The sequence below is a fragment of the Mobula hypostoma genome, chromosome 4 (genome assembly GCF_963921235.1).
Source record: "Mobula hypostoma chromosome 4, sMobHyp1.1, whole genome shotgun sequence".
NCBI lineage: Eukaryota > Metazoa > Chordata > Chondrichthyes > Myliobatiformes > Myliobatidae > Mobula > Mobula hypostoma.
Genome location: NC_086100.1, coordinates 9,355,036 through 9,476,931, shown reverse-complemented (window position 1 = coordinate 9,476,931; position 121,896 = coordinate 9,355,036). Strand labels below are relative to the sequence as shown.

Sequence of the window (121,896 nt, the reverse complement as noted above, 5' to 3'; positions counted from 1 at the left end):
CAGGACTGGAAAGGAAGGGAGAAGATGCCAGAATAAAAAGCTGCAGGGAAAGGGAAGGACAAGTCAGGTGAGTGGGGATGAAGGGATGAAGTAAGAAGCTGGGAGGTGACGTGGAAAAGGCAAAGGGCTGGAGAAGAATAAACCTGATAGAGGTGGAGAGTGGACCATGGGAAAAAGGGAAGGAGGGAAGGAGGGGGAGATGATAGGTAGGTGAGAAGAGGTCAGAGTGGGGAATAGAAACAGAGGGAAGGAGTGGAAACAAAAGATTACCAGAAGTTGGAGAAAACGATGTTCATGCCATCAGGTTGGAGATTACCTAGACAGTATATGAGGTGTTGCTCCCCCAACCTGAGAGTGCCCTCATCATGGCAGAAGAGGCCAGGGACTGACATGTCGGAATGGGAATGAGGACAGGAACTGAAGTGGTTACCCACAGAGAAATTCTGCTTCTTGAGGACAAATCTGATCTGCTTAAAGGCTACATCAGAATGGCAAGTGCTTCAGGATCTGGTTGACACACACATCAATCCCACCACAGCCATTGACCAACACTCCCACCACCTCATGAATGTGTGTTAAAAAAATTGTTTTCTCTGGTTTAACTCTGCGAGCCAATAAAACATGGCTGCCAAAAAAAAGTCAAAATAAATAACTGAGCCAAGTCCAAACGGTCTTCAAGTTCCTTAAATAACATTTATTTTGAGCAGGCTTCGGAACAGGCTGCTAACTTCTGCAGATTGGAGGATCCTTGGAGAGTTCCACACTCACAGACGGGTACAGAAACAGAGGATTTAAGTGCATTGTAATCCAGCGCATCTCAGCCACAAACAAAGTGACCAGCTCCAGCCCTCTGGGTCTTGGTGCCGCCTTCAGTCGATCACTGACCACAAGACCACCCCTCTGGAGCTGACACAGCAACAAATCACCGACCACGTGGATCATTTAAACTTCAAGGTGCAGCAGTCAAGTGGGATTGAACTTCATTTAACTCAGCAAACAGCTGATTCAACAGGACTTCTCAAACCTGTGGCCTCTACACAGTTGTGGGTCAAGGGAGTGACCCTTCATCAACATCGTTTTCCACTATCTCAGTAGATGGGAGGTGCAATTATTTACCTCTTGTAGTTATTAGTGATTCCTTTCCCTCTGTATACACGGAAGATTCACAAGTATGTTGAAGGCTTCAATTATATGGCGAGACTGGGGGTTTTATCCCTGAAGTGAAGGAAGCTGAGGGGTGACCTTACATTTTTACTTTTTATTTATTTTAGCGATACAGCGCAGAGCAGGCTCTTTCAGCCCTTTACGCCAGCCCATTCCAGCAACCCTGATTAACCCTAACCTAATCACAGGACAATTACAATGACCAGTTAACCTACCCAGTACATCTTTGGACTGTGGGAGGAAACTGGAGCACCCAGGGGAAAAGCCAGGCAGTCCATGGGGAGGACGTACTGAGACCCAGCGCCAGAATTGAACTCTGAACTCTGGAACGGCCCGAGCTGTACTAACATCACGCTCGTGCTACGCTACCATGGTCAGGGATTATAAAATCTTGAGGGGCATAGATGAGGCAAATGATCACAGCCTCCCCCCCCCCCCCCACAACAACAAGCATAGTGCATAGTGGGCATAGATTTAAGGTGAGAGAGGAAAGGTTTCAGGGAAACCCAACAGGCAAGCTTTTTCATACAGAGGGTGGTGGGTATATGCACATGTAGAAGTGGGCATAATTATAGGAAAGATTAAGCAGGGGTTTCCACCCTGGGGTCCACGGACTCTTCGATTAATATTATTGGTCCATGGCATAAAAAGGTTGAGAATCCCTGGTGTAAAGGGATGTGGACCAAATGCAGGCAAATGGGACTAGCTCAAGTAGACAACTTGGTTGGCATGGATGGGTTGGGCTGAAAGGTCTGCTTCTCTGTTATATTCCTCCGTTACTGATGGGCCATTACAGTAAAGAAAAGGGCCACTTTCAATGCAACCCCACCCAGAATCACACAGAATCACCACACAATTTATTTCTGAACTACCGAGAGGGGTGTCAGTACAAGAAATGAAGGCTTTCATGGGAACCAGTCGCAAGGTCTCTGGGGTTTGACATAATGTAGTCAAGACACACTCATAGTACAGAACAACACAGTACGGTAGTCCCTTCGGCCCAACTAGCCCATGCTAACCATGGCACCTACCCAGCTACTCACAATTTCCTGCTTTCACTCATATCCCCTAAGCCCCCCACCCTCCACGTACCTGTCCTCGTGCTTCTTAAAGGACACTACGGCACCTGACTCAACCACTTCCTCTGGCAGCTCATTCCATATAATGACAAAACTCTGGGTGAAAACTTTGCCCCGCCCTTCTCACCCTAAACTTATGCCCCTAGTTTTGGAGACTAGGAGACATTATCTATGCCTCTCATAATTTTAAAAATTTCTATAAGGATGCCCTTTGTTCTCCTAAATTTCCAAGTAATAGGGACCTAAACTGGCCAACCTTTCCCTATAATTCAGGCCCTCTAGTCCTGGCAACATCCTCGTGAATCTTCTGTGTAATCTTTCCAGTTCAACCACATCTTTCTTATAACAGGGTGACCAAAACTCCAAGTGTGGTCTCACCAATGACTTATACAATTCCAACAGAACATCGCAACGCAGTGCCCTGACTGAAGGCTAGCATGTTAAATGCCTTTTTTTTAAACCACTCCAGCACCTACCCTGGAGATTCTCTATTCAGGTATAAGATACAAAGGCCTGATAACATCTCTCACCTCAAGGACAGTTTCTATTCCACACTTATGAGACTATCAAATGTTCCCGAGAATGATGAGAGCGACTCTGGATCTTATAATCTACTCTTTGTGACCATGAACCTTGTTGTCTACCTGCACTACACTTGCTCTGTACTGTAACACTTCATCCTGCATTCTTTTTCCCCACTTTGTACTACTCAATGCACTGTTGTAATGAATTGACCTGTACGGACTGTACGCAAGACAAGTTCTTCCACTATACCTCAGAACATGAGGTAGTAGTAAACTAATTTTATTATTTCAATGATCTATGCACTTGTAACCCTAAGTTCCATTGCCCCGCTGCACTCCCTGGTGCCCTACCATACTCAATACATGTTCGATGGAGTTTGACTTTCACACTATCTGTACAGGTTCCTGTTCTCTCATTATGTTGCTACCAACGCAGATACAGCAAAGCTCCACAAACGCTGTCGAAAACACTTCATAAGAGGGACAAGTTGAGTCAAGGTTCAAAGGAAGACCTCATTCTGTCCAGACACATTTCCACCCCTCCATCAGTCGTTCCGTGATTCCTCTCGGCAAGCTGCAACTTGGCACTGACTGAGAATTAGCAATGTACTCTCTGCTCATGCCTAGTAGGTGCTGAACTGAGACAATCCCCATATAGAAGGCATACGGAATTCACAGCTCAAGGGCCTACAGAGAGTGGATGTGGAGAGAATGTTTCCTGTAGTGGGGGAGTCTAGATCCAGGGGGCACACCTTCAGAAGGATGTCCATTTAGAAGAGAGTTGAAGAAGAATTCTTTAGTCACAGTGTGGTGAGTCTGTGGAATTCACTGCTACATAAGGCTGTGGATACCAAGTCACTGGGTATATTTAAAGTGTTGGTTGATAGGTTATTGATTAGTAAGGGCACCAGAGGTTACAGGGAGACAGCAGGAGAAAGGGGTTGTGAGGGCTAAGAAAAATGACGAACGAATAGCCTAATTCTGCTTCTGTGTGTTATGGCCTAACCCTTGGGAGATATTGGCCCCTTGAGCCCAAGGTGCAATTTAAGCAGAATTCCTGTACGTGAAAGGAGGGCGTCAGGTTTTGAAGGTCGTTCATAGCTCAGAAACTGAAAGGAGCCACGAAAGGCAAGAGACCATTCTCATCCATTAAAGCTTTCAATCTGATAAATTCTTTTACTCCTTCCATTTAAAATTATATAACAGACTAAATGAGATTCAGGTCAGCCAACAGTTCAACAGCGGTGCTGCATGTGATCTAGTGGTCAGTCCTCTCCCCCAGACGATTCTTCCTCTGCCTCCTTTAGCCATTTGATGAACCTCTGGACCTGAGCAACAAAGGAGACAATATGAAATGCGATGATGCAAATCTCACAGTGCGTCAATTCCCAGCCATTTACAGGATGTTTGCTGTACACAGTTGTCAGCCTTCCCGGTTCCAGAGTGATTAAGTCAATATACACGGTCACAGAATAAACATCAACCTTGCATACTGTCAGCCAGGCATTATTGTTTGAGATCACACTGGCTATTATCTGTCTGAGGCCAGAAAATGGGTGGAACTAATAGCTAAAGCACAAGAGATTCTGCAGCTGCTGGAAATCCAGAGCAACACACACAAACTGCTGGAGGAGCTGAGCAGGTCAGGCAGGGCCTATGGAGAGGGAAAAAGGATCAACATTTTGGGCCAAGACTCTTCATCATGACAGAAAGGAAGGGGGAAGAAGCCAGAATAAGAAGATGTGGGGAGGGTAAGGAGTACAGGCTGGAATATGATAGGTGAAGCCAGATGGGTTTGAAGTGACTTGCCAGTGAAGTGTTGTCTCACCTGGAAGGACTGTCTGGGGACTAATAGTTATTCTGACAGCTGTATCTAAACTTAGCCCCAAGATCAATTTTATTTCATGGCTGACACGAGGAAATCTGCAGATGCTGGAAACTCAAGCAACACAACACAAAAAATGCTGGTGAATGCAGCAGGCCAGATAGCATCTATAGGAAGAGGTACAGTTGACATTTTGGGCCAGGACCCTTCGTTAGTCCTGACGAAGTGTCCCGGCCCGAAACGTCAACTGTACCTCTTCCTATAGATGCTCCCTGGCCTGCTGCGTTCACCAGCATTTTTGTGTGTGTTGCTTGTCTTACATACTGTCTATACAGATCAGAACATTACAGTGTATTGAGGTAGAACAAGGCAAAACATAACAATGCAGAATAAGGTGAAAAAGATGCGGATGGAGAAGGTGCATGACGAAAACGAGGTAGATTGTGAAGGCTAGAGTCCATCTATAGGGGAACATTCAATAGGGTAGAAGCTGGCCTTGAGCCTGACGATATGTACTTTCAGACTTTTATGTCTTCTGCCCGATGGGAAGAAGGGAGAAGAGAGATTGAGTGAATGGGGTCTTATTCCACCTTACATGATGGTCACATGCAGGGATGTGACTGCATGGGAGAGGGTGCAGAGAAGATTCACCAGGATGCTGCTTAGAGTTCAGTGTTTAAGACAAACTGGATAGATTTTCCTCTGCATGCTGTTTGCTGAGGTGGATTCTGACAGGGTTTGAGCATCTCAGAAACAGAAATTTTCATGCATAATATTCTCTGCAGTTTACAGAGAATGGTGGATAAAACAAAAAAAAAGATCCCTGTGAGGGGCAGTGGCAGTTCTGTAGGTGAAAACATCTTGTTAATGATAGAGGTCAGAGAAAAATGGCCAGATCAAGCTGACAGGAAGGCAACAGTAACTCAGATAACCACAAATTAAAACAGTGACGTGCAGAAGAGTATCTCTGAACGCACAGCACGTCAAGCCTTGATATGGAAGTGGAAGGGACTACTGCAGCAGAAGACCATGAACAAACACTCAAAGCCCATGGTACAGGAAGTACCGAATAAAGTAGCCACTGAGAGTATACAGGAAGTTATGAGTGGCATAGATCGAAGAAACTTCCTAAAAATTATTTAAAATGAGACAGTATATGTTAGGGGTAACATATTAGCAGAACCTTATTCCACCGAGAGAGAGTTTGGCATCTGGAACATACTGCCTGAGTGGGTGGTGGAGAATGAAAGTCAGATTTTATATCACTGGCATATGTTGTGTATCATTTGTTGTTTAGTGGCAGCAGTACATTGCAATACATAATAAAAATTATAAATGACAATACACATCGATAAGAAATGAAAATTAAATAAGTAGTGCAAAAAATGAGGGAAAATATTGAGGTAATGTATATGGGTTCATTGTCCATTCAGAAATCAGATGGCAATGTTCCTGAAACATTGAGTGTGTGTCTCCAGGCTCCTCTACCTCCTCCCTGATGGTAGCAATGAGAACAGGGCACGTCTTCAGTGAAGGGGGTTCTTAATGCTGGATGCTGCCTTTTTGAGGCATTGCCTTTTGAAGGAGTCCAGGATGCTGGGGTGGCTAGGGAGTTTATAACTTTTTGCAGCCCTTTCTGATCCTGTGTGGTGGCCCCTCCGTACCAGACGGTGATGCAACCAGTTAGATTGCCCCCCGGAGTACATCTGAAGGAGGTAAGAGTCTCTCATAATGGGCAAGTTCCCTGGTGAGCAATGGAATCAGAAGCGATGGAGCAAGTGCTGGTACCTTGATGGACGGCACAGACAGACCACTACGTTATATGACTCTAAGGGTGAAGGTCATCAAGTAAAGAATGCCCGATGATCAGTTTCTCTCCCATGTCTTATTGTCAGGAACCATGAGATCATAGAAATTTACTAACTTGATTTGAGTTTTTGTTAATGAGGTGACGAGGGTGATTTGTGAAAGTAGAGCCGTAAATGTTGTGTAAATGGAATTCATGGTGATTTAGCTATTTGGATTGAGAACTGGCTTGTCCATATTAGACAGAGGGTAGTGTCTGTCTTCAAACTAGAGGTCTACCTTACTAAAATTCACACAGAGATCTGTACTGGGACCTCTACTCTTTGGGATGTATAGAAATGACCTGGATGAAAATGTCGGTGGGTGGGTTAGTAAGTTTGCAGATGATACAAAGATTGGTGGTGCTGTGGATATTGTAAAAGACTGGCAAAAAATACCTCAGGATGTAGATCAGTTGTAGATATGGACGAGAAATGGCAGGTGGAGTTTAACCCGGCCAAATGTGAAGTGTTGCACCTTGGTAGGTCAAATGTAAAGAGACAGTACACTGCTTAGAACAAGATCCTTAACAGTGCTGATGAGCAGAGGGACCTTAGGATCTGGGCTCATAGCTCCCCAAAAGTGGCTGCACAGGTTGATAGGGTGGTTGAAAAGCCATATGGTATGCTTGCCTTTGTTGGTCAAACACATACAAAGACATACCATTCTATGTTCTATCGGAGCAGGATTCGGTCTATCAAGTCTGCTCTGCCATTTAGGTGTGGTCAATCCAACTATGATTAGCAGATTGAGCTGGTGTGTGTGTAACAGGAGCACCACCAAGTCATTTGGCAACCCCTGAGTCTGAAAGCACTCTTTTATCTTGTGTGGAAAACCCCGGCTTTTGTTTCCACACACCGCACTTTCTCTGTGACTGCAACACTATGTTCTGCATTCTGATTTCCTTTTACAGCTTCCATGTAATTATGCAGGTGTGATGCATCTGGATGGCATGCAAAACAAAACCTTTTCACTATATTTCAGTAAATAAGATGTAAAACCTGGACAGTATTTAAATACCCAGGTAGGCTCTGGGCCAATTGCTGGAAGTTGGGATTAACGTGGGTGGGTACCCATTAGACTGTGGACCGAATGGCTTGGCGCCACTGTAGCGTAGTGATTAGTGCAATACTATTACAGGTCGGTCGTTCCAGAGTTCCGATTTCAGTTCTGATAAATCTGAGTTAAGAAGGTTAATTGGTCATTGAAACTGTCCTGTGAATAGGCCAGGGTGAAATAGATGGACTGCTGGGACAGAAGGCCCGTGCCACACTGTATCTCTAAATAAATACAGTACTGAGCAAGAGTCTTAGACTCATACTTGCAGCTCGGGAGCCGAAGAATTTAGCACAGTACTCTATTTGTCAACAAGCAACTGAGAGCGAGTTTGTACAGCTGGCGGGAGGAAAGAATGTTGGGGATGGTGAGGGTGGAGCATCACGGGAGGTTTGGGGCAGGTGACAGAGAAGGTGTGCTGGGGGGATGGGGTGGGGTGGGTGCAGACACACCCAGCCCTGAGACACCAGGCAAGATCATTTGATTGCGAACAGTTGGTTTAATGATCATTACAGAATGTCTCTTAGGTGCCTCCTGATCCCTTCCCCTTCTCCCTCTCCTTGCCCCTTTCCCATTTTCAGTTCACAAAAAAAAAGATAAATCAGGTTTATCATCACTCATGTGTCATGAAATTTGGTGTTTTTTGCGGCAGAAGTACAGTGTAATATATAAAATATCTACAATACTGTGCAAAAGTCTTAGGCACCCTAGCTATATATATGTGTGTCTAAGTATTGTACACAAGAACTAAAGAACAAACAATAAACAAATGCACTGTTCATCAAGCAGAAGTAAAGTGTCACAGTGCGCACTCACCCCCTGATGCTTTCGAAGCCGTTTTGCTTTCTCTGTTGGTGCTGTCTGAGAGAACCAATGCAGAACAGCCTCTTCTGCCAACACTTCCAGCTGGTACAGGGTCATCAGCACCTGAGTCACAAACAGAACAACTTTAGAATACCTCTTCCTGCTCTGAATTTTGCTGTTCCTATAGTTTAAAAAAATAAATTGAGGTTCTTTTGCTTACTGCTTAACTGCTCCCATCATTCACTGCCCAGGTAACCCTGGTTACACCTTATCCCCATGGTCATCCCAGCCACACCAACGTCCCTGTAGTTTAACAAGCAGGGCAGCACAATAGCATAACGCTGTTACAGGGCCAGCTGTAAGATCAGAGCTCGAGACCCTCCACTGTCTGTAAGGAGTTTGTACATTCTCCCCATGACTGCATGGGTTTCCTCCCACATTCCAAAAACATATGGATTAGGGTCAATCAGTTGTGGGCATGCTACGTTGGCACTGGAAGCATGGCAACACTTGCAGGCTGCCCAGCACAATCCTCACTGATTTGATTTGATGCATCTCACTGAATGTTTGGTGTACATGTGACAAATAAAGCTAATCAAAACTGTTTAAGAATACACTTTGTTGCCCCAGTTCTGACAAACAATCTTCAACCTGAATGGTTCGCTACATGTGCTGCCTGACCTACTGAGTATTTCCAGCATTTTCAGTTCTTAAAAAATTATTTCCAGCATCTGCAGTTTTTCTTTTAAAGATTTTAACTGAATCAAAACAATCTGCAAAATATTTTACTTCCCCAGAGCTCTGTTGTCCATACCTTACCTCACGGTTCGTAGATCAACAGTGCTGCCAATTTAAATTGGAACATCAGCTCAATTATAAAATTTTAAAATACAAGAAACATTCAACACAGAAACAGGTGTTTTAACATCAGTACGCTTATGAATTGTCTTGGGATCCTTCTTTAACCCACTTGACATTTGAAATTCTTTAAGATCTTCCTAATTCTTTCTTAAGACAAAAGGCAGGATGTCGGGGCTGGAGGCGAAAGTCAGGCTGATTCTGATTGCTCTTCCATGACGTTTACTCCCCTCTCCATGGCGATAAGGCTGCGAGACTGCTGTGTGATGAACCAAGACTGAGGCTATGGACCTGCTCCAGGTCAATGGACTCAATTTGGTTTGGAATGCTGTTGCTTGCTTTTACTGATTACATGATTTGTGTTTTTTTTCCTCCCTCTCTTTCTCTGCACATTGGGTGTTAGCCTTTTTTAAATTGGGTTCTTTCAAGGTTTCTTGCTTTGTGGCTGCCTGTAAGCAGATGAATCTCAGGGTTGTATAATTTATACATTCTTTGATAATAAAGGTACTTTGATTCTTTGAATCCTACATACTCTATATCGCTCAAGACTCCTTATTTCCAGTTGTCTGTACCTGACTTTTTTTCACTCCTTAAGTAAATCTTTAATATCCAAGGTGCCCTAATCTTGTCATCTTTGCCTTTCATCTTTACTGGAACAGGCTGGCTTCTGAAGCCTTACCAACTTTCTTCCAAAAGACTCCTACATATCAGCTGTTGTTTTACCTGCAAGCATCTGCTCCCAATCTAATTTCGTCAGCTTGTCTCTTACTATTGAGATTGGTCCTCCTTCATTTCAAGACCTGCAGAAAGCTGAAAACTCAGCTGGTACCTCCATTGTGGGCACCAGCCTTTCTGCCATGAAGGGCAGCTTCAAAAGGCGATGTCTCAAGGTGGTATCCATCATTAAGGACCCCTATTACCCAGGCCAAGCCCTCTCTCATTGTTACTATCAAGTAGGAGATGCACACACTCAACGTTTAGGAACAGTTTCTTCCCCCTCTGCCATCAGATTTCTGAATGGACAATGAACCCATGTACACTACCTCAGTATCTTTTCTTCATTTTGCACTACATATTTAATTAATTTAAAAAAAGTATTTCTTATCACAATTTATATTTTTATGTATTGCAATGTACTGCTGCCACAAAACAAATGTCACAATACATGTCAGTGATATTAAACCTGATTCTGAACTTGCTACATGTAATTGCTGAATTACATGTCTTGATGTGAGATCTTTTGAGGTCTTCCAACCCTTGGTTCAGATTTTGCCTTTCTTTTTATCTTTACATAAGCTCCTGATAGAACGTTCCTGGAGGAATTCATGACCTAATACAATTATTTTAGCCTTGAGGTCATACAACACAAACTGACCCTTATCCCCATGGACCGACCTCATCACTTTTCATAACTCGCACAATTATGGTCACTGCAGCCAAAATGCAACCCATTAACACCTTGACATCTACCCCCCAGTTTCAGTTCCATAAGATATAGGAAAATTCGGCCCTTCAGCCCATCGAGTTTATTCTGCCATTCAATCATGACCAATTTTATCTCAAGATCAATCAAGAACGTATCAATCTCTGCCTTAAAGGCACCCAATGATATAGCCGCCACCCCCCTCTGTGGCAATGAATTTCAAAGATTCATTACCCTCTGCTGAAAAAATTCCACCTCATTTCTATTCTAAAGCCCCCCCCCCCCCCCACTTTGTTGAGGCTGTGGCCTCAGATCGTAGACTTTCCTATTAATGGAAGCAACTTCTCCACATCTACTCTATCCGGGCCTTTCAGTATCTGGTAGGTCACCTAACAAATTCTGCCCCTTGCATTGTCAATATCATACTGACTTATTGGGAGACCCATAGTATATCCCCAGAGGAGTGATTGCTCCTCTCTTATACATAATTTCTAAACATATGCCTTGTTCATCAGTTGCTTAAATGCTGCTGTTTGGTTCTCCCTAATCTCTCTCCTCTTTTGCCTTTTCATCAGGTTTGAACTTTTTGTGTTTTGGAGTATTAAATTGCTAGTCTCTCCTGTGCCTCTGTGAATGGAATATTGGAATGAGAATGAGGTGTATTATCAATGGCTTTTCATGATGTGAAATGTGTTGCTTTGCAGCAGCAGAACAGCACAAGGACAAAGTTGCTATGAAATTACAGAAATAAACATAGTGTAGAAAAAGGAATAACAAGGCAGTGCTTCTGGACCATTCAGAAATCAGATGGCAGAGAGAAAGGATGACTTTTCTGAATCATTGAGTGGGAGTCTTCAGGTTCATGTAGCTCTGCCCTGATGCAACGAGATGATGGCATGTTTTAAATGGTGAGAGTCCTTAGTGATGGATGCTGCTTTCATGAGGCACTGCTTCTTGAAGATGTCCTCAGTGGTGAGAGAGTTGTGACCACTGCCTGAGTCTACAACCCTCTGCAGCCTCTTGTGATCCTGTGCATTGCAGTCCACACACCGGACTGTGATGCACTGTACATCTAAAGAAATATCTAAGTTTTTGGTGATAGGAAACCTTCTCAAATTCCTTATGAAGGAGAGCGGTTGGCATGCCTTCTTCCTAATTGTCTCACTGTTGGGCCAGGATAATCCTTCAAGATGCTGATGGCTAAGAACTTGAAACTGCTCACCGTTTCTACCACCTAACCCTCGATGAGGTCTGGTGTGTTTTCTCCTGACTTCCTCTTCATGGTCCACAATTCCTTGGTTTAGCTGACACTGTGTGTGAGGTTGTTTTTGCAACAACCGTCAACCATAATTACTAGTGCCAATCCATGTTCTAAGCTTATAAGACTTACCTGTGAGGCTCCTTACATAAAGACCATAAGACACAGGAACAGAATTAGGCCATTTGGCCAATCAAATTCGCTCTGCCATTCTATCATGACTGACTTATTATCCTCCTCCTCCCATAAAATAAGCCTCACAGCCTTCCAGAGCTCCCTAACCTGCCCAGCCCACTGTTCTTGCTTAGTGTATCCTCTATATTTCCCTCCCCACTTGCTGCACTGCTATTAAGCTTCTCGCCTTCACTGCCAAGTGAATTTAAACATTCTAGGTATCAATTCCAGGCACCTTGGAGATATCCCACAAGCACTAATGTGAAAATCACCATAAGTTGTTGATGAAGCTGCAGTTGGGGTACTGTGTAGAGTTTTGGTTTTAGGAAAGACATGGTTAAAGTGGAAAGAGTGCAGAGAAGATTTGCGATGATGTTGCTGGGCTGGAGGACCGGAGTTATAGGGAGAGGTTGGCCAGGCAAGGTCTTGGAATGTAGGAGAATGAGGGGCAACCTTATTGAAGTGTTTAATAGGTAACGACCACAGTCTATTCTTCAGTGAAGGCAAGTCTAAAACTAAAAGGCAAAGGTTTAGGCTAAGAAGGGAATAATTTAAAAACAACCCTGGGGGACAACTTTTTACACACAAGAGATGGTGAATATATGGAATGAGCTGCCAGTGGAAGTGGTTGAAGCAGGTGCAATAGTATCACAGAAGTATGCAAAGTTTTGGCATGACATCTAAAACTTTGACAAACTTCTATAGGTACGTGGTGGAGAGTATACTGACTGCTTGCACCATAGCCTGGTATGGAAACACCAATACGCTTGAACGGAAAAGCATACAAAACGTAGTGCATACTGCCCGGCCCATCACGAACAAAATCCTCTTCCACCACTGAGCACATCTACGTGGAGAGCTGTTGCAGGAAAGCAGCAACAATTATCAAGGACCTTCACCACCCAGGCCATGCTCTCTTCTCTCTGCTGCCATCAGACAGGAAGCACAGGAGCCTCAGATCCAACACCACCAGGTTCAGGAACAGTTATTACCCATCAACCAGCAGGCTTTTGAACCAGAGGGGATAACTTCATTCAACTTCACTCACCCCAACACTGAACTGATTCCATAACCTTTGGGCTCACTTTCAAGGACTCTACAACTCACTCTTGATCCCTGTCTGCACCCCTCATAATTTTGTATATCTCTACCAAATTCTCCTCTTAACCTTCTATGTTCTATGGAATAAAGTTCTCAACAGGCACAGGCTAGGTTTTTTAAAACAGCACAGTTGAGACTTTTCACACGCTCAAAGTTAGTTTGTTTTCATGTTTATTTTTCCTCTTTTAACAACTTCCTCTCCTCATCCCCACCCCCGCCCCAGAGGATGCACCGCCGGCTTTACCAAGCGCTGTTCAGGAGACTGCTTCACCTCCTTAAGATGCTCCACCCAAACTCAAACGATGCGAAGCAGCAGGGAGAGACCAGGAAATTCCAAACACAAGATGCTGGAAATCCACAGCCACACACATCAAATGCTGGAGGAAGACAGCAGGTCATGCAGCATCTATGTAAATGAATAAACAGTCAACATTTCGGGCCGAGGTCCTTCAACAGGACTGGAAAGGAAGAGCAAAAAGCCAGAATAAGCTGGGGGGCAGGAGAAGGAGTACAAACTGGCGGGTGGTAGGAAAAGCCATGTGGATAGGGGAGGGTGGGTTAAGGTATGAAGCTGGGAGGTGATAGGTGGAAAAGGCAAAGGTCTGGAGAAGAAGGAATCTGATAGGAGAGGAGAGTGGACATGGGAGAAAGGCAAGGGGAGAACGGGCACCAGGGGAGGTGGCAGGCAAGTGAGCAAAAGGTGTCGGGGCAGAGTGGGGAATTGAAGAGGGGGGGGGGGGAAGTTGCCTGGAGCTGAATAAATCAATCTTCAGGCCATCAGGTTAGAGGCTATCGAGATGGAATATGCAGTGTTGTCCTCCAACCTGAGTGTGGTCTCATCGTGGCGGTATAGGAGGCCTGGACCAACGTGTTGGAATGGGAATGGGTATAGGAATTAAAATGGTTGGCCACCAGGAAATGCTGCTCTTGGTGGATGGAGTGGTGGTGATCAAAGTGATCCCCCAACTTATGTTGGGTGTCACCAATGAAGAGCAGGCCACATCAGGAGCACCAGATACAATAAACCACCACAACAGATTTGCAGGTGAAATATTGCCTCACCCGGAAGGACTGTTTGCAGCCCTGAATGGAGGTGAGGGAGATGGTGAATAGGCAAGTGTAGAATTTCTGTCACTTGCAGAGATATGTGCCAGGAAGTTGATTAGTGGGGAGGGCTGAATGGGTAAGAAAATTACAGAGTGCAGAAAGTAGAGGGTGGGGGGGGGGTGAGATAAGGGTGTGTTTGGTGGTAGGATCCTATTGAAGAAGGCGAAAGTTGTGGAGAATGATGTGTTGGATGCAGAGGCTCATGGGGTGGTAGCTGAGGACAAGAGGAACTCTATCCCTGTAAAGGCGGCAGGAAAATAGAGAGTGCAGATATCTTGGGAATGGAGTAGATGTGGGCGAGGGCAGGATCACTGGTGGAGGAAGGGAAACACCATTCTGTGAAGGAGGACATTTCTCGATATCCTGGAAGGGAAACTCCATGCATTTTCTCCAGGCAGGCCACAAGAAATGGCTGGGTTCCTCGGAATCACATTGCAAGTCTGAATGGTTCAGGCTGCTAACATGAAACATTAACCGTTTCTCCTTCCAAAGATGTTGCTTGGCCTGCTGAGTAATTCTCAAAAGTTTTAATAGGCTGACAGTAGAATTTGATAGCTCAAGGCATGTTTTCAACAGTAAAGCTCTGTAATTTTTTTTAAGATGAATTAGTACATTGTGAGGCAGGTCACAAGCTGTTAACAACACTCCCAAGGGGCAACAATGAGAAGTGCCAAAGCAAAGAACAAACTGGCTTGCAAGTCTTCGTAATAAAGAACAGAATAAAGACAAAAAGTTCAGAAAGGGATAAGAACTTAACTTAAGGCAACATGGAAACAAAATTGAAAAGTGTGACGAGTACAGGACTGCAGGTGTTATATTTGAATGCATGCAGTATAAGGAAGAAGGTAGATGATCTTGCAGTGCCATTAGAAATTGGCAGGTATGATGTAGGCATCACAGTGTTGTGGCTGAAAGATCACAGGCGGGAGCTTAACATCTAAAGATACAAATGGGGGCTGGCAGAGAGGTTGGGGTGGCTCTGTTGGTTAAAAAAAAATGGTATATCAAATCCTTAGCAACGTACAAAATGCTGGAGGAACTCAGCAAGTCAGGAATCATCTGTGAAAATGAACAGACTGTGGACATTTTGGGCCAAGACCCCGCTTCATGACTAAGGAAGGGGGAAGATGCCAGAATAGAAAGGTGGGGGGAGGGGAAGGAGGACTAGCTGGAAGGTGATAGGTCAAGGGATGGAGAAGAAGGAGTCTGATAGGAGAAGAGAGTGGACTACGGGTGAAAGGGAAGGAGGGGACCCAGGAGGAAGTAATAGGCAAGTCAGAAGAGGTATAAAAGGTCAGAGTGGGTAGTAATAGTAGTTTGGGGGGGGGTGGAATTTGTTTACTGGAAGGGGAAATTCATGCCATCAGGTTGGAGGCAACCCAGATGGAACATAAGATATGCTCCTCCACCCTGAGGGTGGTCTCATCTTGGCACGGGGGGGGGGGGGGGTGCCAAGGACGATCAAGTCAGAATGGGAATGGGAATGGGAATTGAAATGTTTAATCAAATCCTTGTACAGAAGTGCTATAGAATCAGAAGATGTAGAACCTTTATGGATAGAGTTACAAAACTGCAAAGGTAGAAAGACCCCGATGGGAGTTACATACAGGCCTCTGAACAGTAGCCAGGATGTGCGGTACAAATTACAAGAGACAGAAAAGGCATGTAAAAAGGACAATGTCGTGGGGGAGTCCTGATATGTAGACAAATTGGAAAAATCAGGTTGGTGCTGAATCCCAAGAGAAGGAATTTGTAGAACACCTTTCAGATGGCTTTTTAGGGCAGTTTGTGGTCAAGCCCACTGAGGAAAAGTCAGTTCTGTTGTATAATGCACCTGATTTATGGTAAAGGGAGTCTTTCGAGGCAATGATTATAATATCATAGAATTCCCCAGCAACAAATATTGGATGTATCGATATTACAGAGACGTGAGAGCGGAGCTGGGTAAAGTTGATTGGAAAGGGACGTTAGCAGGGATGACACCAGAACAACAGTGGCTGGAGTTCCTGGGAGTAATTTGGAAGACGCAGGATTAGTTCATCCCAAACAGGTAGCAGTATTCTAAAGGGACAGTGAGGCAAATGTGGCTGACAAGGGAAGTGAAAGATGGAATAAAAGCAAATGAGAGGGCATATAATATAGCAAAAATAAGTGAGAAGTTAGAGGATTGGGAAGGTTTTAAAACCAACAGCGATAAGGAGCGAAAAGATAAAATATGAAGGCAAGCCAGTAATATAGGATACCAAAAATGTTCTCAGATATATAAAGTAAAAGAGGCAAGGGTGGATATCGAACCACTGGAAAATTTTGTTAGGGAGGTAGTAATGGAAGAGAAAGAAATAGTGGGCAAACTTAGTAGTATTTTGCATCAGTCTTCACTGTGGAAGACATTGTTAACATACCAGAAATTTGAGTGTGTCAGGGGTTAGAAGTGAGTGCAATCGCTATTGCTAAGGAAATGGTGCTTGGGAAGCTGAAAGTCTTAAGATATGTAGTTAAGTCACCTAGATCAGATGGACTACACCCCAAGGTTCTGAAGGAGGTAGCTGAAGAGACTGTCGAGGCATTAGTAATGATTTTTCAAGAACTGGCTAAATCTGAATCAGATGGTAAGCATTCCCAAGTCCAGCTTCCTCACTCGTGTTCCCATCACCTTCATCTCTAGTCCCTCATAGTCCTATCCATCTCTTCCTGCTGTTTCTAGTTTCTCTCTGCCCTCTCCAGCAGTGCACGCGGAGAGGCACCTTGCAGATTGCTCAACCAGCCTACAGAACATTGGATCAGTTAGCAAATAAACAACAAATTTGAAGTAGACCATACCTTGACGATAACAGACCACAGTGCCTCGTGTTCGATAAAAAACTCCTCGATAGCAGCCAAGCAATTCTGATGATCAATGGCCCGCTTGATGTAGTTCTTAAACACCTGGGACCACTTCTTCAAAAGCTGAAATGAGAGAAATGAATCAAAACGTCATCTGTCCTGCTTGCACTGTGCATGCAGTTGGTAGCTTGAATTTTAGCTGTTATCACCAAAGGAACCAGTGGTACCCAGTAAACCAAGCAACATACAAAAAATACTGGAGAAATTCAGGTCAAGCAGCATCTGTGGAGGGGTACAAAGAACTAGTGTTTCGAGCTGAAACCCTTCACCGGTACAGATGAAGGGTCTTGGCCCGAAATGTTAACTGTTTATTTCCTTCTGTGAATGCTGTCTGACCTGCTGAGTTCCTCCATTTTTTGTAGGTTTTGTTCATCTGCAGAATCCCTTGTGTTTGGACAACATTGGCTTATTTTAGACCATAATACAGAGAAACAGAATTAGGCCATTCAGCCCATCAAGTTTGCTCTGCCATTCCATCATGGCTGATCCCTGATCCCACTCAACCCCATACATCTGCTGTCTCGCCATGTCCTTTGGTGCCCTGACTGACCAGGAAACTACTTTACTTTATTGTCGCCAAACAAGTGATACTAGAGCATACAATCATCACAGCGATATTTGACTCTACGCTTTGCACTCCCTGGATTACAAATTGATAGTAAATATTAAAAATTTTAAATTATAAATCATAAATAGAAAATATAAAAATGTAAAGTAAGGTAGTGCAAAAAAACTGAGATGCAGGTCCGGATATCTGGAGGGTACGGCCCAGATCCGGGTCAGGATCCGTTCAGCAGTCTTAGCACAGTTGGAAAGAAGCTGTTCCCAAATCTGGTCGTACGAATCTTAAAGCTCCTGAGCCTTCTCCCGGAGGGAAGAGGGACGAAAAGTGTGTTGGCTGGGCAGGTCGTGTCCTTGATTATCCTGGCAGCACTGCTCTGACAGCGTGCGGTGTAAAGTGAGTCCAAGGACGGAAGATTGGTTTGTGTGATGTGCTGCGCTGTGTTCACGATCTTCTGCAGCTTCTTCCGGTCTTGGACAGGACAACTTCCATACCAGGTTGTGAAGCACCCTAGAAGAATGTTTTCTACGGTGCATTGTGATATTGACCCCAAGGAACCAAATTCCACCTTAAATATACTTACTTTTACCATATACTTTATTGTTGCCAAACAATTGATACTAGAACGTACAATCATCATAGCGATATTTGATTCTGCGCTTCCCGCTTCCTGGATTACAAATCGATAGTAAATATTAAAAACTTAAATTATAAATCATAAATAGAAAATATAAAAATGTAAAGTAAGGTAGTGCAAAAAAACTGAGATGCAGATCCGGATATTTGGAGAGTACGGCCCAGATCCGGGTCAGGATCCGTTCAGCAATCTTATCACAGTTGGAAAGAAGCTGTTCCCAAATCTGGCCGTACGAGTCTTCAAGTTCCTGAGCCTTCTCCTGGAGGGAAGAGGGACGTAAAGTGTGTTGGCTGGGTGGGTTGTGTCCTTGATTATCCTGGCAGCACTGCTCCGACAGCGTACGGTGTAAAGTGAGTCCAAGGACATTAGATTGGTTTGTGTGATGTGCTGCACGTGTTCACGATCTTCTGCAGCTTCTTCCGGTCTTGGACAGGACAACTTCCATACCAGGTTGTGATGTACCCTAGAAGAATGCTTTCTACGGTGCATCTATAAACATTAGTGAGGGTTTCAGGGGACAGGCCAAATTTCTTTAGTTTTCTCAGGAAGTAAAGGCGCTGGTGGGCCTTCTTGGCAGTGGACTCTGCTTGGTTGGACCAAGTCAGGTCATTTGTGATATTGACCCTGAGGAACTTAAAGCTTTTGACCTGTTCCACTTGCGCACCACCAATGTAAATTGGGTCCAGCGGTCCGCTACTCCTTCTGAAGTCAACAACCAATTCCTTCGTCTTGCTGACGTTGAGGGATAGGTTATTGTCTTCACACCATGCCACCAAGTTCTTAATTTCCTCTCTGTACTCAAACTCATCATTACCCGAGATACGGCCTACAATTGTTGTGTCATCAGCAAACTTATATACCGAGTTCGATGGAAACTTGGCTACACAATCATGGATGTACAGTGAGTACAGCTGGGGTCTGAGTACAGAGCCTTGTGGGGCACCGGTGCTCAGAGTGATTGTAGAGGAGAGCTTGTCCCCTATTTTTACAGCCTGGGTCCTGTCTGTGAGGAAGTTGAAGATCCAGCTGCAGATCTGAGTGCTAAGGCCCAGGTTCCAGAGCTTAGGAATCAGTTTATTTGGAATGATGGTATTAAAGGCAGAGCTGTAGTCAATGAAAAGGAGCCTTACGTATGCGTCTTTATTCTCCAGGTGTTCTGAGGAATGTAGGGCCAGAGAGATGGCATCTGCCGTTGACCTGTTGCTCCGGAAGGCGAATTGCGAAGTGTTGAGGTTGACCGGTAGGCTGTGGTTGATGTGTGAAATAACCAATCACTCGAAGCACTTCATAGCAATTGATGTCAGAGCCACAGGTCGATAGTCATTCAGGCATGCCACCTTGCTCTTCTTCGGCACTGGGATTATCGTTGCCTTCTTAAAACACAAGGGGATCTTAGACTGAAGCAAGGAGCAGCTGAGGATGTCAGCAAACACTCCAGCTAGCTCGCTTGCACAGGCCCAGAGAACCTGCCCCGGGACGCCGTCTGGGCCCGTCGCCTTCCTCGGATTTATCTTCAGGAAGGCCCTTCTAACGTCCTCCTCGGTGACGATGAATCTCGATGCCACCAGGTCTGGTTCATCCGGAGGGTGTGGGACGCTCCTCTTCTGTTCGAATCTTGCGTAGAATACGTTAAGTTCATCAGGAAGAGAAGTGCCACAGTTATTGATATTCCCAGCCTTTACTTTGCGCCCAGTGACCTCATTTAGACCCTGCCATAGTCTACTGGCATCCCTCTGGTTAGCCTGGGCTTCGGACTTGGCTTGATATTGCCTCTTGGCACCCTTAATGGCTTTCCGGAGTTCATGCCTGGATTCCGTGTAGCAACTGGTATCCCCAGACCTAAAAGTCGCAGCTCTAGCTTTCAAAAGGGACTTGACTTCATAATTCATCCAAGGTTTCTGCTCGGGGAATACCCTGATCGTCTTGCGAGACACACAGTCCTCCGTGCATTTCCAAATAAAGTCTGTGACAGCTGAGGCATGCCCATCGAGGTTAGCTGCCGAGTCCTTGAATACTAACCAGTCCACCGATTCAAAGCAGTCACGGAGGATCTCATCCGTCTCCTCCGTCCAACGCGACACTACTTTTGACACTGTGACCTCCCGCTTCAGTTTCTGTTTGTAAGCCGGGAGGAGGAGTACGGCCTGATGGTCCGATTTTCCGAAATGAGGTCGTGGGACGGAACGGTAGGCATCCTTGACTGCTGTGTAGCAGTGGTCAAGTATATTCGGGCCTCTAGTGGGGCAGGAGACATGTTGGTATAACTTTGGCAGCACCTTTCTGAGGTTGGCCTGGTTAAAGTCCCCAGCTGTAATGAGCAAAGCCTCCGGATACCTGGTCTCAAGTTCACTGATGTTGGCATACAGTATGTTCAAAGCACACTCTATGTCCGCCTTGGGGGTGAAATGTAGACCGCCGTCAGTACGACCGAGGTGAATTCCTGTGGCAGATATTAGGGACAACACTTCACTGACAGGGTGTTCCAGGTCCAGGCTGAAGGAGCTTGTCAGTGCCACTGTGTCTGAGCACCATGCAGTGTTGATCAGTAGGTAGATACCATCTCCCCTCGTCTTGTCTGAAGACGCCTTGCGGTCCATCCGATGGATTGAAAATCCCTCTGGTCGGATGGCACAGTCAGGGGTGGCAGGGGAGAGCCAGGTCTCGGTGAAACAGAATACACAGCAGTTCTGCATCTCCCTGCAGTAGGTGAGTCTCCCTTTAAGATCATCCACCTTGTTCTCTATGGCTTGCACATTAGCTGGTAGGATGGTGGGCACAGGGACCCTGAAGCCCCTCAGCTTCAATCTGACCAGCAGCCCAGCCCTTTTCCCACACTTCCTCAGTAAGTAGTGCATCTTTCCAGGTTTCCATCGATGCAGTGTGCTGTTGTCAGCTCTTTGAGGTTGGTGGACGCGTCCTGCGGAGATCAATTGGTGGGTCGTGTCGTCAGGCGCTCCGGGTTGGGCCGAGTGACGAGGGAGGTTCTGCTACCATTTCCAGCTGCCGGGGGGGCCCGGGCTGTTGATTGGGTCAGGCCCTGAAGCCGACACTTAATCCTGGAGGGCCGGGCTCCTGGCTGAAACAAGTCTGTAAACTGAGTCATGGCTGCAGAGGCCTCCACTCCAACCGAGCCCTCAACTTCCGAGGTCGGTGGTGGGGGCCTCACTTCCGGCAGCTGTGGATATCCACCAACAGGGCTTTACGTTGGTCGCTCCGGGGAAACATCTGGGGCACCTTGAGGTCTCCGCCGTCACTTCTGTGTGGTCGTCTGCTCTGGAGATGCTCTCGGAATGGGCTGTGTCTCCAAGCGCTCTGGCACGGTAGCAGACCGCAGGTCTCCGGGAACGTGGGGGGCCTCGGACCAGGCCTCACTGGTGGGGTCCAGGTGTGGTCCGGAGTTTAAGCAGTTCTGGCGCGGTGGTCTCCAGCTGGGTCAGTAGCTTCGCCAGGGTGTTGTTGATCTTGCTAGATGTAGCAGATTGGAGGTTTAGAAGGGTTTCTCTGGTATAGGATAGTGTACAGGGCAGTTTGCTCGTGAGAGCACACGCAGAGTCGACAGTTACCGGTGCCATCTTATTTTCCTCATATACCCAAAGACTTGGCCTCCACCGCGGTATGTGGCCGGGCATTCCAATGATTCAATACTGTGTGGTAAAAAAAAAATTCCTCCTTACATCTGTTTCAAAAAGTAGCCCCTCAAACTTCTGGATACCCCCACCACAGGAAACATCCTCTCCACATCCCCCCAATCTAGTCCTTTCAACATTCGGTATGTTTCAATCAGATCCACCCAATCCCCTGCATTCTTCTAAATTCCAGTGAGTATAGGCCCAAAACTGCCAAATAAACCTCATATGTTAACCCCTTCATTCCCAGAAAATGCATGGTCATGCACTTTGGGAGTGGAAATAAATATTTTCTAAATGGGAAGAAAATCCAAAAATCAGAGGTGCAATGGGACTTGGGAATTCTTGTGCAGAACACCCTAAAGGTTAACTTGCAATTAGAGTCTGTGGTGAAGGCGGCAAATGCAATGTTAGCATTCATTTCAAGAGGTATAGAATACAAGAGCATTGATGTGATTGCTGAGGCTTTATAAGGCAGTGGTGAGGCCTCACCTTGAGAACTGAACAGTTTTAGGCTTCTCAACTAAGAAGAGATATGCTGGCATCAAAGAGGGTCCAGGAGGTTCACAAGGATGATTCTGGGAATGAAAGGGTTATCATGCAAGGAACGTTTGCTCGCTCTGGGTCAGTACTTGCTGCACTTTGGAAGAATGAAGGGGCATCTCATTGAAACCTTTCAAATGTTGAAAGGCCTGGACAGAGTAAATGTGGAAAGGATGTTTCCCTTGGTGGGGGAGTCTAGGACAAGAGGACACAGCCTCAGGACAGAGGGGTGTGCATTTAAAACAGAGAAACAGAGAAATTTATTTAGCCAGAGGGTGGTGAATTTGTGGAATTTGCTACCTCAGGCAGCTGTGGAGGACAAGTCATTGGGTTTTTGGCAGAGCTTGATTGGACATGGCATCAAAGGTTACAGGGAGAAGGCTGGGGAGTGGGGCTAAGGAGAGGAAAAGAGATTCAGACATGATTGAATGGTGGAGCAAACTCAATGAGCCAAATGGACCAATTCTTCTCCTATGTATACTGTTTTATGGAATCATCCTTGTGAACCTCCTCTGGACTCTCTCCAATGACAACACATCCATTCTGAGATATGGAGTCCAAAACCATAGACAATACTCCACGTGCAGCTTGACTAGTGTCTTATAAAGCATCAGCATTATTTCCCTGCTTTTATATTCTATTCCCCTTGAAATAAATGCCAACATTGCATTTGCCTCTTTACCACAGGCTTAACCTGTAAATTAACCTTGTGGGAGTCTTGCATGAGGACTCCTAAGTCCCTCTGCACCTCTGATGTTTAAACCTCCTAATTTAAACAATAGTCCATACTATTATTCCTTTTACCAAAATGCATATTCATATATTTCCCAACACTGTATACCATCTGCCATTTTTTTTGCTCATTCTTCCCATCTAAGACATGCTGTAATGGCGTTGCTTCCTCTGCACTTCCTACCCCTCCACCTATCTTTGTACCAGCCGCACGCTTTGCCACAAAGCCATCAATTCCATTATCCAAATCAGTGGCAGACTATGTGAGAAGTAGAGGTCCCAATACTGACTGCTGAAGATCTATGGTACAGTACAGTTCAATGGGACTAGGCAGAATAATGATTCAGATTAGATGGGCTGAATGGCCCTCTTTTCTGCTTTAGTATTCTATGATTTATCACTAGATGGTTGCTGAAACTCCTTCATAAGACCTGCTGTAATGGCGTTGCTTCCTCAGCACTTCCTAACCCTCCATCTACCTTAGGTGCAGCATAGGTTCACAAAGTTAATTCCTGGGATGGCGGGACTGTCATATGTCGAAAGATTGGAGCGACTGGGCTTGTATACTCTGCAACTTAGAAGGCTGAGATGGGATCTTATTGAAGCATATAAGATTATTAAGGGATTGGACACGCTGCAGGCAGGAAGCATGTTCCCGCTGATGGGTGAGCCACAGTTTAAGAATTAGGGGTAGGCCATTTAGAACAGAGTTGAGGAAAAACTTTTTCACCCAGAGAGTGGTGGATATATGGAATGCTCTGCCCCAGAAGGCTGTGGAGGCCAAGTCTCTGGATGCTTTCAAAAAAGAGATGGATAGAGCTCTTAAAGATAGTGGAATCAAAGGTTATGGGGATAAGGCAGGAGCTGGATACTGATTGTGGATGATCAGCCATGATCACAGTGAATGGCGGTGCTGGCTCAAAGGGCCAAATGGCCTACTCCTGCACCTATTGTCTATAATCTGCCTTCAGCCTTTAGGACTAATAGTGCGAAACCTTGTTATGGAGCAGAAAGACTCCTGAGGAAACAAATAATATCAGTTAGCAATCGTTAACACCTCAGCAACAACGTTGGAAGGACATCACCACCTACTCTACAGATAAAAAAAATTAAACCTTCCTCATAGTAAGTCCTAATCAGATCATTAAGTCCTCATCTCCAGAAAGACTACAAATTATTCACAATGCTACAATGGCAGAGCGAACCTGGACAACTGATTTAAATTGGCATTCAATTAGTTTCACTAATGTCCAACAACAGTATTTTTTTTTCACTTTTTATTTTATTGAGATACATTGTGGAAAAGGCCCTTCCGACGCTTCAAGCAACGTCTCCCTGCAACCCCTGATTTAAGACTAACCTAATCACGGGACAATTCACAATGACCTGCTGCAATAACCTACCAACTGGTACATCTTTAGGTTGTGGATGGAAACCCACATGGTCATGCGGAGAACGTACAAATATACAAAACAGGCGGCAGCTGGAATAGTAGATGATTTTTTTCCCCCGCAGCTAGTATTAGCGCTCTCGCCCTCAATAAAACTGTGTACAATGAGAATACCTAAGCATTAGGTATGCTCACAGACACAAACTGCTGGAGGAACTCAGCAGGTCAGGCAGCATCAGTTTATTTATTTAGAGATACAGAGTGGAGTAGGCCCTTCAAGCCCTGCCACCCAGCAACCAGAGAATCCTGCTTTAACTCTAACCTAATCGTGGGACAATTTACCCATCTCTGGGATGAGAAAGAAAACTGCAGCACCCAGAGAAAACCTACACATTCCATGGGGAGGACATAGACACTCCTTCCGGAGGACTCCAGAATTGAACTCCGAATTGTAATAGTGTCACGCTAACCGCTACGCAACTGTGAAAATGGCATCTGTTCATTTGTTTATTCCTCTCCATAGATGCTTCCTGACTTGCTGAGTTCCTCCAGGTCTGAGAGACAGGGAGGGGGAGGGGGTCGAGCGGGGGGGGGGGCGGGCGAGAGAGAGAGATGGATGAATCTCAAGCCCACGCTAATGTACTCATTAGTTACAACTATGTGTAAAATTTTTGTCAGTGAAGAGCTTTTCAAACATTCAAGAGGAATGGCCACGGGCAAGGCTGGTAGTTTACTGTTTTAACAAGCCTTCTTAAAGCATTGTTGTACACGGTTTGTACACGTGAGGTTCAGAATCAGAATCAGGCTTAGTATCACTGGCATACGTCATGAAATTTGTTATCATGCAGCAGCAGTACAGGGCAATACTTCATAATAAAAGCTATAAATTACAATCAGTGTATCCATTTATCTCTCCATACATATAATTAAATTAAATAAAGTAGTGCAAAGAGGAAAAAAAATCCTGTTAAAATCCTGGTTATTCACAAGATCATTCATTCATTATGTGCGATGCTGTATGATGTAGATCATAGAACATAGAAACCTACAGCACATTACAGGCCCTTTGGCCCACAATGGTGTGCTAGCCATGTAACCTACTCTAGAAACTGTCTCGAATTTCAGGTGATTGACTGTTCTTGGCAAATTTTCTACAGAACGGTTTGCCATTGCCTTCTGGGCAGTGTCTCTACAGGACGGGTGACCCCAGCTATTATCCTGATACTATCTTCACAGATTGTCTGCCTGGTGTCAGTGGTCGCAGAACCAAGACTTGTCATATGCACCAGCTGCTCATACAACCATCCACCACCTGGTCCCATGGCTTCACGTGACCCTGATCAGCCCTGGGGGGGGGCGGGTTAAGCAGGCGCTACACCTTGCCCAAGTGTGACCTGCGGCGTAAAGGAGGGAAGGAGCACCTTATACCTCCTTTGGAGACATTCTGTATATATAAATTAAATAAGTAGTTTGAAGGGAAAAAAAATCCTGGTTATTCCCAGTGCTTTAACAGCATCCAAGGGAGAATAAAAAAGGCAAAAACTGTGTTCAGGTCAGGATGGCATCTGATTAGCCGGGATCGCAGGAGTGATGATATTCCTATACACCGCCACTCTTGCTCCTCTGGCTGGTAGTGCTGGGCTGAGGTGGAGCTGTGACATTTTGGCAAATTGCTACAGTACAATGCATCCTGTAGATAACGAGCAGGCAGGAAGTACCGGAGGTGAAAGGAGAACACTATCGGTTGGAAAATTTGCCAGCACTGTACTGATTCTTTTTAACAAAATAAACCTCCATTATAAAAAGTTATTTACAGGAATAAACCATTCAATGGCTTTTCATTGATAGCCTGTATTGTTCCAGTGCATTCATACACATCAATAGCACTGCTGCCACTCTGGGGTGGTATACTACTACAATAATTGAGGGGTTTCCTCCCCCAACCTGGCCCCTCACTCTCTTACAGAAGAACCCTCAGTTTCCCCACCGAGCCTTTGCAGTGGCTGTACCGAGCCTCAGTGCGTTCCTGCAGTCTGGAATGTGCCAGTTGGCAGCATTTTTCCACAGACATCTCGATGTGCTGGCAGAGCTCTGTACCGATGTAGAGAGCTCAGACATGCTGTATGAACTCATTCCATTTCCATTCAATGACATATAACCCCCTTTCCGGCTTTGACAAGCCTAAAATGGAGTAAACAGGAGGTGCACACTTAGTGCACCATTATCAACTCATTTATCACTTCATGTATGTCTTTTTTTTTTGCAAAATAGAGGTTCTTTGTTCAAATATTGCTCCTTTGGAATAATTATGCCAAGAATGCTCAAATCGTTTCTTCCAACTTCTATTTCACAATCACAGCCCAATAAAAACAATTCAATGGGCTGCAAAACTGCAGAGGAATCTCTAGCAGGTTAAAGTTCATTAGAAGCTCCACACCCAGGTTCCCTCTTCTGATAGTTTTGCTGAATTTGTGTTTTAAGATTATAAGGTCAGAATTTTCTGCAAAAAAAAAGTGCTGCAAGCCTCTCCAAGTCTTTGTGTCTCTGCCAATAACCACCTTGTGTGAAAAACCTACAATACTACCTGGGAAGGTCACGGAGGGCAGATTCCTGGGAATGCCACTCTTATAGATTTCCCTTGCAGACTGATCATCCCTGTGCAGAAGTGTATGCTGAGGCATATAAGGCGTTGGTCAAACCACATCTGGAGTATCGCTCAGATTTCCAGCATCTGTGGGTTTTATCTTGTTTGGAGTATTGTGAACAGTTTTGGGCCCCATGGGGTTTCTTATGAGAATGATCCCAGGAATGAAAGAGTTAATATGAGGAGTGTTTGATGGCTTTGAGCCTGTATTCGCAAGAGTTTAGAAGAATGGGGGGTGAAGGGGAATTTAATTGAAACCTACCAAATACTGAAAGGCCTGCAAACAGATGTAGATAGAGTGGATGTGGAGATGGCATTTCCAATAGTTGGAGAGTCAAACAGACTCAGAATAGAGGAACATCTCCTTGGAACGAAGATAAGGAGGAATTTCTTCAGCCAAAGGGCAATGAAATGTGGAATTCATTGCCATAGATGGCTAGGTACAGTCAATGAGTACATTTAACGTGGAAGTTGAAAGGTTCTCGATTTAAGTTGAAAGGGAGAAGGCAGGAGAATGGGACTGAGAGGGAAAATATATCAGTCATGATTAAATCGCTGAACAGACTTGGTGGGCCGAATGGTATAGTTCTGCTTTTATGTCTTATGGCCTTATATTGCTCTCTCTTCACAAAAGCTGGGGATAATTCCTGTAACTCCCCAACACCATTCCAGTTATAAAAGCAGGCCCATCTAGTCTATGGTGAACCATTCACCTGCCTAGTCCCATCAACCTGCATCCAGACCATGGTTCCATACTCCTCCCATCCACGTACCCATTCAAATTTCTCTTAAATGTTAAAAGCGATCCTGCACCCTCCACTTGATGTGGGGTCAATTGGGGGAAATGATTATTATACAACCTACACATCAGCAAGACAGTGAACGCTCTATCATCTTCAAGAGCAATTGCAGACTGGTAATAAACGAGTCCTGAGGAAGCATTTCACCCTAGCAATATTTGAAAAGACTTTTCCTCCTGCAGATGCTGCTCAGCCAACTGAGTTCCTCCAGCAGACTGATTGATGCTCCAGATTCCAGTGCCAGCGGTCTCTTCCGTCTCCAAAAGTGAAAACTGCTTTGACAGTTGCTACTCAACGGGCCGAATGGCCTACGTGGTAGAAAACACCATACAGGAGTGAGACAGTCAGCTTGTTGAGTGATGTCAAAGCCGCACACTCAATGCTTGAGGAACAGCTTCTCCTGCTCTGCCATCGGAGTTCTGAATGAATGATGAACCTCACCTTTTGCACTACTTATTTAATGGCATCTTTTTATATATAGTTCTTATCCTAATTTAGTTTTTTTAATGTACTGCAACGTACTACTAGCGCAAAACAACAAATCACATGATACATGCCAGTGATATTAAACCTGATTCTGATAAAAAGTACAATACGAGAAAATCTGCAGATGCAGAAAATCCAAGCGACACACACAAAATGCTGGAGAAAATCAGCAGGCCAGGCAGCATTTATGGAAAAGAGCAAAAGGGGAACTATTTGCTTGAGTGGGCCTGGTTTGCCATTACAGCTAATCTTTTACCTGAATACTAACCCAATATCCCTAAATTCCCATAATATCTATGTAAAAACTATTGAATGGGCTCTTATATATGTTAAAGACAAACTCTTGCCTTCACAATATACCTCGCCATGGCCTTTGTACCTTACTGTCAGCCGGTTCTGCGCTTTCCTATGTAACTATATTCTGCACTCTGTTATTGTTCAGTTATAAAGGCGGCAAAGACAGTGGCTATACTTCATTAGAAGTTTGAAGTAATTTGGTATGTCAACAAATACACTCAAAAACTTCTATAGATGTACCATGGAGAGCATTCTGACAGGCTTCATCACTGTCTGGTATGGAGGGGCTACTGCACAGGACCGAAAGAAGCTGCACAGGATTTTAAGTTTAGTTGACTCCATCTTGGATACTAGCCTACAAAGTACCCAGGACATCTTCAGGGAGCGGTGACTCAGAAAGGCATCATCCATTATTAAAGACCTCCAGCGTGCTGTTGCCATCAGGTAGGAGGTACAGAAGCCTGAAGGCACACACTCAGAGATTCAGGAACAGCTACTTCCCCTCTGCCATCTGATTGCTAAATGGACATTGAACCCTTGGACACTACCTCACTTCTTTAATATATAGTGTTTCTGTTTTTTGCACAATTTTTAATCTATTCAATATACATATACTGTAACTGACTTATTATTATTATTTTATTTTGTTTTTTTCTTCTGTATTATGTATGGCATTGTACTGCTGCTGCTAAGTTAACGAATTTCACATCACATGCCGGTGATAATAAACCTGATTCTGATTCAATGCACTGTTGTGATTAAACTATTTGTATGAATGGCTTGTAAAACAAAGTTTTCATTGTTCCTGGTATGTCCAATAATAAATCAATTTACAATTGCCATCCACCAACACAAGCCACTTTGCAGCAGGCCTCCAGAAGAATTGCCAGAACACCAGCTCAGAAACCCTCAACCATCGGCTCTTGAACCAGAAGAGATAACTTCACATTCCATCACTAAAATGTTCCAAAAACCTCTGGACCTTTCACCTTATGTTCTCAATATTTATTATTTTTTTTCTTTTATATTTGGACAGTTCGTTGTCTTTGGTTGTTTGTCCATCCTGTTGGATACAGTCTTTAAATGATTCTGTTGTGTTTCTTGGATTTACTGAGTATGCCCACAAGAAACAAACCTCAGAGTTGTATATGGTGACATATACTTTGATAATAACTTTACTTTGAACTTTGATACAGGACCTGAATTAGGCTGTTTGGCCTATTAAGCCTCTCTGCCACTCATTTGGGTCTATATCAGTATCAGTACACACAATGTGCTGGAGGAACTCAGCAGGTCAGGCAGATGGAAATAAACAGCTGATGTTTTGGGTGGAGACGCTTCATCAGGGTCTGTATTTTTTCCAACCCCATTCTCCTGCCTTCATCCCATAACTTTCAAACCCCTGACCAACCATGATTTCTCCACCTTCTTGTTCTGGCTGCTTCTCCTGTCCTTTCCAGTCCTGATGAAGTGTCCCAGCTCAAAACGTCGACCCTTTTCCTCTCCTGACCTGCCGAGTTGCTCCAGCATTTTGTGTGTGTTCAAAAAGATTTGACAATTCTCCACCTTAAATATACTGAGATTTTGTTTCTTTCACTTTATCTTGGTACACGAGAACAATAAACCAATACCAACACTCCATCGATATAAACCTCTACCTCAATAGATGTACAGAACAGGTTCAAAACCAGACCGAGTACAAATACAGAATGGTATTTCCTGGTGGTCACATCCCATCACCCAACAAAAATATCGTATTAGCTGAAGGCTGCCCTCATTGTGCCATTTTTCCATGTTAAACTTCTAAACCCTTCATCAGAACTGGAAGGGAAGAGGGCAGAATGGTCTCGGCCCAAAACATTGACTGTTCATTCTGCTCCATAGATGTCGCCTCACTTGTTGAGTTCCTCCAGCACTTTGAGTGTGATGCTCAAGATTTCCAGCATCTGCAGAATCTTGTGTTTATCTTTTCATCTGCCGTTCCTCTACTTAAGGGACAGCATGACAACTTTGCACATGTATTTAATGTATTAGCAGCTTATTCCGGCTGTTTCGGGTCAGGGGCTGATACACTATGGATATTTCAGAAACTCTTAGATAGGTACATGGATAACAGGAAAATGGAGGGCTATGCAGGTGGGAAGGGTTAGATTGATCTTGGAGTAGTTCAAGTTTTGTTATCATTCAACCACACATGAATACAGCTGAACCAAACAGTGTTCCTGTGTGGCCAAGGTGCAAAACATACTCAGCACAAGGCACACATAGCGCATTCAAGATTGCAAGCAAACATACAGTCCCGCAAAAAAAAATACACACACACATACATATAGCCCATGTCCCACATTCCAAGTGCGTATATCTTTCTGTACATACTATTAATATAAATTACTATAAATTGCATATTCAGACAGAGACATAACAAAGATTTTTACTCATGTATGTGAAGGACAAATAAAATAAAGTCTACTCAATTCAATGAACATACACATGCAATCTAGCTTGTCATTCCAATGACGGAACATTGGAGGCCAGCACTGACAGGAGGGGACAGCCCTCCAGCTGAGTATGGACACCACACTACACCACCTGCAGTGGGTTAAAAGGTTGACACACTATTGTGGGCCGAAGGGCCGAAGGGCCAGTACTGTGCTGGACTGGTCTATGTTCCAAGTCAAATGCCTACACCTGGTGCGATCACTGAAAATCTCACTTTGAATACCCAGCCCGATACTTGTGTTTTTCACAAGATGTTCTATTTATTTCAGATTCTCAGCATCTAAAAGGCCATGCAGATGGGAGAAGTCACAGTATGAGATAATTGCTTAAGGGCTTGAGAAAGGCAATTTGGAACACTGCCTTCACTAAGTGCTTTTTAACTAAACAGCTGCTTAGATGCCCATGAAAGAAACAGTGGATGCATTTAAAAAATAAGAATTACCAATGCAGATAGGGGCTGAAATATCTTGATAGAATAATTTCTTCCTCAGGTCAGACCACACGTCAAGTCTGTACTGTTACCGTTCTGCCTCAACGCACTGTGTAATGATCAGATCTGTGTGAACAGCTTTTCACTGTGTCTCATTCATAATAAACCAACTCCAAGTCCAGCAATGGAGTACAGCACTTCAGCAATCCTTGCAATGCACATAGTGTAGTTTTACCTTGACCAATATTACACAAGGTTTACGTTACAAGGATATAACCTTCGCTTTTATTTCTCTAGAGCTTACAGGTACAAAGGATTAATATCAATTTATTTAACCTAGTAATTCCACTCCCTTTTTTGCGTTTAAATTCCACTCCCTTGCCCTTTTTCCATTCTTCTCTATTCCAATTCCTCTCTCACTCCTCATTAAGTTCCTTGGGGTCAACATCACAAATGAACTGACTTGGCCCAACCAAGCAGAGTTCACTGCAAAGAGGGCCCATCAGTGCCTTTACTTCCTGAGAAAACTAAAGAAATCTGGCCTGTCCCCTAAAACCCTCACTAATTTTTATACAGGCACCGTAGAAAGCATTCTTCTTAGGGAGCATCACAACCTGGTATGGAAGTTGTCCTGTCCAAGACCGAAAGAAGCTGCAGAAGATCGTGAACACGGCGCAGCACATAACACAAACCAATCTTCCGTCTGTGGACTCACTTTACACTGCACGCTGTCGGAGCAGTGCTGCCAGGATAATCAAGGACACAACCCACCCAGCCAATAGACTTTTCGTCCCTCTTCTCTCCGGGAGAAGGTTCAGGAGCTTGAAGACTCGTAAGGCCAGATTTGGGAACAGTTTCTTTCCAACTGTGATAAGACTGCTGAACGGAACCTGACCCGGATCTGGGCCGTACCTCCAAATATCCGGACCTGCCTCTCAGTTTTTTTGTACTACCTTACTCCCCATTTTTCTATTTATGATTTATAATTTAAATGTTTAATATTTACTAATTTTTAACTATTTTTAATATTTATAATATTTAATATTTGTAATCCAGGGAGTGTGAAGCACAGAATCAAATATCACTGTGATGATTGTACGTTCTAGTACCAATTGTTTGGTGACAATAAAGTATAAAGTATATGCCCATCACCTCCCTCAGGTGCCCTTCGTCCTACTTTTCTCTAATTGTCCACTGTGCCCTCCTCAGTCCTCAATCAAATACCTTCTTTTTCGGAACTTTAACTAAACTGATCTATATACACTCAACTGTCTGTATACAATTAATGACAGTTTATTTAACAACACTGATAAACAGATGGATCTGGGGATTCAAGTACATATCTCTCTGAAAGTGGCAAAGCAAGTAGGTGAACACAAGAGCTTCAATGCTGAAAATATTGAGCAACACACACAAACTATGGTTCCCTTCTTCCATGATCCACCATCCTCTCCTATCAGATTCCTCTGTCTTCAATCTGTTATCACTTCCACCTATACTTCCCAGCTTCTTCACCCACCCACGGACCTTCCTCTTCAGCTGGTCTCACCCATCACCTGCCAGCTTGAACTCCTTCACTCCCCCTCCTCCCCACTTTACTATCCTGGCTTCTGTCTCCGCCCTTTCTGGTCTTGATGAAGGGTCTCAAGCTGGGAAGTGATTGGTGGAAGAGGTGAAGGACTAAGAACGAAAGTGATAGGATAGAAAGGGAGAGCGCAGAACCAGAAACGGAGAAAGAGAAAAAGTGGGGGGAAGAAATCACTGCAAGTTAGAGAAAACTTTGTTCATGCCATCAGGTTGAAGAATACCCCAAAAGAATGAGGGTGATACTCCTCCATCCTGAACGTGGCTTCATTGTGGCAGATGAGGTGGCCATGGATCAAGCACCATATGTATGCAGTCAAGATTTTGAGTATCTGCAGAATCTTTTTATTAATAAGTAATAGCATACGTTTCATCCTTGCTCACTTCTGCATACACTCAGCGGCCATTTTATTTGGTATACCTGCTCATTATTGCAAATATCAAATCAGCCAATCATGTGGAAGCAACTTAAAACATACAGACATGGTCAAGTGGTCCAGTTGTTGTACAGACCAATCATCAGAATTGGCAAGAAATATGATCTAAGTGACTTCGACCATGGAATGATTGTTGGTGCCAGTCAGTGTGTTTTGAGTATCTCACAAACTGATCTCCTGGATTTTCACACACAACAGTCTCTGGAGTTTACAGAGAATGGTAGGGAAAAACAAAAAGAAAACATCCAGTGAGTGCAGTTCTGTGGATGAAAATGCCTTGTTAATGAAAGAGGGCAGAGGAGAATGGCCAGACTAGTTCAAGCGACAGTAACTCAAATAATCACCCGTTACAACAGTGGTGTGCAGAAGAGCACGTCTAAATGTATGACACATTGAACCTTTAACTGGATGGGCTACAGCAGCAGAAGACCACAAACACACGGCTCAGTGGTCACTTTATTAGGCACCTAATCAGATAGTGTACATCTGCTTTAACGTTACTGGAATGTTCTCTCCATCCCGCACACAAGGTGAAAAAATGCTGACCATCCCCACTACAGGGTAGTGTTTGATGAGAGGCAGCACCTTGTTCAAGGTAAACTTATTATCAAAGTACCTTTTCTATCTGTCACCATATACAACCCTGAGTTTCACTTTCTTGATGGCATTCACAGTAAATACAAATAAATAATACAGAATTAGTGAAAAACCACGCACAAGGACAAACAACCAATGTGCAAAAGACAACTCTGTATAAATACGGTACAAAAACACAAAATAATAATGAATAATGAATAAACATAGAGAACATAAAGAAATACACAAGAACACAAGAAATACAAGAGGTAGAAGAGGAGAAGAGGTTAACTAAAACAGCTGGCCTGGCCAAACAAGGGGCTTGGACCCGGTGGGAAAGTGTTGAACAACGACATCTATCTTGAAATGTTCTGTGGCAGATGGAACCGCTCCGCATTTCTTTTCTATGCAGAGCAGCGTACCATCTGCTCCCAACACATGCCAACCTCAGCACCTGGTATGAAGATAAGACGGACAGCTGTGCTGCTTATGGCGAGAAGGGAAAACTTCAACATATCTTGAGTGCATGCAGAGTCAATCTTTCCAGCGGCATGTACACTTGGAGACATGACATAACGTTCTCAAAGTTGTAACAGAAGCGGTTGAGCAGAGAGTACTGCAGCACAACTTATCTCATGCCCCATGCTGCAGAGAACATCACATATCATTTGTGAAAGGCGGCTCCAAGTCAAGGGTGTAAAGCACAGGCTCACAATCAAGCATACTTTCTTCAGCCAGTGATTGGTGTGTCAAGGCTGATCTGGACGGGAAAGGCGGTTTCCCGGAGCAAATAGCTTTCACAACATTGCGTCCAGATATAATCGTATGGTCTGACACCGGTAGAGAAGTGGTTATTGGTGAACTCACAGTCCCCTGGGAAGACAACATTGATGAAGCCCATGAGCACAAGTTAACCAAGTATGCAGAGTTAAGATCAGAGTGCAGAGACAGAGGGTGGAAGGTCTCATGCTATCCATTCGAAGTAGGCTGCTGTGGGTTTATTGCGTTCACTCTCCAGAAGTGGCTGCGTGACCTTGGCTTCACTAGAAGAGAGATCAAGTCAACCAGCAGGGCTGTAGCTGAGGCAGCAGAGAAAGGATCAGCATGGGTGTGGACCAAGTATGTCCAGAGGGGCAGATAGTTGGACAGTGTATACATCTTTTGCAAACCCTCCAGTAGTTGCACAGACACCTGAAGAGCAGACTATCTGTTGGATGGAAATGACTGATAGAGGCAGATGCCAAGTTTTTAAGCTCACCAGTGGGGGGTGGTGCTTTAGCACTGCTGGCCCACCACCTCGAGGGAGTCTTGATCATAAGCGAACCGAAACTCCTGAAGACAGGTGGCAGATCAACTGATGATCCCACTGGTGATAGCACAGGACAGTTAACATCTTAGTCCATGTGTATTTTGTAACTCTAAGGAATAAACATAGAGAACATGAGATGAAGAGTCCTTGAAAGCGAGTCCACAGACTGTGGGAATAGTTCAGTGTTGGGATGAGTGAAGTTATCCCTTCTGGTTCAGGAGCCTGATGGATGAGGGGTAATAATTGTTCCTGAACCTGGAGGTGTGGTTGAACCTGAAGCTCCTGTAACTCCTTCCTGATGGCAGCAGTGAATGTGGCCTGTATGATAGGGGTCCTTGATGATGGATGCTGCTTTCCTACGACACTGTTTCTTGTAGATGTACGCAATGGTGGGAGGGCTTTACTTGTGGGTACACATAAATGCTCCAGTTAACAAAACATTGAACTATTTACCAAATCCCATCCAACAATACCAGCCCTCCACCAACTACCAAGCACTGTGTACTCATTGTTCTGAAGCCATCAGTCTCCTCTCATCACCAGACCTCAGTCATTACAAACACAAGGTGTTCTGCAGACCTAGTAGTACTTAGTTTCACCAGCTGGTGGGCCATCTACTTGGCCTGAATACTCACAGAGATGAGGGCATTGGCGTACTGTGTGGCAGAGAGTTCAGATCTGTGCTGTTGGAGCGGCATTTCCAGGACCACCTTCGTAGTGAGCTGCGTCACATCCTTCATGCTGATGTTGTAGGCATACCTGGGGAGGGAAACTTACATTTATACAGAGAAAAGAAAATAACATACAGGATGAATCTTTTAAATATGTTGGAAACAGGCATTTTCTTTGGAGATAAAATGGTTAACTTCTCAAGTCACCAATATTTCATTAGTTTGTACACAGGATGTAGATATCTCTGGTAAGACCTTTATGTACATAAAGTTAATCTAGGTATGTAAGCTAACTTATGTATTTATATTTATTGTGTTTTATTATTATTGTGTTCTTTATCTTAGTGTTTTTTGTGCTGCATAAGATTCAGAGTAACAATTATTTTGTTTTTCTTTACACTTGTGTACTAAAAATGATGTTAAACAATCTTATACACTACCTCACTACTTTTTCTTCTAATTTGCTCTCATTTTGCACTACTTAATTTACTATAAATATAAATTTTATCATATATATATATATATATACACTACATCTATACAGACTCATTCCACTGAGATGCAACACAGGGCGTCATAGGAAGTCATTCCTGCCTGTGGCCATCAAACTTTACAACTCCTCCCTTGGAGGGTCAGACACCCTGAGCCAATAGGCTGGTCCTGGACTTATTTCCTGGCATAATTTACATATTACTATTTAATTATTTATGGTGCAACTGTAACGAAAACCAATTTCCCCCCGGGATCAATAAAGTATGACTACTACTACTACTACTACTACAACAACATCATACACACACAGTTCCTATTAATTATCAATGGAAGAATTCATCATTGCCACGTTCTTTTGATTGACTGCAAATGAACAAAATCAGCGCAGACACCTCGTGCAGATAATGGACTGTTTCACTGCATTCATGCATAAAGTAAATAAAAACAAAATTACCTAAAATCATAGCACTGACTTTTTGCTTTACAGAATTTTGAATTGGCATCCATCAGACCAAATGGATAACGTAACACAAGCACACACAACTGACATTATATAAAACTGTTCACTCCATCACGACTAATGGCTGTTTCTGGCATCTCCAAGTCTGAATTCTTAAAAATAAAGTGAAAGCAGTTCAGAATTTTCTTGCTGTTTACTTCTTGCTATCAGTGACAAAGATAATCACTTTTTCAACACAAATTTACAGCTTTCTCCGATCCTGTGCAGTGGCCCCTCCATATGAGGCAGTGATGCAACCAGTTAGAATGCTCTCCACAGTCCATCTGTAGAAGCTTGCTAGAGTCTTTGGTGACATACTAAATCTCCTCAAGCCCCTAATGAAGTACAGCAGCCAGGCTATATAAATAAGCTACAGCTCTATTTGTAAGAGCCATTTCATCAAAAGAATATTAAAGACACCACTGTACTAATCACAAAGTGAGATTCACAATGAACTTGGCAGCAAGATTCTGTCACTCAATACTACAAGAATCTCCTAACCACCATCCACTTCAGTGAGAGGCAGCTGGCTGCATACCAAATGCCTTCTCAGTTCACTTATCTACTTACACTGCACAGCAGTTAATGTGATGAGAGACGTTCTGGGATGCCATCAGGCAAAAACTCACTCACTAAACACACAGGAGTTGAATATTGATTGACAGTTACTCACTTGAGAGAATTAATCTCCAACACAAGGTGATCACAGGAAATATTTTCCTCCAGCCCTCGCTGCAAGGTGCCAAGAACTTCATTCTGAAATACTGTGGGAAGACAAAAATATAGAAGATGTCACATGTGAAAGGCAGCATAAAAGGAGAACTTGATTGCTGTACTGCCCTGTTGCTAATATGGGGCAGCACAGTATTGTAGGGGCCAGCATAACCCTTCCCAGCGATAGCAATCGGGGTTCGAATGCTGTGCTGCCTGTAAGGAGTATGTACGTTTTCCCTTGTGGCTGCACGAGTTTCCTTTGGGTTCCTCCTACATTCCAAACACATATAGGTTAGTTGTGGGCTGTTCCTAGCACATCCTCGGACTGTACTGGTCACTGAAGCAAATGACACATTTCACTGTATGTTTCAAGATTCAAGATAGTTTCATGTCATTGCCTATACACAAATGCAAGGTGAACAAAATAATATTTATTCAGGGTCCTATGCAGCACAAAAAGAACAAAAGATAAAGAACACAATAATAATTAAAAAACATAAATATAAATACATAAGATAGCTTATATAGATAGATCGATTGTACGTCCATAAAGTAACGCTAGGCAGTACGTACGGTGACTGATGGGAAATAATAAAGTAGTGGTGGAGTTAGTGGGTGGAGGTGTTGATCAGCCTTACTACTTGGGGAAAGTAGTGCTTTTGACTCCTGGTGTGGATGCTACTTAGCCTCCTCCCTAATGGGAATGGGAGGAACAGTTCTTTAGTAGTGTGGATGGGATTCTTCATGATGTTACCAGCCCATTTCCAGCACCCTTTCTGTAAATATGTCCTTGATACAGATAGACAGACATACTTTATTGATCTGGAGGGAAATTGAATTTTGTTACAGTTGCACCAACCAAGAATAGAGTATAAATATAGCAATGTAAAACCATAAATAATTAAATAATATGTAAATTATGCCAGATGGAAATAAGTCCAGGACCAGCCTATTGGCTCAGGGTGTCTGACCCTCCAAGGGAGGAGTTGTAAAGTTTGATAGCCACAGGCAGGAATGACTTCCTATGACGCTCAGTGTTGCATCTCAGTGGAATGAGTCTCTGGCTGAATGTACTCCTGTGCCCAACCAGTACATTATGTAGTGGATGGGAGACATTGTCCAAGATGGCATGCAACTTGGACAGCATCCTCTTTTCAGACACCACCATCAGAGAGTCCAGTTCCATCCCCACAACATCACTGGTTTTACGAATGAGATTGTTGATTCTGTTGGTGTCTGCTACCCTCAGCCTGCTGCCCCAGCACACAACAGCAAACATGATCGCACTGGCCACCACAGACTCGTAGAAAATCCTCAGCATTGTCCGACAGATGTTAAAGGACCTCAGTCTCCTCAGGAAATAGAGACGGCTCTGGCCCTTCTTGTAGACAGCCTCAGTGTTCTTAGACCAGTCCAGTTTATTGTCAATTCGTATCCCCAGGTATTTGTAATCCTCCACCATGTCCACACTGACCCCCTGGATGGAAACAGGGGTCACCAGTGCCTTAGCCCTCCTCAGGTTCACCACCAGCTCCTCAGTCTTTTTCATATTAAGCTGCAGATAATTCTGCTCACACCATGTGACAAAGTTTCCCACCGTAGCCCTGTACTCAGCCTCATCTCTCTTGCTGATGCATCCAACTATGGCAGAGTCATCAGAAAACTTCTGAAGATGACAAGACTCTGTGCAGTAGTTGAAGTCCGAGGTGTAGATGGTGAAGAGAAAGGGAGACAAGACAGTCCCCTGTGGAGCCCCAGTGCTGCTGTTCACTCTGTCGTACACACAGTGTTGCAAGCACATGTACTGTGGTCTGCCAGTCAGGTAATCAAGAATCCATGATACCAGGAAAGCATCCACCTGCATCGCTGTCAGCTTCTCCCCCAGCAGAGCAGGGCGGATGGTGTTGAATGCACTGGAGAAATCAAAAAACATGACCCTCACAGTGCTCGTTGGCTTGTCCAGGTGGTCCTAGACACGATTCAGCAGGTAGACGATGGCATCCTCAACTCCTAGTCGGGGCTGGTAGGCGAACTGGAGGGGATCTAAGTGTGGCCTGACCATAGGCCGGAGCAGCTCCAGAACAAGTCTCTCCAGGGTCTTCATGATGTGGGAGGTCAATGCCACCGGTCTGTAGTCATTGAAGCCACTAGGGTGTGGCGTCTTCTTGAAGAAGAATAGGCTGGTGCCGGTGATGCGCTGAGCAGTTTTAATTACACATTATAGAGCCTTCCTGATAGAGCTTTTGATGTGCACGTGACAAATAAATCTAATCTTTTGATAACTAAAGCCAAATCCAGTACTGGCACCATTCTAGGGTTAGCTGTGACACCTCACCTTTCACATCGTCCAGCTGGGGTGAAATACTTCTGTCCTCTTCCTCTTGTGAGCAGAGACTCATTTCACTCTCACTCTCACTCACTGACTGAGGTTTCAGATTCAGACCTGCAAGAGATGTTGAAAAGATGCAGTGAGAAGGCAGTAAACCGGGGAGCAAAACTCAGATGAGAGGAGCGGGTCACACAGCAAGCTACTTGAAACAAAGAGGTGTCAGACAGTTACAAGTACAATTACTCCCCCAGTAGGACTTGAGAGAGTTTGAAGTCAATAACACGAACACAAAGGAGGAGAGATTTACCAGGATATTACCTTGACTACACAGCATGACTTATGAAGACAGGTTGAGTGAACTGGGGCTTTTCTCCTTGCGGCGAAGAAGAATGAGAGGTGACTGCTAGAGGTATTCAAGATGACAAGTGGCATAGATTGAGTGGAGATTCAGAGATTTTTTTCCAAGGGTGGAAATGGCTAACACGAGGGGAGCATGATTCTATTTTATTTATTTAATTTTGTGATACAACATGGAGTAGGGCTTTCTGGCTCTTCAAGCCACACTGCCCCAACAACCCCTGAGAAACCCGATTAACCCTAACCAAATCATGGGGATAATTTACAAAGACTATCTGGTATGCCTTTGGACTTCTGGAGGAAACTGGAAACCCATGGATTCCACAAGGAGAGTGTACAGAAGCTCCAAACAGAACGGCGCTGGAACTGGACTCTGAACTCCAGAATGCCTTGAGCTGCAACAGAGTCGTGCTAATGGCTACACTACTGTGGCACCTTTAAGGTGACCAGGAGGAAACGAGGAATGTTAGACACAAGTTCTTTATGCAGAGTGCATGAAATGCCCTGCAAGGAGTGATGGTAGAAGCAGATACATTAGGGGCATTTAAGCAACTCCTAGATTGGCACATGTTTGAAAAGAAAATGGTGGACTACGTGGAAGGGAAAGGTTATATTGATCTTAAAGTAGATTAAAAGGTCAGCCCAACATCATGGGCTGCAGAGCCGGTACTGTGCTGCACTATCCTGTATTAGGATATTGTCGATTTTGGACATTTAGAAATAACAGGTTAGTGACCACTCTGCTAAACGGTTACTGAACCAAACATTAACCTTCTCATTTCCTCCTGGCCCCTTGAATATTTCCACCCACTTTTATTTCAGAAGCTTGTGCCCAGGGTAACACACCTTGGAGAACCTCTCCATGGCCCAGCACATAGATGTAATCATAATTATTCTAGCATCTATACTTTTTTCAGTTAAGGAGGCTCAACCCGTCACTGAACACTAACAAACTGTAAGATGTACTGGTGAAATTATCCTGGTCTGGTACTGCAACTTGAATGCACAGGAATCAAAAGAGCTGCACAGAGTAGTGGACTCTGCCCAACACATCACGGGAACATCCCTCCCCACCATCAGCGCCTCGAAGTGGCAACACCGATCATCAAAGATCCCCACCATCTGGGCCATGCCATCTTTTCACAGCTACCATCAGGCAGGAGGTATAGAAGCCACCAAGTCCCACACCACATTTAGGGGCTACTTCCCTTCAACCATTCAGTTCTTGAACTAAACAGTAAAACCTTAATTACTACCTCAATATAGCAACATGATAATCACTTTGCACAAAAATGGAATGTTTTTTCTAATTATACTTTCTTCAAAAAATTGCTTTTAATTTAGAAACACAAGAGATTCTCCAGATGCTGGAAATCCAGAGTAACACATACAAAATGCTGGAGGAATTCAGCAGGTCAGGCAGCATCTATGGAAAGCAATCGAGTTGATGTTTCGGGCTGCGATCCTTTATCAGGACTGGTCACCTGATGAAGAGTCTCAGCCCAAAACATCAACTCTTGTTCCTTTTCATAAATGCCGCCCGACCTGCTGTGTTCCTCCAGCATTTTATCTGTACTGGGAACAAACTGCCGCTGTAAGAATAGATGGAGAAGTGAGTCAGTTTACAAAAATCAAGAGAGGCGGTAGAGAGGGGTGTGTTTTCTCCCCTGATTTATTTAATGTGTACAGTGAAACAGTATTACAAAAAATAAGAGACATCCTGGGAATCAGAGTTGGCGGTGAAGACATCAATAATTTCAGAAATGCAGATGATACTGTTAATTGCTAGTACGGAGGAAGAACTACAAAACTTAATTGATATAATTGTTGAAGGAAGTGTAAAAATGGGTCTATCTATCAATTGCAAAAAGACAGAATGTATGGTGATATCCAAAAAGGAGCAGAATCAGGTCATTTCTTCGGCAGTTTGAATGGGGCACGACCGCGCAAGCGCGTGAAGGTCGGCCTGTTAGAACAGCGGGAGAGTTTTAAAAAGTGAGCAGATTGAGAAGGGGAAGGTCATTTCTTTGGCAGTTTGAACGGGGTACAACTGCGCAAGCATGTGAAGGTCGGCCTGTGAGAACAGCGGAAGAGTTTAAAAAAGCAAGCAGATTAATGGAGAGGGCGACGGAGTAGTGGGAGACAAAGTAGGAAGGCTTTGGCTCGAGAGGCTTCGGATGAGCTTGCTCCCAGTGAGGCAAGGCCGGGTATGTTCCTTTAATTAATCTAATTAACTTAGAAGTAAGTAATGGAGGCAGCAGTTAGGGCAGTTGAGTGCTCCGATTGCAGGATGTGGGAAGTCAGGGCGAGCACAATTGCCCTTGATGACTACACCTGTAAAAGGTGCATCCAGCTGCAGCTCCTGACAAACCAAGTTAGGGAACTGCAGCTGGAGCTGGATGAACTTCGGATCATTCATGAGGGTGAGGCAGAAATAGACAGGAGTTTCAGGGAGATAGTTACCCCTAAAAGTCAGGAGACAGGTTGCTGGGTGACTGTCAGGAGAGGGAAGGGGAATAGACAGAATGAGCAGAGCACCCCTGTGGCCATTCCCATCAACAATAAGTACACCGTTTTGGATACTGTTGGTGGGGACGACCTACCAGGGACAAGTTGTAGTGGTCACATCTCTGGTACCGACACTGGACCCTCAGCTCAGAAGGAAAGGGGGGAAAGAGGAGAGCAGTAGTGATAGGGGATTCGGTAGTTAGGGGGATAGATAGGAGGTTCTGTGGGAGAGATCGAGAATCCCAGATGGTCCGTTGCCTCCCCGGTGGCAGGGTCTGCGATATCTCGATATCAGGATCGAGTTCTCAGTATTTTCAAAGAGGGAGGGTGAGCAGCCAGATGTCGTGGTCCATGTAGGGACCAATGATGTGGATAGGAAGAAGGAGGAGGTCCTGCAAAGACAGTTTAGGGAGTTAGGTGCAAAGTTGAAGGACAGCACCTCCAGGGTTGCATTCTGAGGATTGCTACCCGTGTCACGTGCTAGTGAGGCTAGAAATAGGAAGATAATGCAGCTAAATACATGGCTAAAGAGTTGGTGCAGGAGGGAGGGCTTCATGTTTCTGAACAATTGGGCCTTGTTCCAGGGAAGGTGGGACCTGTTCCGATGGGAGGGTTGCAGCTGAACTGCAGGGGGCCTAACATCCTGTGGGAAGGTTAGCTAGTGCTACTCCGGGGGGTTTAAACTACATTTGAGGGGGGAGGGGGGGAACCAGAGTGTTAGAGCAGATAATGAGGTAGAGAAGGATAAAGGTCATGAGGGAACTGCAAGTATAGTGCATGGAGTAAAGCCAGATCTAACATATAAAGAGGCTCTAAGGAAAGAGAAGCAGAATAAAGGGTGTAAATGGAGTAAGGTAGAAGGACTGAAATGTGTGTACCTCAATGCAAGAAGCATCGGGAACAAAGGTGATGAACTGAGAGCTTGGATACATACATGGAATTATGATGTAGTGGCCATTACAGAGACTTGGCTGGCACCAGGGCAGGAATGGATTCTCAATATTCCTGGATTTCAGTGCTTTAAAAGGGATAGAGAAGGAGGAAAAGGGGAGGAGGGGTGGCATTACTGGTCAGGGATACTATTACAGCTACAGAAAGGCTGGGTAATGTAGCAGGATCCTCTTTTGAGTCAGTATGGGTGGAAGTCAGGAACAGGAAGGGAGCAGTTACTCTATTGGGAGTATTCTTTTGGCCCCCTGGTAGCAGCAGAGATACCAAGGAGCAGATTGGGAGGCAGATTTTGGAAAGGTGCAAAAATAACAGGGTTGTTATCATGGGTAACTTTAACTTCCCTAATATTGATTGGCACCTGATTAGTTCCAATGGTTTAGACGGGGCAGAGTTTGTTAAGTGTGTCCAGGACGGATTCCTGTCACAGTATGTTGACAGGCTGACTAGGGGGAATGCCATACCAGATCTAGTATTAGGTAACAAACTGGGTCAGGTCACAGATCTCTCAGTGGGTGAGCATCTGGGGGACAGTGACCATCACTCCCTGGCCTTTAGCATTATCATGGAAAAGGATAGAATCAGAGCGGACAAGAAAATTTTTAATTGGGGAAGGGCAAATTATGAGTCTATAAGGCTAGAACTTGCGAGTGTGAATTGGGATGATGCTTTTGCAGGGAAATGTACTATGGACATGTGGTCGATGTTTAGAGATCTCTTGCAGGATGTTCGGGATAAATTTGTCCCGGTGAGGAAGATAAAGAATGGTAGGGTGAAGGAACCATGGGTGACAAGTGAGGTGGAAAATCTAGTCAGGTGGAAGAAGGCAGCATACATGAGGTTTAGGAAGCAAGGATCAGATGGGTATATTGAGGAATATAGGGAAGCAAGAAAGGAGCTTAAGAAGGGGCTGAGAAGAGCAAGTAGAGGGCATGAGAAGGCCTTGGCGAGTAGGGTAAAGGATAACCCCAAGGCATTCTACAATTATGTGAAGAACAAAAGGATGACAGGAGCAAAGGTAGGACCGATTAGAGATAAAGGTGGGAAAATGTGTCTGGAGACTGTGGAAATGAGCGACGTCCTCAATGAATACTTCTCTTCGGTATTCACCAATGAGAGGGAACTTGATGACGGTGAGGATAATATGAGTGAGGCTGATGTTCTGGAGCATGTTGATATTAAGGGAGGGGAGGTTTTGGAGTTGTTAAAATACATTAGGACCGGACAAGCCCCCGGGGCCTGACAGAATATTCTCCAGGCTGCTCCACCAGGCGAGGGAAGAGATTGCTGAGCCTCTGGCTAGGATCTTTATGTCCTCATTGTCCACGGGAATGGTAGCGGAGGATTGGAGGGAGGCGAATGTTGTCCCCTTGTTCAAAAAAGGTAGTAGGGATAGTCCGGGTAATTATAGACCAGTGAGCATTACATCTGTGGTGGGAAAGCTGTTGGAAAAAATTTTTAGAGATTGGATCTATCGGCATTTAGAGAATCATGGTCTGATCAGGGACAGTCAGCATGGCTTTGTGAAGGCAGATCATGTCTAACAAGCCTAATAAGAGTTCTTTGAGGAGGTGACCAGGCATATAGATGAGGGTAGTGCAGTGGATGTAATCTGCATGGATTTTAGTACTTATTCAGAAAGTCAGAAGGCATGGGATCCAGGGAAGTTTGGCCAGGTGGATTCAGAATTGGCTTGCCTGCAGAAGGCAGAGAGTGGTGGTGGAGGGAGTACATTCAGATTGGAGGATTGTGACTAGTGGTGTCCCACAAGGATCTGTTCTGGGACCTCTACTTTTTGTGATTTTTATTAACGACCTGGATGTGGGGGTAGAAGGTGTGGGTTGGCAAGTTTGCAGACAACACAAAGGTTGGTGGTGTTGTGGATACTGTAGAGGATTGTCGAAGATTGTAGAGAGACATTGATAGGATGCAGAAGTGGGCTGAGAAGTGGCAGATGGAGTTCAACCAGGAGAAGTGTGAGGTAATACACTTTGGAAGGACAAACTCCAAGGCAGAGTACAAAGTAAATGGCAGGATACTTGGTGGTGTGGAGGAGCAGAGGGATCTGGGGGTACATGTCCACAGATCCCTAAAAGTTGCCTCACAGGTAGATATGGTAGTTAAGAAAGCTTGCAAGTGTTAGCTTTCATAAGTCGAGGGATAGATTTTAAGAGTCGCGAGGTAATGATGCAGCTCTATAAAACTCTGGTTAGGCCACACTTGGAGTACTGTGTCCAGTTCTGGTCGCCTCACTATAGGAAGGATGTGGAAACACTGAAAAGGGTACAAAGGAGATTTACCAGAATGCTGCCTGGTTTATAGAGTATGCATTATGATCAGAGATTAAGGGAGCTAGGGTTTTACTCTTTGGAGAGAAGGAGGATGAGAGGAGACATAATAGAGGTATAGAAGTTATTAAGAGGAATAGATAGTGTGGACAGCCAGCACCTCTTCCCCAGGGCACCACTGCTCAATACAAGAGGACATGGCTTTAAGGTAAGGGGTGGGAAGTTCAGGGGGGATATTACAGGAAGGCTTTTTACTCAGAGAGTGGTTGGTGCGTGGAGTGCACTGCCTGAGTCAGTGGCGGAGGCAAATACACTGGTGAAATTTAAGAGACTACTAGACAGGTATATGGAGGAATTTAAGGTGGGGGGGGTTATATGGGAGCATGTTTTAAGGGTTAGCACAACATTGTGGGCCAAAGGGCCTGTACTGTGCTGTACTATCCTGTGTTCTATATCTGTAGGCTGAGAATAAACAGGGAAGACATAAAACAAGTACAGAATTTTTGCTACTTAGGAAGCTGGGTGGCATCTGATGGCAGGTGCGACATGGACATGAAAAGAAGAATAGGGATGGCAAAAGACAGCTGTATGAGAATGAAGAGTATACTGACCAATACTAAATTAGGCATGACAACCTGCCTCAGAGTACTGAAATGTTATATTTATCCAATTATGTTGTACGGCTCAGAATGTTGGACAACATCTAGTAACATGAGGAATCGAATTGAAGCAGCAGAGATGTGGCTTTTTGAGGAGGTTGCAAAGAATATCATGGATGAAACGAATATCTAACGAGGATGTCATGAACAGAGCAAACACAAAAAGAGAAATAATGTATGAGATCACGAAAGGGCAACGTAACTTCATTGGACATGTGATTAGGAAAGAGTTAGAATGCACAGTAATTATGGGAAAAATTGAAGGGAAGAAAGAGGAAAACAAAGACAAATGATGATGGAGACAGCAGCCAGAGAACTGGAAATGAATACCAATGAATTGATCCACTTGACCCGAAACAGGAGTGTGGGGGCCATGGCAGTCAAAGCTCAAACTGGGCACGGCACCTGATGAAGATGATGATGATGATAATCTGTTGGTTTTTCTTCTGAATGATACTTACCTGATGCTATGTGCACAAGAAGCTGCTATAAGTTAACTTCTTCATTGCACCTATGCATTGATGTTCTTGTGCATTTGACAATAAACTCAAGTAGCAGATCATTAAAACCCCCACTACTGCTGGGAGAAATGGTGCATAAACCAGGTAAGCTTACACAATGCTGAGGCCCCCTAAGAGCTGTGGACAATGGGCTGCTTGCTATAGAAAGTTGTGGGGGAAAAGTCCTCAGCTTGTCCTGAATTTGGTCTGTTTCCTCTGCTCCTATATTGGGATACTTGGGCAAAATGACCTTCTGTAATCTTGCATCAGTCTCTGAACCAGTTACACTCCTTAGACCATCAGCCAACTTAATTGAAGGACTTGAAGGCTGCCTAATGAATTTAACAAGGGCAGGACAAAATTATCAACCATTTCATTATAGTTACTCAAATATAAATTTCAGGTCATCAAACTAGCCCCATGGCAAAGCTATCTGTTTCAATCTGTCTCTTGTCCTTTAAAACCATTTTTCTACCGTTTAAATGCTGCCAATGCCTCATCTTCATTCAGTTTTGCAGTTTGGAACTCTACGATGGATGGTCGCAAGCATGGTGCAAAAACAGAAGCATTGGAATCACAACTTGTAAGAACACAGAGCTACAAAAACACCAGAAGCTCCAAAGACCTCATCCCCGGGAGAGAAAGGATCTTCAAAGATGGGCTACACCTGGGGGCAACTTAAAAGACTGGCCCAGGACAGAGGACTCTAACCAGGTTGGAGTTTTGGAGTACTTGCAGTCTTGGGCCCCTAAAAAAAAGATGCATTGGTGTTGGAGAGGGTCCAGAGGAGATTCTGGGACCGAAAAGGTAAACACAGAAGGAGTGTTTGACGGCTCTGGACTTGTACTCGCTAGAGTTTAGAAGAATGATCTCACTGAAACATATCGAACACTGAAAGGCCAAGATCAGGGGTGGCCAACCTTTTACATTCCATGCGCCAATTTTTTCATTCACGAGTTCAGATGCGCCATACAACTCTTGTACCCCCATTCAATTCTTGTAAAATATGTTAATATAGAACTCGTGCGTGGTAAAAAAAATCACATCTAAACTTGTGCGTGAAAAAAATTGACGCAGGGAATGTAAAATGTTGGCCACCCCTGACCTAGATAGAGGGATGTGTCAAAATGGTTGTTGTGATGCATCTTGTGTGGTAGTGTAGTGGGCAATGCTTGTTGCTCTCGCTTTCAGCTTTCACCGCTGGTTAGCAGTCTCGGGAAAGGAGAGCTGAATGTGTAAGTCTCTCCCTACCAGTACAGAGTCTCTCCAACAGCAAGCCTCATGTAGTGCCTCCTTGCTGGCGACACACCGAAACTGAACATCTTTTGGACTCAGGCTGAACTACAGACGGGGAGAAGGTCTGGGCCCTGCACATGCAGCATGCAGTCCCACTGGTGTGTGGACATGCCCTGGTGCTCATGAACCAGATCTCCAGCTATGGGTAAATAGCTCCACTGCCTTGTGGGTAGTCTCGGGAGAGATGAAAGCTATGGGAGTAAACGCAGACAGCAAATCCGGACAGGAGCCCCTAAGGCGGCCGGACATCATTGAACATCCTTCTGGCAGCTCCTGCAATGTATTGCTTCGTGAGCTTTCCTTTAGATTACAATGGTGAGGCCGAGAATGGGATCTTGATGACTGGGCATCTCAGGATTTCCATACCTTCTGCTCAGGCTTGTGATGATGATCATAATCACCCGTAGTCCTTCAAGACAGATGGATGCCAACCACCAGATAGTGGATACTTCTTATAGTGAGGGAGTCTAGGACCAGAGGGCACAGCCTCAGAATTGAGGGTTGTCCATTTAGAACAGAGATGACGAGGAATTTCTTTCGCCAGAAGGTAGGAATTTATTGCCACGGATGGCTGTGGAGGCCAGGTCATTGGGTACATTTAAAGCGGAGCTTGACAGGTTCTTGGATAGTCAGGGTGTCAAAAGTTTATGGGGAGGTGGCAGAAGAACAGAGCTGAGATGGATATTAAATCAGCAATAATAGATTGACGGAGTAGATTTGATGGGCCCAATGGTCTCATTCTGCCCCTATGCCTTAGTCTTATGGAGTTGCTGATGTAGGGGTGATGGGCTTAAGTAAGATGTGATACAGTTTGGAAGCAACGCTAAGTCAGTTCTAACCATTTACACTAATCCTCAACAAGTTCCACTGCTTTATTCTTCCTCTATTCCCAGCTCCCTCTGCACATTCACAAATTTTATACCGTATTAACTTCTTGAAATAAAATCCTTAAGCCTCCATTCTAATCGTAATTTCATATCTTCTCTTGCTACTGATATCTACCTGCTAGTGAAAATAATCTTTCATTATTTACTTTCACAAATCCTTAAATAATTTTAAATAGTTTAATTGTCTTTGCTTCAGTGAATATGGGACAAGCTTTACAAGCCTCTCATAATTCTATAATCCTCTTAATGCCAGTCATCACAATGAACTGACAGCATTAGACAGAGCTTTATTGCTCCTGTGGATTGAGGTTCCAAGGCACAGGTTTGCAAGAGGCTGTAAAGGATCTTAAGGTTGTTATAGGCAGGGGTGGTAATGGGGACAAGCTCCCACTACCTACTAAGTGCTCCTAATGGCATGCGCCTCAAATAGCCTCTAACAACCAAGTCCAGCTCCTGGCCTTCACATGTGGCTTACTACTATGCCTGGTGGAACCATTTCTACTGAAATCCGAAGGGGCAAAGGCAGATTACTGCCATCTTAAAACCAGTTGCTTTGGGCAGATGGGGATCGTCAGCTGTTAATGCAGCTAATCTAAGAGAAGGAAAACTCTGATCTCAAACTTCTGCTGCCATGTGGCTTTACCCAAAGGTTTTGGGAATAAATCCTGAGGAAAAATCCAGAGCTGGAGTCCCTAATGCAGTCTTTATGTTAATTTCAATGCTGATTGGCAACTCTTGCGATGCTGGTAGTGCCAAACTGGTCTTTGCCATTCCTTTGGATTCATCAGCTGTATGGAGAAGGGGAGCATGCTACACAGCCAACAGCCCTGGCTTGTGTATTGAATATAGACAGCTAAGATACAACATCCATGATCAACCTTGACTCAGCTAGCTCCATCAAGGGTATCATCCTACACACCGAGGACATGAGACATAGAAACATAGAAAATAGATGCAGGAGTAGGCCATTCAGCCCTTCGAGCCTGCACCGCCATTCAATATAATCATGGCTGATCATCCAACTCAGAACCCTGTACCAGCCTTCCCTCCATACCCCCGATCCCTTTAGCCACAAGGGCCATATCTAACTCCCTCTTAAATATAGCCAATGAACTGGCCTCAACTGTTTCCTGAGGCAGAGAATTCCACAGATTCACCACTCTCTGTGTGAAGAAGTTTTTCCTAATCTCGGTCCTAAAAGGCTTCCCCTTTATCCTCAAACTGTGACCCCTCGTTCTGAACTTCCCCAACATCGGGAACAATCTTCCTGCATCTAGCCTGTCCGATCCCTTTAGGATCTTATACGTTTCAATAAGATCCCCCCTCAATCTTCTAAATTCCAATGAGTATAAGCCTAGTCGATCCAGTCTTTCATCATATGAAAGTCCTGCCATCCCAGAAATCAATCTAGTGAACCTTCTTCGTACCCCCTCTACGGCAAGAATGTCTTTCCTCAGATTAGGGGACAGTATAGATCATAGCACAGTATACATAGGTCTTTCAGCCTATGATGTTAGCATTAAACGCAGGAGCACAATTAGGCCAGTCGGCCCATCAAAACTGTTCTGCCATTCCATTACGGCGGACTTAATTTCTCTTTCAACCCCATTTTCCTGCCTTCTCCCCAAAATCTTTGACACCCTGACTAAGCAAGAACTTATCATCCTCTGCTTTAAGTACACCCAATGACTTGGCCTCCACAGCCATCTGTGGCAATGAATTCACAGAATCACCACTCTCTGGCTAAAGAAATCCCTCTACATCTCTGTTCCAAAAGACTGTCCCTCTATTTTGAGGCTGTGTCCTCTGGTTTTAGATTCCCCAACCATAGGACATGTCACCTCCACATCCAATCCACTCTATCAAGGCCTTCCAACATTCAATAGGTTTCAATGAGGTTACTTTTCATTCTTCTGTATTCCAGTGAGTACAAACCTATAGCCATGAAATGCTGCTCGTATGACAAGGCTTTCAATCCTGTAATCATTTTCGTGAATCTCCTTTAAACCCTCTCCAATGTCAGCTCATCCTTTCATAGATAACGGGCCCAAAACTGCTCACAATACTCAAATGATGCGCCAGTGCTTTATAAAGCCGCAACATTATATCCTTGCTTTTATATTCTGGTCCTTTTGAAGTAAATGTTGTACTCCAAAGGCACTGGAACCAAATTTTAGAAGTTTAGGATTTTAAATACAATCATTCCTCAGTACCTTTTCAGTTTGGACTTTGCAAGTGAAATGGCCTCCTATGTTATAATCTTTCTGTAGTTTAATGAAAACATGGCACTGATTTTTGATTTATCTTCATTTAATATGAGCAAATTCCTCGGTCTTCCTTGTGATTCCTTACTCTAGTCTTGGTCTGGGTCATCTTCATTCTTTCTCAGCCTCTGGGTGTGGCAGACGAGTTTTAATCCAACAAAGACATTTAGCAATGTAATAATGGTTATGTGGCAGCAAAATGGTGCACAGGGAGTTTCAAAGAACATACAGTGCGTATAGACTCTTCGGCATACGATGTTAAGCCAAATTTTTAACCTCTCTAAGATCAATCTAACGCTTCTCTCCTACAGTGTCTTCCGTTTTTCTTCGTACATGTTATTTGTCACCTGTATCAATGATCTGGATGACAATATGGTTAACTGGATCATCAAATTTACAGATGACACCAAGACTGGGGGCATAGAAGACAGTGAGGAAGGCTATCATGGCTTGCAGAGGGATCTGCATCAGCTGGGAAAATGGGCTGAAAAAATGGCGGATGGAATTTAATGCAAACAAATGTGAGATGTTGCACATCAGTAGGACCAACCAGGGTAGGTCTTACACAGTGAACTGTAGGGCACTGAGGAGTGTGCTAGAACAACGGGGTCTGGGAATACAGGTCCATAATTTGTTGAAAGTGGCATCACAGGTAGACAGGATTGTAAAGAAGGCTTTTGGCACAATGGCCACATAAATCAAAATACTGAGTACAGGAGAAGGGATGTTATGTTGAAGTTGTATAACATGTTGATGAGGCCTAATTTGGAGTATTGTGCGCAGTTTTGCTCACCTACCTACAGCAGAGATACCAATAAGATTGAAAGAGAACATTGAAAATTTATAAGGCTGTTGCCAGGTCTGGAAAGATTGAACAGCTTAGGACTTTACTCCTTAGAATGTAGAAGATTGAGAGGAGACTTATTCAAAATTCTGAGAAGTTTACTGCAGGTAGAGTAAATGTAAGCAGGCTTTTTCCACTGAGTTTGGGCGTGACTGCAACCAGAGGTCATGGGTTAAGGGTGAAAGGTGAGGTTTAAGGGGAACATGAGGGGAAACTTCTTCACTGAGAGGGTCATAGAACATAGAAAACCTACAGCACAATACAGACCCTTCAGCCCACAATGCTGTGCCAAACACGTCCTTACCTTAGAAATTACCTAGGGTTACCCACAGCCCTCTATTTTTCTGCACCCCATGCACCTGTCCAGGAGTCTCTTAAAAGACCTTATCGTATCTGCCTCCACCACCGTCGCCGGCAGCCCATTCCACGCACTCACCACTCTCTGCGTTAAAAAAACTTACCCATCATGAGTGTGTGGAATGAGCTGCGAGCTCAAACGGTGCCAGCAAGCTCAATTTAAATGTTTAAGCAAAGGTAGATGGGTTGCAGGGGAGTGGAGGGCTATGCTCCCAGTGCAGGTCGATGTGAGTTGGCAGTTTAAAAGGTTTCGGCATGAACTAGATGGGCCAAAGGGCCTGCTTCTGTACTGTACTCTTCTGTGACTATGTGCTTACCCAGAGCCTGAACTCTAGTCAACCTATCAGTGCTGACTAAGGAGTATAGCAGCACCCATATACTGTACTGCAAGAGCATTGGAACCAAATGTTTGAAGTGGCCACAGCACAGTACAGGCCATGTAGCCCACGATGCTGTGCCGACATTTTAACCTACTCCAAAAATCCATCTAACACTTCCCTCCTACATAGTCCTCCATTTGCTTCTTTATTCATATCTCTAGCTTCTTAAATGACCTTAACTTATCTGCATCTACCACCACTCTATAAAAAAAAACAACTACCTCTGACATCGCCCCTATACTTATCTCCAAACACCTTCAAATTATGCCCCCTTTATTAACCATTCAGCCTTAGGAAAAACTCTCTGGCTGTCCACTCGATCTATGCCTTTTACCCTTAGAATGCAGTAACATTAAGCCGGATCATCCTGGATTCTTTTAAAGCAATGGAGGTTGTGGGGTTCTGTGAGAATTTACATTTAAAGATTAAAAGACACCATAAATTCCAAAGGTTATTGAATTTGCCTTTTCTTTTTCAGCAGAGTTGCACCAGATCTTTTTTTTTTCTGACAGCACAGATTGCCTCTTTTTTTAAAAAAAAGATCTCATCCAAAAATAGTTTTTAAAAAAAGGCTACATAAGATCATAGAACCATAGAAACAGGCCTTTTGGCCCTTCTTGGCTGTGCCAAACCATTTTCTGCCTAGTCCCACTGACCTGCACACGGACCATATCCCTCCATACACCTCCCATCCATGTATCTGTCCAATTTATTCTTAAATGTTAAAAAAGATCCCGCATTTACCACCTCATCTGGCAGCTCATTCCATACTCCCACCACTCTTTGTGTGAGGAAGCCCCCCCTAATGTTTCCTTTAAACTTTTCCCCCTTCACCCTTAACCCATGTCCTCTGGTTTTTTTCTCCCCTTGCCTCAGTGGAAAAAGCCTGCTTGCATTCACTCTATCTATACCCATCATAATTTTATATACCTCTATCAAATCTCCCCTCATTCTTCTACGCTCCAGGAAAGAAAGTCCTAACCTATTCAACCTTTCTCTGTAACTGAGTTTCTCAAGTCCCGGCAACATCCTTGTAAACCTTCTCTGCACGCTCTCAACCTTATTTATATCCTTCCTGTAATTTGGTGACCAAAACTGAACACAATACTCCAGATTCGACCTCACCAATGCCTTATACAACCTCATCATAACATTCCAGCTCTTATACTCAATACTTTGATTAATAAAGGCCAATGTACCAAAAGCTCTCTTTACGACCCTATCTACCTGTGATGCCACTTTTAGGGAATTTTGTATCTGTATTCCCAGATCCCTCTGTTCCACTGCACTCCTCAGTGTCTTATCATTAACCCTGTATGTTCTACCTTGGTTTGTCCTTCCAACATGCAATACCTCACAATTAAACTCCATCTGCCATTTTACAGCCCATTTTTCCAGCTGGTCCAAGTCCCTCTGCAGGCTCTGAAAACCTTCCTCACTGTCTACTACACCTCCAATCTTTGTGTCATCAGCAAATTTGCTGATCCAGTTTACCACATTATCATCCAGATCATTGATATAGATGACAAATAACAATGGACCCAGCACTGATCCCTGTGGCACACCACTAGTCACAGGCCTCCACTCGGAGAAGCAATTCTCTACTACCACTCTTTGGCTTCTTACATTGAGCCAACGTCTAATCCAATTTACCACCTCTCCATGTATACCTAGCGACCGAATTTTCCTAACTAACCTCCCATGCGGGAACTTGTCAAAGGCCTTACTGAAGTCCGTGTAGACAATATCCACTACCCTCCCTTCATCCACTTTCCTGGTAACCTCCTCGAAAAACTCCAATAGATTGGTCAAACATGACCTACCACGCACAAAGCCATGTTGACTCTCCCTAATAAGTCCCTGTCTATCCAAATGCTTGTAGATTCTGTCTCTTAGTACTCCCTCCAATAACTTACCCACTACCGACGTTAAATTTACTGGCCTATAATTTCCCGGATTACTTTTCGATCCTTTTTTAAACAACGGAACAACATGAGCCACTCTCCAATCCTCCAGCACCTCACCTATAGACAGCGACATTTTAAATATTTCTGCCAGGGCCCCTGCAATTTCAACACTAGTCTCCTTCAAGGTCCAAGGGAACACCCTGTCAGGTCCCGGGGATTTATCCACTTTAATTTTCCTCAAGACAGCAAGGACCTCCTCCTTTTCGATCTGTACAGTTTCCATGATCTCACTACTTGTTTCCCTTAATTCCATTGACTTCATGCCAGTTTCCTTAGTAAATACAGACGCAAAAATCCTATTTAAGATCTCCCCCATTTCCTTTGGTTCCGCACATAGCCAACCACTCTGATCTTCAAGAGGACCAATTTTATCCCTTACAATCCTTTTGGTCTTAATATACCTGTAAAAGTTCTTTGGATTATCCTTCACTTTGACTGCCAAGGTAACCTCATGTCTTCTTTTAGCCCTCCTGATTTCTTTCTTAAGTATTTTCTTGCACTTCTTATACTCCTCAAGCACCTTATTTACTCCCTGCTTCCTATACATGTCATACAACTCCCTCTTCTTCCTTATCAGAGTTGCAATATCCCTTGAGAACCAAGGTTCCTTATTCCTATACACTTTGCCTTTAATCCTGACATGTTTCATGTTTCAGATAGAATCATCCATGTTTCTGGAAAGACGAACTTCAATTAAATTAATCTGATTAAAGGATTCAAAACCACAACCACTTACACTGAGACGATAAAATGTAGATGAGAATATCGCTATGTGCAAAATAATTGTGTTGATGAAAGCAGGCAGAAGATGAACATAATTGGCAAAAGAACAAGGGAAGGTCACACAAAAAAAAAACTGTTTAGACAGTGAGTGTTTAGCCTCTAAATATACTGTCTGGAATGATTCAAAAAGGGGGCCTGGAAAAGTACTCAAAACAGAAGAAAACTGAGACGCACAGGGATTGACAGGAAACCCAAGATGAGACATAATAGCAGAATTAGACCATTCAGCCCATTGACTGTTTCATCATTCCATAATGGCTGAATTATTATCCCTCTCAACCTCACTATCCCATCTTCTTCCCTTAAGCAACACACACAAAATACTGGTGGAACCCTCGCCTCGGCCCGAAACGTCGACTGTGCTTCTTCCTATGGATGCTGTCCGGCCTGCTGCATTCCACCATTTTGTGTGTGTTGCTTGAATTTCCAGCATCTGCAGATTTCCTCGTGTTTGCGTTCGTCCCTTAACCTTTGACACCCTGATTATTGAAGAAAGTGTCAACCTCTGCTTTAAATATACCCAAAGACTTGGCATCCACAGCCGTCAGTGGCAATGAATTCCACAGATTCATCCCCCTCTAGCTAAGGAAATTCCTCTTTATGTCTGTTCTAAATGGACAGAGGCAATATGCTGAGATTGTTTCCTCTGGTCCGAGAGGGAGAACTTCTTCACTGAGAGGGTGCTGTGAGTGGAACAAGCTGCCAGTGGAAGTGGTTGATGCGGGTTCAATAGCAACAATAAGAAATTTGGATAGGTACAGGGATGGGAGGAGTATGGAGGGCTATGGTCCAGGTGGAGGTTCAAATTTCAAAGTAAACTTATTATTAAAGTACATACATGTCATTATATGCTACCCTGAGATTGATTTTCCTGTGGATATCCATAGGAAAATCAAAGAAATCAACCTCCATACACAACAAAAATGGACAAACAACCAATGTGCAAAGGACAACAAACTGCAAATATAAAAAGAGAATATAAATAGACAAATAAGCAATAAATATTGAGAACACGAACTGTACAGTCATGGTTAATGGGACAAGGTATATTAATAGTTCAGTATAGACTAGATTGGCCAAAGAGCCCATTTCGGTGCTGTAATGTTATGACAATGACAAGGAGTGGGCAGGAAGCAGGTTTAGCCTGTCCATGCTGTGAGCATCGAAATGGAGTTGATTCTGGGATTTTTAAAAATCTTGTTCATTTGCGAACTCTTACGTGGAGTGGAAGATTCCTTACCCCACATGTCATGCACCAGCTCTTCCTCTTCATCCTCTTGCTCTGTGGAGACCCTCCATATGTATCCCACACCCTCCGATCCTACTTCAGCTGGGTTGTACCCTGGGTGACAAAAGACAGAGTGAGATGTAATGACGACATTTTTCTCCAATATACAGGGTCTCACAAAGCTGTGGACTCAGCCAGCTCCATTACGGGCACAACCCTCTCCACCATTGTGGGCGTCTGCAAGTGGTGGTGTCAAGAAGACTACATCCATCACTGAGGATGCTCAGTATCCAGAGCTGTCCTCATTCCATTACTACTATCAGGGAAGGGGTACAGGAGTGTGAAGACCCACCCTCAAAGATCTAAGAGCAGCTTCTTCTGCTCCCCCCCAACCACCATCAGAACAGTCGAGAACACTGCCTCATTATTCTTTCTTTTTTGTACTAATTACTTATTTTGTAATTTGTAGTAATTTTATGTCTTTACACTTTACTGCTACTGCAAAACAATAAATTTCATGTCAGCCATGTCAGGAATAATAACTCTGATTCTGACCCTTATAACAAGCTTTTAAAGCCACAGATCAAACATGAGAGCTGGAATTTGGAAGAAGGTGCAGGTATTTGGGACGTTAGCTGACAAAAAAACCAGCAGTTAGACTTAATAACTGCTGCATGCAGAAGCTTCAAACGATCAGAGGATGTATTAGACTTATAACTGGAGAATTAGAGGGCCAAAGAGATTAAGAATAAGGCTGAGCATGTGAAACACAAGAAATTCTGCAAATGCTGGAAATCTTGAGCAACACACACTCATGCACATACAATGCTGGAGGAACTCAGCAGGTCAGGAAGCATCTATGAAAATGAATGAACTGCAGATGTTTCTGGCCAAGGCCTTGCTCAGGACTGGAAGGGTGAATAAAAATGAAATAGGTGAAGCCAGGCAGGTGGGAAAGGTAAATTGCTGGAGAGGAAGGAATCTTTGAATCTGATAGGAGAGGAGTGTGGACCATAGGCAAAAGGAAAGGGGCATCAGGGGATGATGATAGGTAGGCGAGAAGAGGCAAGAGGCCAGAATGGGGATAGAAAAGGGGAGGGGAGGAATTTTTTTTTAAAAGATCAGAAGGAGAATTGATATTCATGCCACCAGACTGAAAGGTATTCAGTACTAGAAATTCTCACCTCTTCTCAGATATTCACCAAGCCTCTGGCAAGTCATTAGCACTTCTGTACTCGATAATGGCACACTCTTATGTTGCATCCTCTCTTTTGATTATTATTTTTCACCTTGGTTTGGGAGCCTTTAAGGTTATACGTCACCAAAGAGATTACAAGTGATTTCTCAGCAATTGGATTGACCACCTTTACACTTTCCATCCCCATCTTGCTCCATTTTGTCTCCCCATCCCATCTGCCTCCAGCTATAATCTGTCAACCACAGTCTTACAAACTCCACCCCTGCTCACTTCCCCTACCTGACATTACTTGCATGTCATTTTACACCCTCCTCAATCCACCTGCCACCTTGGAATCCCACAAGATTAGGCAGATGCTGGAAATTTTGAGCAAGACTCACAAAATGCTGGAGGATCTCAGAGGCTGATGACGGATCTCAGCTCAAAATGATGACTGTTTTTTTCCAGAATCAGAATCAATGTAATATCACCGGCGTGTGTCGTGAAATTTGTTAACTTAGCGGCAGCAGTACAATGCAATACATGATGTAGAAAAAGTAAGTTAACCAATTATAGTAAGTATATTAAATAGTTAAATTAAAAAGTGCAAAAACAGAAATAATAAAAAAGTGAGGTAATGTTCATGGGTTCAATGTTCATTTAGGAATTGGATGGCAGAGGGGAAGAAGACATTCCTGAATCACTGAGTGTGTGCTTTCAGGCTTCTATACTTCCTTCCTGATGGTAACAGTGAGAAAAGGGCATGTTCTGGATGACGGGGGTCCTTAATAACGGGACGTCATCTTTTTGAGGCACTGCTCCTCAAAGTAGTCTTGGATACTATGGAGACTAGTACCCAAAATGGAGCTGATGGATTTTTACAACTTTTTGTAGCTTTTTTCGACCCTGTACAATAACCCCACCCTCCCTAACTCCCCATATCAGATAGAAATGCAGCCTGTCAGAATAATCTCCATGGTTTTCTGAGTGTTTTAGGTGACAAACCAAATCTCCTCAAACTCTTAATGAAATATAGCCGCTGCTTTGCCTTCTTTATAGCTGCATCAATATGTTGGGACCAGGTTAGATCCTCAGAGGTCTCGACACCCAGGAACTTGGAAAATCCTTTCCATAAATGCCTCCTCACCTGCTGAGTTTCGAGGATTTTGTATGTGTTGCTTTGAATTTCCAACATCTGCAAAATCTCCTGTTTATAAACTTTGAGGCTTTGTTTATTCTAATTAGAATCTGAGAACAGTACAGCAAAGGTACAGGCCCTTCAACGCACATTGTTGTGCCAAACCAAATAAATTAGTAATCAAATGGCAAACTAAATTAATCTCCTCAGTCTACACACTATGTCCATATTCCTCCATTTTCCTCACATTCATATACCTATCTAAACGTCTCTTAGAAGCCCCTAATCTTTTTGCCTCTACCACCACTTCAGGCAGCACATTCCAGGCAACCACCACCTGCTGCGTAAAAAAGATTGCCTCTTACATTTCCTTTGAAATTATGCACCCCCCCCCCACCCCACCTTCAATGCCCTGGGAAATTAGATATTTCAACCCTGGGAAAAAGATACCGTCTGTCTACTTTATTCCTCTCACAATCTTATAAACCTCTATCAGATCTCCCCTCAGCCTCCGCTGCTACAGAGATAACAACCCCTCGTTATAGCACGATCTCTAATCGAAGCAGCACCCTGGTAAACCTTTAACTGCCTTCTTCTCTTGTAGGAATTGTATATAATTTATGTTGAATTTGTCTACTCAGTGAGTGCTGATTATCTGACGCTACGTGCCTGTGACGCTGCTCCAAGTTTTCCCACTGTGCCTGTGCATAGCTGCACTTGTGAATTTGACAATTTACTTGATTTCTTGAATTCTTGATTACCTGACTGGCAGACCACAGTACGTGTGCTTGCAACACTGTGTCTGACAGAGTGATCAGCAGCACTGGGACTCCACAGGGGACTGTCTTGTCTCCCTTTCTCTTCACCATTTACACCTCGGACTTCAACTACTACACAGAGTCTTGTCATCTTCAGAAGTTTTCTGATGACTGCCATAGTTGGATGCATCAGCAAGGGAGATGAGGCTGAGTACAGGGCTACGGTAGGGAACTTTGTCACATGGTGTGAGCAGAATTATCTGCAGCTTAATGTGAAAAAGACTAAGGAGCTGGTGGTAGACCTGAGGAGAGCTAAGGTACTGGTGACCCCTGTTTCCATTCAGGGGATCAGTGTGGACCTGGTGGAGGATTACAAATACCTGGGGATACGAATTGACAATAAACTGGACTGGTCTAAGAACACTGAGGCTGTCTACAAGAAGGGTCAGAGCCGTCTCTATTTCCTGAGGAGACTGAGGTCCTTTAACATCTGCCAGACGATGCTGAGGATGTTCTATGAGTCTGTGGTGGCCAGTGCTATCGTGTTTGCTGTTGTGTGCTGGGGCAGCAGGCTGAGGGTAGCAGACACCAGCAGAATCAACAAGCTCATTCGTAAGGCCAATGATGTTGTGGGGATGGAACTGGACTCTCTGACGGTGGTGTCTGAAAAGAGGATGCTGTCTAAGTTGCATGCCATCTTGGTCAATGTCTCCCATCCACTACATAATGTACTGGTTGGGCACAGGAGTACATTCAGCCAGAGACTCATTCCACCAAGATGCAACACAGAGCGTCATAGGAAGTCATTCCTGCCTGTGGCCATCAAACTTTACAACTCCTCCCTTGGAGGGTCAGACACCCTGAGCCGATAGGCTGGTCCTGGATTTATTTCATAATTTACTGGCATAATTTACATATTACTATTTTCTATTACTATTCTATTACTATTTATTATTTTCATGACTATTACTATTTACTAATAGTAGTATTACTATTACTATTTATTATTTGTGGTGCAACTGTAACGAAAACCAATTTCCCCCCGGATTAATAAAATATGACTATGACTGAATATTGTGACTGTCGTTAAATGCTCTGCCAGTACTTCTTGACCCCATTCATTCACCCCAAGTTTACTACACTGGCTCTCACTCCAACAATACATCAACTCTAAAACTCTCACCTTAACTTCCAAATCCCCAACCTCCCTTCTCCCCAATTCCAGAACCTTCCAAATTCTCTGTACTCCTGCTCATTCTGGAACTTGGTCACGTCCTAGGCGGCGTTGACCCAGTTTCCAAGGTGCTAGGCTCTGGAATTTCCTCCCTAAGCGTTTCCATCATTTTACCTTGTCTCCTCCATTCAGGGTGTTCCACAAAGCTCTACCGTTTTGATTAGCATTTTGAAGATCTGCCCTAACTGACTCAAAAATAGTTACCTTCCCCAAGCAGAAAGGCTGATCCATACCCCCACTCACTAACCCTCCTCTCCACACACCCAAACACCACTACTACATCATCACTTCCTGTCACTCTATACAGTCACTATGCTGAGGTCACTGTCTGGACATACAATCAATGTATACAAGTTATCTTATATAATTATATTTATGGTTTTTTTATTCTTATGTTCTTTATCTTTGTTTTTTTTTTAATGCTGCAGTGTATCCAGAGTTACAATTATTTTGTTCTCCTTTACATGTGTACTGGAAATTGCATCAAACAATCCTGAATCTTACCAACCTCTAGCAGTTTGCCATCGAATTTTGTTTAAAAACCAAACTATAAGGCACATCAGGCCATTTTGCTCCATTTCCTAAGGTATGCTTTATATCCTCTGGAAGACATTGTCAAGCTGGAGAGGGTGCAGAAGAGATTTCCGAAGATGCTGTCTGGACTAGTGGGCCTGAGTCACAGGGAGAGGTTGGCCACACGGGTTCGTTACTTTCTGGGGTGCAGGAGAATGAGAGGTGACCTCATAGATGTTTAAAAAAATCATGAGGAGTATGGATAAGGTGGATGGTCATAGTCTTTTCCCTGGGTTTGTGGGAGTCCGAAACTAGAGGGCACAGATACAAGATACGAGGGGAGAAATTTAAAAGAAGGTTGTGAGTACTTGGAATGAGCTATCAGAGACAGACATTTGGAGAGATGCATGGGGGGGGGGTGGGCGGGGAGGGTTATGGGCCAAACACGGGCAACTGGGACTGCTGTGATTGGTATGGATTAACTGGGCTGAAATGCCTGTTTCAATGTTGCATTACTTTATGATTCTATAAAATTATTCTCTGAGGGTCTGGCTGCCTTTCTGACCGCTGAAAACAAGTGAAACTGGTAGAAGCTTATGTGAAACCATGAACTCTCACCTTTCACCTTTGCTTTCAATGGCACATCGTCCACTCCTGCATCATCGCCAAACTCATCCTCATCATCCTCTTCATCTGGCAGATGCATCGAGACAACAGTTCCCTCAGGAAAGGATATATTTGGCCCCACAACCACCTTAGGAAGAGATTACATGGGTTATTGACAGTGGAGCTCATCTGTGAAATGGGAAGACACAAGGTGCAGCATCATCCTCCCATCAGGGAGAAGGTACATACTGCAGTGCTCGAGCACAGCTTCTACTCTGCTGAAGATGGAGGGCGTGCTATGTTTGTTTCAGAATGTGTGGCGAAACTTGTGGGCCTCCCCAGCACATCCTTGCACTCTGTTGGTTGTTAATGTGAATGACACATTTTCACTGTACGTTTCAATGAATGTGACAGACAAATGACAATTGAATGGTTCTCTACAATAAGATGGACTCTTGGCCGCACAAATTGCTCGTATTGTCTGCCTACACTGCACTTTGTCTGTAACCGTAACACTTCATTCTGTACAAAAAGGGTTCCGACGAAGGGTCTCGGCCTGAAATGTCGACTGTACCTCTTCCTATAGATCAGTGGTCCCCAACCTTCAGGCCGCAGACTGATACCTTGCCGCGAAGAATGCAGGGGTGCAGCGGTAGTTAGAACGCACCCAGCGCATCTTTAAGAAAAAAGCCGAAATAAACAAGCTAATTAATTACGCTGGGTGCGTTCCGACTACCGCTGCGCCACTGCATTCTTCACGGGAATGTATTGGTCCGCGGCCCGGAGGTTGAGGACCAATGCTATAGATGCTGCCTGGCCTGCTGCGTTCACCAGCATTTTTGTGTGTGTTGCTTGAGTTTCCAGCATCTGCAGATTTCCTCATGTTTACACTTCATTCTGTTATTGTTTTACCTTGTACTACCACAATGAACTGTGTAATGAACCACCAGTACTTTATCATTTCCTGTCAGTCACTTCATGTACAGACACTCCTGTGCTTAGAGTCACTTAATGAACATACGATCATTGTACAAGTTATTTTATGTATTATCTTATTTTGCTTTTTTTTGTGCTGCATTGGATCTGGATTAACAATTATTTTGTTCTCTTTTATATTTGTGCACTAGAAATGATACCTTGAACCTTGAATACACTAGGCAAGTTTCTCCCTCGCAGAAGGTAGTGATATATGGAATGAGTTACCAGAGGGAGCAGTAGAGGCGGGTAGAATTCCCACATTTTAAATATGTTTGTACAGGTACATGGTTAGGTAAGGTTTAGGGGAATATAGCCAAATGGAACTTGGTCACGTAGGTACCAAGTCTGGCGTGGATGGGTTGGGTTTAACAACACGTTTCCATGTTGTATAACTCTATATGAAACTCTCTTCAATAGTCGATTGTACTTACATTAAATGCTAAAACACAGTGCGTGTTGAGTTTGACTCCAGGCTTAACTTCCACCTGGCTACACACAACTGATCTGCAGATTTCCACTCCATTTCCGATGGAGACATTATTCCAGATATATGCTTGGTCAAGTTTCACGTTGTCTCCTAGGGAGAGAAGTGAACAAACAAACATCATTTCCACTCCAGTGATGCTTTCACACATATCTCCCCACGCCAATCTCTCAAACTGTCCAATAACGATTTAGACATTAGCTTTATTTGTCATATGTACATTTAAACAGAGTGCAATGTGTTATTTGCGTCAACAACCAGCACAGTTCAAGGATATGACGGGACAGCTGTAAGTGTCGGCATACTTCCCATACTGCTAATACAACATGTCCACAAGACCATACAACATAGGAGCAAAATTAGTCATTCAGTCTATTGAGTCTGCTACACTAGTACATAATGGCTGATCCATTTCCTTCTCAACCCCATTCTCCTGCCTTCTCCTCATAACCTTTCATGTTCTTACTAATCAACAACCTACCAGGGTCACAACTTACTAACTCTAACAGCCTTGTAATGTGGGAGCAAACCAGAGCACCCGGATGAAACCCACGCAGTCACAGGGGAAGTGAACAAACCCCATACATACAGCAGTGGGATATAAACAACACTTCTGGAATATAGGAGGAAACCGGAGCAAATAAGATGGAACCCACATGGTCACAGGGAGAACGGACAAACTTCTTACAGACAGCAGTGGGACTGAACTCCAATCTTACAGTGGCATTGTAAAGTGTTAACCTAACTGCCCAAACTGTCAGGTTCTACTGAAAAGTCACAGACCTGAAAAGTTAATTGCTTGTTTCAACGCATGCTGCTGGACAGGGTGTTCCCAGCCTTGTCCTACTTTTATTCCTGATTGTACAATGCTTGTTTCCCAGCCAATAGTCTGGCCAAGATGCTGCTAGTGAGAGTCCAGAAAGCAGGACCAGGTGCACGGAGGGAAAATGATCTTGCCCTTGACTGATCCAAAGCTGCAACCTGTCACTGCGCAGATGTGACTGGACACGAAGAGAGACAGACAGCAGATGCTCCGCTCTTTAGCCAGTTCTGCAAAGCATTTCACAGTCAATTGGGTTCTCTTCAAGTGTAATCACCATTGGCATTCAAGGCAATACTATTCCAAGTATGCATACAAGTTCCCACATACTGTGACATGATCCCCTGATTTTACTGAAAATTCAAGCATTTAGTTTAGGAATAACCGCTGGCCAGAACTGCTGCGGGAGGCACGGTAGGGTAGCAGTTAGCGTGATGCTATCACAGCACCAGCAGCTCGGGTTCCATTCCCGCCACCATCTGTATAAAGTTTGTATGTTCTCTGTGACCAAGCATGGGTTAGTATGTTAACTGGTCACATGGGTGGCACAGGCACACTGGGCCGGAAGGGCCAGATATTGTGCTGCAACTCTAAATGAAATAAAATAAAAACATCTAGAATCTTTTGCTCTGTGGAATATTTTATGTCCACCTAAGGAAGCTGGTCTCTTAAGCATCTCCCTTGAAAGATGCAATTTGCTGAGCGTGCTGTGTTAACACCCTACTGCTCAAGTCTTTTGCTTTGTAATTTACAATAATTTTATGTCTTCGCTTGGTGTATGGGGTGTCTTGGAAGCAGTAGCACCTCTGGTGAAGGGACTGTCGTGCCCATTCCAGGGCAACTCTCTCAGTTTGGGCCCCACCAGTCACTCAGCTCTCATCTGTAGCTGTTTGCACACAACAGCGGCCACACCCTGATAAGCACTCCGACAGGCGGGCTAAACCACGTGGGGGTAGTCAGCAGCCTCATACCCTGGCAAGATAGGGACGTGCCTGTCCTACCATGTGAAGTCAGCTCCAGCAGATGAGATTTATAGTGAGATCCAACAGCCAGAAAGGTGGTAGGAGAATGAAGGGCAACTGCTACGTTGGCATTCATTTCAAGATGTAATGTTGAGAATTTATAAAGCACTGGTGAGGCCTCACTTGTGGAGTACTGTGAGCAGCTTTAGGCCCCTCATCGTAGAAAGGACGTGCTGAAACTGGAGAGGATTCAAAGGAGGTTCACAAAAATGATTCCAGGATTGAATGGCTTGTCATATGAAGAGCGTTTGATGGCTCTGGGCCTGAATTCACTGGAATTTAGAAGAATGAGGGGTGACCTCATTGAAACCTATCGAATGGTGAAAGGCCTTGACAGAGTGGATATGGAGAGGATGTTTCCCATGGTGGGAGAGTCTAAGACTAGAGGACACAGCCTCAGAATAGAGGCAACACACATCAAAGTTGCTGGTGAACGCAGCAGGCCAGGCAGCATCTCTAGGAAGAGATACAGTCGACGTTTCAGGCCGAGACCCATGCTGCCTGGCCTGCTGCGTTCACCAGCAACTTTGATGTGTGTTGCTTGAATTTCCAGCATCTGCAGAATTCCTGTTGTTTGCATTCTCAGAATAGAGGGAGCCCTTTTAAAATGGAGATGAGGAGGAACTTCTTTAGCCAGAGAGTGGTGAATCTGTGAAATTCATTGCCACAGCAATCTGTGGAGGCCAAGTGTTATGCAAACTCACTTTTGTGAACTTCAGTTCTGAATGCTATTTGCTTACTTTTATTGTTTGCACCTTTTCTCCCCTTTTATTTCTTTGCATGTTGGGTGTTTGACGGTCTTCTTTTGTTTTAATGGGTTCTACTGGGTTTCTTTGTTTTGTAGCTGTCTGTAAGATGACGAGTCTCAAGGTTGCTTATGGTATACATACTTTGATAATAAATGTATTTTGACATGACTTATGTGTATTTAAGACAGAGGTTGATAGGTTCTTGCTTCAGGGCATGAAGAGATACGGAGAGAAGCAAGAGACTGGGGCTGAGAGGAAAACTGGATCAGCCATGATGAAATGCACTCGATGGGCCAAATGGCCGAATCCTGCTCCTATATGCTATGGTGCTATGAAAAGAGGAGTCAGGTAGACAGAGCGGAGAAGGCAGCCTTTACCACACTGGCCTTCACCCAGCCAGGGCACTGAGTACAGAAGTTGCAGTGTTACATAGCTGTCATACAGGATGGTTGCATTTGGAATATTGTGCTCAGTTTTGTCCACCTTGCCACAGGAAATAGTGTAGAAAAGATTTGTGAGGCTGTTTCCACGGCCTGAGGCATGGAACTTTAAAAAAGTGTTGAGCAGGCTTAGACTTCATTGATTGGAGTGTAGGAGAATGAGGGGTGATCTTATAGAGGTGTACAAACTCATCAACAGACAGGATAAATGCAGACATCTTTGTCCAAGGGCTGGGGAATCAAGAACAAAGGCTTTGGTTCAAGGTGAGAGTGGAGAGCTTTTCCTCCCAGTTGGTGGTTAGTAAACAGGAACAGTCTAAGAAACTGACTGAGACAGGTACAGTATTGTGCAAAAGCCTTTGGCAGCCACCTATACTGTATATTTGTGCCTATGCCCAGGTCTGCACAATACTGAACATCAACATTTAAAAGTTAGATACAAGAGACTGCATATGTTAAACACATAAAATGTGTTCAGATGCTGGAAATACAGCGTAACAAGCCCAAAATGCTAGAGGAACTCAGTAGGTCAGACAGCAAGGAACAAGGAGTCGATGTTTCGAACTGAGGCCCTTTATCGGGACTGGATGCTGGAACTTGGAGCAATGAACAATCTGCTGGAAGAACTCAGTGGGGTCGTGGGGGAGTCCCAGAGAGAGAGGGCAGGCCTCTAGGTCTGAATGCAGGGATTCAAGCTGAAAGGCTGATCATTCCTTCCCTCCCACAGATGCTGCTTGAGCTGCTGAGTTCCTACAGCAGATTGTCATTCAAAGGGTACTTGGACAAGGACATGGATAGGAAAGCTTTAGAGCAAGAGTTCCAAATCTTTTTTATGCCATGGACCAATACCATTAAGCAAGGGGTCCATGGACCCCAGATTGGGAACTAGCATATAGGAGCATCTTAGTCGCATTGGTCAAGAGGCCTGCATCTGTGCTATACGAGTCTATTAGAACAACAAGTAGGGTTCTCAACCCTTTTCATGGCATGGACCCTTACCATTAACGAAGAGGTCTTTGGATCCCAGATTGGGAACTCCTGAAATAGACAAACCAATAACTAACCCCACTTCGAAGTTAGCCAAGCCATCAAGGGGCCAGTAGTGAAAAGGGTGAGCAGTTTCAAGTTCCTGGGTGTCAGCATCTCTGAAAATCGATCCTGGGCCCAACATATTGATGTTATTATTAAGAAGGCATGACAGTGGTTATATTTTATTGGGAGTTTGATGAAATTTGGCATGTCACCAAAGGCTCCAGTAAATTTCTACAAATATACTGTGGAGAGCATTGTAACCGGTTACATCACTATCCGGTACGGAGGTGCCACTGCACAGGACTGGAAAAAGCTGTACAGGATTGTACACTCAGCCAGCGCCACCATGGGCACCAGCTTCCCCACCATCGAGGACATCTTCCTCACTATTCTGCTCCCTTTATCATATTACTCATATTTTTTTCATGTTTCTTATTGCAACTTTATGTATTGCACCGCACTGCTGAACTCTGCTGTGGACGGTTGCAAGCTGCAAAAAAAGTGAGGCTTGGGCATGGGGCTAGCAAACCCATCCTGTAAAAGCCCAGAGCTACAGAAACACAGAAAGTAGTTCCCAAGACCTCATCCTTGGGAGAGGAAGGATTCTCGCCTAGAACAGCGGTCCCCAACCACCGGGCCGCAAGGAAACGATATGAGTCAGCTGCACCTTTCCCCATTCCCTGTCACGCACTGTTGAACATGAACATAGGGTTGCCAACAGTCCCGTATTTGCTGGGACATCCCGTATATTGGGTTAAATTGGTTTGTCCCATACGGGACCACCCTTGTCCTGTATTTCCCCCACTAAGGTAGAGCGTTCCTATGAAACCGTTCGTGCCGAAATGGCATAAAGAAGCAATCACCATTAATTTATATGGGAAAAATTTTTGAGTGTTCCCTGACCCAAAAAAAAACCTAATAAATCATACCAAATAACACATAAAACCTAAAATAACACTAACATATAGTAAAAGCAGGGATGATATGATAAATACACAGCCTATATAAAGTAGTCGGGAAGATTAAGGCAAAACCAATTTGTGGGGGGAGAAATTCAGCACGTACACACATGCGTACGTCACGCACGCACACACAGGTGCCTGCGCAAGGCTTCATGATCATTGTAGTCTTTCCTGGGGTAAACACAAGTGTCCCGGGATTTGACTGCTACTTTTGTCCCTTATTTGGGAGTGAGAAAGTTGGCAACCCTAACTGTAAAAGACGTGTTGAGGTGAGTTTAACCCACTTGAACACGGGGGGGGGGGGGGGTCAGCCGGTCCGCAAGAATATTGTCAATATTAAACCGGTTCGCGGTGCAAAAAAGGTTGGGGACCCCTGGCCTAGAAGATGTATGAAGATGTGCGGTGACAGGACTCTGGCCAGCTGTTGTAGTAGGGATGATGGGCTTAAGAAGAAAAAGATGATCATTATCATTGATAATGCAAGATGCCGCAGACTGGCTGCGCTTGTTTGTTAGTGCGTCAAACGGAGGGGTAGCTAAACCCAGCCTCCGTTGTAGTGAGGAGTAGGCCTCAAGTCATGGGTTTGCCTCCTGTTGCAGCCCGAGGAGGCGCCAGAGACGGTGTGGCGCGGCATCCATGCTCGGTAGGGGGCTGGTGCTGCCCTCTAGTGACCAATCAGTGGAAATGACAAGCCGGATTGTTGCGTTTGTCTACGGACTGCCAGGAAGTGCACCATCATTTACAGGACATGTCGCACAGGAACTTGACTCTATACTATTTTTTGTGACTGTATATACTTGCTATCTTGAATGTACTGTGTGCGCTTCGTGCTCTACTGTGCATGTTTCGCACCTTGGCCCTGGAGGAACACTGCTTTGTTTGGCTGCACTCACAATGAAAAGTGAACTTGAATAAGACCATACTGCAGCTGCAAAACAACAAAGTTCATGGCATATGTCAGTGATAATACATCCGATTGTGACTGCTCCGAATATGAACAAGAAATCATATACCATGTGGTGCACAGCTGACTGAAATCAGACTGCAGAATGACCTACCTATAAAACAATTGTGACCAATGGTGGTGTTTGTTATAAAACAGTTCCTTCCTATGACAGTGCCTTTACCAATGACAACGTTCTCTTCCAACACGCTGCCCTGACCCAGGCTGACTTCCGAGCCTCGGTAGACGTTGTGCCGCAGGTGAACGCTGAAACCTCTCTCATCGTCTGAAAAGTTCATCTCCGGTGTCAACGGGTACGTCCAGCGGCGGATGACATCGGAACACACGGCTTCGTACGTGAGTAGGTTGGACACTCTCACCCCATATTCATCTGCTGTCACGTGCATATGAATTTGATTGCCCAATATCTAAAATACAGTGCATGTTAACATCTCAGCACACAAGTCAGGTCAAATTTAAGGCAACAGTGATATATCAGAGCGTATTTTTATCTAAATGCTTGACAGTGGGAGAAGGCTTCCCATAATGGTAAATGAGGGAAGGAGTGTCAAATGTTGTAAGACAGAGGAGCAGGATTAGGCAATTTGGTCCAGAGTCTCCAGCTCATTCCACGCTTACTCCACCCTCCGAGTGAAGTTGTTCCCCTTAAATATTTCACCTTCACCCTTAACCCATAATCTCTAGTTCTCATCCCACCCAGCTTGAGGGGATAAAGCCTGCTCGCATCTACAACCCACATCATTTTGTACACCCTCATCAAATCTCCCCTTATTCTCCTACACTCCAGGGAATAAAGCCCTAACCATCCCTATAACTCAGGTCCTCAAGTGCCAACAACATCCTTATAAAGTTTCTTTGTACTCTTTCAATCTTACTGGTATCGTTGCTGTAGGTAGGTGAGCAGAACTGCACAATATACTCCAAATTTAGCCTGCTGTACTTAAGGGTAAATATTTTCAGGGGTGGTGAGGGAATAGAGGACAGGACAACACACACAAAATGCTGGAGGAGCTCAGCAGGCCACGCAGCATCTATGAAAAAAAAGTACAGTCCACGTCAAAACTCCAGCTGTACTTTCTAAGTGGTGTCTTGCCTACTTTTGACACAATATTAACGCAAACCAGACATGCCAATAAATCATTTGCCAACATTACCCTTGCCACTCACAGAATGACAACTGTGCTAACAAAAAGCACTCCCACAGTAAAACTGCTGCACTGCATGAGAAAAAGGGCAAAGGAATGGGAGAAGTACAATTCAGATTTAACTCTATCAGGTGAAAGAATGTGGCAAGTAGGTATGCAATATTAGCATTCATTTCAAAAGGAGTAGAATATAAAAGCAAGGACATAATACAGAAGCTACTGGGCACTGATGAGGCCTCACTTGGAGTACTGTTAGCAGCTTTGGGCCCCTTATTTAGGAAAGGATGTGGTGACATTGGAGAGGATTCAAAGGAGATTCATGGAAATGTTTCCAGTAATTGATCGCTCATTGAATCGATTGGACCCAATTGATAGAGGTGCACAAGGTTATGAGGGTTATAGATAGGGTAAATATTAGCAGGCTTTTTCCACCGAGGTTGGGTGAGACCAGAATTAGAGGTCATCGGTTAAGGCTGAAGGAGAAACGTTTAAGGGGAAACTCCTTCACTCAGAGGGTGGAGACAGTGTGGAATGAGCTACCAGTGGAAGACCATAAGACATAGGAGCAGATTAGGCCATTCGGTCCATTGGGTATGCCCCGCCATTTGATTATGGCTGATCGATTGCCCTCTCAACCTTATTCTCCTACCTCCTCCCCGTAAACTTCCATGCCCTGACTTATCAAGAATCTGTCAATCTCCACCTTAAATACACCCAATGATCTGGCCTTCAAAGTCACACGTGGCAACGAATTCCATAGATGCATCACCCTCTGGCTAAAGGAATTTATCCACATCTCTGTTCTAAATGGACGTCCCTCTATTTTGAGGCTATGGCCTCCGGTTCTAGACTCCCCCACTATCGGAAACATCCACTCCACATTCACTCTATCCAGGTCTTTCAACATTCCACAGGTTTTAATGAGATCCTCCTCTAAACTCCAATGAGTCCAGGCCCAGAGATATCCGATGTTCCTCATACGATAAGCCTTTCATTCCCGGAATCATTTCAGTGAATCTCCTTTGAATCCTCTCCAATGTCACCACATCCTTTCGTAAATTAGGGGCCCAAAGCTGCTAACATTAAGTGAGGCCTCATCAGTACCCAGTAGCTTCTGCATTACGTCCTTGCTTTTATATTCTAGTCCTTTCGAAATAAATGCTAATACTGCATTTGCCTTCCTCATCACTGACTCAACTTGCAAGTAAACCTACAGGGAATCCTCCTAGGTCTCTTTGCATCTCAGATTTTTGAACGTTCTTCCCACTTAGAAAATAGTCCACGCTTTTATTCCTTCTACCAAAATGTATGACCATTTACTTCCGGACATTGTATTCCATCTACCCACTCTCCTACCTGTCCAAGTCCTACTGCAGCCTCCCTGCTTCCTCAACACTACCTGCCCCTCCACCTATATTCGTATTGTCCGTACACCTGGTCATAAAGCCATCAATAAATCATTGACATACAACATAAAAAAAGCAGTCCCAACACCAACCCCTATGGAACACCACTAATCACTGGCAGCAAATCAGAGACGTCTCCCTTCATTCCCACCCTTCGTCTCCTGCCAATCAGTCAATGCTCTATCCATGTTAGTATCTTTCCTGTAATACCATGGGCTCTTAATCAGCCTCACCTTGTCAAAGGCCTTCTGAAGATCCAGGTACACAATACCCACCAGTTCTCCTTTCTTTATCCAGCTTATTTCCGCAAAGAATTCCAACAGATTTGTCAGACAAGATTCTCCCATGTTGACTTCGATCCGTTTTATCATGTACCTCTAAATATCCATAACCTCATTCTTAGCAACCGACGCCAACATCTTCCCAACCATTAATTTCCTTTCTTCCGCCTTCCACACTTCTTGAAGAGTGGAGTGACATTTGCAATGTTCTAATCCTCTGGAACTATGCCAGAATCTAGTGATTCTTGAAAGTTCTTTACTAATGCCGCTATAATCTCTTCAGAACCCTCGGGTGCAGTCCATCTGGTCCAGGTGAATTATCTACTCTCAGACCTTTCAGCTTCCCAAGCACCTTCTCCCTAATAATAATTACAGATGCACTCATTTCTGACACCTGACACTCTGGAACTCCCCCCATACTGCTCCTGTCTTCCCTAATGAATACTGATGCAAAATACTTATTCAGCTTGTCCACCATTTCCTTGTCCCACATTACTACCTCTCCAGTGGGTCAATATCTATTCTCATCTATTTTACTCTTTATATCATCTGTGAAGCTATATACAGTGGAAGTGGTGGATTTGGGTTTGATTGCAACATTTAAGAGAAATTTGGAAAGGTACATGCATGGGAGGAAGGGTTATGGAGGGCTATTTTCTGGGTGCAGGTCGATGGGACTGAGCAGATTAATAGTTTGGCATAGACTAGATGGGCCTGTTTCTGCGCTGTAGTGTTCTATGACTATGACCTCCTGCACGTAAATGCCTCTCTCATTTCGCACTGGCTTCAAGTTTGCATGCTTTTTGTTTCAGTGGGCCTGGCCTGTCGCTCCTGCACTCTAAGTTGCCCCGTGTGTACTGTGGTCTTTCAAACATTTAATCATGCTACTTGTTGTCAGATGTCTGAAACTATCACTGCAGGAGGGGTTGTTCTGAATACAAGCTTTGAAGAAACGAGACTAAACAAAATGGAAAACGTACCTCTTCATTTACAAGAATCCCCCTCACGAAATCATCCCTGGTTTGATAATCGAAGTTATCTGTGAACAGTTCTGCCACCTGGAAAGTAGACAAAATTAATTGTGAATAGCTCTGCAATTTGGAAATTCATGTGAGAGGCAGAAATCTGGTCAGGTTAACTATCCAAACGTAGTCTTGTTCAGAGAACAGAACTCAAGTTGAAACACAAAGTTCAAGTTCAAGCTTATTGTCATTTGACTATACATTTATACAACCAAACGAAACAATGTTCCTCCGGACCACAGTGCATCCACAACAAACATATAGCACACACATAAACCAAAATATTACCGCAAGTTAATAAAATATAATTCAAAATGCATGTAATGAGAAACACAGGTAAGTAGTAAACAGGTCGCTGTTCTAGTGACGAAGAAGCCTCTGTGGTGGCAGGGTATTCATTAGACTCACAGCCCGAGGGAAGATGATGTTACTGAGTCTGGCAGTCCTAGTCCTGATGCTCCTGAATCTCCTTCCTGACGGTAGTGGGTCAAAGACATTGTGGATGGGTGGTAGGGATCCTCAATAATGCTCCTGATAAATGGGGCAAGGGAGATCCCAGTGATCATCTTGGCGGTTTTAACTACCCTCTGTAGGGTCTTGTGGTCTGATGCCCTGCAGCTTCCGTACTACACGATGATTTAGCCAGACAGGTCACTCTCGATGGTGCTCTTGTAGAAAGTTGGTGGAATTGGGGCTGGGAGCCTTGTGTACCTCAGTTTCCTCAAAGTGTGGATGCTGATTTTCAGACAATGACGAATCTGCTATGCCATTCCAATCATCACCACTTAAATTGCCTGTATTTTCTTATCCAGGTTCCTATCCAAATTACTCACCAGTACATGAAGGAAAAACAGCACAAATGCTGAAATTAAAAACAGTAGCTGCCGGAAAGATTCAGCAGGATAGGAAACATCTATGGAACGATCTGGACTTCCTTTGAGTCAATGATCAACTCCCTGTTGATGTAGAACTTGAGGTCATTATTATTGCACCACTCAACTAGATCTTCCATCTCACTCCTGGACACAGACTCCTCACCTCCCTTGATCCTACCAACGACAGTAATGTCTTCTGAACTTGCAGACGACATTTGAGCTGTACCTAGCCCCACTGTCGTGGGTGTAAAAGAGTAAATATTGAGCAAAACATACAAAATGCTGGAAGAACTCAGCAAGTCACCTCTCCCATCAATTTTGCTCTTCTTCAGCCCTTTATCTCTTCCAACTAACATCTCCCAGCTTCTTATTTCATCCTCGTCTACCCACCCACCATCTGCCTTATCTTCTCTCACTTACCACATGCCAGATTGTACTCCACCTCCTGCCCTCTCCTTATTCTGGCTTCTTCAGCCTCCCTTTAATTCCTGATGAAGGGTCCCAGCTGGAAACACCAACTGTTTATTGATGAGTTCCCCCAGCGCTGCATCTGTGGGTGTGCGTCTCCAGCAAACTTGTACAGGTGAACTGTTGGGAGTATCCTGACTGGTTGCATCATGGCCTGATATGGCAGTTCCAATGCACAGAAGTACAAGATGCTGCAGACGGTAGTGGACACGGTGTGAAATGGGTTCTGCTGGAGGGTTCAGGCCCAAAATGTCAACTGTACTTTTTTTTCCATTGATGCTGCCTGGCCTGCTGAGTTCCTCCAGCACTTCGTGGGGGTGTTGCTCGCACTTCCAGCATCTACAGATTTTCTCTTGTTTGTGACAGCCCAGTCCATCATGGGCACAGCCTTCCCCACCACTGACAGCATCTACAGAAGGTGCTGCCTCAGAAGAGTATACCTATCAAGGATCCCCACAGTCTGGACCATGCCCAATTCCCAGAGATACCATCAGGCAGGAAGTACAGAAATCTGAGGTCCAACACAACCAGGTTCAAGAACAACTATTTTCCTGCAAACATTAGGTACTAAAACCAATCCACACAACCATAACCCTACTTCAGCAAAGAAAAACTATAAGCCACCTCTGGCACCACAATGGCCTTACATAGAACACAGAACAGTACAGCACAGGAACAGGCCCTTCACCTCACAATGTTGTGCTGGACCAATTAAATTACTAAGTGACTAAACCCCTCTGCTTACACAATGTCCATATTCCTCCATTTTCTTCACATTCATGTGCCTATCTAAACACCTCTTGAAAATCCCCAATGTTTCTGCCCCTACCACCACCCCAGGCAGCGCATTCCAGGCACCCACCACTAGTTCAAATCTCCTTTGAACTTACCCCTTCTCACCTTAATTGCATGCCCTCTGGTAATAGACGTTACAAGCCTGGGAAAAAGATACTGTCTGTCTCTCTCGTAATCTTATAAACCTCTATTAGATCTCCACTCAGCGAATGCCACTCAAGAAAACAACCAAGTTTGTCCAACCTCTCAGTAAAGCACATGTTCTCTTAATCCAGGCAATATGCTGGTAAACCTCTTCTGTACCTTGATTGTCTCTGATTTTTTTTATTGGCACTGTTTGCAACATTTATTTTCACACTATCAATATCTTGTATAACTTGTGCACAATTTATATTCTATGTGCTCTCTGTATCTATGTGCCTGTGATGCCGTTGGAAGGTTTTCACTGTATCTGACCCACACCATATTTATACACACGACTATAAACACTTGACTGCAGTTGTTTAAAATGGCGGCTCACTCGCAAAGTTTGAAAAGGTTGCAGTGGAGAAGGTGTTGTAACCATCACACCAGGGCTAGCAAGGGATGGAGAGAATCTGAGAGCGAACTTGGGTGCAGTGGGGACTCCGGAATCCATGCTGGGCTGGGGGCTGGCTCTCCTGTTAGTGCTGTTCTCCAGTGTTCGCCCCCGGAAGACAAGCTGATTTGCCTTTGATTGTGGCCCAGCACAAGACGAGGAACTGCTGTGTGCTTGTTCTTGCAGAAATGTGGGTCTAGGACAACAATCTTCAGGCTATGCCACTTAGAGACTTGTGCTAATACAGGTTTCCCCTGCCATCTGAAGATAGAGCGTTCCTATGAAACTGCTCGTAAGCCAGAATGTCATAAAGCGAAGAAGCAATTACCATTCATTTATATGGGAAAAATTTGTGAGCGTTTGCAGACCCAAAAATAACCTACCAAATCATGCCAAATAACACATAAAACCTAAAATAACAGTAACATATAGTAAAAGCAGGAATGATATGATGAATACACAGCCTACATAAAGTAGAAATACTTTTCCACAATCATTGCCGCACTGCTCTCCGTAGCGAAAATCTCACGCAAGCGCTCTCGGCAGGAACACAGCGCAAGCGCTCTCTAGTAACCTTTAAGCTATGAAGCTGCCAAATCATACCAAATAACACGTAAAAATACACAGCCGATATGAAGTAGAAACAATGGATGTACAGTGTGGTATCACAGGAATCGGGAAGACATCGAGCACACTGATGATGGTGTGTTAGGCTAAGTCATTGGAGGTTGGGGTGGTGCAGTGGCCCCCACCCTCGAGGCCGCCGACCGATACCGATCCACGAAGCATGCAGGGGTACAGCGGTAGCCGGGACGCACTCAGCACATCTTTAAGAAAAAAGCCGAAACAAACATGCTAATTAATTAGGTGCCGCCTGGCACGTAAATGTCGGGCGGCAACTAATTAATTAGCTTGTTTATTTCGGCTTTTTTCTTAAAGATGTGCTGGGTACGTTCCGGCCACCACTGCATTCTTTGCGGATCGGTATCTGTCCGCGGCCCGGGGGTTGGGGTGGTGGGACACTGGGGTGTCATCTCATCGTCTGTTTCCTTCAGGGCAGGCAGGTCATCTTCTTCTATGACTGCCCGCCTCGATGTCGAAGGTTGAGGTTCGTCGTCTGCTGTGGAAGGCTTGCTTGACTGCTTAGCCTCACGCATTTTTAAATCATACAGTTCTTTGTAAGGACTCAAATCATCATGCAAATATGCCCTAAACCGATGTACCCTTTCAAAATTAAAGTCATACTTTATCATTGCAGAGAAAATCTCATGTAGTTGCTTCACGTTCAGTTCCTGGACGACTTCACTTTCAGTCTGTTCGCTACTGCATTCGGTTTCAATTGCTATCCTTTCCTCTTCCAATTGCATCAGCTCTTCATCTATCAGTTCTTGGTAATGGGATGCCAAAACCTCTTCAACATCATCTTCGTCAACTTCCACAAGCCAAACTCACTTTGTCCTTACTTCGTTCACCACGATCGAAACGCTTAATTATGTCCAGTTTTACACTAAGTGTAACACCCTTACGAGCTCTTTCAGGCTTTTCCGATACCTTAGAACTCACCTTGCTAACGGGTGCTCACAGGCACGTGTTTAAGCAATGCCGGCGAGAATGCCGTTCCGAATTCGGGGAAGAACGGCTGCTCGGGGCGCGTGCTGCTTTTTTTCGCGCGCTGCCTTTTTCGTAACAATGAAAACACCGTCTGTTAGCGAAAACAGGTAACTAATGTAGGTCTTTCCTAACAGTGAGGTTTCGTAAACCGAACGTTTGAAAAGCGGGGGACACCTGTATTATTTTGTGCCTATCTGTGCTATTGTAACAATGTGCTGTGTGTAACCACATGTACTGTGTCATCTACCTTGGCCCCAGGGGAATGATGTTTCATTTAACCATTTTAATGTGCATGGTTGAATGACAATAAACTTGGTCAGTCCAAAATGAAGAAATATTATTGTTACATTCACTAGAGAAAGCAGGAAGATCCCCTTTCCTATGGGGGTGAAGAAATTTAAGACTCACTTCCACAGTGCATCGATAGACTGTGTTATAAATATAAATGAATTTAAGTACAAGTTTTTCTGTACCAATAAACTAACAATGCAAACTATGAGTTTTATAGGAACCACAGTGGAGATTTCCATACTGACCTGTGGGGAACAGATGCTAATGTGACAGTCCAGTAGATCATGCCGGATTTCAATCTCATCATTGTTAGCATGAAACATGTGCTGGGGAAATCAAGAGAAACGTTTGTTAGGTTAACAGGCATGGATAGTTTGTGTCCCTGCTGCCTCATTAGTGGCAAAGTTGACTACCAAGAGTATCAGCAACCAAAAATGAAAAGAAATTACTCTAATAATTGCAAGAGAGACACTCATCAAATACCATACACACATTGATTCTGTACAGTCACAAGAGGTGCTGCAGATACTGGAAATCTACAGCAATACACACAACGTGCTGGAAGAGCTCAGCATGTCAGGCAGCATCTGTGGAAGGGAATAAACACATAACATCTGAGGTTGAGACCCTAATCAATCCTGATGAAGGGTCTCACCCCAAAACGTTGACTGTTTATTCCCATCCAGGGATTCTGCAGATGCTGGAAATCCAGAGCAGCACACTCAGAATGCTGGAGGAACTCAGCAGGTCAGGCAGCGTCTATGGCAAAGAATAAACAGTTGACGTTTCCGGCTGAGACTCTTCATCAGACTGGAAAGGAAGGGGAAGAAGTTGGAATCGTAAGCTCAGGAATAACACACACACACACAAAATGCTCTAGTCAGCAGGTCAGGCCGCATCTATAGAGCGGCAAGGAACTCCAGGGTTCTTTTCCATAGATGCTGCCTGATCTGCTGAGTTTGTGCATTTCCAGCACATTTTGTGCATTTTACTTATTCAATAACACAAGGATTCAGTTAAGAAAACACATCATAATAAGAAGAATCTCAACGACTATTTATGTAGCAGCTTATTTCACACTGAAACTTTGTGTCAAAAGAAGTGGCCCCTAAAATTGCTGAGGCTACAGACATCGTCTGCAGGGTGGGAACAGGATGCATTCCAAACCCACTCCTCTGCTGAGCCACGACAAACGATCCCATCAGAGTGGGGAGCGCTGGGCAGACTCACTCACTGGGTCAGTCAGGTCGGCTGGCGGCCACCGTTTCCACAGCTGCTCACTCTTCTGTCACAGCTCTTTCCATTCTTCCCCGAGTTTGGGCCACAAAGTGCACAGGAACAGAATGACATCATAACCCGAGGACTTCCCGCATTATACATTTGTGTTCTCTAGTGTATTAATGAATAGTTTAAAAGCTCACAATATCCACCCCCAATTCCCCTGGAGAAAGTGGTGGAAAACTTCCCCTTTGAACTGCAGCAGTCCTAGAGATGGGAGTAGATCCACAATGCCCTTGGAGAGAGAGTACCAGGATTTTAACCCAGACGGCCAAGGAACAAAGTCAAAGTTCAAAGTGTACGTGTATGTGACCATATAAAACCCCGAGAATCATTTTCCTGCAGGTATTTACAGGAAAATGAATAAATAGGATAGAATTTAAGAAAACTTCACATAAACAAAGATTGAGAAAGACTGACAACCAATGCGCAATAGATAACAACTTCACTCAGAAGATAGTGAGTGTGGAACAAGCTGCCAGCGCAAGTGGTGGATGTGGATTCAATCAGAGAAATCTGAATAGGTACCTGGATGAGAGGGGTAGGGAGGGCTGTGGTCCAGATGGGGATTGCTGGGACTAGGCAGATTAATAATTTAAGACTGACTAAATGGGCTGAAAGGCTTGTTTCAGTGCTGCAGTCATTCAGGACTATAAACAGATGAACAATGCTGAGAACATGACTTGTATAGTCCTCGAAAGTGAGCCTATGGGTTTGGGGTCACACCAGTTCAGGAGCCTGACGGTTGTAACTATTCCGGGACTCAAGGTTCCCACACCACCAGCATGGTTTCACGTCAGGACAGTGCTTGTCTTGCAGGGCAGTTTCCTGCTAGTGGTGCTGTTCTCAGTGCTTATACCGGCCTTGTTCTGGCTGCTGCTGGTGTGGGTGTTGGAAGGAGTGCGAGGGAACTGCTAAGCGCATCGTGGAGATCATACAATCCGCTGCTGCTTGGTATCAGAGCGTCAACGAATTGCTCAGATTGTCATGTAGCACCATACAGGACATCGCCTCTCAAGTGACGTCCTGTGAGACCATAGGACCATAAGATATAGGAGTAGAATTAGGCCATTTGGCCCATCAAGCCATTTCATCATGGCTGATCCATTTCCCTCTCAACCCTAATCTCCTGCCTTCTCCCTGTATCCCCTCATGCTCTGACTAATCAATAATCAACCTCTGACTTAATTATACCTAATGACATGGTCACCACTGCTGTCTGTGGCAACAAATTCTACAAATTCACCACTCTCTGGCTAAAGAAATTCCTCACCTCCATTCTAAATAGATGCCTCCCTATTCTGAGGCTGTGTCCTCTGGTCTTAGTCTGTCCCACCATAAGGAATATTCTCTCCACATCTATGGAGGCCTTTCAACATTCGACAGGTTTCAACGAGATTCACCCTCGTTCTCCAGTGAGTACAGGTCCAGAGCCATCAAACACTACTCAAACACATAACCATTTTCATGAATCTCCTTTGAACCCTCTCCAAAATCCTTAGACAAGGGGCCCCAAACTACTCACAGTACTCCAAGTAAGGCCTCACCAGTGTTTTATTAAGCCACAACATTACATTCTTACTTTTATAATCTAGTAGTCCTCTCCAAATGAATGCCAACATTGCATTTGCCTTTCGCACCACCAACTCAAATGCAAATTAACCTTTTGGAAATCCTGCATGAGGACTTCCAAGTCCCTTTGCACCTCAGGTTTTTAAATTTTCTCTCCACTTAGAGTTCCTCCAGTGCTGCCCAAGCTGCAATTGGAGAGTATTCCCTCACACTTCTAACCTGAACCTTGCAGATGATGGACAGGCTTTGGAAGTTGGGAAAGCGAGGAGGCAAGATACTCACTCCAGGGTTCCTAATCTCTGACCTGCTCCTGTGGCCATATTTGTGTTTTTTATTGCTACTCCAGTTCCATTTCTGGTCAATGATAACTCCCAGGGTATTGATAGTTGAAATTTGTACAATCCGACTACCTGCTGTAGTTATTGAGTAAATCGCCATCAGCTGCTCACAAGAACTTAGAGAAATTTTAGTCAGGGATATAGCACAGTAACAGGCCATTCCAGCCCAATGAGCCCACGCTGCCCATTTCTACCCATGTGACCAATTATCCTACTAACCCGTACGTCTTTGGAATGTGGGAGTAAACCAGAGCACGCGAAGAAAATACAAGTGGTCGCAGGGAGAATGTACAAGTTCCTTACATAGTGAAAAAAATGAACCATAAAACTGTATGATATAGGAGCAGAAAAAGCCATTTGACCTACTGAGTCAACACCACCACCCCATCACAGCTGATTTATTTTTCCTTTCCTTTTCAACCCCATTCACCTATCTTCTCCCCATAACCTCTGACGCATTTGCCAGTCAAGACCCTATCAAACTCTGCTTTAAATATACCCAATGACTTGACTTCTACAGCAATCTGTGGCAATGAAATCCAGATTCATCACCCTCTGGCTAAAGAAATTCCTCCTCATTTATGTTCCAAAGGGAGACCTTGTATTCTGAGACTGTGTCCTTTGGTCTGAGACTTTCCCTACTATAGACATATCCCCTGGTCTTGATAGGATGCATCCCAGGGTTACTGAAAATAATAGCAGAAGTTATAGTAGAGGCTTTGGTGATAATTTACTAGAATTCTCTGGACTCTGGGTAGGTCCCGACAGATTGGAAGACACCAAATGTGTCTTGAAGACACTCTTCAAAAAAGGATGTAGGCAAAAGGCTGGTAACTAACATTCAGTTAGTTTAACATTTGTAGTTGGGAAAATGCTTGAAGCTATCATTAAAGAAGAAATAGTGAGGCATTTGAAAATGGATCCATCAGGCAGACACAGCATGGATTCAGCAAATGCGGATCCTGTTTGACAAACTTACTGGAGTTCTTTGAGGATATAATGAGTGCAGTGGACAGAGGGAAACAGATAAGACGCTACTTACTTCGATTTCCAGAAGGCGTTCAATAAGGTGCTGCATAAAAGACTTATCCAGAAAATAAGGATGCATAGAGTTGGGGTGAAGTATTAGCATGGATAGAGGATTGGTTAACTAGTAGAAAGAAAAAAGTTGGGATACATGGGTGTTATTCTGGTTGGCAATCAGTGGTGAGTGATGTGGCGCAGGGGTCGGTGCTGCGATCTGGAAGAAGGGACCGAGTGTAGTGTATCTAAGTTTGCTGATGATACTAAGTTGAGTGGAAATGCAAATTGTGCAGAAGATACGGAGAGTCTGCAGAGAGATATAGATAGGTTAAGTGAGTGGGCAAGGGTCTGGCAGATAGAGTACAATGTTGGTAAATGCAAGGTCATCCACTTTGCAGATGCAGCAGGCTATCGAGAAGGCAAATGGGATGTTGGCCTTCATTACTACAGGGATTGAATTTAAGAGCAGGGAAGTTATGCTGCAACTGTACAGGTTACTGGTGAGACAACACCTGGAGTACTGCATGCAGTTCTGGTTTCCTTACTTGAAGAAGGATGTACTGGCTATGAAGGCAGTGCAGAGGAGGTTCACCAGGTTGATTCCAGAGATGAAGGGGTTAGACTATGAGGAGAGATTGAGTCGCTTGGGACTGTACTCACTGGAATTCAGAAGAATGAGAGGAGATCTTACAGAAATGTATAAAATTATGAAAGGGATTAGTTAAGATAGAGACAGGAAAGTTGTTTCCACTGGTAGGTGAAACTAGAACTAAGGGACATAGCCTGAAGATTTGGGGGAGTAGATTAAGGATAGAGATGAGGAGAAACTGCTTTTCTCAGCAAGTGATTAATCTGTGGAATTCTCTGCCCAATGACGCAGTGGAGGCTACCTCAGTAAATATGTTTAAGACAAGGTTGGATAGATTTTTGCATAGCAGCAGAATTAAGGGTCACGGGGAAAAGGCAGGGAGGTGGAGATGAGCCCATAAAGGAATCAGCATGATGTTATGGGATGGTGCAGCAGGCTAGATGGGCCAGATGGCCTACTCCTGCTCCTATTTCTTATGTTCTTTTATAGGAAACGTCCTCTTCACATTCTCTCTATTGACACTTATCACTATTCGATACATTTCAATGGGATTCCCATCATTCTTCTAGACTCCAGTGAATACAAGGCCAAAGCCATCAAATGCTTCTTATATTTTTACCCTTTCATTCCAGGATCATTCTCATGAACCTCCTCTGGACCCCCTCCAGCACATCCTTTCATAGATAAGGGGCCCAAAATTGCTCACAAGACTCCAAGTGCAGTCTGACCAATGCCTCATGAAGCCTCAGCATTACACCCTTGCTTACAATACACACAGATTGCTGGCTCTGTAAAAGCGTTACGCTAACCATGACCCCCTCCATCTCCAAATTAAAAATAAACTTCCACAGCATCAGGCATTTCTGGGAATTACTTCACATCTCTGGCTTGACTGCCCATAATGTAGTGAGGAGTTGTACCTATGATAGTTAACAGGCCACAAGGTTCAGGGGAAACATTTCTGTGAGATGGGATTATGTAAAACATTATTAAAATATAAGGGATCCTACCATGGGAAATTGGAATTTCTTAAGCTTGTGGGCTTTCTGATAGTGTAGCACACGGCTGGTCTTGCTGTTCACGGCTGCAATGATATCCTCCTCCTGACTCCTTGTCCTGTGACCTGGTGATGACTGTTTAAAAATCATTGTCATGACAGACACGTTCTTCTCCAACTTCCGTCGAGCCCTATGATACACAATGACAGAGGGTCACAAAATGAGCAATAGCGGGTGAAGAGACTGACTGTCCAGTGGATTCTATACCTGAGGTTACAAAAGAACATAGAACATCACAGCACAGGATATTTGGCACACATTGTTGTGCCGACTCCAAGATCAATCTAAACTTTCCCTCACACATTGCCCTCCATTTTCCATCATCCATGTGTCCATCTACAAGTCTCTTAAATGCCCTAATTTATTTGCCTCTACCACCACCCCTGGCAGCGCATCCACAAACCCACTACTCTATGTAAAAAAAAACCTCTGACATTCCCTCTATACTTTCCTCCAATTACCTTAAAATTATGACCCCTTGCATTAGCCATTTCCACCTTGGGAAAATGTCTCCGGCTGTCCGCTATGCTCTATGTTATTTTATACACTTATCAAGTCACCTCTCATCCTCCTTTGCTCCAAAGAGCAAAACCCTGGCTTGGTCACGCATATGAAATGCTCTCTAATCCAGGCAGCACCCTGGTCCATCTCTTCTGCACCCTCTCTAAAGCTTCCACATCCTTTCAATAATGAGATGACCAGAACTAACACGATACTCCGAGCATAAACAAGAAAAAAATCTGCAGATACTGGAAATCAAAGAAACACACACAAAATGCTGGGGGAACTCAGCAGGTCAGGAGAAGAAAAAAGCCGAGGAGTAGATTTAAAAGTTGGGGGAGGGAGAGAGAAACACAAGGTGATACGTGAAAACTGAAGGGAGAAGGATGAAGTAAAGAGCTTGGAAGTTGATTGGTGAAAGAGACAGAAGGTGATAGAAGAAAGAAAAAGGAAGGGGAGAAGCACCAGGGGGAGGTGATGAGCAGGCAAGGAGATAAGGTGAAAGAGGGAAAACTGTCTGGGGAATGGTGTGGGGGGGGACATTACCAGAAGTTCGAGAAATCAATAATCATGCCATCAGGTTGGATGCTACTCAGACGGAATACAAAGTGTTGTTCCTCCAACCTGAGTGCGGCCTCCTTGTGACAGTAGAGGAGGCCATAGATTGAAATATCGGAATGGGAACAGGAGGTGGGACTGAAATAGGTGGCACTGGTAGATCCCACTTCTTCTGGTGGAAGGAGTGTAGTCGCTCGGCAAAGCAGTCTCCCAATCTACGTCGGGTCTCACTGATATACAGGAGGCCACACCAGGAGCACCGGACACAGTATATGACCCCAACAGACTCACAGATGATGAGTCACCTCACCTGAAAGGACTGTTTGGGACCTTGAATATTAGTAAGGGAGGAGGTATAGAGACAGGTGTAGCACTTGCTCCTCTTGCAAGAATAAGTGCCAGGAGGGAGAACAGTGGGAGGGACAACTGGACAAGGGAGTAGCGTAGGGAGTGATCCCTGCGGAAAGCAGAAAGTGGTGGGGAAGGGAAAGATGTGCTTGGTGGTGGGACTCTATTGGAGATGGCAGAAGTTCCGGAGAATTATGTGTTGGACGTGGAGGCTGGTGGTGTGGTAGGTGAGGACACAATGAACCCCATTTCTGGTAGGGTGGCGGGAGGATGGGGTGAAAGCAGACGTGCGTGAAATGGAAAAGATGCAGTTGAGGGCAGTGTTGATGGTGTAGGAAAGGAAGCCATTTTTTTTGAAAAAGGAGGACATCTCCTTCGTTCTGGAATGAAAAGTCACATCCTGAGAGCAGATACGACGGAGATGAAGGAATTGAGAGAAGGCAATAGCATTTTTATAAGCAAGAAAGTGGGAAGAGGTACAGTCCAGGTAGCTGTGAGTCTGTGTTTAGAATAGACATCGGTAGAGATAGAGATAGTGAGAAGGAGAAAGGGGAGGGAGGTGTCAGAAATGAATCCGGTAAATTTGAGGGCAGGGTGGAAGTTGGAGGCAAAGTTGATGAAGTCAATGAACTCTGCATGGGTGCACAAAGCAGCACCAATGCAATTGTCAATGTAGCATAGAAAAAGTGGGTGACGGCCACAAGTGCAGGCTTGGAACATAGACTACATCCACATAGCCAACAAAAAGGCAGGTATAGCTGGGACCCATGAGAGTGCCTATGGCTACACCTTTTGTTTGAAGTAAGTGGGAGTAGCCAAAAGAGAAATTATTAAGAGTGAGGATAAGTTCCGCTCGACGGAGGAGAGTGGTGGTGTCCAAAAAAGAAATGGACAGCTTTGAGGCCTTCTGGTGGGGGATGGTGGTATATAGGAACTGGACATCCATAGTGAAAATAAGATGATGGGGGCAAGGGAACTTGAAATCATTGAAAAGATCCAGAGTGAGTGAAGTGACACAGATGTGGGTAAGAAGGAACTGAACTGGGGGGATAAAACAGAATTGAGATATGCAGATACAAGTTCAGTGGGCCAGGAACAAGCTGAAACAATAGGTCTAACAGGACAAACAAGAGAAAATCTGCAGATGTTGGAAATCTGAGCAACACACACAAAACGCTGGAGGAACTCAGCAGGCCAGGTAGCCTCTATGGAAAAAAGTAGTCAACGTTTCAGACCAAGACCCTTTGGCAGGACCCAATACCATCCTGCTGAAGGGTCTCGGCCCAAAATGTCAACTGTATTTTTTTTCTATAGAGGCTACCTGACCTACTGAGTTCCGCGAAAATTTTGCTTTGGGTCTACCTGGCCAAGCGAGTTTGTAGATCTTAGGTAGGAAGTAGAAACGGGAGGTGCGGGGTGCGGGAACTATGAGGTTGGTGGTAGTGGATGGGAGATCTTCAGAGCTAATAGGGTCAGTGATGGTGTGGGAGAGATGGCCTGGTGCTCCTTAGTGAGATCATGTTCTTGAGGTAAGTAAGAGGAGGTGTGTGAGAGTTGTCACTGGGCCTCGGCAAGGTAGAGGCAACTCTGCCAAACTACTAAAGCACCCGCTTAGCTGCAGGTTTGATGGTGAGATTAGGATTAGCGTGGAGAGAATGGAGAGCAGAGCATTTGGAAGGGATGAGGTTGGAATTAGAGAGAGGAGTGTTGCAGTGGAGACAGTTGATGTCCCATCGGCAGTTGGCATTGAGAAGGTCCAGAGCAGGCAGAAGACTAGGGCAGAGCGTCCAGAAAGAGGAGGAGGGTTGAAGATGGGAGAAGGGGTCATTGGTGTGGGGTGGAGAGTCCTTGCCAATGAAGTAGGCTCAAAGATGGAGGTGGCAAAAGAAAAGCTCAGCGTCATGGTGGACTCCTAGGGTAGCCTAACCAAAGAGAGCTGCAGTTACCTCATGGCTCTTCAACTCGACGATCCTCCCACCCCCACTGACTAATAAAGGCCAACACATTATACACCTTCTCAACCATACTATCATAATGGATAAGGTAATACAATTTAGGCACTGCAAAAATACTTTTATAAAATACAACTAAGGCATCTAGAGATGGGCATTAACAAATTGTTACTCTATCCCAGCTAAACCACTAGCACCAAGGCTGAATCAATTAATATTGGGAAAGTTAAAATCTCCCATTACTATAACTTTATTGCCCTGTTCCTTTTCTGTGATTTGCTTAGCTATCCAATCCTCTAACCCTCGTGACTACTGGGAGGCTTAGCGTAACCTCAGCAAAATGAATGCCATTCTCCTAATTTCTTCGACTATGGCTTAATTGGACAATCGTTCCAATAGAGCCTCTTCAAGTACCTGATTTATATTGCCCCTAATCAATAGTGTTAGCAGTGTTACCCTAGAATATTTAACTGCCAGCCTTAAGACATAGAAAGACAATTAGGCCATGCAGCCTATCAAGTCCTCTCCACCATTCCATCATGAGTAATTTATTATCCTTCTCAACCCCATTCTCCTGCCTTCTCCCCATAACCTTTGATGATCCTACTAATCAAGAACCTATCAACCTCTGTTTTAAATATATTCAGTGACTTGGTCTTCACAGCTGTCTGTGTAAATTCCTGATTCACCATCCTCTGACTAAAGAAGTTCCTCATCTCCATTCTTAGCTTTTAAAAGCAACATCCTTCTATTCTGAGACTGTGCCCTCTTGTCCTAGACTTCACCACTCTAGGAAACATCCTCTCCACATCAACTCTATCTAAGCCTTTCAATATTTGATAGTTTTCAATGAGTTTCCCCCTCATTCTTCTAAACTCCAGTGAGTATAGGCCCAGAACCATCAACTGCTCCTCATACATTAACCCTTTCATTCTCAGAATCATTCTTGTAAACCTCCTGTGGACATTCTCCAATGCTAGTACATCTTTTCTCAGATAAGAGGCCCAAAATTGCTCATAATATTCCAAATGCAGTCTGATCAATGCCTCATAAAGCATCAGCATTACATCCTTGCTTTTATAACCTAGTCCTCTCAAAATGAATACTAACATTCCTTACCACCAACTCAACATGCAAGTTAATCTTAGGGTTTCCTGCACAAGGACTGTCAAGTCCTTTGCACCTCTGATTTGCTCTGCGTTTGGAAAATAGTCTACGCCTTTATTCCTTCTACTAGAGTGCATTTATTCCATCTGTCACTTGTTTGCCCATTCTCCCAACCTGACTAAATCGCTCTGCAGACTTCTTGCTTCCTGAACACCACCTGCCTTCTGTCTATCATTGCATCATCAGAAAACCTGGCCACAAAGTCGTAAATCCTGTCATCCACACAAACCATTGATGTACAACGTGAAAGGAAGCCATTTCATACTGATCAACTGAATCTTAAGAAGCTCAGTAAGAAATCGATGAACAGAATAGATAAACCCCAATACAATCAACACGCAGAGCATAACTCACTTGTGTTCCTCCAGTGCTTTGGTCACATTAATATTGGATACAACATCTCCATAAATTAGTATGAAATCTGAGCGGACAAGTGACTTCGCATCTACATCCCGTAACACGTCCCCCAAAGAGCGATACGACTCAGAACTCATGATGTGGATGGTATTTGGAGAGGTGGGACGGTTCCACTTTGAGTTCCTGGAAGAGGATGAGCAAGAAGATAATGAATGATTTGCATTTACAGAGAACCTTGTAATGTTCTATACAGTTCTGGGCAGCCCAGTGAGCCCACACCACCCAATTACACCAATATGACCAATTAACCCACATCTTTGGAATATGGGAGGAAACTGGAGAACCCAGAGAAAACCCAAGAGGGCATGGTGAGAACATACAAACTCCTTACAGACAGCAGTGGAAATGAACTCGGGTTGTGCTACTGTAATAGTTTTACACTAACTACTACTCAACAATGCTGCTCCAAAGTGCTGATTTTGATGCCAATTTACACCATACGTGCTCTTTCTGTGTATTGGCCACACCTCTCCATTCCTTTATACTCATCAGTCTATCTAAAAGTCAGTTAAACACCACCAAACTGCCTGCTTCCACTATTATCCTGGTAATCTGCCCTCTGGCTCTAAACCCCCCAATATAGGAAACATTCTCTCAACGTCCACTCCATCTGGGCTTCTCAATATTCAGTAAGTTTCAATGAGAAACCCCTCATTCTTCTAAACCCCAGCATGTGCAGGTCCAAAGCAATCAAATGCTCCTCACATGTTAACCCTTCCCAGGGACCTCTCCAATGTCAGCACGTCCTTCCGTAGATAAGAGGACCAAAACTGCCCACAAAACTCTAGGTATTAGGAGGTAGCATTTTTCGGGTGAAATGCCAGCTCCCACAGGTAAAGGAGTACACTTCATCACCAGTACATGTCATTCAACACCTTGGTTTGTGAAACCGTTTTCCTGAATAAGCTGATGTTAATAGATAAATGTGAAGAGTAAATAAAACATCTTAAAATTTTGACAAATTTGAATCTGAATTTAAAACAGACCCTGATCTTAAATACTCAGGATGTTGTACAGCATTTCTGGAAAGAGAAGAGCCAGAGTTGGGAGTTCAATTCCGATGTCATCTGCTGAAGAGTTTGAAAGTTCTGCCCGTGGAATGCGTGGATTTTCTCTGGGTCCTCCAGTAACCTCCGACAGTCCAAACACATACCGGTTAGTAAGTTAATTGGTCAGTGTAAACTGTCCCATGATTAGAATAGGGTTAAATGGGTGGGCTGCTGGGCCATGCAGCTCAATGGGCTGGAAGGAACTGTTCCATGCCGAATCTCTTAATAAATAAATAAATTTCACAATGAAGATCTTTCAATAAAATAGATTGACAGAGAGAAATGATGTGTTATCTAACTTGATTCTAAACTGGAAAAACAGCAAACTGTTCCAATTAAGACATCAATCTGAAATATTTCCCAAAACCTATTCACGCAGTGAATGGTTTCAGCAGTCTGTGTTTTCACTCCACACTCAGTAGCCATAATATGCCCTTCCTGTACCTAAAATAGTAGCCTCTGAGGGTATGCTTGTGGTTTTCTGCTGCTATAGCCCATCCACTTTAAGGTTCCGCACGTTGTGCATTCAGAGATGTTGTTCTGCACACCGCTGTTGTAATGCGTGGTTCTTTGAGTTACTGTTGCTTTCCAGTCAGCTTGAAGCAATCTGGCCATTCTCCACTGACCTTTCTCATTAACAAGGCATTTTCACCCTCAGGACGGCCACTCACTGGATGTTTATTGTTTCTCGCACCATTCTCTGTAAACTCTGGAGATTGTTGTGTGAAAATCCCAGGAGATCTGCAGTTTCTGAGCTATTCAAACCATCTGGCACCAACAGCCATTCCATAGTCAAAGTCACTTAGATCACATTTCTTCCCCATTTTGAATTCTGGTCTGAACAACAGCTGAATCTCTTACCTTGTCTCCATTGAGCTGCTGCCACATGATTGGCTGATTAAATATTTGCATTAATGAGCAGGTATACCTAACAAAGTGGCCACTGAATATATAGCAAACGAATTAAGGATTTTTTGATACATATCTGAGGTGGTTTGAAAAGGTCTGCCAAAAGTATGATAGAAGAACATCTTTAGTGGAATTTTCAGAACAGATTTCCAGCTGTCTCCAGTCATGGGGAAAAGCAGCTAGCAGTGGTACAAGGTAGTCAGCTGTCTGAACAAGGACGCAGTCAGTAGCCACTTTATTAGGTACATCTGTACACCTGCTTATTAATGCAAATATCAAAACAGCCAATCATGTGATAGCAACTCAGTTCATAAAAGCATGAAGTCATAGTCAAGAGGTTCAGCTGTTGTTCAGATCAAACATCAGAATGGGGAAGAAATGTGATCCAAGTGACTTTGACTGTGGAATGACTGTTGGTGCCAGACAGGGTGGTTTGAACATCTCAGAAACTGCTGACCTTCTGGGGTTTTCACAGACAATAATCTCTAGAGTTTACAGGGAATGGTGCAAAAAAAAACAAAAAAAATCCAGTGGGTGGCAGTTCTGTGGGTGAAAATGCCTTGTTAATGAGAGGTCAGAGGAGAATGGCCAGAGTGGTTCAAGCTGACAATAGCCCAAATAACCACGCATTACAACAGTGGTGTGCAGAACAGCATATCTGAATGTACACCATGCTGAACTTTGAAGTGGATGGGCTATAGAAGACCTCAGCCATATACTCTATGGCCATTTTACAAGACCATAAGACAGAAGAGCAGAAGTAGGCCATTCAGCCCATCGAGTCTGCTCCACCATTCAATCATGGGCTGATCCAATTCTTCCAGTCATCCCCACTCCCCTGCTTTCACCCCCTACCCTTTGACGCCTTGGCTAATCAAGAATCTACTTATCTCTGCCTTAAATACACCCAATGACTTGGCCTCCACAGCCACTCATGGCAACAAATTCCACAGATTTACCACCCTCTGACTAAAGTAATTTCTCGCATCTCTGTTCTAAATGGATGTCCTTCAATCCTAAAGTTGAGCTCTCTTGTCCTAGAATCCCCTACCATGGGAAATAACTTTGCCACATCCAATCTGTTTAGGCCTTTTAACATTCGGAATGTTTCTATGAGATTCCCCCCTCATTCTCCTGAACACCAGGGAATATAGCCCAAGAGCTGCCAGACATTCCTCATACGGTAACCTTTTCATTTCTGGAATTATCCTCGTGAATCTTCTCTGAACCCTCTCCAACGTCAGTATACTGTTTCCTTTCTAAAATAAGGAGCCCAAAACTGCACACAATACTCCAACACACATAAAAGTTGCTGGTGAACGCAGCAGGCCAGGCAGCATCTCTAGGAAGAGGTACAGTCGATGTTTCTGGCTGAGACCCTTCTTCAGGACTAACTGAAAGAAGAGCTAATAAGAAATTTGAATGGGGGAGTGGGGGGAGATCCAAAATGATAGGAGAAGGTGGGGGGGGGGGGACATCCAAAATGATAGCAGAAGACAGGAGGGGGAGGGATGGAGCCAAGAGCTGGACAGTTGATTGGCAAAAGCGATATGAAAGGATCGTGGGACAGGAGGCCTAGGGAGAAAGGAAAGGAGGAGTGGAAAGGAGGAGGGGGGGCCACACATTTTAATTCCACATCCCATTCTCATTCTGACACATCTATCCACGGCCTCCTCTACTGTAAAGATGAAGCCACACTCAGGTTGGAGGAACAACACCTTATATTCCATCTGGGTAGCCTCCAATCTGATGGCATGAACATTGACTTCTCAAACTTCTGCTAATGCCCCACCTCCCCCTCGTACCCCATCCGTTACTTATTTATATACACACATTCTTTTTCTCTCTCCTTCTCCCTCTGTCCTTCTCACTATACCCCTTGCTCATCCTCTGGGCTTTCTCCCCTCCCCCTTTTCTTTCTCCCTAGGCCTCCTGTCCCATGTTCCTCTCATATCCCCTTTGCCAATCACCTGTCTAGCTCTTGGCTCCATCCCTCCCCCTCCTGTCTTCTCCTATCATTTTGGATCTCCCCTTCCCCCTCCCACTTTCAAATCTCTTACAATCTCTTACTATCTCTTCTTTCAGTTAGTCCTGATGAAGGGTCTTGGCCTGAAACGTCGACTGTACCTCTTCCTAGAGATGCTGCCTGGCCTGCTGTGTTCATCAGCAACTTTGATGTGTGTTGCTTGAAATTCCAGCATCTGCAGATTTCCTCGTGTTTGCACAATACTCCAAGTGTGGTCTCATGAGTGCCTTAAAGAGCCTCAACATCACATCCTTGCTCTTATATTCTATACCTCCAGAAATGAATGCCAGCATTGTATTCACCTTTCTTGCACAAGGACTCCCAAGTCCCTTTGCATTTCTGCATTTTGAATTCTCTCCCCATCTAAATAATAATCTGCCCATTTATTTCTTCCACCAAAGTGCATGACCATTCACTTTCCAACATTGTATTTCATTTGCCACTTCTTTGCCCATTCCTCTAAACTATCTACCGTAAATTCCGGTGTATAAGCCAAGAATTTGGCCCTAAATTTTGGTCCTAAAATTAGGAGGCTGGTTTATACAGAGAGTGCCAACTTTGGAAAAACAAATACATGGAAGACAGGTCATATTTATTGGCTGTTTTTGAGTCAAATTCATTCCACTGTTGACACATGAATTCTTTGAATGGTTTGTTTAAACTCACATCCAGTGGCTGGAGCACAGACATCAAACCACCGGGGATGACTGCAATGTCCGTATTTTCAGCTTTCAGTGCTGCTTTTGTCTCACCTGACAAGTGCACTTTGAACATGTCCCAGACAAGTAGCGACTTTTCCTTCCTGAAACCTTCGGGACGTCGACGCCACACCTCTTTAACCCACTTCAAGCAACCCGCTTCGTCCATCCAGCAGCGTTTTTGGACATAAACAACAACACTCCGCGGGAATTTTCTGAGCAATCTTTGTTTTTTGTCTCAATACAAGATCACGTCTATTCATAAATCGGGTGCACCAACTTCGTGTAGCTTTGAAATTTTCGCTGATCTCACGGTGTTTTTCATCCCATTTCAACGCTTGAACTCGAATAATTTCTCTGGTAACAATGTATCCAGATGATCGCTGGTGACTCACCCACTCTAAAACCTTTTCTTCCAGTTCTGGCCACTGGCATGTTTTTCCACGGTTTGCACATTTCGTCTTTGGCATTTTCCTCAGCGTGTCCTCTGCCTTTCTCCACTCTCTCACTTGTTTCTTGTTTGCACTAAACTTCTTAGCAGCTGCAGAATTATTCGTTCCTTCAGCAAAATCAACAACCTGTAGCTTGAAGCCAGCATCGTATTGCATTCGTTTTAATCTTTTGTACATGGTGGTCGCAAACTCAATACTGAGTACACGTACTGATCCAGCCACCCCGTGTTATGTTTTAATGAGATTACGATGGGCACTAAGTGGTTTCACGGGGGTTACATTCCAGAGGATTCTTTACCATTGGAGACCTAATCCAAAATTTCCCTCCCTGATTTATTTATTAAGAATTCGCTTATAACACTCTACAATGTGTAGGCCTGTTTTCTTAGCAGGTACTGGTTCACAAAATTTCCAGGTTCCGGATCCGGCAAAGCTGAGTACCGGCATGTGAGATCCTGTGATCTTTTCTGGTTAAATCAAAAACCTCTACAAAAGGGGTCGGCTTATACAAAGGTAACATGAAAAAGTCATTTTTTTAACCTTGAAACTGAGGGGTTGGCTTATACTCCAGATCGGCTTATACTCCGGAATATACAGTAAGTCTCTCTGTTTCCTCAACATTACCCGCTCCTCCACCTATCTTTGTATCATTGGCAAATTTAGCCACAAATCCATTAATAGCGTAATCCAAATCATTCACATATATTGTAAAAAGCAGCGGTTCTAACACCAACCTCTGTGGAACTCCACTGGTGACCAGCAGCCAGCCAGAATAGGATCCCATTAGAACATAAGAAATAGGAGCAGGAGTAGGCCATCTGGCCCATCGAGCCTACCCCGCCATTCAATAAGATCAAGGCTGATCTGTCCGTAAACTCAGCTCCATTTACCTGCCTTTTCTCCATAACCTTTAATTCCCTTACAACGTAAAAACCTATCTAACTGTTTCTTAAATTTAGTGAAGAGCCTCAACTGCTTCCCTGGGCAGAGAATTCCACAGATTCACCACTCTCTGGGAAAAACATTTTCTCCTCATCTCCACGCACAACATGCTGGAGGAACTCAGCAAGTCAGGCAGCATCCATGGAAACCAACAGTCAATGTTTCGGGCCAGAACTCTTTGTCAGGACTGAAGGCGGGGGGGGCAGGGGCCCTATAAAGAAGGTGGGGGGAGGGTGGAAGGTTCCAGGTGAAAAACCAGTACGGGGAAAGATCAAGGGGTGGGGGAGGGGAAGCAGGGAAGGGATAGGCAGGGAAGGTGAAGAAGGAATAGGGGGAAGCAAAATGGGTAGTAGAAGGAGGCGGAACCATGAGGGAGGTGATAGGCATCCCTAACAATCAATTCCAACAGCTTCCCAACCACTGATGTCAGACTATAGTTTCCTTTCTGTTGCCTCCCACCCTTTTTAAATAGCAGAGTAACATTTGCAATTTTCCAGTCATCTGGTACAATGCCAGAATCTATCGATTCTTGAAAGTTCATCGTTAATGGCTCTGCAATCTCTCCAGCTACTTCCTTCAGGACCCCAGATTTATCCATTAAGCTTCCTGAGCACCTACTCAGTCGTAATTTTCACTGCACAAACTTCACTTCCCTGACACTCTTATACTGCAGACGTCTTCCGATGTGAAGACTGATGCAAAATATGCATTCAGTTCCTCTGCCATCTCTGCATCTCTCATTACAATATCTCCAGCATCATTTTGTATTGATCCTATATCTACCCTCGACTCCCTCTTACCCTTTATATACTTAAAAAGGTGTATAAGTATACAAAGGTACCTAATACAGTGCCACTGAGTGTATATGCACAAGGGATCCTGTCTGTGGTATAAGATTCAATGTTAAATACAGATGTTTGATTGGCTTTCATGGCCCAGTTCACTATGTTATCCCCAAGTAACAATTCATTAAATCATCATTACTGAATGTGTTCCTTGATCTTCGGGGCCATCCAGCAGCAGAAAACAAAGGTTTCTTGGACGCCAGTCGCTGTGAGAAACTCCAGGCTGTAATCGATCAGTGCTACATTAGCAAGGGGGAGCAGAGCCTGCAACAGAAGAGAGCGCAGTTACAAGGAGCACAAGACATTCTGCAGAACTTGAAATGCAAAGTAACGCACACAAAATGCTGGAGGAACTCAGCTGCTCAGGCAGCGTCCATGAACTGTTTACTCCTCTCCATAGATGCTGCCTGACCTTCTGAGTTCCTCCAGCATTTTGTGTGTGTTGCAATGAGAATGTTGTGAACATCACTACCAATTCTGCTTATAGGCAAAAGCAACAGTAGCACGCCAGTTACATGCACTCTCCAGGATGCGTTAGGGTTAGGTTTCCACTCCCGAGAATGGAAAACCGCTTTTTTTCTTAAGTCGGAAAATTACATCTGCTCAATAAGGGAAAACAAGTGGAGAACAGAAATGACAGCAGAGGTTCACCCATTTGAAGTTACAGCAGTAAAAAGCAAGCTGAGGTAATGAAATTTCAAGTAAAGCCACAATTTGACCACTTGGATGTTTGCTTGTACAGGCATTTTTAGAACACAGACCAGTACAGCACAAGCTCTTTGGCTCAGTGTTGTGCTAACCCTTTAACCTATTCCAAGATCAATCTAACTCTTTGCTTCTACATAACCCTCCATTTTTCAATTATCCACATCCCAATCAACAAGTCTCTTAAATGTCCTAATGTTGCTGTCCCTATCAGCATGTTCTATGCATCTAACACAGAGTAAAAAATTTGCTTCTGACACCTTCACCCCCCTCCTTTCCTCCCAAGTCTATGCCGCCTCATAATAGCCATTTCTGCCCTGGGTGTTCACTTGATCTATGCCTCTAATCATCGTGTACCCCTTGTACGAGATAAGGAAACATGTCAGCCAAGGCAGTAGACTGAAAAACAGCTTCTTCCCAAAGGCTGTTGTGCAGCTGGATAATGCTACACCCTTTGAGTGTCATGCACTATTGGAGTAACTTGTTGCATGTTAAGGAGGGGACTTTTTTTAAAAAACGCTGTAACGCATGCATTGTAAATACCTGCTTCACATGGACTGGAGAAGCACTGCGATCTACTTATCTTGAGCAATAACAAAAAAATTCTATTCCATCAAGTCACCTCTCATTCTCCTTTGCTCCAAAGAGAAAAGCACCAGCTCCCTCAACCTATCCTCCTCATATGACATGCTCTCTTAACCAGGCATCATCCAGGTAAATTTCCTCCGCACCTTCTCTAAAGCTTTCACATGCCTCCCATGAGGTGACCAGAACTAAACACAAAGTTCCAACTATGGTCCAACCAGATTTATAGAGCGACAACATTACCTCGTGACTTTTGAACTCAATCCTCTAACTACTGAAGGCCTTCAAAGAATCTTAGAAAACCTACAGCGCAATACAGGCCCTTCGGCTCACAATGCTGTACCAAACATGTACTTACTTTAGACATTACCTATAGGGTTACCCATAGCCCTCTATTTTTCTAGCTCCATGTACTTATCCAGGAGTCTCTTAAAAGACCTTATCGTATCTGCCTCCACCACCGTCACCGGCAGCCCATTTCACGCACTCACCATTCTCTGCATAAAAAACTTACCCCTGACATCTCTTCTGTTCCTACTTCCAAGCACTTTAAAACTGTGCCCTCTTGTATCACCCATTTCAGCCCTGGGGAAAATCCTCTGAATATCCACACAATCAATGCCTCTCATCTTATACACCTCTATCAGGTCACCTCTCATCCTCCATCACTCCAAGGAGGAAAAGCCAAGTTCACTCAACTTATTCTTATTCTCATAAGGCATGCTCCCCAATCCAGGCAACATCCTTGTAAATCTCCTCTGCACCCTTTCTATTGTTTCCACATCCTTCCTGTAGTGAGGTGACCAGAACTGAGCACAGTACTCCAAGTGGGGTCTGACCAGGGTCCTCTTTAGCTGCAACATCACTTCTCGGCTCTTGAACTCAATCCCACAGTTGATGAAGGCCAATGTATCGTATGCCTTCTTAACCACAGAGTCAACCTGTACAGCAGCTTTGAGTGTCCTATGGACTCGGACCCCAAGATCCCTCTGATCCTCCACACTGCCAAGAGTCTTACCATTAATACTATATTCTGCCATCATATTTGACCTACCAAAATGAACCACTTCACACTTAACTGGGTTGAACTCCATCTGCCACTTCTCAGCCCAGTTTTGCATCCTATCAATGTCCCGCTGTAACTTCTGACAGCCCTCCACACTATCCACAACACCTCCAACCTTTTTGTGTCATCAGCAAATTTACTAACCCATCCTTCCACTTCCTCATCCAGGTCATTTATAAAAATCAGGAACAGAAGGGGTCCCAGAACAGATCCCTGCATCCACTGGTCACTGCCCTCCGTGTAGAATATGACCCATCTACCACCACTCTTTGCCTTCTGTGGGCAAGCCAATTCTGGATGCACAAAGCAAGGTCCCCTTGGATCCCATGTCTCCTTACTCAATAAGCCTCGTGGGGTACCTTATCAAATGCCTTACGAAATCCATAAGCACTACATCTACTGCTCTTCCTTCATCAATGTGTTTAGTCACATCCTCAAAAAATTTAATCAGGCTCATAAGGCATGACCTGCCCTTGACAAAGCCGTGCTGATTATTCCTAATCATATTACACCTCTTCAAATGTTCATAAATCCTGCTTCTCAGGATCTTCTCCATCAACTTACCAACCACTGAAATAAGACTCACTGGTCTATAATTTCTTGAGCTATCTCTACTCCCTTTCTTGAATAAGGGAACAACATCCGCAACCCTCCAATCCTCCGGAACCTCTCCCGTCCTCATTGATGATGCAAAGATCATCGTCAGAGGCTCGGCTCCTGCCTCCCACAGCAGCCTGGAGTACATCTCCTCTGGTGCTGGTGATTTATCCAACGGACAGCAATAAACAGTTGACGTTTCATGCCGAGACCATTCATCAGGACCGGAATGAAATGGGGGAAGAGGCTGGGGCGAAGGGAAGGAGCACAAGCTAAAAGGTGATTGCTGAAGACGTGACTGTGGTAGCAAGTTTGGCTGAGCACATGGTATTCCTTTCCATAGATGCTGCCTGACCTGTTGTATTGCTCCAGCACTTTGTGTGTGTGTTAAACTCCAGCTATACTGTTGAAAATATAGCAAGTTCTACCAGAGAAATGGTGGTGAACTAATAATTGACATTGCCCCACTTTCCTGTGTCAGGGCAAATACAGCAAACAGGGCTCCTGTGGTTTTGACCCATCACTAACGACTCCCACTGCAGTGGCACAGGGGCGTAGTGGTTAGGGCAATGCGGCCAGCCCCCCAGATTCAATTTGTGCCACTGCCTGTAAGGAGTTTGTATATTCTCTCTGTGACCGCGTGGGTTTCCTCCCTCAGTCCAAAGATGTACCTGTTGGAAGGTTAATTGGTTATTGCAAATAGGCCTGTGATTAGGCGAAGATTAAACTGGGGGATTTACTGTGGAAAGGCCTATTCTGCACTCTCTCTCAAAAAATAAATAAATCACCCAGAACATGCTCTCTTTTCATTTCTACCACTGGTGAGGAGGCACAGGGCCTGAAGACACACACTCAACATTTCAGGAATAGCTTAAGACCTTACGACACAGGGCATTAGGTCATTCAGCCCATCGAGTCTGCTCTGCCATTCCATCATGGCTGATCCCGGATCCCACTCAACCCCATACACCAGCCTCCTTGCCATATCCTTCGACGCCCTGACCGATCAGTAAACTATCAACTTCCACCTTAAATATACCCACGGACTTGGCCTCTATCGCAGTCTGTGGCAGAGCATTCCACAGACTCACTCCTCTGTGGCGAAAAATATTCCTCTTTACCTCTGTCCTAAAATGTCACCTCTCAATTTTGAGGCTGGGCCCTCTAATTCTGGATACCCTACCATAGGGAACATCCTCCCCATATCCACCGTATCTAATCTTTTCAACATTCAGTAGGTGTCAATGAGATTCCACCGCCCCCGCCCCCCCACCCCCAGCATTATCTAAATTCCAGTGTGTACAGGCCCAAAACTACCAAATGCTCCTATGTTAACCCTTTCTTTCCCAGAATCATCCTCATGAACCTCCTCTGGACTCTCTCCAATGACAACTCATCCTTTGAGATATTGTGCCCAAAACTGTTGACTATACTTCAAGTGTGGCCTGACCAGTGTCTTAAAAAGCCTCAGCATTATCTCCTTGCTTTTATATTCTATTCCATTGCATTTCCCTTTTTTTACCACAGACTCAACCTGTAAATTAACCTCAAACAAGAGAAAATCTGCAGATGATGGAAATCCAAGCAATACACACAAAATGTTGGAGGGACTCAGCAGGCCAGGCAGCATCTATGGAAAAAAGTACAGTCGATGTTTCAAGCCAAACCCCTTCGACAGGACTGGAGAAAAAAAGCTGAGGAGTAGATTAAAAAGTGGCGGGAGGGGAGAGAGAAAAGCACCAGGCAACAGGTGAAACCTGCAGGGGGAGGGATGAAGTAAAGAGCTGGGAAGTTGATTGGTGAAAGAGACAGAAGGCTGTGGAAGAAAGAAAAAGGGGGGAGGAGCACCAGAGGAGACGATGGGTGGGCAAGGAGATAAGGTGAGAGAGGGAAGAGGGGATGGAAAATGGTGAAGGGTGCAGGGGTGAGGGGTGATGGTGGGCATCACTAGAAGTTTAAGAAATCATTGTTCATGCCATTAGGTTGGAGGCTACCCAAGCGGAATACAAGGTTTGCTTCATCACGACAGTGGAGGGGGCCATAGATGGACATATTGTAATGGGAATGATAAGTGGAACTAAAATGGGTGGCCACTGGGAGATCGCACTTGTTCTGTCATCCACCGTTGTGATGAGGCCACACTTAGGTTTCCCATTTCGCATCCCCTTTTCCCTCTTTCACCTCACCTCACCAATCAACTTCCAGCTCTTTACTTCATCCCTCCCCCTCCAGCTTCACCAATCACCTGGTGTTCCTCTCTCCCTCCCCCAACCTTTTAATCGACTCCTCAGCTTTTTTTCCTCTAGTCCTTCAGCCCAAAACATTGACTGTACATAGATGCTGCCTGGTTTTTTGAGTTCCTCCAGCATTTTGTGTATTTGCTATAAATTAACCATCTGGGAACCTTGCACAAGGACTCAAGTTCCTCTGCACCTCTGATGTTTGAACCTTCTCCCCAACAGTCTGCACTATTGTTCCTTTTATCAAATCCTGTTAGCATACATTTCCCAACACTCTATTCCATCTGCTACTTTTTTGCCCATTTTTTCAAATTGTCTAAATCCTTCTTCAATCGCATTGCTTCCTCAATATTGCCTACCCTTCCACTTACCTTCATATCATCTGCAAACCTTGGCACAAAACCATCAATTCCACTATCTAAATCACGAACAAACATTGTGAAAGGTAGTGGTCCCAATACTGACCCCTGAGGAACACCACAGCAGCCACTGGCAGCCAAACAGAAAGGGCCTCCTTTATTCCCACTTGAAGCCTCCTGCTTGTCAGCCATTCCTCTATCCATACCAGTATCTTTCCTGTAACACCATAGGAGTTTACCCTCTTAAGCAACCTCACGTGTAGCACCTTATAAAAATGCCTTCTGAAAATCCAAGTAAATGACATCCAATGCCTCTCCTTTGTCCATCCTGCTTGTTACTTCCTCAGATTTATCAGGCAAAATTTCCATTTACAGAAACCATGCCAACTTTGACTTATTTTATCATTAGTCTCCAAATACCCCAAAACCTCAGCGAATAGTTTCCAATAGACTCCAATAGTTTCCCAACCACTGAAGTTACGCTAACTGACATATAATTTCCTCTCTTTTGCCTTCCTCCCTTCTTAAAAAAGTGGAGTGACATTTACAATCTTCCAGTCCTCTGGGCCATGCCAGAACCATGTGATTCTCGAAAGATCATGACCAATGTATCTGCTATCTCTTCAGCAACCTCTCTCAGGATTCTGGGATGTAGTCCATTTGGGCCAGGTGACTTATCCACCTTAAAACCTTTGAGTTTGCCTAGCAGTTTTTTCCTTTGTAATAGCAATGACACTCACTCCTGCTCCCTGACACTCACAGACTTCTGGCACACTGCTAGTGTCTTCCACAGTGAAGACAGATGCAAAGTACCCATTAAGTTCATCTGCCATTTCTTTGTCCCCCATTACCTCACCAACATCATTTTCCAATGGTCCAATATCAACTCTTACCTCCCTTTTACTTTTTATATAGAAATAGAAAACCCAGGGATTGTCTGCATATGAAAATCTGAAATAGCACTGTTAGAATCAAATATATATAACTGAAAAAAAAAAGCCTTTTCAACTATTGCCAGAAGCTTCAGCCATCTCCGCTCTGCCATCATCCCCATCAGTATCGTCCTCTAACCCACCTGGGCAAGCTTCTCTCTCATGCCTCCGCAATCCCCTTTATTCTATTGCCATACCGACACATGTGACTTCTCCCTCTCAAACTGCAGTATGAATTCAATCATTTTATGATCACTACCTCCTAAGGGTTCCTTTACATTAAGCTCCTTAATAAGATCTGGGTTATTACAAAACACCCAATCTAAGATAGTCTTTCCCCAAATAGGTTCAAGCACAAGCTGCTCTAAAAAGCCATCAAATAGGTATTCAACAAATTCCCTCTCTTGCAATCAGACACCAACCTGATTTTCCCAGTCCCCTCGCATACTGAAGTCCCCTATTACAATTGTATCATTACCCTTATTACATGCCTTTTCCAGCTCCCTTTGCAATCTCAAGCCCACATCTTGGCTACTATTTGTAGGCCATATGATTGCTATTATGCTTTTTTTTACCCTTACAGTTTCTTTACTCCACCCACAAACATTCAACATTCTCTGACCCGATGTCACCTCTTTCTGAAGAAGGAATCCCATCTCTTTCCAACAGAGCCACACACCGCTATGCCTTCCTGCCTGTCCTTTCAATACAAGTATATCCTTTGACGTTAAGCTCCCAACTATGGCCTTCTTTCAGCCACAACTCAGTGATACCCAAAACATCATACCAACCAATCTCTAACTGCATGAGTTTGCCCACATAATCCCGTATGCTACACATGTTTAAACACAGCACCTTCAGTACAGCATTCTTCGCCCTTTTGAATTGTACCTCTGTGGTACAATTTAACCTCCAACAGCTCCAGTAAACCTGGCTGCAAGAACATTGGTTCCCCTCAGATTCAAACTTCCTCCCTTCCACCATCAGATTTTTGAAAGGACATTGGATCCATGTACACTACCTCACTATTTTTCCATTATTTAATATATAATTTACTTCTTCGTGTATTTATAGTTTATAATGTTAAGCATTTCAATGTACTGCTGCTGCAAAACAATATGTTTGACAAGCATAATCCAGTGATATTAAACACGACTCTTATTTTGACACTTAACAATTGACATTGCCACACATTCCTGTAACAGAATAAATACACCAGACAGGGCTCTGTTATTAGCCGGCCTGGAGGAGGTTTAGGAAGAGAATTAAGTTTCAGAGTAGTGTGATTCTTGCTGCGGGTGGATACAATGCCAATGGTTGCTAGGCTCACCCTCCAATTACCACTGCGATACCAGAGAGAAACGGACGAACTGCTTCCAAATATGAATCAACACTTTTAGAAAAGGGGAGAAAGAAACCAGTGTATACAAAACTTGTTCACAAATATAAAACACTGCGGGCTGATGTTGGCAATATGTAAACATGGACTGGGCGAGGGGGTAGTGGGGTAGACGCGGAGGAGAAGTGGTGAGGGAGGAGTTGACAGAGGTGAGGGAAAGTGATGAAGCACGGGGTGAAGAAGAGGTAGGCCTTGAGGGTGAGGATGAGGAGAGTGTGAGTGAGATAACGGACGAATGAAAGACCCGAACATGCAGCTACCGAGACCACGGCCTCTCGGCGGACTGCCGGCCATCTCTCACCCGCGGCTGGTCCTTGGTGATGGGGAAGAAGCGCCTGTTGAAGCTGTCCGCCACCAACACGGCCTGCAACGGCACCGATTGTTCAGTCTCGTCGGCCACCCGAACCGCTCCGGCTCCCGCCGCCCTCCGGCCCCCACGCTGCTTCGCCGCCATCTTTGTGAGGGCCAGAGTGACGCGTCTGACTCTGGCCCCACCCCCACCAGCCTCCGCTGAACTGTTTGAGGCCATCTTGGTAAGGGCAACCCCTCCGTCTCGACCTTTGACGCATCCCCGCACTCAGCTTGGCCCCGTAAAGGCTAAGCCATCTTTATGAGGACAAGATGACGTAGGAAACGTTGTCCTGCGTGTGTGGGTCCCATCTTGGAACGGGCAGACGGACGGACGGTGCCTCACAAGGTGCAAATGCGACCGCAATACCATTTCACAGACCGATCCTCGCTGACCTCAATGAGCAAGTTCAAGTTTATGGATGTCAGGATCTAACCTGGACGCAACGTATTGACGCAGCTATAAAGAAGGCAAGGCAGGAGCCTTTGGCGTTTGAGGAGATTTGGTCAACTAAAACACTGGAAAAATTCTGCAAATGTACCGTTGAGAACATTCTGACTGGCTGAATCACCGTCTCGGTGGGGGCTACTGGACAATTTGAATTTGAATTAACTATTTCGTACGTCCTTTACATACATGAGTAAAAATCTTTTACGTTACGTCTCCGTCTAAATGTGCAATGTGCAATTTATAGTAATTTATAATAATCAGTATGTACAACAGAACATTCAATATAGCTTAGAAATACAATTGTACAGGTATCAACATGAGTTAATCAGTCTGATGGCCTGGTGGAAGAAGCTGTCCCGGAGCCTGTTGGTCCTGGCTTTTATGCTGCGGTACTGCTTCCCAGATGGTAGCAGCTGGAACAGTTTGTGGTAGGGGTGACTCGGGTCCCCGATGACCCTTCGGGCCCTTTTTACACACCAGTCCTTGTAAATGTCCTGAATCGTGGATAGCTCTCAACTACAGATGCGCTGGGCTGTCCACACCACTCTCTGCAGAGTCCTGCGATTAACAGTTCCCATACCAGGCAGTGATGCAGCCAGCCAGGATGCTCTCAATTGTGCCCCTATAGAAAGTTCTTAGGATTTAGGGGGTCCATACCAATCTTCTTTAACTGTCTGAGGTGAAAGAGGCGCTGTTGTGCCTTCTTCACCACGCAGCTGGTATGTACAGACCATGTGAGATCCTCAGTGATGATTATGCCAAGGAATTTAAAGCTGCTGACTCTCTCAACCCCAAATCCATTGATGTCAATAGGGATTAGCCGGTCTCCGTTCCTCCTGTAATCCACAACCAATTTCTTTGTGTTTTCAACATTGAGGGAGAGGTTGTTTTCTTGACACCACTGTGTCAGGGAGATGACTTCTTCTCCGTAGGGCACCTCATTATTGTTTGAGATTAGGCCAATCAATGTAGTGTCATTGGCAAATTTAATTAGCAGATTAGAGCTGTAGGCTTGCGACACAGTCATGGGTATACAGGGAGTAAAGGAGGGGACAGCACACAGCCCTGAGGGGCTCCTGTATTGAGAGTCAGAGGGGCAGAGGTGAGGGAGCCCACTCTTGCCACCTGCCGACGTTCTGATAGGAAGTTCAGGATCCAGCTGCACAAGGCAGGGTCAAGGCCGAGGTGTCTGAGCTTCCTGTCGAGACTGGGTGGAATTATGGTGTTGAATGCTGAACTGTAGTCCAAGAACAGCATTCTCACATAAGCATCCCTCTTCTGCAGATGTGTAAGGATGGTTTGTAGAGCAGTGGCTATTGCGTCATCTGTCGATCGGTTGTGTCGGTAGACGAGTTGTAGGGTGTCCAGTTTGGGTGGTAGCAAGCTGCAGATGTAATCCTTGACCAGCTTCTCAAAGCATTTGCTTATTATTGAGGTGAGTGTGACAGGACGCCAGTCGTTCAGACATGTTACCATGGTTTTTTTGGTACAGGGACAATGGTGGATAATTTGAAGCAGGAGGACACTCTACACTAGGAGAGGGAGAGATTAAACATGGCAGTAAACTTACCTGCCAGTGTGCTGTGCCCATCCTGAGTACTCGCCCTGGGAAGCCGTCCGGTCCCGCAGCCTTTCAACTGTCCGCTCGTTGGAAGCATCTGCGTACCTCAGCCTCAGGGATGACCAGGTTGCAGGTTGTAGCGGTGGCTTTCCTCGGAGGCTCAGAGTTAGCAACGTCGAACCGCGCATGAAAGCAATTGAGCTCATCTGGGAGGGGCCACGATGTTGGTGGCACCACTACGTTTGACTTTGAAGTCTGCAATGGTATGCAACCCTCACCACAAGTCACCTATGCTACTCGTTGTGAATTTTGACTCAGTCTTGTCCCTGTATTGTTGTTTCGCAGCCTTGATAGCTTTGCAGAGAACATAGCTGCTTTTCTAGAGCTCCAGCTGATTGCTGGCAATGTAAGCTCGATATCGTGCAGTAAGTGCTGTTCGCAGAGAACTATTGATCCAGCGTTTCTGGTTCGGGAAGACCCTGACTGACTTCTGGGGGACAACATTGTCAATGCACTTCCGAATGAAACACGTGACTCCATCCGTGAACACGGAGACATCCTCATCATGGAAGACATTCTGGTCGACGTCATCAAAGCAGTCCTGCAGCATGGGACCAATTGGTTGGACCAACAGTGGACGGTTTTAGCTACGGCCGCCTCCTGTTTCAGCTTCCGCCTGTACGTCAGCAAAAGCAGGATTGAAGAGTGATCTGATTTTCCAAAAGCTGGGCGAAGGAGAGCTTTGTAAGCATTGTGGAGGGGAGTGTAGCAGTGGTCAAGTGTGTTATCTCCGCGAGTGCTCACCTAGATGTGCTGACAAAACCTTGGAGAGACTTTTGTCGGCGACGCTCGCTTAAAGTCACCGGTGACGATGAAGACTGAAGGAACGTGTCAGTTCCTTCCACAGATGCTACCTGACCTTCCAGATCTTTGTGTGTTGTAAATCAAAGTTCAGATGCACAAAGTTCAAAGTTTATAAACACAAGAAAATCTTCAAATACTGGAAATTTTGAGCAACACACACACACAAAATGCTGTAGGAACACAGCTACTTGGGTAGCATCTATAAACAGTTGCCGTTTCAGGCTGAGACCCTTCATCAGAAATTTTGTTCATGTGTGTTGCTCCAGAATCCCAGCATTTTCATTCCCTCTTGCATCTCCATTTCAGGCAAACATAATACACCGAACACAGCTCAGATACAAGTCCAGCCACAGCGGAGACACAACATATAAAGACCTTTATACAGAGCTAAGACAAACTTTTAGCTTCTTCAGAGTTCAAAGTAATTATTTAAGGCATCCATTAGTCTTGCGAGACCATGGATCTGCGCCTGGAAAGTTTTCACACTCCAGGGCGCAGGCCTGGCCAAGGTTGTATAGAAGACCAGCAGTTGCCCATGCTGCAAGTCTCCCCTCTCCATGACACCAATGTTGTCCAAGGGAAGGGCATTAGGACCCGTACAGCTTGGCACCAGTGTTGTCGCAGAGCAATGTGTGGTTAAGTGCCTTGCTCAAAGACACAACAGGTTGCCTTGTCTGGGGCTCGAACTCACGACCTTCAGGTCGCTAGTCCAATGCCTTAACCACTTGGCCACATGCCCACACCTAAGTTCAAAGTACATTTATTATTATAAACATTATAATAAATGTATTACTTCAGCCCAAGGGTGGTGATTCTGTGGAATTTGTTGCCACAGGGAGCTGTGGAGGCCAAGTCTTTATGTATATTTAAGGGAGAAATTGACCATTCTTGATTGGTCAGGGCATAAAGGGATATGGGGAAAAGGCAGGAGACTGGGGCTAAGAGGAGAATTGGATCAGCCATAATGAAATGGTGGAGCAGACTCGATGGGCCAAATGGCCTAATTCTTCTCCCATATATTATGGTCTCATTACACAACCTTGAGATTTGTCTCCTTACAGGCAGCCACAAAACAAGAAACCCGAAAGAACCCATTAAAAATAAGACCAACAAGGAATCAATGCGCAGAGAGAGAGAAACAAAGCAGCAAACAATAGAAGCAAGCAACAGCATTCAGAACGAAAGTGAGTCCATAGACACGCTGCTGGAGCAGGCCCAGAGCCTCAGCCTCAGTTCATTGCAGAGTGGAGCGAAGACATCGCGGAGCTCACAGACACGAAGCCCGGGGCAGCCGGGACAGGCGCACAGCCCCAGCCTCAGTTCATCAACAGTGGAGCAAGACATCGCGGAGCTCACAGACACGAAGCCCAGGGCAGCCGGGGCGATTGCTTTTTATTGGCAGTTGCCAGAGCAACTAAAAAGGTGCATTACTGAACTGAAGTGTGAGGAGGATTTAGGAGCGTGATCCTAACACATACCACCTCCACCCTCAAGAAGAAATAATAATAGTAAGGATAATGATGATGATAATAAATTAGATAAAAATATATATAACCACACAAGACCAGCTTTTTGCTTGCTGCCCCTTTGATTGTTTGTGAAGGGCTCCTGATAACCAACTGACACAAAATGCTGGAGGATCTCAACGGGTCAGGCAGCACCTGCGGAGGGAAATAGACAGTCGATGTTTCAGATTGAGACCCTTCATCAAGGGCAGATCGAAGGGATGGGGGGCCCGCTCTTGGTCTTATTTTCCTGTGTTCTCAATTTTGTTCAGAGATACAGCACTATAACAGGACCTTCCAGTCCAACGAACCCGCCCCACCCAATTACACCCATGTGACCAATTAGCCTACTAACCCGGACGTCTTTGGAATGTGGGAGGAAACTGGGGCCCCAGGTTGAAATCTGCACGATCACAGTGAGAATGTACAGACTGCTTACAGACAGCAGTGGGAATTGAACCCTGATCGTACTACTGGTGCTGAAGGGTGTTCCTCTAACTGCCATCACAACTGTGCAAACCCCCCCCCCCAACTCACATAAACTGAGGGGCAGAACGAGTTCAAGTTTATTGTCATTCTACCATATACACGTATACCACCAAACAAAACAACATTTCTCTGGACCAAGGTGCAAAACATAGTACATATAACTCACATACAGCGCACAAAGTAATATTACACAAATAAATTAACAAACAATAAAATATATTCCAGAAGTTCGATATTTAGCATAAGGTGCATTTACAACACAAGTTAAAAAGTTCTCCTGGTGACCACTTGGGTTTCCTCCAGGTGCTCTGGTTTCTACCCACAGTCCAAAGGTGTACCGGGTAGTAAGTTCTTCTTGTTCTTTTTTACCAACAGAGCAACACTGCCCACTCTGCCTGTCCTTTCAATACAATGTGTATTCTTGGACTTTAAGCTCCCAGCTATAATCTTCCAGCCACAATTCAGTGATGCCTACAACATCATACCTGCCAGTTTACAACTGTGTGTGCTGCAAGTTCATCGACCTAATTCCGTATACTGCACGCATTCGTATACAACACCTTTGGTCCTGTATTCACCCTTTTCGTTTGTGTCCGCTTTTTACGTTGCAACTCGTCCTGTTAACTGCAATTTTGCCCCATCAACAGCCTCTACAAACACATTGCCTCTGTTTGTAAACCAGCTTCCTCATCTTCAGCGCTATTATCTGCCTTTCCTACGATACTTCTTGCATTGAAATATATGCAGCTCAGGACATTAGTAGCACCATGCTCAACCTTCAGATTCCTAACTTTGTTTGAGGTCTTACCAACATCTGCCTCCACTGTTGTGTCACTCTGGTTCCCATCCCCTGCAACTCTACTTTAAACCTCACTGTGCAGCATTAATAAATCTTCCTAGTTGTGGCCTCACCGCACATGGTACAGGTAGCAATCCTGAGATCACAGCCTTAGAGGGTCCTGCCCTTTAACTTGGTACTTAACTCCCTGAACTCCCTTTGCAGAACCTTGTCACTCGCCCTGCCCATGTCATTGGTGCCTACATGGACCACGACTTCTGGCTGTTCACCCTCCCACTTAAGCATGGTGAGGACTTGACCTGAGATATCCTGGACCCCAGCATCTGGGAGGCAACCTACCATCTGGGAATCTTGTTCTCGTCCACAGAACCTCCTGTCTGTTCCCCTAATGAATTACCACAGTGCCCATTCTCCTCCCTTCCCTTCTGCGCCATAGAGGTCGACTCAGTGCCAGAGAACCGACCACTCTGACTTTCCTCTGTTAGGTCATTTCACCCATGCCCCCAAAAAAAATCCAAAGTGATATGTCCTGACGAGGGTCTCAGCTTGAAACGTCAACTGCACCTCTTCCTAGAGATGCTGCCTGGCCTGCTGCGTTCTCCAGCAACTTTGATGTGTGTTGCTTGAATTTCCAGCATCTGCAGAATTCCTGTTCTTTGTTGATATACCTGTTGTTGAGGGGAGTGGCCACAGGGGTACTCTGCACTAGCTCCTTAACCTTTTCCCCTTCCTGACTGTCACCCAGTTTCCTTTGATCTGCACCTTGGGTGCAACTAACTCTCTGCATTCTGTCTATCACCTCCTCAGCCCGGATGATCAGGAGGTTATCCATTTCCATCTTAACGTGGTTTGTTAGAAGCTGCGGCTGGATGCAGTTCTCACAGTTGTAGTCATTAGGGAGACTGGAGGTCTCCCTGCCTTTCCCATCCCGCAAGAGGAGAATTCCATTATCCCTAGCTGAGCAGATCTAAAGAAGAGAATGAAAAATCTTCAGGTTTTCTTTTGTTTGTTTTCTCTGAGTGAAGCCTCTTTTGGGTGAATCCTCGAAGAGCTAAAACCCCAAATCAGCACTCTGACAATGACCGCTGCACTTTCCCCTGCCTTCCTTTAATTTGTTCTTACTAATGAATCCCAGACGCCGATTGGTCACTGGTCAAAGCTCTGCTACACTGCACAAACCACTCCTGCCTTTTATCCTCGGGCATTGGACCTGATTGAAATCCCCTCCTCTCCTAACTTCCAATGTCCGGATTGGTCACTGCCGTGAACCACTCCTGCCTTTTACCCTCGGGCAGTGGACTTGATTGAAGGCCCCTCCTCTCCGAACTTCCGATGTCCGGATTGTCCGCAGGTCAAAGCTCCATAAACATTAAAGCGCTCCTGTTGCTTCATACGTGATGAGAGCTGGGTGGTGGCAGGGAGCTGAGTAGTCTCATGGCCTGGGGGAAGATGCTGTTTCCCATCCTTGTCCTAATGCTACGGTACCTCTGGCCTGATGGTAGGGGTCAAAGAGATTGTGGGATGGATGGGAGGGATCGAGCACCCGATCTCGACTCACAGATTCATCGCTTCATGCTGGGAAGCAATAAGTGAACCTTCTCTGCTTTGCCTCGAATGGAAGTACATCATAGTCCTTGAGCCACTGAGCACTAATGTGCACCAAGCCCGGCTGCGAAATGAGGAGGCTTGGGCATGGGGCTTGTGAGCCCACCCTGTGGATGCTCAGAGCTACAGAAACATCCACAGAAGCTCCAGAGACCTCATTCCTGGGAGAAGAGGGCTAGAAGCTGGGTTGCACCTGGGGCAACTTGGAAGACTGGCTCAGGACAGCGGACTCTGGAGAGCTGTTGTTCGTGGTGTCGCCCCAGTCAAGCTGATGGGTTGTAAGAAGATCGAGAAGAATTGAGTCACATTTTAATTCCAATTCCCATTCCCATTCCAACATGTTTGTCCACGGCCTCCTCTTGTGCCAAGGTGAGGCCACCCTGAGGGTGGAGGAGCCACACCTTATGTTCTACCTGGGTACCTTCCAATCTAATAGACAATAGACAATAGGTGCAGGAGTAGGCCATTCGGCCCTTCGAGCCAGCACCGCCATTCACTGTGATCATGGCTGATCATCCACATTAATAGACATGAATACTATGGCATGAATATCAATTTCTCCTTCTGATAAACAATCCTTCCCACTCTGACCTTTCACTTCTTTTCACCTGCTTATTACTTCCATTTCTCCTCTCCTCGCCTCTCCTATCAGTTTCTTTCTTCTCCAGCCCTTGACATTTCCCACCAACCTGGCTTCAGCTATCGTCTTCCAGCCAGCCTCTCTCCCCTCCCCACTTCCTTCTCAATGCTGATGAAGGGTCTCGGCCCGACACATAGACTGTTTATTCATTTCCATGGGTGTTGCCTGACCTGCTGAGTTCCCCCAGTGTTCTGTGTGTGTTCCTTTGAGTCACAAAGTCCTGCACAGCACAGACGCAGGTTCTTCCACTCAGCTGGTTCACGCTGACCAAGATTCCCATCTCAGCAAGTCTCATTCTCCTGGCTTTGACCCAAATCCCTCCAAACCAGGGGTTCCCGACCTTTTTTATGCCATGGACTCCTACCATTAACCGAATGGTCTATGAACCCCAGCTTGGGAACTCCTCTAAACCTCTCCTACCTATGCACCGGTCCAAGTGATCTTTAAACATCGTTATTGTAGCTGCCTTAACTATTTTCTCTGGCAGCTCTTCCACCACCAGGCTGAAAACTTTGCCCCTCTGGTTTCCATTAAATCTCAACCCTTGGGTCAGAGGCCTGCCGGAGATTGGGGGACCAGTTTCTGGGGCATCTTCACGCTCGTTCGTTCGTTATGTGCCTTGTTGCATTGTGTGTATGATCGTGCTTCCTCCATGACCATGATTGTTGTCAGAGTTTTTTTACAGAACTAGTTTGCCCCTGCCTTCTTCTGGGCAGCATTTCTACAAGATGGGTGACCCCAGCCAATATCAATACACTTCAGAGATTGTCTGCCTGGTGCCAGTGGTCACATAAGCAGGATTTGTGAAATGCACCAGCTGCTCATACAACCATCCACCACCTGCCCCTATGGCTTCACGTGACCCCCGATCGAGGGGCTAGGTAGGTGCTGCACCTTGCCCAAGGGTGACCTGCAGGCTAGTGGAGAGAAGGAGCATCTTACACCTCCTTTGGTAGAGATGCATCACCACCCAAAAGATAACATAAAAAAGAAACAATAAATAAATAAATAATTATCGAGAACATCAGATGAAGATTCCTTGAAAATGAGTCCATTGTTTGTGGGAACAGTTCAGTGACGGGATGAGTGAAGGTGAGTGAAGTTATCCCCTTTGGTTCAAGAGCCTGATCATTGAGGGGCAGTAACTGTTCCTGAATCTGGTGGTGTGAGTTCTGAGGCTCCTGTCCCATCTTCCGGATGGCAGCAGTGAGAAGAGAGCATGTCCTGGGTGGTAGAGGGTCCCCGATGATGGATGCTGCTTTCCTGTCACAATGCTCCATGTAGATGTCTTCAAAGGTGGGGAGGGCTTTACCCCTGGGCAGTATCCACTATTTGTTGTAGAATTTTCTGTTCAAAGGGGTGTGTTTTTGGCCCAGTCCATCAGGGCAAAGACCTCCCGACTGTTGAACGCCCTCTACGTGGAGTATTGTTGCATCCAGGTGTAGTCTACCATCCTCTCCCAGGGATGAGGTTTTGCGGCCTCTGTTGGTGTCCACATAGCTCTCGGTTTTTACGGGTTGGAGTTGCTAGCCCCATGCCCAGCCCTCCTCCTTTCACGCCTGGCTTGGGACCATCCATACCGGAGTTCTTCTGAGAATGCAGTGACCAGAAATACTCCGGGTGTACCACAGAGTTTTTTCAGATGCCTTGTGTCTTCTTGACATCTACACTCAGTAGCCCATCCAGCAAAGCCAAGGACACCATAACCAGACTGAACTTTTACTGTGCTCATGGACTTCTTCGTCAAGTTATGGTACTGTTACACTGTTGTAACTATATGTTATAATTATGTGGTTTTGTCAGTTTTTTCAGTCTTGGTCTGTCCTGTGTTTTATGATATCACACCGGAGGAATATTGTATCATTTCTTAATGCATGCAATACTAAATGACAATAAAAGAGGACTGTGTGTCCTCATAATCTAATATGCCTTCTTTATATATGATTCCGATTTCTGCCGCTGTCAGTTTGAAACCTGTGCCCTCACCCAGTGACCTTGTGCATTTCCCCACATCCCTGGTGCCTATTCCCACACCAACATGTCAGTCCACCATCTCTTCAACTTCTAAGATGAGGCCAGATGCTGGGTTGAGGGGCAACACCTCCACTCCTGATGAAGGGTGTCCGTTGTGTATTTAATACTTCAATAATATTTGAGTAATCCTGTACATATATTGGTTGATTAAGCATTATTTTTCATTTAAAGAATTATTTATGGTTTACCTGTAAAAATACTCTAATTGCATATGTCAACATACATGCGCACCTCGCTTAAAGTAAACTTGAAGTTACACCCATATTTCAGACTCCAGTGTCCTTTTTTGAATTACTTTAACATTTTGAAGTTAGAAAACATAACAGTCTTGTCCCGAAATGTCAACAGTTTATTCCCCTCCGTAGATGCTGAGAATTTCAGTGCTGGTGGACACAACTCTGGCTTTTCACAAACTCGTGGTTCATTTATTTTTAATGTTTACCTTTCCTCCATTAACAACTTCCTCTGCTCACCCCGGAGGCTGTGTCCACAGCTTTGCCGAGCTGCTGATCAGTACATTCCTTCATCTCTCTGGGTACCACGCCCAGGCTCGAATGATGCGAGGCAGCAGAGAGAGACCACAGAATTCCAGTCAGTTTCTCTGAGCACCTTGCGGGAGTCAGCTGGGTGTACACAGTCTCGGCCCAAGATAGTCACTGTTCATTCCTCTCCACAGACCTGCTGAGCTCCTCCTGCACTTTAAATGTGTTACCCTAGATTTCCAGCATCTGCAGAATCTCTCATGCTTATGGGGGTCTCATGGGATCGCAATGCAAGCCTGACTCTCCGTATTATTTATGTTTTTCTTTTAATTGCACAATTTGTCTTCTTTTGCGCACTTGTTGCTGCAAGGTAAAAGTTAAGTGTGATTCCTCTTTGGTGTATGCTAAAATACAACGGTGGTCTGTAAGACAAAATGGTGTTAGCTTGGAGTGGGATTGTTTTGAGGATCAGTCTACAGCAATGCTTGAGAAAGTTAAGGGAGTACAAATCTATAGCGTAACCGTGGAAGATGTTTTTCAGAGGCGGGCAAGGTCATTGTGCAGAGGCAGGTACCAAATGCATGGAGAAATACCAGTGTAAAGGGTTTCGAAGGGTATAAAATGGGCAGCTTCTTGCTGGAAGGAGAGAGTTTTATCCTAGGCTAGGCATGCCTCGTGACTAACGCTAAGACAGGGAACAGTACATTGAGAGAGTCAGAGTATGTCGAATCACAGTTAGATAAAGAGAGAGAGATGCATGAAAGTGTTGGCATTCTGCAGATCAGTTCATTTAGTGGATGATAAGTATGATTTTGAGTTCTGTACTGCTACCGCAGGCATTTGTTCTTTTCTTTCTGTATTAGATGTGTTTACAGCAGTTTTGAAGTCTTTGTCTGTGTATAGTTCTTCATAAATTCTTGGCCATAAATTAATGTGTTGAGTACAGGAGCTGGAATGTTATGCTGTAGCTGTATAATCTTTATGAGGCCAAATTTGGAGTATTGTGTGTATTTCTGGTCACCTAACTACAGAAAAGATATCAATAAGATCGAAAGAGTGCAGAGAAGATTTATAAGAATGTTGCTGGGACATGAGGAGCTGAGTTATAGGGAAAGATTGAACAGGTTATGACTTTATTCCCTGTAGTGCAGGAAAATGAAGGGAGTTTTTTGATAGAGGTATACAAAATTATGAGAGGTATAGATAGGGTAAATGCAAGCAGTCTTTTTCCACTGAGCTTGCTGAGACTAGAAGTAGGTATCATGGGTTAAAGGTGAAAGGTGAAATATTTAAGAGGAACGTAAGGGGGAACTTCTTCACTGAGGGTGGTGAGAGAATGGAATAAGCTGCCTGTGGAAGTGGTGGATGTGGGGTCGATTTCAACACTTAAGATAAAATTGGATAGGTACATGGATGGGAGGGATGTGGAGACTTTGGTCTGGGTGCAGGTCGATGGAACTAGGCAGATTAACAGTTTGACATGGACTAGAATAGCCAAAGGACCTGATTCTTTGCTGCACTTTGACTTTGTGACTCTGGACATTGCCTGACCCGCTGAGTTCCTCTAGCAGTTTGTGTGTGTTACTCTGCATTTTCAGCATCTGCAGAGTAACACACAATTTTTTTCATAAATTCTTTTGGAAGTTTTCCTAACAATACCTGATATATCTACTTTGTTACTAAAATTGAACTTTGAACCTTTACACTATATGTCTAGTTTTAATTTACATCCTCCAGTTTTAGACTGCCGTACCGTGGAAAAAAAGGACCATCTTATCTACGCCCCTCATGTCGTTGCGGTGAGAATAATTGGATTTCCTTCAAAGCCCCTCAGTGGGCTGAACTACACGGTGATTCTGGGATCAAGGTCCTGCGGTGCCAATTTGAATTGTGGCCACAAGGTGGCGGTGTTGATCCAGGCGCACAAGCCCGCCACATCGGGCAGCTAATGAAAGGCGTCGAGTCTCGGGATCACTTTCGAAAACCCTCTTATTTGGCTCCAAACATACCCGCGAAAGAATGTGGAAGTGCTCCATTTGTGCACTTAATAAAATTGGCAAAGGAGAGAAATGCGTATCCTCAACCCACCTTTAGAGTTGGGACACGGTATCTTTAAACTGGGTGGTTTTGGTGAGAACTGGAAACAAAGTTCAGGCAGTGAACACGTTCAGAGTTTACCACGGCATAAAGATTGTGCAGCGTCTGTGAAATTCGCTTAGAATAGGGGATTTCATCGGTTTCGCTCCGAGTTCAGACTAGACCGGCAGGACCATCTGACTAGACCGGCAGTAGCTGCATCTATCTGTCCACCTCTTTCCCTTACACACACTCTCACACACACACACACACACTCTCTCTCTCACACACACACACACACACACACTCTCACACACTCTTACACACACACACCTATCTGTCTACCTCTCTCCCTTACACATACACACTGACACACACTCTCTCTCACACACACACTCTCACACATACACACTCTCTCACATACACACACTCTCACATACACACACTCACACACACACTCTCACACACACACTCTCTCAGATACACACACACACACACACTCTCTCTCTCACACTCTCTCACATACACACACTCTCTCACACTCTCTCACATACACACACACACTCTCTCTCACACACACAATCTCACACACTCTCTCTCTCACACACACTCTCTCTCTCTCACACACACACACACACACAATCTCACACACTCTCTCACATACACACACACACTCTCTCTCTCTCACATATCTCTCTCTCACATACACACACACACTCTCTCTCTCACACACACATACACACACACACTCTCTCTCACACACACACTCTCTCTCTCACATGTGCATGCCCACACATGCACACACAATTACCAAGATGCACACACACACACCCACACACACAATTACCAAGATCAGAATCAGAATCAGGTTTATTATCACTGACAAGTGATGTGAAATTTGTCAACTTAGCAGCAGCAGTTCAATGCAATACGTAATCCAGCAGAAAAAAAAATAAAACATATCAATAAATAAACAAGTAAATCAATTACATATATTGAACAGTCTTTTAAAAATGTGCAAAAACAGAAATACTGTATATTAAAAAAAGTGAGGTAGTGTCCAAAGCTTCAATGTCCATTTAGGAATTGGATGGCAGAGGGGAAGAAGCTGTTCCTGAATCGCTGAGTGTGTGCCTTTCGGCTTCTGTACCTCCTCCCTGATGGTAACAGTGAGAAAAGGGCATGCCCTGGGTGCTGGAGGTCCTTAATAATGGGTGATGCCTTTCTGAGACACACCCACACACACTACAGTCATATGCACACAAGTACAATGACACACAACACACGCATAGGGAGACACAGGCTCACCTACATACACACAGACACCCACACACTTGAGCAGATACTCACTCGACGCACAGAGACAGGCACACACAACAAAACACAAGGACAAACTCTGACACACACATATTGACATACCTACCGATTTTTCTCTGCAGTCCCTTGGGACGGAAATCCACCGTGATTCTGCAGGTCCTGAGGTGAAGAAGAGGCCAGTGAGAGCCCCACAGACATTGCCCATGTCAGTTAGTGGACTCTGCCCAATACAGCATGGATACTTTCCTCTTACAATCGCTAATACCCACAGGAGGCGCTGCCAGGAGAGAGCAATATCCATGAAAGATCCTCACCATTCCGGCCAGAACAGCTCCCATCAGGCAGAGGGTGCAGAAGATGAAGTCCCACAGCACCAGGTTCAAGAACAGCTACTGCTCTTCAATCATTCTGTTCTTCAACCAGCCTCACCACCTCAGCAATGCTACGATCGCATTGAACACCGCACTGAACAGACTTCGTTTCCTTTTGTTCTGATTGTAAAAATTGTGCATAATTTTGCTTTTCTTGTGAATGCTGTTTATCTGATGCTAAGAGCCTGTGATGCTGCGGCAAGTAAGATTTTCATTTCACCTGTTCCTACATGCACTCAAATATTTGACAATAACTCCACTTTGACTTTCTCACTCACGTATTTCTTAAATGAGAGTCCATTAATCTGATAGCTGTTCATCATGGATGGAGACTCCCACAGAAGGAAACATCTTGACATCTACCCTCTCACACTCCCTTCATTCTTCCAAACTCCAAAGAATACTGATGAATTTTTTCCTCTTCCTTATGAAACGACAACCCTCACATTCCTCCCACCTTCTCCCCACAACCTTTGACGCCCTGACTAATCAAGAACCTATCAACCTCCTCTTTAAATACACTCAATGATTTGATGTCGGCAGCCGTCTGTGGCAATGAATTCCACAAATTCACCACCCTCTGGCTAAAGAAATTCTTCCTCACCTCTGTTCTATATGACTGTCCCTCTATTCTAAGGCTGTGTCCTCTGATCCTAGACTCCCCCTCTATTGGAAACATATTCTCCACATTGATTTGACCTTTCAATTTTTGATAGGTTTCAATGCGATCTCCCCTCATTCTTCTAAGCTCCAGCGAGTACAAGCCCAGAGTTGTCAAATTCTTTTATTTCCAGGACTGTTCTAGTGAACTCCCTTTGGTCCCTCTCCAATACCAGCACATCTTGTCTTAGTGAGGGGCTCAAAACTGCTCACTATATTCTAAGTGCAATCTGATCAATGCCTGTCAAAGCCTCAGCATTACATCCTTGTTTTTATGTTCTCGACCCCCTTGAATTTCATGGCCAACATATAAAAGCCATGAAAATTAGCTTTCTGCAGCAGCATTACAAACATAACATGCATAAATTAACATAATCTTAAATTAACATAAATTATACATGCACCAAATGCATGTAACACAGACACAACAAAATAAACATAATGGCACTGTCACACGTCGAGACAAAGGAGAAGAAATATAGTCCTAGCAATTTTCAAGTCAGTTCAAGAATCTGACAAGAGTGGAAGGAAGCAGTTATTGAGCGTTGAGGTGTGGGTCTTCAGGCTGCTGTCTAGCCTGGCTGGTGGACATCCCTGATGATCTGTACTGAATGGAGTTCAGATGAATGACTGGGAATTCTCAATGAAATCTAACAGCTGCTGCCTGGCCTGCTGAGTTCCTCCAAGAGGAGGGGCTGAGGAGAGTCAATGGCGCTAAACGGCGACTCCTTTCCTTGCATCTTCGGAAACAGCTCTATTTCCATCTTTAATATCTTTATTTTTCCCTTTCAGGGTTCTGTTGAAGACCCTGATCTGCAGTTACACGCTGACTACGGTTCTTTGCAGGAGTGGGACCCACCCTCGGGGTTTCACGACTGGCCGTTATTTGACATGCCTAGGACGTAGCCTAAGAGCTTCACTCGCCTACAGAGGTTTGCGATTTCGTGGCTCTGGAGACAGGTGGATGGAAGGTCAGTGTCACGGCGGGAGATCATTGTGCCGTCGCGGGAGTTGAAAGATCTACAGCTGTGTGCCCAGAGACCTGAGAGGTTCGGGCACAGAGCTCGGAAAAAGCCACACAATGGACTTTTAACATCGTAAACCAGCAAGTTGTTTGTTATGTCTCCCCGCTCGCTGTGAAATGGAGACATCTCTCTCTCCCTTATTAGGGAGAGAGAGAGCCTGTGGTATGTTGAATACCGGGTGAATGTGTAGTCTTTGGAGTACTGCAAGTCTGTGTCTTTGCTGTTGTTTGCTGCATGCTTAAGTGCTCGGTGACAGGTGCTGATGCTTTTTTTCGCTGGTGTGAGGAGGAGGGATCGTTGCTTGGCACCACTTACGCGCGGGAGGGAAGGAAGCTGGGGGGGAGGACTTTGGGGTTCTAACATTTGACTGTCATTCATCCTTTGGGGGCAGTCCTCTGTTTTCATGGATGGTTGCCAGGAAACAGCATTTCAGGATGTGTAGTGTTAAATGTGACATTAAATGTACCTTTCAAACCTTTGATTTTGTGTGTGTTGCTTGGATTTCCAGCATCTGCAGAACTTCTCTTGTTTTAGATATTGAAAGGCCTAGCTAGAGTGGATGTGAGTAGGATGGTTTCCCATAGTGGGGGAGTCTAGGAGCTGAGGCCACCATCTCAGAATCGAGGGATAGAAACATAGAAACATAGATATCACTTTAGAACAGAGATGAGGAGGAGCTTCCTGAGCCAGAGGACGGTGAATCTGTGGATTCCATTGCCACAGGCAGCTGTGGAGGCCACGTCATTTGGAGTACTTAAAGCAGAGGTTCATAGGTTCTAGATTAGCCAGAGCGTCAAGGGTTACGGGGAGAAGGTAGGAGAGGAATAGTAAGTAGACTCAGTGGGCCCAATGGTCTAATTCTGTTCCTATGTCTATGGTCTTGTGATGAACGCTGCCTTCCTGAGACATTGCCTCTTGTAAATATCCCCGATGGTGGAGGAAGCTGTGGCTGTGATGGAACTGGCTGAATCCACCACACTCTGCAGCCTGGTGAGTTCCTCCGCTATGGAGTCCCCATTCCAGGTCCAATGCAGCCAGTGAAAACGCTTTCCACTTACATCTGCAGAGGTTCGTCAGAATCTTCGACGTCAC

General features: G+C 44.6%; 1 protein-coding gene across 1 annotated transcript; it reads right to left on the bottom strand.

Annotated features, from left to right (window-relative positions):
- Positions 1-2,833: 2,833 nt before the first annotated feature.
- On the bottom strand, positions 2,834-105,071 carry eif2b5 (eukaryotic translation initiation factor 2B, subunit 5 epsilon). The gene is made up of 16 exons (XM_063045298.1): positions 104,879-105,071; positions 96,834-96,958; positions 89,711-89,896; positions 84,783-84,960; positions 79,218-79,298; positions 74,314-74,391; positions 70,596-70,908; positions 64,460-64,605; positions 63,063-63,198; positions 57,637-57,738; positions 40,365-40,472; positions 37,989-38,079; positions 36,289-36,412; positions 17,039-17,164; positions 8,310-8,420; positions 2,834-4,095 (listed from the first exon to the last, which is right to left on the bottom strand). The coding sequence occupies exons 1-16, from the start codon at positions 105,029-105,031 to the stop codon at positions 4,033-4,035; spliced, it is 2,121 nt and encodes a 706-aa protein (XP_062901368.1). The 5' UTR covers positions 105,032-105,071; the 3' UTR covers positions 2,834-4,032.
- Between the last annotated feature and the right edge of the window lie 16,825 nt (positions 105,072-121,896).

Bases quoted from the DNA above. Each gene is read 5' to 3' on its own strand.
- eif2b5 (XM_063045298.1), bottom strand. From the start codon at position 105,031: ATGGCGGCGAAGCAGCGTGGGGGCCGGAGGGCGGCGGGAGCCGGAGCG. The intron at 89,897-96,833 runs GTAATGATGATT...ATCCTCTTCCAG, and splicing joins AAGATCAAGGAACACATTCA to GAACTCAAAGTGGAACCGTC. The intron at 84,961-89,710 runs GTGAGTTATGCT...TGTGTATCATAG, and splicing joins AAAGCACTGGAGGAACACAA to GGCTCGACGGAAGTTGGAGA.